At 49.9% G+C, this 139,980-nt stretch overlaps 5 protein-coding genes, 2 non-coding genes and 1 pseudogene across 8 annotated transcripts; 6 read left to right on the top strand and 2 right to left on the bottom strand.

Annotated features, from left to right (window-relative positions):
- Positions 1-807: 807 nt before the first annotated feature.
- On the top strand, positions 808-14,682 carry Spint1 (serine peptidase inhibitor, Kunitz type 1). Of its 2 annotated transcripts, none has more exons than XM_036185128.1 (11): positions 808-961; positions 1,193-1,735; positions 10,305-10,432; positions 10,662-10,800; positions 10,890-11,060; positions 11,206-11,232; positions 11,520-11,645; positions 11,762-11,812; positions 13,187-13,357; positions 13,535-13,582; positions 13,942-14,682. In XM_036185128.1, the coding sequence occupies exons 2-11, from the start codon at positions 1,279-1,281 to the stop codon at positions 14,148-14,150; spliced, it is 1,527 nt and encodes a 508-aa protein (XP_036041021.1). In that variant the 5' UTR covers positions 808-961; positions 1,193-1,278; the 3' UTR covers positions 14,151-14,682. The 2 variants fall into 2 exon arrangements, with proteins under 2 accessions (XP_036041021.1, XP_036041022.1); XM_036185129.1 differs by having other exon boundaries at positions 808-1,035; positions 13,942-14,673.
- A 12,520-nt stretch (positions 14,683-27,202) lies between these two features.
- Positions 27,203-27,313, top strand: LOC118583261. Its single transcript, XR_004944850.1, has one exon. It is a non-coding gene; the product is annotated as a U6 spliceosomal RNA (small nuclear RNA).
- Positions 27,314-31,117: 3,804 nt separating this feature from the next.
- Rhov (ras homolog family member V) lies at positions 31,118-33,145 on the bottom strand. The gene is made up of 3 exons (XM_036184969.1): positions 32,827-33,145; positions 32,594-32,652; positions 31,118-32,399 (listed from the first exon to the last, which is right to left on the bottom strand). Exons 1-3 carry the CDS (start codon positions 33,032-33,034, stop codon positions 31,956-31,958), a joined length of 711 nt encoding a protein of 236 aa, XP_036040862.1. The 5' UTR covers positions 33,035-33,145; the 3' UTR covers positions 31,118-31,955.
- An 8,145-nt stretch (positions 33,146-41,290) lies between these two features.
- LOC118583316 lies at positions 41,291-41,395 on the top strand. Its single transcript, XR_004944899.1, has one exon. It is a non-coding gene; the product is annotated as a small nucleolar RNA U13 (small nucleolar RNA).
- A 5,786-nt stretch (positions 41,396-47,181) lies between these two features.
- LOC118583264 lies at positions 47,182-47,282 on the bottom strand (annotated as a pseudogene).
- Positions 47,283-49,086: 1,804 nt separating this feature from the next.
- Vps18 (VPS18 core subunit of CORVET and HOPS complexes) lies at positions 49,087-67,516 on the top strand. Its single transcript, XM_036185991.1, has 5 exons — positions 49,087-49,485; positions 50,512-50,653; positions 61,487-61,578; positions 61,696-63,566; positions 66,290-67,516. The coding sequence occupies exons 1-5, from the start codon at positions 49,395-49,397 to the stop codon at positions 67,013-67,015; spliced, it is 2,922 nt and encodes a 973-aa protein (XP_036041884.1). The 5' UTR covers positions 49,087-49,394; the 3' UTR covers positions 67,016-67,516.
- Positions 67,517-95,692: 28,176 nt separating this feature from the next.
- Positions 95,693-105,685, top strand: Dll4 (delta like canonical Notch ligand 4). The gene is made up of 11 exons (XM_036183132.1): positions 95,693-96,113; positions 96,222-96,494; positions 96,953-97,010; positions 97,817-98,080; positions 98,402-98,462; positions 98,549-98,679; positions 100,343-100,512; positions 100,687-100,906; positions 102,308-103,010; positions 104,015-104,123; positions 104,652-105,685. Exons 1-11 carry the CDS (start codon positions 96,048-96,050, stop codon positions 104,655-104,657), a joined length of 2,061 nt encoding a protein of 686 aa, XP_036039025.1. The 5' UTR covers positions 95,693-96,047; the 3' UTR covers positions 104,658-105,685.
- A 13,373-nt stretch (positions 105,686-119,058) lies between these two features.
- Chac1 (ChaC glutathione specific gamma-glutamylcyclotransferase 1) lies at positions 119,059-122,758 on the top strand. Its single transcript, XM_036185091.1, has 3 exons — positions 119,059-119,474; positions 120,042-120,077; positions 121,626-122,758. Exons 1-3 carry the CDS (start codon positions 119,244-119,246, stop codon positions 122,025-122,027), a joined length of 669 nt encoding a protein of 222 aa, XP_036040984.1. The 5' UTR covers positions 119,059-119,243; the 3' UTR covers positions 122,028-122,758.
- Positions 122,759-139,980: the final 17,222 nt, after the last annotated feature.

Raw genomic sequence — 139,980 nt, forward strand, 5'->3', positions numbered from 1 at the left:
TACGGCATCAAGGTGTCCACTGCTGTGTAAGAGGCATTAACTCAGCCCTTCAGTGAGCTGGAGCCTCCACGTATCCAAGCAGGGAAATTATGGGGAAGAGAGTGGTTAAGTACTCACTGGGGGTTCCTTGAGATTCAGGGAAGGGGGCCACTTACCAATAAAAGGTGAAGAGTTCAAAAGGAGATGTTAACACAAAACGAGGGAGAGGCCCAAACAAAAGGGAATGAATTCCTGTGGGTGAACAGGGAAGCCAGGAATCACCTGTCGGTCAACTAGGACAGAAAGGAGGCCTGTCCAGAGCTGCACCATAGCATCACGCATCCTTGATGCTGGTTTTCACAAACGCAGCCACTACCCAGCTTCAGGGTTCTCTTCCTAGTGGGAAACTGGAAATGATGTCCTGAGGGCAGAGGCATCCACAGGCAGAGAAATCGTTTGCATAAGTTTTCCCCAACATTTCTCTTCCAACCCCTTCCCAAACGCCTCCAGCCCTGGGCAGGGAATGCGAGCTCTAACCGGAAAGAAAGGCCGGAGGCAGCTACACCCTCGCCACCTTGCAGTGGCGTCCCGGCCTAGTTTGGGCTTTTGGGATGCTCTTCTGATGCTCTGGGACCCTACGAGCGACTGGACATCGTGGAGCCAGAGTAGAGCCGCCTCCAGGGCATGCGCGCCTCACCCACGCCACCGGGCGTCCGGACACCAAGGGTGCTGCGGTTGGGTCTGGGGTGGTGGAGCCGCCGGGCGGGTCCAGCCGGAAGTTCTGCTGGGCAGGGCGGGAGGGGGTGCAACCGGCGTGGGCGGGGCCGGCGGCGCAAGGGGTTAATGTCCGTCCCGCCCCGGCCGCTCTGACTCAGTTTCACCAGAAACTAGAGGGGGAGGAGGCTGCAGATCTTCCTCACACCCTGAGTGGGGCGGAAGCCGGGCGGGATCTTCGGCAGCCCCACCCCATTCACCTGCGCAGGTAGCCCGGGCGGACAGTAGGCGGAGGCCCAGCGGGCCCGGAGTATGTTTGGTGGCCGTCCGTTCCGTGTCCGGGTACGCGAGCTCCGGAGCCCTGCTCTGCCGGACGTCGGCGGTCGGGTCCTCGGGGTGTGCGTGGGCCGATCGGCCAGCGTGCGGCCCCTCGCTCCCAGGGCTCCGCGCCCCTACCCGAGCTGATCAGGTGTGTCTCCTCTGTCTCCTCCCCTCTCAGGTCACAAGCACCCTCGGAGCCCGGAGGTCCGCACTGTGAAGGTGACCCCCGCCCTGGGGAGGAGGGCGACGGGCCCTGGGAGCACGATGGCGGGCCGCCGCCTGGCTCGGACCAGCATCTCTACGGTCGGCGTGTGGCTCCTTTGCGCGCTTGGTCTCCAGGGCACTGAGACCGCGCTGCCGTCCGCACCCCCTGAGCTCCCCGGGGGAACCGCCTGCTTGACCCGCTTTACCAGTGGGGTGCCGGCTTTCGTGCTGGACACCGAAGCTTCAGTCAGCAACGGGGCCACCTTCCTGGGCTCCCCGACGGTGCGCCGTAGCTGGGACTGCGTGCGTGCCTGCTGCACCACCCAGAACTGCAATCTGGCGCTGGTGGAGCTGCAACCAGACGGCGGCGAGGACGCCATCTCTGCCTGCTTCCTCATGAACTGCCTGTACGAGCAGAACTTCGTGTGCAAGTTCGCTCCGAAAGAGGGCTTCATCAACTATCTTACCCAGGAGCTGTACCACTCCTACCGCGAGCTGCGGACCCGAGGCTTTGGAGGTGAGGAAGGTTGCCGGCCTGAAGGGATGGGCAGGTTATGGAGTCTTGGCTAAGAGAGCAACAAAAGGGAATGAAGGAGGAGAGCCCTTCATCAACTGCCTTTGAAGTAGGCAGTATTTAGTAAGCAAAGGGGAGGGGTGAGTGGAGAGGGGCCCGCATCTCAGGGCCCAGGTTCTGGCTCCTGAACTCAGGATGTTCAGAGTTGGTAATAGATGGGCTGAAGGCCTGGCCCAGGCTGTACCAGCGGGAAAAATGAGGTGACTCTCTAGGGTTCCCTACCTCTGTCCATGATAGGCTGAGTCAGGGAATGTTGATGAGCCCCAGTGACTAGAAAGGCACCCTGGGCAAGCATTGCCCTAAGCACTTTGAGGCCTTGATAAATGAGCCGGGCCAAAGATAGTCTCCTCCAGTGGCTGAATAAGGGATGAGCTGGTGTCCGCCCTGGGAATAGATTGGCCTTTTGCAGGTGGACCAATGACACAGGCAGGCCCCAGACGGTACAGAACAAACTCAGGCAAGGGTGTCCTGAGGGAGAGGAACAGTGTTGTGGGTACAGTCTCCTAGAGGTTGTCCATAAGGGGTGAGAAGGGCTGCTGGATGAGTCAGCCTGCTGGTATGTGTGTCTGGTAGGTGAGGGATGTCATCTGCCGCAGCAGGTGTGTGTGTGCCTGTCCACGTGAGCCAAACAGGGCTGTCCTTGCTTAGGATGTGGTAGCCTAGCTGTCTGCTCACCTTGTTTACTTCTAAGGATGAAGGCAAAGTGGGGAACAAGAATTCTCTTCTTTTGTCTCAGGACTGAGCAGTCAGCTGTGAGCTGTAGTAGCCATTCTCTCTGCCTGTTCTTTTTGCCAAGTGGGTCACAAGTTATAACTTCTGCTACCTCTTCACATTTCACTCTCGTGCAAGTTCCCACCTCTGTCTCCAGTCTCTGGAAGAAGAGCTGCTAGTACCCACTTTTTAGAGTAGGAAACTAAGCCTCCTGTGGTACTTCATTTGCCCATAGCTGGCACAGTGGTGCACACCTTTAATCCCAGCACTCAGGAGACAAAGGCAGGTGGATCCCTGGCTCTGAGGCCAACCTGGTCTATAGAGTGAGTTCCAGGACATCCAGAACTACACAGAGAAACCCTGTCTCGAAAAACAAACAAATAAATAAGAAAAAAAACCCTGTCTCGAAAAACAAACAAATAAATAAGAAAAAAAAGAAAAAAGAAAAAAACATTTGCTCAAGATAACATCCCTAAATGGTAGCCTAGGCCTCACCTCTGGGGTCTACTCCAAAAGTCCTGCTGTGCTTCAAAAGGGACCACCTTTGTAATAGAATCCTAGCACTTACCACCCAGCAACTAAGAACTCAAATGAATGCAGGGGACAGGGCCGGGGCAGGGCCAGTGCTGCGGGACCTTCCTCTCCAGGGGCCTTTCTTTTGAGCTGGTACCCATTTGCCCACTCAGGGCCTGTTCTTCTCTAACCATCCAGCAGCTCTCCTTGGTCTCTGGGGAGAATGGGAACGGAGATGGGGATTCTGGAAAGTAGGGGATGCTCTCTGTGGGCGAGGCTGGTCCATGGAGTCTCAGTTGGTCAGGACTGGAGCCTGTTCCACAAGGAAGCGCATCAGTGTAGGTGGTGATGACTCCTATTGGTTGCCTTTTCTACTACAGGCTTACGGGAGTGCTGCTCCTGGGCCAGAAGCTGAGTCTGGATCTGGGCCACTTAGTCCTAGGGCCAGCCTTCCTCTTTCGGAAGCCCCCACCCCACCTGAAGTAGGATAGGATAGAACGGGGATTTCTTGGGACATTTAAGGAGCTGGGTAGGGCTCAGGTTGTGTGTACTTCAGGCCATTCCCGGCCATCTGGGTGCTACAGTACTTTGGAAAGTAGAGGAAGTTGAGTGTGTCAGTGGCTCTGCTGCCAGCCAAGTCTGGCTGTAGACGAAAGAGGATGTGTCAGGACACCCAAACCCTTGATTCCTGGGTTGGTTGAAGGAATCCTTCCCAGGATGATCCTTTTGATCCTTTGATCCTTTTCCCCAGGCTGTGGCCATGCCAGGCCAGATTCCAGTCCAGTAACTTGTCTTGTCCCTTGTACCTTGTACCTGCCTCCGCCCCCGCCCCCCAAGTAGCCCAGGAGGTGGAGTCTGCATTTCCTGAATGCAGCCTGAGGCCTGGTTTTATTGCCATTCCAGCCCTTTGCTCTCTTGAGGGTAGGAAGAAGGGAGTGGTAGGTAGGGTAGGGCATTTGCCCCTTGGTCTTGGAGCTTAGTGAGACCAGATATGCAGGGGTCAGGGGGGGAGAGCTCCTTATTCATCCCAGAGTCTGATGCATCACTCTGCCTGCCATTTCCACTTAGTGAGGCTGGGTGGTGGTGGATAGATAGCTTGTCCATCTGCAGGGGGTGGATAGGTGTAGTGTGTCCGTCTGGGTGGGGGTGTGAATGAGTGTAGCTTGTCTGTCTGCTCCCCCCCCCTTTCTTACAGCTGTACAGTGAGAAAGGGTTCCTCCTGGCCTGGGCTTATCACTCAGGGTCTGGTGATAACAGCCAAACCCTTGGCTAGGGTTGTGTCCAGGGAGCCATTTTCTGTTCCTCTTTTGCCTTTTTTTTTTTTTTTTTTTTCTGAAACAGGGTTTCTCTGTGTAGCTTTGCGCCTTTCCTGGAACTCACCTGGTAGCCCAGGCTGGCCTGGAACTCACAGAGATCCACCTAGCTTTGCCTCCCGAGTGCTGGGATTACAAGCATGCGCCACCACCACCCAGCTCTTTTGTCTTCTTGTTCTTTGACCTTTTTGTGTACCTAATGTCCCCCCCCCCTTTTTTTTTGAGCTGAGGACTGAACCCAGGGCCTTGCGCTTGCTAGGCAAGCGCTCTACCACTGAGCTAAATCCCCGACCCGTGTCCCCCATTTCTAATTGCCTTATTTTTTCTTTTACCCTAAGTCTAACCTCAAGCCTCATGTGTGTTAAGCAAGGCTTCCACTACCAAGCTACATCCCTGGCCCTTTTGTAAAACTTTGAGATTGCTCTCAGCAGGCCAGCATTGAACTAGCTCTGCAGCCCAGGCAGTTCTTGAACTTACATCCTCCTGCCTCTGCCTTTCCAGTGGTTGTAATCACAGACCTATGACATTAGGCCCAGCCGACCCTTCCCTAAGTCCCTGGAACCCAGGTCCCATTCTCTCAGATTGTAGGTCTCAGTACTGTCTGTCATGTGTCTCTGTAGAACCGTGTCCTCCCATTCATTAGCCTGTCCTCAAGTCCTCTCATCCCCATGACTCGTTTGCTCTTTGAGCACTCTTGAACCCCAGATAACCCTTGACACAGTTCCACTTGTACATGTGTGCAAAAGCTTGCCAGCTAACGTTTTTTACAATAACGAAGGATCGGAAGCAACTTTGGTGTACATCAGCACATCTTTTCATTGAATACTGTGATGCTGTTTTACAATAATAAAACCTGGCCAGCCTCAAACTCACAGAGATCCGCCTGCCTCTGCCTCCCAAGCACTGGAATTAAAGGCGTGCGCCGCCACCGCCCGGCTGTAATAATAAAACCAGGCTGGCAAGATGGCCCAGTGAGTAAAGGTGCTTGCCCCAAGCCTGGCAACTTGAGTTTGAGTGCCAGGGCCCACTCAGTAGAGGGAGGGAATTGACCCCCATAGGCTGTCCTCTGACCCTCACACATGTGCCTTGGCATGCCCATGCCCACACACATACACATTCTAAACAAACAAATAAATGTAAGATAATAATAATAATAAACCCTAAGGGTATGGTTTAGGAAAGAAGGAAATGAATTTAAATACTTTCCCTCAGCCTGACATGATACCTCAGACCTGTAATCTCAGCACTGGGGAGGCTGTAGGTGGGCTACACAGTAAGTTTCAGGCCAGCCAGGTTACATATCAAGACCCTGTCTAAATCAAAGAGAGAGAAAAATACTAACTTGCTAGGTTCTCTTCCTCACTCTAATGAAAACATGTGCCTTTACTCTAAGAAGCCCTGGGTTTTGTTTGTTTGGTTTTTTTTGTTTGTTTGTTTGTTCGTTTTATATTTATTTCTGTTTATTAGTCAGGGAATGTTTTCTACTCACAGCGGGGGGGTGGGGGTGGTCAGAGGGTATATACAGGAGTCTGTTCTCTCTTTCCACTGTGTGGGTCCTGGGGATCAAACGCAGGTCAGGCTTGGTGGCAGATACCTCCCCTGCTTGAGCTGTCTTGATGGCTCAAAAGTGGCGTTTTAGATAGAGTGTGAGCAATGGAGGCAGACAGACCTGGGTTCGGATCCCACTTCTAATGTTTAGAACTGAGTCATGGCTAGTTCACCTCCCAACACCTATGCTGCTGGGTAAGAAGGAAGCCAAGTCCTCAGGTGGCAAGTTCCTCATCCAGTGAAAATGCAGGCATAGCAGAGTGGTTATGAGGGCAGGTGGCCTAAGTGTTCAGTACTTTAGGCTTTCGGTGCCATACGCCATATAATAGGTGTGGTCACCACTAATATGGCCATGGAAAAGCAGCCATAGGCAACATATAAGCATGGGGGCAAGGATTTGTCCCAGCTTGCAGAACATGTCCCACCCCCACTCTGCTGGGGAGCAAGCCAGGCCCTTGTGCATGCTAGATGAGCGCTCTACCGCTGAATTATACCTTGTGCCCCACGCACAGATTTTATTCTATATAACTTTCATGTCTCACAAAGATGATTCTCCCTTTTTTCATTTAAAAATAGGACAAACGGGCCGGGCGGTGGTGGCGCGCTCCTTTAATCCAGCACTGGGGAGGCAGAGCCAGGCGGATCTCTGTGAGTTCGAGGCCAGCCTGGTCTACAGAGCGAGATCCAGGACAGGCACCAAAGCTATACACAGAAACCCTGTCTCGGAAAAAAAAAAAAAAAAGGACAAATGGTTAGCCTGAATCCACCTTCTACTGCCTGTTTCATTCTGGGCACGCATGCATGCGTGCGTGCGTGAGGGTGTGTGTGTAACTTACCTCAAATTTAAGGTTTCTGTAAATGAACCACAAGTTCTTTCTTAATCTGGTTTCTCTTCTGCTTAGACCTGGGTCTTCCTTCCCTGTCTCCAGAGCCTTTCCTGAGAAGGCGGAAGTGTCTGCCCACAGGTGTAAAAACTTTTACTTTCCTTGGCTGCCCTGTGACTCAGACCCCTCCTGTGACATCTTCCCTGAACCTGGCCATTGTCCACCTCCAGCCTTCTTGCTTCATAGAGACTCTTTCAAATGGATAAAAGCTGATGGCCAGAGCAAGATACCCTAGGCCCCTCCCACAGGACTCCTGGACCTCACTGTGGTTACAGAGGTCAGGGTTAGAGGGAAGCCAGGCTTCCTTAGTTCCGCTCCACTGCTCACAGCCAAGGTCTGCTTTCTTCTGTATCACTTTTGTTGTTTGAATCTCTCTCCTGGTGTAGCCAAGCACCTGACCCAGCATCTGAGGTTTGTCTCAGGCTGGCTGTCTTCTGTCCTTGCAATTTCCTAATTTCTTTCTTACTGTTTCTTCATTGTGTGTGTGTATGCGTGTGTTTAGGTGCGCATGCGTACATGCATGTGGAGGTAGAGGTGGATATCAAGTACCTTCCTCAGTGATTCTCTGCTTTCTTGGGTTGCTTTGCTTTATTGAGACAGGGTCTCACTTTGTATCTCAGGCTGGCCTCAAACTCTCAAAGATCCACCCATCTCTGCCTCTGGAATGCTGGGATTAAGATCAATCCCGACGCCTGGCTCCACCACATCTTTTGGGGACAGGGTCTTTTCAGGGTCTGCAGCTCACCGATTTTGCCGTGGCCATCAACTCCAGTGATCCTGTTGTCTCTGCCTCTAGGGCTGGGATCGCACACTGTGCCTCACTTTTCACATGGATACCAAGGATTTGAACTCAGAACCTCCTGCTTACTTGGCAAACACTTTACTAACTGAGCCATCTGTTCAGCACAGTTTCTTGTGTTTTCTACCATAACTTCAAACACCCCAGGTAAAGGACTTACTGTGCTCTGAATTGATTTAGTAAGTTTGGTGATTTGTAACTTTCTCAAGTATATTATTTCACAAACATCCCCTGTTCTTCCCCATACTTGAGTAAAAACCAAAACAATTAAAAAACCTGTCTTCCCTTCGGTTGAAAGTCTCCCTCCTCAATAGCCCACTCTCTGCCCCCTTCTCCTACTTCACATTACTTCTGGACTGCTTATTTATATGACATGTTATTGGGTCTTTTTTTTTTTTTAAATAGCACACAGGATCTAGAGGCAGTCTATTTCTGTGAATTTGGGGCAAATCTACATAGTGGGTTCCAGGCTATCCAGGGAGACATGATGAGACCCTGTGTGAAATGTGGGCTTGTGCACATGGACAGGGCATATTTTTCCGTTTTGGTGTTTTTTGTGTTTTGGTTCTGGTTTTGAAGCGGGATCTTACTATGTAATATAGACTAACATGGAGCTCTATATAGCAGAACTGGTCTTAAATTCATGATCCTCTTGTTTCAGGCTCCCAAGTTTAGGGACTGCAAATGTGTGTCACCAAGGCCAGCTTTTCCGTTTCTTGGTTTTTGGTGTGAGTACACATACTTGCGCATGAAATGTGTGTATGAATGTGTGCATGGAGGCTAGAGGCCAGTCTCCGGTGTCATTCCTCGGGCACCATCCATCTTTATTCTTTGTTTGAGACCAGATGGCTCACTGGTCTGGAACTCACCAGGTAGGCTGGGCTGGCTGGACAGTGAGCCCCAGAGAGCCCTTGTCTCTGCCTCTGCAGTAGAGCTGTAAGTGCGTGCCATTTCATCGGCTGTCTGGGAATTGAACTCAAGACTTTGTGCTTGCAAGGCAGCATTTTGGTGACAGAGCCTGCTCCCAGTTCTGGTTGTCGTTTGTTGTTTGCAGTTCCCTAACTCTAACCGTGGCGGGTGAAATCCTTCCTAACTCTAACCATGGCGGGTGAAATCGGGGTGAAATCCTTCCTAACTCTAACCGTGGCAGGTGAAATCCTTCCTAACTCTAACCGTGGCGGGTGAAATCGGTGCTCTTAACCTCTGAGCCATCTCTCCAGCCTGCCACTTGTGTTTCTTACAATGATGGATATCTCCCAGAAACCCTTTACGTCATTACCTATGTAAAGACCCTTTCCAAGGCCATATGTGTGGGTTCTAGAGGTTTCTGTGGGTACCAGGATGGGGCCATCATTCAACCCATTTTTGGCAGGAATCCAGGTGCTATGCTTATCTTGCTGATGAAGGAAGCCTCAAGCTCAAGCCATCATGTCCAGGAAGGGTGTGGCTCCTGGAAACTCCTTATAGCTGATGGCACCCTATCCCATAGTCCCTCACCCTGGAACACCAAGGCTATCTGTTTCCCCTAGCTAGCACTCTGCTGAAGGCTTTGCAGCGTGGTCTAGTGAGGGGTTAGCTTTTTTTTTTTTTTTTCCTTGTTTGCTTGTGTGTGAGTGTATTTATCACCAGTGTATGTCAGTGTACTACTTGAGTACACCCATGGAGGGCATCAGAAAACCTACAACTGGAGTTATGGGTGGTCCTAGCCATCATGTTGGTTGAGAGCCAGTGCTTTTAACCACTGAGCCATCTCCCCAGGACCAGCCCGGATTCCCAAGTACCCATTTGTTTTTGTTTGTTTGTTTGTCATATGCATCCTAGGCTGGGTTCAGACTTGCTACATATCCCAGGACAGCTTCCTAATTTTCCTGCCTCCACCTCCTGGGTGCTGGGATGACATGTGCCACCACTCCTGGCTTTAGTTCGCACTAGGGAATTTTTTTTAAAGATTTATTTATTATGTATACAATATTCTATCTGCATGCTAGAAGAGAGCATCAGATTTCATTATGGATGGTTGTGAGCCACCATGTGGATGCTGGGAATTGAACTCAGGACCTCTGGAACAGCAGCCAGTGCTCTTAACCTCTGACCCATCTAATCCAGGTGTTTGTCACTGCTAGACAAGCAGTCTACAACGGAGTTATATCTACAGCCCCAGAGGAAGGATGACTTTTTCATCACACATTCTATTTGACTTTTAAAGAAATTGTTACTTGCTGGGTGGTGGTGGCGCATGCCTTTAATCCTAGAGCTCGGGAGGAAGAGCCAGGTGGATCTCTGTGAGTTTGAGACCAGCCTGGTCTACAGAGTGAGATCCAGGACAGGCACCAAAACTGTAAGAGAAACCCTATCTTGAAAAACCATAAATAAATAAATATAAAAAAGAAGAAAGAATTTGTTACTTTAATTTTTTTAAGTAGTCAACAGAAGTAACTGTTTATTGTAGAAACTAAGACCAGACTTACCCCTCTCCCCCATGTACATACACACACACACACATACACACACACAGTTTTTTTCCCTAAATGAGATCAGATAGCATATGGTATTCAGTTATTTGCTTCAGACAACATACTACTCATAATGTGACTACATAGAGAGCATGGTACTGGCTTTATTGCAAGCTCCCATCCCCACCCCCAGGCCCTGTGCAGGCTACTGAGTCCTGCGTGGCCAACACCTCTCTTGTTTACCAAGAGAGTCTACCCACTGACAGTTGACTTTACTTCCTTTTCTCTTAGGGTCCCGGATCCCTCGAATCTGGGTGGGGTTAGACTTGAAGGTACAGCTGCAGACACCCCTGGTACTGAGAGATTCAGATGACACAGATTGGCACCTGCTGCAGGGTGACAATGGTGTCAGAGTAGAGGTAAGACGCTGGGCCGAATCCCTGACCTTCCCCACAGCCTCCTGGGATGCCTTCCTGGGCTGTAGGCCAGCCACTGGCTCATTTGGTGTTGGCTAGAGGAAAGATCAGGATTCATTTGATACCAAGTCCCTGTGCGCTCGTGGGGAGGGTGGGTGCATGGCTGGGAGGGCCTGGGGTAGTCCAAGAACATCAGGAAGTCTCCAAGCCTGATGACCAGTCTCGTGTATAGAGAAACAGTCCAGATGAAGTGGAGCTGTGGGGACTTAAGGAAGGAACCTATCTGTTCCAACTGACAAGAACTGACTCCAACCAGCCGGAGGACACAGCCAATCTTACCATCACTGTGCTAACCGCCAAGCAGACAGAAGGTGACTGGGAATGGGCACAAGGTGCCTGGAGCGCCCCTCAGCCCACCAGTGACCCTTCAGACCTAATTCACAAGCTCTCCTCTATCTAGATTATTGCCTCGCATCCTACAAGGTGGGCCGCTGCCGGGGTTCCTTCCCACGCTGGTACTATGACCCTGCAGAACAGATCTGCAAGACTTTCACTTATGGAGGTTGCCTGGGCAATAAGAACAATTATCTTCGGGAAGAAGAGTGTATGCTAGCCTGTAAGGATGTGCAAGGTGGGTCTCTGAGAGGCAACTCTGGGGCTCGGATAATGTTGCCCAGGGTGGGGAGCTTTACTGATTGGGGAAGTGGGCTGGGGTGTCCCCATCATTGTTAGGGTCTGGCCATGCCTTTTATTCATTTTGTCCTCCCCCCCCCCAGGAATCTCACCTAAAAGGCACCATCCAGGTGGGTTTTGCTTCCTTTCTTCCCCTATTTCCTCCCCATGTCTTGCCTTCAGCCCATAGGATGACCATACCCCTGACTAACCTGCCTTTGCTCAGCTCCCACCACCCCCATAGTATCCAAACACCTGACCCTTCCAACACAGCAGCACCCCCCTCCCCCCAGGATCTGCCCAGTTTACATACAGGAGGAGCTGGGTTTGGTGAAGTACGGGCTCACGATAGAAAGGGCCAGGTAGATGAGCCCCTTGGCGCTCACTCTGTGCCCGACTTCCCCTCACCCCCATCCAGTGTGCTCTGGCAGCTGCCACCCCTCCCAGTTCCGCTGCAGTAATGGCTGCTGTATCGATGGCTTCCTGGAATGTGATGACACCCCTGACTGCCCTGATGGCTCCGACGAGGCCACCTGTGAAAAATGTGAGCTGGGGACCAGGAGAAGGAGTGGGGAGCAGGAGGGGAGATCCTAACGGTGCTCCTTTCTGCCTGTGGGATACCCACGCTGGGCGCCAACCTCTGACCTCTCATCTCCGCAGACACCAGTGGTTTTGATGAGCTTCAGAGTATCCACTTCCCCAGGGACAAAGGTGAGAGCCTCCCCGTCCTCGGTGTCCCAGGAGTTTGCTGTGTGTGCAGGCTGCAGTCAGAGCCAGGGCCTCCCCAACTGCCACTATCTGATTGTTTCCAGTACTGTAGCCTGGTTGTGTTCAGGAAATTCCACAATGCTGTCGTACATGGGAGGCCACCATGACTTGAGAAGTTGAAAACAATATTAAAAATAAGGGCCCTGGGGACTGAGGTCAGGCTCAGTAGTAGAGCACCCACCTACCATTGCAAGGAACTGTGTGAGTGTGAGTGTGTGTGTGTGTGTGTGTGTGTGTGTGTGTGTGTGTCTGTCCCACCACCACTGGGGGAGGAAACAAAAAATCCCATTATGCAAATTAACATGTACTAAAAAATATTAATAGTCTGGAAATGATGGCTTTTGCCAGGAGGACCGGAAGTTCAAGGTCAACCTCCGCCAAATAGAGTGTTCGAAGCTATTTCATTGCTACTTCATCACTGTAATCTTGCTACTGTTACACTGCTGAATTGTAGTGTGAATATCTGTGCTTTCTGATGCTCTCAGGCAACCCCTGCAGAAGGGTTGTTCAAACCACCCCCAACAGGAGTCGGGACCCACAGGTTGAGAATCACGGTTAAAGCTGGATACTCATTCTTTCTTGCCTAAAACCCACCCCTTTTGTTAAAATTTTAATCACTCAGTGGTAGGAATCAGAGACCTGACACACAAAAGTTGCACTGAAGAAGAAAACTCTGGGGCTGCAGAGATAGTGCAGTGATTAAGAGTGTTCATGCAGAAGACCCAGGTTCAGTTCCCAGCACCCGTATGGTGGCTCACAACCATCCATAACTCCAGTTGCAGGGGACTCCAACATCTTCTGGCCTCCAGGGCACTGCATGAATGTGGTACACAGCCACACATGCACACAAAACACCCACACGCGAAATAATAAAATGTAATTTTTAAAAAAAACAAAGCTATGGGGCCAACAAGATGGTTCAGTGGGAATAAAGGCGCTTGCTCCTAAACTTGATGACCTGAGTTTGATCCATGAGACTCAGCATGCTGGGAGGAGAAAATGAACTCCATTAGTTGGCCTCTGATCTCCCTGTGCACTGTGTGCCATGGCATATGCACAAAAAGAAAGAAAGAAAGAGATGTGACAGAGTATGTCTTTAAAATTGTGAGTCTAACTAGTTCCCTTGGTGCCCAGGGTTGTTGTCCAGAGTTGTTTCTTCCCTTTGATAGTACTACAGATGGGCCTTTGGTGAAGCCACCCACACTGCCCTCAGCCTGGGGAGGGGGTGGGAGAAAGAGTCACACAGGGCCCTGAAGGGTGGCGGCATGGGTAGCTCCAGTGGCCTCACTTGTCACTTTGCATGCTCCCTTCCTGCAGGGTACTGTGCAGAACTGCCAGACACTGGGCACTGCAAGGAAAACATCCCACGCTGGTATTACAACCCATTCAGTGAGCACTGTGCCCGCTTCACCTATGGTGGTTGCTATGGCAACAAGAACAACTTCGAGGAGGAACAAGAGTGTCTTGAGTCATGTCGTGGCATCTCCAGTGAGCAGAGTGGCAGCGGCAGGGTGAAGGGGAAGGTTTAGCTAGGCCTGGGTCAGTCACTTCTCCACTAAGTGACTTCAATGCCAGTGGGAGAGGGTGACAGAGGGGCTGTGGCACTCAAACAGCTGAGTCTAAGGACTTGGTGCTGACCGGTTGGTTCTCCATGTCACTTTGCAGAGAAGGATGTGTTTGGTCTGCGGAGGGAAAGCTCCATTCCCAGTGGAGGTAAGCCCTGGTCTGTCTCGTCACCAGCGTGGGTAGACAGGTGTCAGTTCAGGAACTGACAGCATGTGACTACTTGTGAATGTCTAAGTCATGTTGAGAAGGATCCTGAGGTTACCCGAGTGTGCACCATTGAGTAGTGAGCTCTGGCTTAGGGAACGGAGGGCGGTACAGTGAATTGCCAGTTGTCTGCCGTCAGAGTCCCCTGGGCTTCCGGAAACAGCTATTCTGGAGGTCTGCTTTGGGTGTCCATCTGCTTCTACACATGACATCCATGATCTTTTTCTGTTCCATAAAGAGGGTGGTGGGTATCAGAACCAGACAGGCCTTGGGAGCACCTCATTCTGCCCGTTTTCTCCCAGGCTCTGTGGAGGTAGCCATTGCTGTACTCCTGGTCATCTGCATCATAGTGGTCATAGCCATCCTGGGCTATTTCTGCTTCAAGAGTAAGAGAAAGGGCTTCCGGAGTCACCACCGCCACCCTCCACCTCCCACGCCAGCCAGCTCCACTGTCTCCACCACTGAGGACACAGAGCACCTGGTCTATAACCACACAACCCGGCCCCTCTGAGCCTGGGACTCCCTGCCCATCTCAGCAGGTCCTGCTTGCCAAGACAGAGGCTAGAACCTGGGAAAACTTGGGGACCAGACACTTCCTGCCCGCTTCCTGGGCATACTTACTCTGTCTCAGAAGCCAGATCTCTGAGCCTCTTGGAGGAGTCTCAGCTGCACTCAGGCCAGTTCTGGAGAAGGCCCAAGAGTCTGGGAGGAGTAGAGCCTCCTTGAGCCAGGAGTACTGTACATAGAAGGACCTGCTTGCCCAGGAGCCAGAGGAAGTTGGTGTTCTGTGTCCTGTTCAAAGCTGCCCAACCCCATCCAATGATGCTAGTAGGTCCTGGAGTGGCGTCAGAAGCTAGAGGCTGCAACTCTGCCTTCCACAGCTGCCCTTCCACTCTTCACAGTCCAACACTGGAGGATGTCGCTTTCTAGTTTGTGCTGTAAATAATTGCTCTGTGGGGACCAGGGTCATAGCTCTGTGGTAGAGCACACGAACCCTGAGTTCTCTCCACAGCACCACAAAATGACATTAAATTAAAAAATAACGTGTGTTTTGTTGAGTGTGGGAGCCCATTTTCAGGTTCCTACTGGCTTTACTCAGCAGGTCCGCATAGAGAGGATGATTAAGGCCATGGGCCTGAGTGCAGGTGTCTGAGATGGTCTGCACTTGGCTGTGCTGGGGGAGGTCTTTTGCTCCACTCTTTGGTGTTTCTGTAAATACCTTAGGGCAGAGACAGGCCCCGTTGGAATGGGTTCCAGGCCCTTTCAAGGCTATCCTGTATTTTCTGTTTATCTCCACACTCTAAATCCTTCTAATATTTCCTGCTGCTCACACTCAAGAAAACTCTGGGGAACAGTGGGGTTGGTGGGTAACTGCCCCGCAGTTGAGTGCCCCCCTCCCCACCCCTTAGTTTCTATGGCCCAGATGTAAAACCCATGTGTGCTAGGCAAGTTCTGTACCACTGAGCTCTCTCCTCAGCTCTGTTTTGTGGAGTTGCTGAGGGGGAGATTGAACTGTCCTGTCCAACCGGTTCAGCCTTTGGCCACCCTGTTCAGCAGGTTTTCCCACCTCCTGAAACTGCCCTGGCTCCTCTGGGTGGAGAAAAGTGTCACCTTTGACCACCCTAGGGGAGAGCCATGGGAGTAGGGGTGTTGTTCAGCGTTTCTTCTGGTGCCCATCACTCAGGCTCCCCTACTCAGGTGGGTGAGGCTTAACTGATTGATTGGAGCTTGAACCCTGGCGGTCACTTGATGTTACCAGACCCAGAACACCAGTTACCTCCCTGCCTACCTGAGAGCCCTTGGCTTCGTCACAGGAATGCAGCCCCTCCCCCAGGCCCCAAGCTCCTGCCTAGTACCTACACTAGGTGAGGTAGACCTCTCCAACTCACCCCCATCCAGGGCTCAAACCTCTTGGAGGTACCCAAAGTATCAGACTTCATTCAACAGATTGCAGTGAGCTGTGTGCCATTTGATACTGTCAGGGGAGGCACTGCCGAGATGCTTTACGGGACATCCGTTGGCTCAGTACACAGCTCTGTGGTGCATGCAAATAGCATTCACAAGCAGGTGGTTGACAACAAAGCTTGAGTTACCCATTCTAAGGCTGGTATGTTAGGAGTGGATCTGAACCCTGGTAGAGAGGCTAAAGGTCCCATGTTCCAGGAGATGTTGGGAACCAATAAGCAAGTTCAACCCACACAAAGATGAGAGGAAAGTGAGTTTCCCCAGCTGAGCACATCTCCACCTTCCTGCCCACCAGGACAGCCCGCCCTCTGGTGCCCTGCCCACCAGGACAGCCCGCCCTCTGGTGCCCTGCCCACCAGGACAGACAGCCCGCCCTCTGGTGCCTCCGCATTTTCCGACCTCCCCTTTTTTATCACTCTGCTAAACTTAGAACCTTCAAGCACTGGCCCAGGTGGCTGGCACTCCCTGCTCCACACCCTGGGTTTGCCAACAGGACCCCGCGCACATGGCATCCCTTTTGTTTATGTACCTGTCTCCTTGCTAGGCTGTGAGCTGCTGGAGTCACAGGTGGAGTCTGAGTCAGCTCCGTCTCCAGCATGTCATGTTCCTTCTGTGACCTCAGTTAATGGTAGTTACTCAGTGGAGGTTGAGTACACAGCGGGGTGGGGTTCATCCCTTTGTCTCATTTCACAGACACAAGATTTTCTCACCTCACCCCCTATTCTGCCAGCCTATTTATCTACTCTTTGAGACTCAAAGTAGACATGCTCTCCCCTTGATTCTTTATAAAGCACCTACAGGGTTAGGATGATTGACAACTCAAAGACTATGCCAATTCCTAGGAGAGTAATCAACACAGCGAGTGCCTAGCGAGTGTTGGTCTGAAATGAGCAGCCTGTCAGCAAGTGGTAGAGATTAGGTGTGGATGGATGGCAGGCAAAACACCTTCCCTATTAACCAGGCTGCCGTGGCTAGAGGAGATGGATTCTCCCAGAAGCCGCTAGAGGGCGTGCTTACCACTTGCTCCTCAAACCTGCTCCTTATCTCCGGAACTCTGCTCTCGGTTTCACCCTCACCTAAATAATGCGTTGTCACGTTTTCCCGACTCCACACTTGGCACAGGCCATTGCCCGGAAGCAGTTGTCCGTGCCTCAGGTGTGGCTTTGCCTCCACAAAGCACCTTACCCCCATGCAGCATTTGTTCCAAAAAACTTCCACATACTATCCAGCCGAGCTCACTGTGGCCCTCACTCAAGTTACAGGTACTTTGTTGCATGCAGGTGAGCCAGTCCTTGTCCTTTGTTTACCCTCTGATGTTTGGAAATCCTCAGGGCAGGGACTGGATCTACGCCAGCGCCCGATGCTAGTTCAGTTCTGTATACTAAGTACCCATCTGTAAAGAGTCAAAGGCTTGAGATTGATGGAGACAGCATGGGTATGGCATGCTTGGCCCACATGCGGAGCCCTGGATTTGATTCTCAACATTGGGGGAGAAAGAAAAAGACAGTGAGGTGGTTCAGCAGGTAAAAGTGACATTCCCACAAGTCTGATGACCTGTGTTTGATCCTGGGACCCCAAAGTGGGAGAAGAGCTAGGCATGGCGGCACACCTTCAATCCTGGCACTTGGGAAGCAGAGGCAAGTGGATCTACATCGTGAGTTCCAGGCTAACTAGGGTTACATAGTGAGACTCTGACTCAAACAAATTAAAAAACAAAAACGTGGAGGAAGAGAATTTTCTCCTGAAAGCAATCCTCTGATCTCCACTGGACTCCATGGCACTCTCATGCCCATGCTCATACCACACACAGAGTAATAAGACAACACTCATGCCCATGCTCATATCACACACACAATAATTAATAAGAAGATAATGTTGAGATTTATTTTTAATTATGTGTAGGTGTATATGTCCAAAGGCTGGAGGCATCGGATCCCCTAGTGCTGGAAATGACAGGCTGTGTGAGCTCCAACACATGTGCCAGGAACTGAAAACCTGGGTCCTCTGAAGAGCAGCAAGTGCTCTTAGCCACTGAGCCAACTCTCTAGCCCCAATTTTTTTAAAGGTGGCACAGATACGGTGGCACATGCTTTTAATCCCAGCTCTTAGGAGGCAGAGTCAGGCAGATCTGCATGAGTTTGAGGCCAGCCTGATCTACAGAGTGAGTTCCAGGCCAGGCAGAATCACTTTGTCTCAAATAAAACATTTTAAAAGGCGGGGGTAGAGAGAGATTGCAGTATGGCTCTGGGTAATGACACTTGCCACCAAGCCCGACAACCTGAGTTCAGTCCCCAGGACCCCGCAGTGAAGGAGAGAACCAACTCCTGCAAGTTGTTCTCTGACCCCCACCTGCATCATGGCACTTGCACACACACACACACACACACACACACACACACACACACATTAATTTTTTTTTTAAGATTAGCCCGGAGGACAGGCATGATAGCTCACACCTTTAATCCCAGCACTCAGGAGGCAGAGGCAGGTAGATCTCTGGGTTCTAGGCCAGATTGGTCTACAGAGTGAGTTCCAGGACAGCCAAGGCTACACAGAGAAACCCTCTCAAAGGCATTTTTTAAAATAAATAAATAAGAGCCTGGGCAACATAACAAGACTCTTGTCTCCAAAAAAGGAAATTCAGTCGAGGGGTTTTATGGAATAGGCGCGAAGATTCTAAAGGGATGTTTGGGCCTAGTTTGGTGTGGTTTTAATTTTCTTTGTGCGTGTGCACAAATGTGTGCTTTTAGAGTCCAGAGAACAACCTTGGGCTCCATTCTTCAGGAACTGTCCACTCATTTGAAACCGGCTCCCTCACTGGCCTGGTGCTCACCAATGAGGCTGTTGGCAGGCCAGTGAGTCCCAGGATTCTGCCTGTCTCTGTCTCCCCAGGGCTAGGAGTGTAAGTATGCCCCAGTGTGCCTGGGGTTTTACGTGGGTTCTGGGGGTCAAGATCAGTCCCTCAGCCCTGGGTGGCCAGCACTTCAGACTGAGCTGTCTCTCCAGCCCTGTTCTGATTTGTCTTAAGGCAGAGGTCTTATTCTGAAGCACCAACTGGGGCAGGATGTGGTGGCACATGCCTTTGATCCCAGCACTAGGGAGGCAGAGACAGATGGATCTTTGTGAGTTTGAGATCCACCTGGTCTACAGAGCGAGTTCCAGGACCGCCAGGGTTATATAACAGAGAAAACCTGATGTAAAAGGGGGGGGGGGCATGATGTAAAAGACACATAGAACAAATTAAAAAATAAATAAAATAAAAAAGGAAGGAAGGGGGGCTGGAAAGATGGCTCAGAGGTTAAGAGAACTGACTGCTCTTCCAGAGGTCCTAAGTTCAATTCCCAGCACCCACAGGGCTCACAACCATCTGTAAAGAGATCTGGTGCCCTCTTCTGTATACATAATAAAAAAATAAATCTTTAAAAAAAAAAAAAAAAAAAAGGAAGGAAGAAGAGACCAGCCTGGGCTACAGAGGGAGTTCAACTCCCACCTGAATAACTAAGTGAGACCCTGTCTCAAAGTAAAAGTTGAAAAAGGGGCTGAGAATAGATACAGCCTGGTGGGAAGGCGCTTTTGCGTAGGATGTTCAAGACCCCAGAGTCAATCCCCAGAACCACAATAAATGAATGAATGAATGAATGAATACGAAATGATGTGCTGTTTGTTTTGTCAACTTGACACAAGTCAGAGTCACCCAGAAAGAGGGAACCTCGGTTGAGGAATGGTCTCCATCAGCATGGCCCCTAGAGTGTCTTTGGGGACATTTTTTGGATTAATGATTGATGGGGTAGGGCTCCACCCACTGTGGGCGGTGCCATCCTCAGGCAGGGCAGGTATGGGGCATATAAGAAAAGTGGCCCAGCGAGCCAGGAAGTGCCTTCCTCCATGGTTCCTGCTCTGCTCCTGCTTGAGTTCCCACCCTCAGTAACGGACTAGGACTGGGGCGTGGAAGATGGTTTTGGTCACAGTGTTAGGTCACAGCCACAGAAAGCAAACTAGGACAAATGGCAATTGTGATGTGCTACAGCACCGATGAACCCCGAGATTAGGATAAGTGAAAAAACTAGTATTTTTTTCAAAGGCATATTGTGTGACTCCAGTCTTAAGAGAAGGCATCTCAGAGTAATCCTAGAGATGCAGGTACAATTGTGATTGTAGGAAGCTGGGGAGGGATTTAACGGGTATACTATTTCAGTTTTGTGAGGTGAAAAGAATTCTAGGAATGGGAAATGGTGATTGCATAACGGTATGATCGCATTTAATACTCTCGAACTAGACCCCTAAAGAAAATCAAAGCCAGGCATGAAAGTGCACTTCTAAATCCCAGAACTCAGGGAGTAAGAGCCAAAAGGTTGTGGATTTGAGGGCAGCCTGGACTGCACACAAAGACCCTGTCTCAAAAAACAAAGTTTTATATTTACCACAATAAAAATAATTAGGAAGGTGAACAGGTGCATTTGAATGTGTGTGTGTTGGGCTGGGGAGTTCCAAGCATAACAAAGTCACAGGGACTGGTAGAGAGGGGCTCTGCTGCTGAACACGGGGGTGGGGGGTGGGGGGGTGAGGTGAGCAGGGAAAGGAGGGAGCCAGACCTGAAGGAGTGGATAGAGGCCACATCAGAGGAGGACACACCACAAGGAGACAGTGAGAGGGAAGAGGGGAAACCAAGTCAGTTGGTGGAGATAACCTATTGAAGGGCAAGGCGTCTCTGCCGTCAGGGCTAGCTGAGAACTGGCAGCCTGCTAGTCCTCTGTCCCCAAACAGTTAAGTTCTCTAAATAGCCACCAATGTTATCGACTCAGGAAATTTCATTAAACACATGCACACATGCATTGCTAGCTTCTTGGGGACCTGGTAACCCAGAGCCTAAGCATTCAGTTCTAACTCCATTGTCTTCTCTCTTTAACCCACCCTGCCTCCTCCATTCTGAGGACTGATCTCCAGAAGTTTGTGATCCTAGAAGTTCATATAAACAACGACATTGTTTTGCTGTCTGATGTGGCTGTGTGTTCCTGTAATGGTAGCACCTGAGAGGTTGAGGCAGAGGCAGGAGTTTAAGGTCAGCTTCAGCTTCAAATCAAGTTTGAGGTCAACCCAGACTACATGAGATCCTATTTAAAAACAAACAAACAAACAAACAAACAAACAAACAAACAAAAAACCCCACTAAACTAAATAAATCAATTAAAATTGAAAACCTTGTTGCTTTTCCCCCAAGCCAGCCCTACCACTTGAGCAAACAGCCCTGAACAAGGCCTGGTGTTGCACAAGACCACTCCTGTCCTCCACCAAGCACTGAGACTAAGGCTCCAGAAGGTGTCCTTCCCCAGGAAGGGTTGTCAGTAGCCACACTTGAAAGCCTTGAACCTGGAAGGCTCGACTGGAGCCCAGTGGGGGTATCTAACCCTCTACAAATTCTGAAAGCCCTGGGGGCTTGTATCAGTGGGGCCCAGAACCAAAAAACCAGAGATAGACCAGGAAAGAAAGTAGCTCCTTGTCATGGAGTTTTAAGAAAAACAAACAGAAAACCTGAAAAACTATTTACTCAAAGGTCCGCAAATGACCTCACACTGGGTCTGATGACAGGGGCCTGTTATCCCAGTTACTCTGGAAGCTGAGGGCTGAGCTGCGAAGAAAGGCTGGGCTGCTGGAGAAGGAAGCCACCCCAAGACGGGACTCTGGGCTGGGTAGAGGGACATCATAAGCCCTAGGAGTCCTCAGCTCGGCAGGCCTGGGAGTCTGGCTGTGTGCCGGTGCCGCAGACAGAAATGGGTGGGGGTGGGGGCGTTTAGGAGAACCAGACGGAACGCTCAGGCACACAGTCAGAAAATGGAGACATGTTTCTTCGACTTTTACCATCAGTTACTTATTTACTTCCACCTGGCCTTATGAGGGAGTGATTCAAGGTTGCTCAACAGGGTCCACAAATTATGAGATAGCATGGGTATGAATAGAAACAGGACAAAAACATACAAACAAAAAAACCCAAGAAGGAACATAAGACAGGGTCAGGAGTGAGGCAAAAACACCAGAGTGGTGTCTGTGGGCCACGTGGAGAAACTGAGTAGCTCCGTTATGGTACCACTGAGGCCACCTCTAGAGCGGTCCAGGCTTGGCAGAGGCAGTGGAGGCCGTGGGTTTAGGGGGTGGTCAGGGTGAAACCCAGGGATAGGAGAGATGATCAGATGATCGTGAAGAAAATCAGACAGCTGAGGAGAAGGGTGAGGAAGAGGATGAGAGAGGAGGCAGTGTCTTAGGAGGAGGGAGACGATGGAGGAGGAAGACAGGGAGATCGGAAGGCAACACGAAGCATGATTGGCAGGAGTGATGGCCAAAGACTAAGGAATCACAGACTTCAAATGCTGTCAGGCTGGGGACAAGGAGGTCGCTGTCCTCCCGGATGGTTGGAAGAGGGACCGGGGTTGGAGTCGTGGCCAAGAAGATGAGAGAAGGCCTGGAAGGAGACTGTTGAGGAGAGGCCTGGGATGGGTGTTGGAATGAGATTCAGGCTGAGGGCAGCAGGTAAGAGGCGCAGTAAGAGGCTGTGGGCAGAAGCAAGCACTGGCAGAGAGGCTGACATGGTTAATCCAGACTCACTTGGGTTGTTTCCTGAGACCTCTCTCTGACCCATATACCTTCTTCCATGTGACCCCCTTTGCAAATAATTTATGGTTTGGGGTTGGCCATGTGGACCGTGTGGTTTGCCTGTAGCCTCAACAATGAAAGAAATACAGGAAATAAAGAAGGTGGGTTTAGATGACAGTTTTTTTCCTGTCCCTCATCAGTGACATTAGCATTCAATTACAGGCTTTCGAATCTTCTCCTTATCTCAGTCCAGAACCACGAGGCTGTCATCATTGAGGAAAGCCTGGGGAGGGTTGGGGACAGGCCAGGATCGCACAGCCAGGGTTGGGATTATTGCCAGGCTGGGAAGCCAGTGTCCAGCCGAAGGCCCAAAGCCCGCACCATGGTAGTCTCATCTTGACACAGCTTGGTTCAGCTTTGGTTTCTGTCTTTTCTCTGGAAGTGGGACAAAGAAACCAAGAGCCAAGAAGCTGCCAGGGCCGGTCCAAGGCCCAGGAGGCTGGGAACCAAAGGTCCACACCCATGTAAACACAGACCAGCTCTGATACCTCTGACTTGGCACTGAATCGCTTCCTCCAAATCAGTTCTCCACTATTATCTTGCTTATCCCCACTGGTCCCCTGGGAGCCAGGGAGTGGCAGAGAGTATTAGCCCCACTCCAGAACTGTTAGAAACTCAGACAGCAGAGAAGGCAGTAATTTGCTCCAAGTCACCCAACAAGTAAAGACAGGGCCGGAACTAGAGACCAAATCTCCTAGGCTGTGTGTGCATGCATGGTGTGTGTATGCGTGTGCATGTGCGTGTGCGTGTGCGTGTGCGTGTGCGTGTGCGTGTGCGTGTGTGTGTGTGTGTGTGTGTGTGTGTGTGTGTGTGTTATTGGTGAGGGTAAGGATCAGCAAAGAATGTAGCCTATTGCCTGGCAAAGGGGATGGGCTGGCTGTGCACACGGTCTCCAGAATAAAGGGCCTCCTGTTATACAAGGAGATCAACACAGCACAGCTGGAGGGACATACAGCTACTGGGAACGCTGGGCTAGCTGATTCCGGCTAGAGGGAGGGCAGGCAGAAAGAGTGGAGTCTAATCACAAGGAATGTGGGCCTGAAGGAGGAAGCAGTAGCGACGGGGGTCCCTGTGGGGGTCCAGCTACCTACTTTCCAGTTCCAACAGGCCCGTGGGACTTCTTCCGCTCACACAGGACCCAACAGGCCCCTGGGAATTCTTAAGCTCACACAGGACCCAAACACTTTCCTGATGCCCGTCGATGCTGGGGTCCAGGATGGAGGAGAGGCATCTGGACACCTGGGGAGATAGGCATACTGTTGCTGGTAAGGGTCAGAGAGGCATGGAGATGACGGTGATGACGGTGATGACGGTGATGACGGTGATGACGATGGAGTCCATCTTCCAGAGGGGTTACAAGCAGGTTCCTGAACACCCAGGCTATTATCCAAGGCCCTATGGTCCGAAAATGAGTCCCACCATCACCCGAGCTGTTGACCCATCCTTCACCTTCCGTTTGAAAAGAGCCCTAAAAATGTTCTGGCAGCCGAGTAGATAGCTCAGTGATTCCATCTGTGTCCTCACCCTCTCCCCGGCCCAGGACAACCCAGACTCTTAGAACCCGACCTGTTCAGCTTTGCCCTCCAAGAGACCCGTTTCTTTGTTTCTCTTTTCCTTTCTTTCCTTTCCTTTCCTTTCCTTTCCTTTCCTTTCCTTTCCTTTCCTTTCCTTTCCTTCCTTCCCTTCCCTTCCCTTCCCTTCCCTTCCCTTCCCTTCCCTTCCCTTCCCTTCCCTATCCTTCCCTCCCTTCTCTCTCTCTCTCCTTCCCTTCCCTTCTCTCTCTCTCTCTCTCTCTCTCTCTCTCTCTCTCTCTCTCTCTCTCCTTCCCTTCTCTCTCTCTCTCCTTCCCTTCCCTTCTCTCTCTCTCTCCTTCCCTTCCCTTCCCTTCTCTTCTCTCTCTCTCTCTCTTGCTCTCGCTCTCGCTCTCTCTCTCTCTCCTTCCCTCCCTTCTCTCCTTCCTTCCTTCCTTTCCCACCCCTCTTCTTTTTGAGACAGGGTCTTTCTATGTAGCTTGTCCTAGAACTAGCTATATAGACCAAACTGGGCTCACACTCATATTCTCCTGCCTCTTCCTCCCAAGTGCTGGGATTAAAGTTGCAGCTTGAGACCCATTCCTTAGAGCAGACCCTTCAACCCCGTCTCGCCCTGCAGAATTCTGAGAAGAGGCTTAGATTCAAGATCAGGAGAGCCAGAACAGGCACTTGATAGACATAAGGTCGCCTAGTGTTGCTGCACACAGGGACAGAAAGCTACAGTGCTGAGACCCAGGACATCACTCCCTACTGTTCACACTGACTCATGAGACCCCTCTACTACACTCTGCTCACCTCACCAGGCATCTGGCCCAAACCCAAGGAGAGCACTTCTGGCGCAGCCCTGCTAGGAGCTGGGTTTCCTGGCAGCCAAGCACAGTGGGCAGGTCTGACCTATGCAATATGATCTGTGGTTACAGCCTGGGGCCAGGGCTGGTTGCAAAAGGGGCCGGTACTCCTGACACAGTCTGCTCTCGGTCTCACGGTCTCACTTGTAAGCTGGTTCCCAGGAGACTGGAGAGACCAGGGAGGGTGCGTCACCTCTGCTCTGGCATCATTCTGCTCTTATGCAGCAGCCAGTGCACAGCTCCTTCGGATGTCCATGTACTGGCATTCACACCAGTCCAGGCTGAGCAAGCACAGCCAGCACACAGACCTCGTGGAAGTCAACACAGATAGAACTGAGCTCAGGCACAGAGACAGGTCCCAGGAAAGCAGACAACACGGATGCTCAGACTGAGCACAAAGACCCTCACGCTTTCCCAGCCTCAGATGCAATTCTACATAGCACATACTCTTGAGGACAGACCTGATACAAACACAGACATATGAACACTTTAGGATAGCTCACCTGATAAGATCATTGGCTGATTTTTAGAGGGTCCTAGCACCACCTGGCAGCTCATAGCCATCAATTCCAGTTCTGATATCTTCTGGCCTTGGAGGCCACCAGGCACATCAGATATGCATGCAGACAAAATACCCATACATATAAAATAAGTTAAAAAATTTAAAAAGATGACCATCCACACTTCCATAGATATTCATATATGTATTTTTATTGTTGTTGTTTTGGTTTTTGTCTTTTGTTTTTTGAGATAGAGTTTCTCTGTATAGTTTTGGTGCCTGTCCTGGAACTCACCCTGTAGACCAGGCTGGCCTCGAACTCACAGAGATCCACCTGCCTCTGCCTCCCGAGTGCTGGGATTAAAGGCATGCTCCACCGCTACCCAACGATATTCACGTATATATATACGTAATTACTCAGACTTTTGCATTGAAAAAATGTCCAAATACACAGCACAAAGTCAGCCACACATGTGAAACTACATACACATTCTTGTCATTTAGTATTTATTGAGTACTCGTGATCCATTACTCAACCTCCAACAGAGATAACCTCCCTCCCTCAATCACACACATAAACTCAAGCTTCCTCAGGATTCACTTCTGATACACTGGGGCCCAATCACCAAGCCGAAGATGGAGGGCATGTTTTCTTTGCCCTAAAACAAAACAAACAAAAAGCCCCGCGTAGCTGTAATATCACTATACTAGGTGAGGAAGGCAACCGAGCTAGGAATCTTGCCGAGGATGTCGAAGTAAGGGTCACGTGAAGTTCATAAGACACCTGCTGGCTTCCACATGGGTCCCAGAGACTGAACAAGAGCCTGTCCTAAAAGTTAAAAGGAGGGGAAAGGGTCGGTGTGTGGGAAGGTAGGTGGGAATCCGTAGCTCAGTGGTAGATCACGTGTAAAGCACACACAAGATCCTAGGTTCAGTCCTAGGTACAGCCAAGGAAGGAAGGAAGAGATGGCGGAACTAATTTACTTACTCTCTAGAGGCAGGAGCAAGAGGCTCTCATGTTCCAGGCCAACCTGGGCTATATAATGAGAATAAATAGGTAAACAAATAAATAAATGCCTGAAATGTAACTCGGTAGGCAGAGTGCTTCCTTGGCACACACCAGACAGTGGGTTTGGACCCCAGCACTACACAAACTGGATGTGGCATTGAATCCCTGTAATCTTAGCACTTGAGAGGTGGGGATAGAAGTATCGGAAGTTCAAGGTCAACCTAATCTACTATATATAGCAAGTTCAAGGACAGCTTGAGCTACACAATACCCTGTTTCAAAAAAATAAAGATGGGGACTGGAACTCTGGGCTGGGACTCAGGTCAATCCTTGCTCAGCCATCATCAGAGAAGCTTCCTCCTACAGTAGACGGGAGCTAACGCAGTGACCCATAACAGGACAATGTGCATGAATGAGCGACCTAGAACCATGTCTTCACTAAACCTTTCTCAGGACTCAGATGGCTGTGAGGAAGAGGAGGCAGAAAGAGTTGTAAGAGCCAGCGGGGATGCACGACACAAGGAAGCAGTGTCTTCCAGACACAACAGGACAGACACACATGAACTCACAGAGACTGTGACAGAGTTCACAGTGCCCCACAGGTACTAGCCAGGTGGGGCTCCAGTGCTGAGGAGGGAGAATTGGCCAAGAAGCTATCTCCAGCTGACATCCGCTTACAAAGGGAAAATTCCTTTTCTCCTGTGGAGTCTCCCTATTAACCACACTTTAGGGCAGGCCCTTGCCCAGCAGTGCATGGCAGACATAGAGCGAACTCAGTGCTATATCTGTAGACTTTTGGTCTCCTAGTGCCTTCTTTGGGTGTTTTTGTCTTACGATCTTTTGCTTACATATTACAGTTACTGATTTTGTTGTTTTATGGGTTTTGTTTTGTGCATATATGTGTACCTTGCATTTTTCTTTGTTGTTGTTTGCCTGTTGTTTTCTAAAGAAAGGGAGAAAGGGCATGAAGTCGGGTGGGTGGGGAAGAGCAGGGAGGCATTGGAGGAGGGGAAACTATGATCAGAATATATTGACTTTTTTTTCAATTAAAAAAACATAAAGATGGTGTTCCTTACAGCAATACACATGCTTTAACATCGGAACAATATAATACAGACATTAGCATGGTCCTTGTGCAAGGATGACATGCAAATCTGTGAAACATTCCTTATTTAAAAAAAAAATAGGGAAGTCTGGAGGTGGTGGCACACGCCTTTAATCCCAGCACTCAGGAGGCAGAGGCAGGCAGATTTCTGTGAGCTCGAGGCCAGCCAGATCTACAAAGTAAATTCTAGGACACAGAGAAAACTTGTCTCAAAAAACAAAACAAAAACAAACAAAATAAGGGCTAGCTCTGTTGTAACACAGAAAGGCTCAGCTGCTGTAAGTTCAGATCCAGAGAGGTCAAATGCCTCTAGCTTCTGAAGGTACCTGCACTCTTGTGTATACACACACACACACACACACACACACACACACACACACACAATTAAAATAATGTAAAAAGAAACTTTAAATTATCAAATATGATGAGTTTTTTTTTCTTTCTTTTTTTTGTTTTTGTTTTTTCAAGATAGGGTTTCTCTATATAGTCCTGATTGTTCTGGAACTCACTCTGTAGACGAGGCTGGCCTCAAACTCAGAAATCCACCTGCTTCTGCTTCTCAAGTGCTGGGACTAAAGGGTGTGCCCCACCACCCAGCAAAACTTTTTTCTTTTGTTCTATTTTTTTGAGGCAGGATCTCTCTACACAACTCTGGCTATTCTAGACTCAACCATATAGACCAGGCTGGCCTGAAACTCACAGAGATCTGCCCGACTCTGCCTCGAAAGTGTTGGGATTAAAGGTGTACACTGCAATGACCTGCTCTAGGTGTTTCCACTGCTCTATGAGTTCCTTGGTTCATACACACACACATAGTTACACACACACAATCACACATACATACCCACACTCACAAATACATGCATATACACATACTCACACACACACACATACATACACTCACACATACACATACACACACATACTCACACACTCACACATATATACTCACACACTCACACTCACACATACATACAGAGAGAGGAAAATAGAAGAGGAGCCCAGTGGAGCAGGAGGGGGACAAGAAAGAGTAACTGTATTTGTGTGTGTGTTAAATACAGTAAAAACCCATTGTGTACATGTATGAAAATGCCATAATGAGCCGGGCAGTGGTAGCACATATCTTTAATCCCAGCACTTGGGAGGCAAAAGCAGGTGAATTTGAATTCGAGGCCAGCCTGGTCTACAGAGTGAGTTCCAGGACAGCCAAGGCTACAGAGAGAGAAAGAGAGACCCTGTCTTGAAAAACAAACAAACAAACAAACAACACAAAACAAACAAAAAGTCATAATGAAACCAATTTTTTTTTTTTAGCTCAAGCTCAAACCCACGGCCTTGTGCTTGCTAGGCGAGCGCTCTACCACTGAGCTAAATCCCCAACCCAATTATTATGTATAGTTAATACATGCTGACAAAAACATTAAAAATTAAAATAAATAAGCAAATACAATGAAAAATAGAAAAACAAATCTGTGAGACTGTGTCTCAAAACTATATTGATTTGGAGATTCTGTTTCCATATACATATATGTATATGTAATGCATATATATACACACATTTGTATGTAGCACATAATTTTACCCAAGTAATAATAAATATTCCTGTAAATGTAGATTCCTGTAGAGTGAATGCTTGCCTAGGTTAAGCAAAGAAAGCCCTGGTTTTTATCCTCAGGACTGAAAATAAAAATCAAAACAAAACAACAACAACAAAAGAACTGTCCCCAGAAGCAGAGAAAGGCCACACTACATAAGGAGGCAGGATGAGAGAGAGCTAGAGGGATTTGGCGCTGGAAATCCTTCTCCTGTACAATCCTGGCCCCATCCTCAGCTTCTGGGTCTCAGTGACACAAACCTGGAGCTGAACGTAATCCTCATGAATCTAAACAGTCAAGGGACAATGGTCCACGCTGCCCAAGCCCACAGGGTTAAGTGGGGTTCTCCTTGGTGAATCTGGGAGTCTCTTCAGTGTGTCTTCCATGTGCTGAGCCACAGTGAAGGTACTCAGCCATCCCAGCAATTTCTGGAGGAGGGAGGAGCTGGAAGACAGCTAGAGGAGAGATGGGATGTGTGTGTGTATGTGTGTGTGTGTGGGGGGGGGCACTTTCTAAAGTAGATCTTCAAATTGCAAGCCAGACCTTGGAGTCAAAAGCAGGAGATAATTGGGGATCACTGAGACAAACTGGTGTGTTTCAGACTGCTGTTAGATTTGGGGAGACCTAAGGGCCCAAGTGAAGAGCTTTGAGTTCTGAAGACAGTGAGAGCTGATTTCAGTGTTGGGCCAGGGAGTGGCCGGGGAGGCAGCAGGGATGTGGAGTGAGTCAACAGAGATCCTGACCAGGTTCAGTGACTGTCATGAGGGGAAGTGTGAGGACAGAGGCTGCATCCTCAGTGACTCAGAGTGGCTGGTACCGTAAGAGAAACCAGAAATTGTGTGTGTGGTGGCGGAGCACTCAGGCTTCTGTGCCCCCACAGTCCCAAGCCCCCTTGGAATTGTCTGAAGATCAATCAAGAGTCCTGGGCACTTCAGTTTGCAAATATGAAACTGAGGAACAAAAAGGGAAATGAGCTGGTGGGAAGGCATGCTTTTAACCCTGGCACTTGGGAAACAGAGGCAGGTGGATCTTTTTGAGTTCCAGGCTAGCCAGAGCTATGAAGTGAGATCTGGTCTAAGGAAAAAAAAAAAAAAAAAAAAAAGAAATTATTTGCCTGTGGTAATGGGTGTCAGGACTTGAACTTTTGAACCTGAACCTGGGTCTCTCTCTGTCCTAGAAGGAGCATGCCAGGTTAGGTTAGGGTAAGAGCTGGCTATGAGCGTATCTGTCATAATGCAGCTCATCGCCTCCACCTAAGGAGATAAGGAAACAAAAGAAAGTGGCTGGTGCTCTGGGGGATGGGAAGCAGCCTTGGCGAAAAAGAAACCTGGGATTACCCAAGGTTTCACTGGGCTAGTATTTCTGTCCCTCAGTGTGCTTTTACACACACACACACACACACACACACACACACACACACACACCTGTAGCTTCCTGGATTGGGATGGGGATGGGTGCCCACCTGGCCCAGCAGGTGCCTGGTAGGTGTTATAGGTGTACCTCAGAAGTGCTTCTATAGAATGCCACCCATACACCTAACTCTACAGTGCCCCCCTAACCACTACCTTTTTGTCTCCAGACCATGGTTTCTATAAAGCAAAATAAGCTTTGTTTTCCCTGAAAGTGCTCTTTAAAGTTCCTCCTAGTTCTAACAATTGGATCCCTGTTCCCCTCCAAGCCTTCTGCCAGTGAACCCTCCTGGACACAGGATTCTGGGACCAAACCTCCATTTACATTGTCCACAGCCAGCATCCTGACCCACAGTAAATCTTCATGTGTCAAGGCTGAAGACTGGTCCAACCAACCCAAGGCTACAAGCCAGTGGTTGAGGTTTAAAGCTGTATAGGTTTTCCTTGGTTATTTAAGCTGGGGTGACATTCCCCAGCCAGACCCTTGGTCAGAGGCTGGCAAGATGGGCTTGGTTGAGACTGTCCTAGAGCCCCAGTGCTGAGCATCGTACTCTAGAAAGGAGGGGGAGAGGGGAGGGCCCCACCTACCTGGTGAGGTCATGGGAAAGCAGCTCTGGCTCTGACACCTGGGGAAACCCGTTTCCAGGCTGCTTCCCACGCTAGCTCTCCTGGGAACCAACTAAGCCAAGCCCCAAGCAGAGAGCCCCACACCTGTTCCCCCTAGTCCAGTTCCCATCACACTGTCCCATCTGACCAGCCCCCACCCTTCAACCAAGCCTCAGTTCCCAATCCATCGACGCAGGCTGTTGGGCCTTCGAAAGGTCATGAAGGGGCATTGGACTGCGCGGTCCAGGAAACCACAGACAGCAGCTTCAGAAACACAAGGTTTTATTTGCAGACTGCATGGCTCACCTTCCAAGCTGTGACCTTGGGGAAAGGGATGACCCTACCCCTTCCTCCTTCAGGCTCTCATCTGCAGCTCCTCCCCGTCCCTTTGCTGGGCCTGGACTCTCACTTCCTGCCCCTCCTCTGACCCAGCCAGTTTGGGCAGTGTCTAGGGAGCCCTGAGACCCAGTTCTTCCCAGGGAGCAGCCCCAGCCTCCCTGGCCTTGGGGCTTGAGGGCAGCCCAGGTGTCAGCCTTCTCCACAGCTGTCCACCCTGCTCTCCTTCTCCTTCCAGCCGGGTCCTCTCATCTGCCTCCAGTCCACCACATCAAGCCTCACTTCCGGTTTCCCTTCTCAATCTCTCACGGGCCTCTTCTTCATGCTCCGTCTCAAACCACTCCAAATCAAGGCTGTCCACCTTCCAACCCTCCAAGACGCCTCACTGTTTCCCCTGCTTTATCACACCTGCGCTAGGAGGGGGTGAGGCCATCCACAATGGGCTGCATTCAACCAAGCTGACCTGTGGCCCCACGGTAAGAAACCGGGAATTACATCCCAAGCTGCTCAGACACACTGACACTGATTCAACTATCCCATGAAAATCAAAGTGCTGGGATTTCCCTGTGAGTCTTGACCAAAGAAATCCAAATCAGACCCAGCCCCTTGCACAGGACAGAGCTCACCCTGTCTTACCAGCGTGTGCAGCTAGAGGCCCATATCCCCTGCGTTCAATAGAGAACTGAGTCCCAGGAGCTGGCCAGGCCCTGCTAGCACCCAATGTCCCAGGGTCCAGAAGTCTCCGGCCATCTGCACTGCTGAACTGCTCAAACAAAGCAGAAGAACTTCTTCCAGCGGCAGCGGGAAAGCGTGCGCACACCTTTTGCATTCAGTTTCTTCTCTAGGCGAGCTTTGTGCTCAATGGCACTGAGAATGGCCGAGTCAAACACCTCCTTCAAGTTCTTCTGCGTCAAGGCTGAGCACTCAAGGTAGCAGCAGGCCCGGATCTTCTCGGCCAGACCCTGGGCTTGGGGTTGGGGTACTGGACCCTCCCGGCCTCCCTGGTCCAGCTGAATTAGTACATTGACATCGTCCCTCAGGTCAGCCTGAGTGCCCACCAGCAACACAGGTGCTTGGGGGTTGTGAGTGCGGATCTCCGGCAGCCATTTTTCTGTGATGTTTTGGAAGGAGCTGGGCTGTACCACGCTGAAGCAAGCCAGAAAGACATCAGTATCCGGGTAGCAGAGGGAGCGAAGCCGGTCAAAGTCCTCCTGGGGTAGCAAGGCCAGTTGTTAGCAAGACCATTCCCTTCACATTGGAACCAGTCTGCTTTCTCACTTGGGGGGTGGAGACCTCAGACTCCTAAAGCCCAAGGCCTACTCCATTTCTACTCCATGAAGGAATCCTCTCAGCCTCCAACCCTCTCCAACCCCTTGCCCATCGAAGCCTACATCCAGATTCTCACCTGCCCTGCAGTGTCCCACAGCTCGATTCGCACAGGGGCTCCATCTACCAGGACTTGCACTGCAAGAGTAGCGAGGGGAAAGCATGAGTTAGCCACAGCATCCCCGTGTCTCTAGGCAGGCCTCACCAGCGCCGCCTGATCCCGGGGGTCTTTGGTGCCCTCCGGTAAAGCAAGCTCACGCGCCCTAATCCACAGCCCCACCCTAGCCTCAGGGGCCCTCCGGTAGTACGTACCGGAGAAGGTGTCCAGTGCCGTGGGCCGGTAGCGCGACGGGTATCCATTGCAGGTGTAGCTGACGATAAGGCTGCTCTTGCCCACCGCGCCATCGCCCACTAGCACACATTTGATGCCCAGCTCCGGAGGCGCGCTGCGCCGCCGCGGAGGAGGGGTTTCGGCTGGGAGAGGCGGTGGCTCGGCCTCGCTCAGCTCCCGCGGCGGCATGGCCCGCTCCCGGGGTAGCAGAGGGGCCAGCCCGGACCAGGCTCTGCAACGCTCAGGGAAGCAGGTTCGGCAGTCAGACGCAGACAGTCTGTCCAAGCTGGGCACGCCCGCTAGAGGCTAGCAGAGGGTATATATGTTGGGCCCCGCCCACCTCATCTGCATGTCCCAAGTGGCCCGGACCCCGCCCACCGACCTGGACCTCCCTCTGCAGAAAACTGAGCGATAGGAAAGCATGCAGAGAAGAAAGGGATATGAAAACCTGGCACCACGAAGGTACAAGGACAAAGACCCGACATATGATATTTGGTAGATCCATGATTTATTGTTAGTAGGAAGACACAAACTACAGAATTCATTATATAGCATGTTCAAATCAAACACATCACATCAAACCTTTTCTAAGTAAAAGAAAAAGAGCTTTTATATATATGTTGGTATAGGTATTAAACATCAGTACAGTAATTTTATTAATAAAGAATTCTTTTAATCTACTGGGAATGAGGCTGAGATTGTAGGCCAGAGAGCCTGCCTGGCATGTATAAAGCCCTGGGTCTGATCCCCAGTACCATTGACCTGGTGGTGTATTCCTCTAACCCAAACACCCTAGGGGTGAAGTTAGAGGCACCAGAAGTTCAAGACCATCCTCTGTTGCATAGAGACAGATGCAGACCAGCCTGGGCTACAATGTGAGACCCTGTCTCAAATAAAAAAATAACCTGGCATGGTAGCTGCCCCATACCTTTATTCCCAGCAGTGGGGAGGCAGATACAGATGCAGAAGCAGAGGTAGAGGGTCTCTGTGTGTTTGAGACCAGCTTGGTCTACATAGTTAAGTTCTAGACCAGTCAGGACCACACAGTGAAACCCTGTCTCAAAACAAAAATACAATACACACATATTATAGGGGCTGGTGATGTAATCTGTGATAGAGTGCTTACCTAGAACACATGAGTCCCTCTGTTTAATGTCTGGCACATAAAAAATACACAGGGCTGGAGAGATGGCTCAGTGGTCAATGAACTACAAAGAGGAGCCATTCATAACAGAAGCTGTGGAACTTCACATTGGATTTTATACTTTCACCGTCAAATATATTTTTGAATACTTTTTACGATTTAATGTGTAAGTGTTTTGCCTGTGTGTATGTCTATGCCTCACATGCATATAGTGCCCATGGAAGCCAGAAGGGGATGTCAGATGGTTGTTAGCAGCCATAAGGATGCTTGGAACCAAACTCACATCCTTTACAAATGCCACAAGTGATCTCAACTGCTTGGGCATTTCTTTGGTATCCCGCCCCCCCCCCCCCATGCATTTGAATATGTGTAAAGTTCCCAAAGTACCTACTGTTATCCCTTTTAAATAAAGACTTTATTTTTTTTTATTTTTAATTAAGTGTGTGTCTATACTTGGGCATGAATATGTGCACGTGAGTACAGTGCCTGAGGAGACCAAAAGAGGCCCCTGAAGCTGGAGTTACATGAAATTATGAAGCCGCCTAAGTGGGTGCTGGGAACTGAACTCAGGTCCTCTAATAGGGCAGCAGGCACCTTTAACTGCTGAGCATCTCAGTGCCTAATACTCTCATTATTATGAAAGCATATGGAATTACCTATTTGCAGATGCTGTTTCTGGGCCCCCTACAGTCCTTGCCCTAAGAGGAACTTACAGCCTCAGACACGACTTCCCAGGTAACCACAGGAAGGTCACCTAGAGAGCAAGTGAAAGAGTAGCCTGATACTAATTTAGTCCCCCACAGCCACAGCAGGTGACACTAGCCCAGAACCCTCTGGTCTCCTAGGCAGTCTTTCAGTCAGCACAAAGATCGCTGAGACCTCTCACACGAGCATGCAGACATTCACGAGTTCGGGAAAAGGACAGATTGCCAAGGGCAGAGGAGACTGAAGACACATCTAGTGTACCAGCACAGAATTCTCTAAGTCTAGCCGGACATGGTGCACTCATCTGTAATCCCAGCGCTTGGGAGGCTGAGGCAGCAGGGTTTCCATAAAACAAAGACAGTCTAGTTTACATGATGGGTGCCAGGGCATCCAAGATCAAGACCCTATCACAAAATATAAACAAACAAAAATCTGGGTGTAAAAATGTCTAAAAAGTTGCTGACTTGACCACTCTTGGAAAATTGTAGGTTTCCCAGTACCCGCTTTTATATTCCAATGTCTATCTCCCCCATTCCCTCTATCTAAATGTCTAAAGATGATAATGATCCTAATTGCCGCCTCAAAATCCCCCCAAATCCTCAGACACATCCTCATAAGTTTATTTATTGAGCTACTGAAAGGTGTCTTAAGTGTTGTCCTTCCCTTCGATCGCCCTAGAAAGTCGGAAAGCTGCTCATTCTGTCCTCCTGGGAAGGGACGGGACTTTAGACTCAGTCCACCCATTCTTCAGCTCAGAAGCTCAGTGACTCCTACAAAATCAGTCTCTTCACTACTGCCAGTGCTACAGAATGAAACACAAAGTGCATTTGTCTCTGAAAGCCCTTATGGTATTAGCTATCTGTGATTTAGGAATCCTGGGGAGGATGCTGCCTAGGTGTCCAAGACAAAACTACTCAACACACACACATCCGCCCTCCCCCCGCCCCCCCCCCCTGGAATACTCTTGTCCCTTGACCTGGGTTTTAATAATAACTTTACTGGGCTGGTGATATAGCTGAGTTGGTATCACACATGAGATGCTGGGTTTGATTCCCCGCATGACATAAATCTGGAGTGAAGCTCACTCCTGGTGCTTACACAGTAGTAGCAGAGCAGGGTATGGTGGCGCACACCTATAATCCAAGCACTCTGGAATCAAAGGCAGGCAGAGCTCTGTGAGTTTAAGGCCAGCCTAGTCTACTTATTGAGTCCCAGGCCTGCCAGGGCTACACAGTGTGACTTTGTCTCAAAATAATAAAATAAAGATGTAGTGTCAGGAGCATCAGAAGTTCAAGGTCTCCTTGGCTACATGGCAGGTTCAAGGCCGGCCTGGGATATTTGAGGACTGGTCTCAAAGGAAAAAAATAAAAGCTTTCTTAAAGATATAGATTTAAGGGCAATATTTTTAATCCTTTTTGAAGATGTACCAATAACATTAATGGAACAAACACAGGAGATGTCTGCTGGGCATGAGTAAAATGTCTTGCCTTGGTCTGAGACTGGCCATTCTTCATTGGTCTCATGGGTGGAGATACTTTCTGACCAAGGTCCCTCTGTCTAAGCTGGTTTAGGTACAGTCACATCAGCAAGAGGGGGAGGGAGGAGACAAGCTGGGAGCTGGTGAGTCACCTATTTCTCAGCTAAGGACTTGCAATTCTGGCTGCTACTTCTGGGAAAATCCTCTTCAAGGTGCCGGGGTTACAACTTCTCCCTGCCCACCTGCCCTATTTGCTCCAACTTCCAGACACAGTTGCTAGGGTTACAACTTGGCACCAACATTATGTCTTGGATAAATGGCATATTCTAGGATGGGGGCAGGAAACAGACAAGGGGAGCCTGGAACATGTATAGATAGCAAGTGCTAAACAAACAGGAAGGAAAGTGTAGGTAGTTCATACGGACAAAAAGCCAACTGGAAGAGTCTGGAATGGTCCAAACTGAACAAGGTAAAGCAATAATAACCTAGTATAAGACAAGTGTTTATAATTCACACCCATAAATGATTGACAGAAAAATAAGTTGAGGATAGCAATTTCAAATAGCTGGGCAGTGGTGGCACATGCCTTCAATCCCAGCACTAAAGAGGTAGAGGCAGGTGGATCTCTGTGAGGTTGAGGCCAGCATGGCCTACAGAGTAAGAACCAGGACAGCCAAGGTTACACAGAGAATCCCTGTCTCAAAAAAAAAACAACCAAAAAAAGAATTTCAAATAATATTTTTGGATCCTTGGCCCTGAAGAAGAGAGAAAATTTGAAAAAAAAAATTTTTTTTTTTTGAGGCTTTGTGTCATGTAGCCCAGGCTGGCCTTGAATTTTCTGTGTATCAGAGGATAGCCTTGAACTCTTGATTCTCCTGCCTCTGTCTCCTGAGTGCTGGGATTATAAACATATATACCATCATATTCAGCCTAAACACCCACTTTTAAAAATGCATGTGTGTTTGTATGTGGAGACCAGAACACATCTTACCAGGTATCACCCCCAGAAACACTGTCCACCTCCTTTGGAACACATCTCTCATTGGCTTAGAGCTTATCAATTAGCCTGACTTGCCAGTGAGACCCAGAGATGATCACCACCTTCTCAGAACTGAGATTAGAAGCTTGTGTCACCCTACCTGGCATTTTTACATGGTTCTGGGGCTAGAATTTAGATCTTTGTGCTTGTAAGGCAAGAGCTTTACAACCAAGCCAGGAAGCAGAGGCAGGAGGATTGGAAATTCAATCCAGCATGGACTATACAGCAAGACTCAATAAAAAACAGGGCTGGAGAGACGGCTCAGTAGGCCCGATGACCTGAGTTCAATTCCCAGATTCCACAGTGAAAAGAGAAGTTGTTTTCTGACATTCCACATTCTCAGTGTTCTCCCCCCCCTCCACCCCCTCTCCCTCACACACACAAATAGTAAGAAATTAAAAAAAAAAAAAAATTTTGGCCAAGCCGGGCAGCGGTGTTGCATGCCTTTATTCCAGGACAGGCACCAAAACTACACAGAGAAACCCTGTCTCGGAAAACAAAAAACAAAACAAAAATTGGCCAATATACTATACTAATGTAAGATATTCGTGATTGAGGTAACCTAGGTTCGAGGTACATGAAAACATCTTGGACTGTCTCAATTTAGAAAAATTAATCTAAACTCTTCTAAAAACAAGCTTCTTCTTCTTCTTCTTTTGTTTGTTTGTTTGTTTTGTTTTGTCTTTTATTTTTCCATACAGGGTTCCTCTGTGTAACAGCCCTGGCTGTCCTGGAACTTGTTTTGTAGACCAGGCTGGCCTTGAACTCACAGAGATCTGCCTGCCTCTGACCACCCCCACCCCCTCCCCAGTAGTGCTGGGATCAAAGGTGTGTGCCATCACTGCCTGGCCAACAGCTTCTTAAACAAACAAATCCACTATCATCCTGACACCGAGTTATGGAAATAATATCTTTCTTCCAGAATGTTCAGTATAGCTGTATGAGGCTCTAGACTTGTAAAAATGCTGTTGTTTGTCCTGACAACCATAAGAATTGGAATGAGGTGTGTGTGTGTGTGTGTGTGTGTGTGTGTTTTGGCCTTGAATATATTGAAGTACCAGAAAATGAGTTGTAGCATCGGGAGACTTCAAAGAAACTGACAGGCTGTCCCCAACCAACAAGCCATGCTCAAGTATGTAATGTTATCAGGCATTTTTGCTTATTTCTTATCATATTTAAATGTATTTATTTTTCTTTAGATGTATTTTTTTTTTTTAAGCTGAGGACCGAACCCAGGGCCTTTTGCTTGCTAGGCAAGTGCTCTACCACTGAGCTAATCCCCAACCCATCTTTAGATGTATTTATTTTTGTAGACCCAAGTTCCATTCCCAGCATCCACATGGCAGCTCACCGGTCTCACCACAACCCCAGTTCCAGGAGATCTGAACCTTCCTCTGATCTCTGGGGTACCAGGTACACATATGGTGCAAGTATGTACATGCAAGCAAAACACTTATCTGCGCATATAATAATAACAAAAACAGGAATAAAAAAAAGAGTAAACCAAAAGAAACTCATACTCTTTGTCACCACAATTTTCTCCCAGTCAAAAAATAAAAAAGATGAACAAAACTCCATAGTTTCCAAGAAGTGTTTTAGTTCCATACAAACGTTCAGAGAAAGAAAATCCCTTTTATCCAGTCTTTCTTCGGCACACTCCAGACCCCTACTCAAGCCTGCTGTTAAGAATGAGCCCAGAGATCAGCAAGCTTTGAAATAAAGAGAAGGAGAAAGAAAAAACAATCTTATGGGCTTTTGAGCCAGTTCAGCAAGTAAAGATGCCAACCACCAAGCCTGAAGACCTGAGTTCAATCCCTGGGACCCATATGGTGGAAGAAGAGAATTGAGTCGCCCAGGTGGTCCTCTCTCCACGTGCCTGCAGCCCAAGGGCACAAGCACTCACACACTAAAGAAATTAGTAAGTACTTCTAATAAAAAGTTTAAAAATTAAATTAAAAGGGGAATTATATGTATTTAACACTTATTTGCCAGATTTGAAAGGTGATGATGACAGTATTTCGATCTGACACACTTTCTAAAGTTTCCCAGTTAACTGGATCGAGAGCATTGGGGGTTATACTCACTGGTCTTGGCTGAACTGCCGCACGCACGGCATCACTGGCTAGCCCTCTAGCTCCCAAGGTGCCCCATCCCCCATATTGTCCATTGGCTCCCAGCTCCGGGCTTCTATCATGTCCTCCCCCTTCCTGATTTTCAGCCTTAGCCTCCCTGTTCCTTTTCTCTTCACCTACCTGCCTCCAGCCAACCCCAACTGACAATATCTGCCCCCAACCTCTAAGTGTCCTTAAACCCTGAAATGCTTGCTAAGAGCTGTCACTTAAAAAAGCTCATCTAGAGCCAAGCATGGTGGTGCACAATTTTAGTCCCAGCACTCAGGAGGCAGAGGCAGGAGGATCTCCGTGAGTTCGAGGCCAGCCTGGTCTAGAGAGCGAGATCCTGGACAGCCAGGGCTATACAGAGGGGCTGTCTCAAAAAAGAACAAAACACACACACACACACACACACACACACACACACACACACACACACACACGGCCGCCGAAGATGGCGGAGGGGCAGCTTCTAGCACGCTAGCAACAAGGCCATTCTGCAGTGGCCCCATGGTCCACACAATGGTGGCCATGCGCAGAGAGGCATCAACATTTCCAGAACTTTCCACAGAAATAACTGAACACATGCCAGGCGGTGGTGGCGCACGCCTTCAATCCCAGCACTCGGGAGGCAGAGGCAGGTGGATCTCTGTGAGTTCGAGGCCAGCCTGGACTACCAAGTGAGTTCCAGGAAAAAGGCGCAAAGCTACACAGAAAAAGCCTAAACAAACAAACAAACAAACAAATAAATAAGAATGAATAAATACGTAAATAAGTAAGTAGATAAATGAATGAATGAATGAATGAATGAATGAATGACTAACAACTGAACACAAAGCCTGGCCAAGGTCCCTACCCTTCCTCAGGCATCTCCCTGCTGCCACCCTGACCTCCTGGAATGCTCCGCGGGACCCTCCCTCCTCTGCCCTCCGGTGACCGAAGCCTACCTGGGGCCTCGAGCTCATGGCACCGGAAGTGTCGGACCAGGTGACGCCCGCCAACGCGGAACAAAGCGGAAGGAGGAGGCTGTGAGCCGGAAGGAGGACTGGGGAAGAAACCCCGCTGGTTCAGAGGTCCGCAAGACCAGCCGTGTGGGCCCGTGCAGCCCCACGTGCCGAACACAGCCTCAGCCAGGGCTGCCTTTAATTCATGAGGTCCCCGTCCTTATTTCCAGCGGCTGATAAAGCCGTGTCCTCGGTTTAAGGGGTGGGAAGGAACGCACGGTAGCCCGGAATGGTCTGGAGCTTGCTATGTCCCCCAGGTCCACGGCAAATGTATCCCCCTGCCTCAGCCTCCTGAGCGCGGGGCTCAGACGTGGGCGCCACCCGGCGCTCTGCCCTCTCGGAGCATCCGACTCCCCGCTTCAGTGTTCTTTATGACAGACCCACCTGCCTCCTGGTCTTGCTTCTGTTCATCCCTAGTGCACCCCAGCTTCCTAAGACAACAGATCTGTCACTCTCCCACTCAGAAGCACTGGGCGGTGGTGGCGCTCGCCTGTAATCCCAGCACTCGGGAGGCAGAGGAGGTGGATCTCTGTGAGTTCGAGGCCAGCCTGGGCTACCAAGTGAGTTCCAGGAAAGGTGCAAAGCTACACAGAGAGACCCTGTCTCGAAAAACCAAAATAAATAAATGAATGAATGAATTAATTAATTAATGAATAAACAAACAAACAAACAAATAAATAAATGAAACAAAAGCCTACAGCAGAGAGTGTTTGCTGGTCTCTGCTTGACCTCGCATACCCCCAGGATGGGATAATGAACTGACTGAGAGGGTTGATTTTTACTTATTTGTTTGTTTGTTTTGAGACAGGGTTTCTCTGTGTAGTCCAGGCTGTCCTGGAACTCGCTCTAGACCAGGCTGGCCTCAAACTCAGAGACCCACCTGCCTCTGCCTCCCGAGGTTGGGGTTAAAGGTGTGCACCACCATCACCCATGGACTGAGAGGAATTTTAAAAACTGAGTATTGGATCCTTTTTTGGTTCATAAGCGTGATGATTGGGAATTCACGCCAATGCGTGATGTGTGCCGCCCAGTAAGCCTTTTTACGACGTTGGCACATTACCCGTCTAACGTGAAAAAACAAAACAAAACAAAACTGGGTATTGTTGTGCATTCCCATAATCCCAGAAATGGGGATGTGGAGGCAGGAGATCAATCAGGAGTTCAAGTCCAGGTTCAAGTCCAGCTTCAGTCACATATGGAGTTCAAGGCCAGTCTTGGTTATAGAGTGAGTTACAGGCCATTGTAAATTGCTGTCTCAAAATAAAATAAAGTAAGAAAAAGAGAGAAAGGGAGGGAGGAAAGAAAGAAGGAAAAAAAGAAAGAAAGAAGGAAAGAAAGAAAGAAAGGAAGAAAGACAGGCGGTGGTGGCTTAAATTTGATTAGTCATGTTAATTAGGGCAGCCAAAGGTGGCTTTTGATTGCTGGACTTCAATACTTTGAAAGCTGGACCTTGGCAGTCAGCCTTAAGAAGAGAGACTGGCCAAATAGGGGACTAGACTTGGGGGCTAGCTTTAGGGAGGGGTCTTAGCAAAGCAGAGGAAATTGGGGGAGAAGGACAAGGCCTGCCAGAGTCACATGCTCAAGCAGGCTGGAGTCCCTCTACCATGTTTGTTCATAACCATCTGTAACTCCAGGTCCAGGGAATCTGATGCCCTCTTCTGGCCCCTACTGGCATTGGACAAGCACATATGTGCAGGTAAACACTCATACACATAAATCATTAAAAAAAAAACAACTTAAAAGAAAAGTGGGGTGGGGTAGGGGTGCTGTGAGGTGGCTCAGCAGGTAAAGGCACTTGCCACAGAGATCTGATAACTGGACATTGATGCCTGGAACTCACATAAGGGTGGAAGGAGAAAACTGTACAAAATTGTCCTCTGATATCTACACTACATGTATTGTGGTACACCTGCACCTGCACCCACACACTACATGTATTGTGGTACACCTGCACCTGCACCCACACACTACATGTATTGTGGTACACCTGCACCTGCACCCACACGCACATCATGCACACACACCACAATAATAAATAAAAATTTAAAATGAGTCAGGCAGTGGTGGCCCACGCCTTTAATCCCAGCACTTGGGAGGCAGAAGCAGGCGGATCTCTGTGAGGCCAGCCTGGTCTACAGAGCTAGTTCCAGGAAAGGCGCAAAGCTACCCAGAGAAACCCTGTCTTGAAAAGCAAAACAACAACAACAACAACAACAACAAAACAAAACAAAAAAACCCTAAAAATGAAGAGTTGAAAGACAGAAAGAGGGGGCATGAGAGGAGGGACATGGTTCGCTGAGATGGCGCAGAGGGTAAGGGCATTTGCTCCCAAGCCTGAAAACCTGCGTTTGGTACTCAGGACACACATAGTAGAGGGTAAGAACTGACTCCCACAAATTGTCCTTTGATCTCCACACAGACGCCATGGACCTGTGTGCCTACACATATACACAAAAATAAATAAACATTTAATTTAAAAAATTAAACAAAAGTGCCAGATATAGTGGCGCACACCTTTAATCTCAGCGCTCCAGACACAGAAGCAAGTGGATCTCTGTGAGCTCCAAGCCACTCTTGCCAAATAAAAAAAGCTGGGGTCAGGAGTTCAAGGTCATTCTCTGATAGGTAGCAAATTTGAGACCAGCTTGAGCTATCTGAGATGCTGTCTCAAAAAATTAAAAAAATTCACTGGATGGTGGTGGCACACGCCTTTAATCCCAGCACTCAGGAGGCAGAGGAAGGTGGATCTCTGAGTTTGAGGCCAGCCTGGTCTACAGAGTGAGTTCCAGGACAGCCAAGACTACATAGAGAAATCCTGTCTTGAAAAACCAAAATAATAATAATAATAATAATAATAATAATAATAATAATAATAAATAAATTAAAATACAAAATGAAACAAATGTGGAGTGCTTTCTCCTGACACACAAGAACTGACCACACCTTTATCGGGTGCTGGAGTTCCAGGTGTGTGTCACTGTGTCTCTGAACTTTTCACTTTTAAAATAGTGACACACACAGACTGCACAGTGGCACCCGCCCTTAATCACTGCACTCAGAAGACAGGAGCAAGTAGATCTCCGTTTGAGGCCAGCCTGGTCTACATACTGAGTTCCAGGAAAGACAAACCTATGAACAGACTTTGTCTCAAAATGTTACATTTTGTGTGTGAGGGGTATATGTCTACGTGTATGTCTGTGGGTGGGGGAGGGGTGGATATGCCATGGTGCATATGTGAAGGTCAGAACACAACTAAAAAGAGTGGGTGCTGGGCAGTGATGGCGCATGCCTTTAATCCCAGCACTCCGGAGGCAGAGGCAGGCGGATCTTTGTGAGTTCAAGGCCAGCCTGGGCTACAGAGTGAGTTCCAGGAAAGGCGCAAAGCTACACAGAGAAACCCTGTCTCAAAAAACAAAAAAGAGAAAGAGAGAGAGAGAGAGTTAGCTGCTTCTACCATGTGGGGCCTGGGGATTAGACTCAGGTTATCAGGTTTGGTGGCAAGCACCTTTATCTCCTGAGCCATCTCACCTCTCCATTGTTTAGAGAATGATTTATTTTATGGGTATGAGTGTTTAGTCTGCGTGTGTGTACGTGCCCCACCTGTGTTCCTGACTGTGCAGAGGTAGAAGAGAGCACTGGGTCCCCTAGAACTGGAGTTGCAGATGTGGGTTCTTGGTCCTCTGCAGGAGCAGCCAGTGCTCTTAACCACTGAGCCATCTCTCCAGCGCCTCACTTAAAAAAAAAAAAATGTTCTCTTTGTTGTTTTTTCCTTATTTATTTAGATTTCTGTGTTTGTGTGGCTCCTCCTGAAGCTGGAGTTACAGGCAGTTGTGAGCCACTCACAAGGGTGCTGGGAACCAAACTTGGATCTTCTGCAAGAGCAGAATGCACTCTCAACCACTGAGCCATCTCTCCAGCTCCTGAATGTTTTGCTTTTGCAGATTAAAAAAAAAAAATCTGAAATTATTCTATATCAGAAAACAGAGGAAATGCACCATGTCAACAGTGGTTGTATTTATTGCTGAATGGCAGGACTCTGAACAGTTCTCTAAATGTTTATTCACTAGTTTAGAGGTCGCTCCATGTTTCCTGGGATCCCACCTCATGCCTCTGTTAATCTGTAAGCAACTTGAGAGCAGGGAAGTTCTGGAGTGCTTCCTTCCCAGACCAGCTGCGTCCCACGTGGTAGGAGTTTGCCATCTATGATGTAATAAAGGATTGGTGATGGCTTGCCAAATGGTGATAAGACCAGCAGACAGCCACAACTTTGATGCCACAGGCATTTGGCCGGACAGCCAAGCCATAGCCCAGCCAAATCTGTAATTGCTTCTCCCTTAAACACCACTGGGCTAGCGCCTGCACTTGACCCTGGCCTGTTACCACTGGAGTGCATTCAAATCTCTGGGGTTTGCACTAAAACATGTGTTCTCATTTGATGGTGATGGCGAGGGAGAAGCTGAGCAGTGTCTGTGTGTTGTTCACAGACTCGTGTGGGTGTGTGCAGACATGCATGCAGGTGTGTGTGCACCTGTGTGGGGGCCAGAGGTCAATCTGGGGTGTCTTCTTCTATTACTCTAGCTAAACCTTGAGCTCACTGACTTGTCTAGGATGCCTCAGCAGTGAGCTACGGGGATCTGCCTGTGTTTTTCCCACCAGCAGCATTGGAGTTACAGATGCACGCCACAGCGTCCCACTTCTGTGTATTTTACCAACTCAGCCGTATCTCCGGCAACCTTATAAAAAGTTTGCTTTCTGTTGCTAGGATAAACATCATGATCAAAGGCAACTTAAAGAGGAAAAAATTCATTTGGCTTATACTTCTATGTCACAGTTCATCACCATGGGAATCCAGGGCAAAAACTCCAGGCAGGAACCTGGAGGGAAGTCCTGAAGCAGAGGCCAGGGGAACACTGCTGATTGGCTTATCCCCGTGGATTGTCCAGCTTGCTTTTTTTCTCAGAGAGGATCTCATTTTGTAGCTCTGGCTGGTCTGGAACTTGCTATGTAGACCAGGCTAGCCTAGAAGCCACAGAGATCTCCCTGACTCTTCTTCCAAGATTTGGGATTAAAAACATGAGCCACTAACTGGCTCAGCTTGCTTTTTTTTTTTTTTTTTTTTTTGGTTTTTTTAAGACAGGGTTGCTCTGTACTGCCCTGGCTGGAACTAGCTCTGTAGACCAGGCTGGCCTTGAACTCATAGAGATCTGCCTCTGCTTCTGCCTCCTGGGAATTAAAGGCATGCATTATCACTGCCCAGCTTCAACTTGCTTCTACAACCCAGGACTACCTGACTGGTAGAAAATGTCCCTAGGCCGGGTAGTGGTGGCGCACACCTTTAATCCCAGCACTCGGGAGGCAGAGCCAGGTGGATCTCTGTGAGTTTGAGGCCAGCCTGGTCTACAGAGTGAGATCCAGGAAAGGCACAAAGCTATAAAAACAACAAAACAAAACCCAAAACAAACAAAAACAAACACAAGTGATAGGAAGAGGGAGAAATGAAAGAAAATTAAGAAAATACTAATAGGACCTGAGGTTTGGCCTTCTGGCTCAGGCCTGTAGCCCCAGCATTCAGGAGATCTGGAGGAGAATTGCCATGAGTTTGAGGCTAGCTTGGGCTACAGAGTAAGACCTTGTCTCAAACAGCAACAGCAAAAACAAACAAACTGGACAAGATAACACAGGCTCACATCACAGCTCTCAGGTAAAAGCATCAGGAATTCAAGGTCATCCATCCTCACTGGATACCTGGTAAATTCCTGGCCAGCCTGGTGAGTTCTAAGTCAGCCCAAGACAAAATATACAAACTATATTTTTGAAGTAAAGAGGAATTTCAGGCTCCACAAAGGTAATGAGTTCATTGTTTTGCTATCTTTTCTCCCCTATTGGCTACTTAGCTAATTAACTGACATCTGGTCAACTTTTGCTACTGTCAGATTCTGTTTTCAGTGCCAGGGACTGAGCCCAGACTTCACACAGGCAAGGCCACACTTTCGGGAACATTTTGTTTGAAACAGGGTCTCACATGTAGCCCTGAGTGGCCTGGAACTTACTATGTAGACCAGGCTGGCCTTGAACTCACAGAGACCTGCCTGCCTCTCCCTTATTTTTTTTTAATTAAAAACATTTATTTATTTTTATGTGCACTGGTGTTTTTACCTGTGTGAGGGTATCCAGTCCCCTGAGCTGCCATGTGGGTGCTGGGAAGTGAACCTGGGTCCTCTGGAAGAACAGTGCTCTCATCCACTGAGCCAAGTCTCCCACCCCCATCCCCTCTCTCATTTTAAACTGAGAATCCTCACTGAACCTGGAGCTCACTCATCGCTAGACTGTCTGGTCAGCAAGCTCTGGGGAGCCGCTTGTCTCGTCTCACAGTGCTGGGATTTCAGATTTCACTGTGCTTTGTCGTGCTCACCGGCCTGCCTCCAGCCTCCTGAGTGCTGGGATTAAAGGTGCTTCAGCGTACCTAGCCAGACGCCTGCTTTAGCGTGGCTGCCTCAGGGAATCTGAACTCAGCTTCTTATCCTTCCTCAGCAAGTCCTCGCCAGCTCTTCCTGTTTTGTCTTTTGTTTTTCAAGACAGGGTTTCTCTGTGTAGTTTTGGTGCCTGTCCTGGATCTCGATCTGTAGACCAGGCTAGCCTCAAACTCACAGAGATCAGCCTGGCTCTACCTCCTGAATGCTGGGATTAAAGGTGTGCGCACTGCCACCAGGCTCTCCCTGGTTTTTAAATAAGGTTTCATGTAGCCCAGGCTGGCCTCTACTTTGTTATATGGTCAAGAATGAACATGAACTTTTTCTCTTTAAATTTTTTCCTTCCTTCCTTCCTTCCTTCCTTCCTTCCTTCCTTCCTTTCTTTTTTAAGTGTGGAATGTTTCCAGAGTTTGCAAATCAGCCTTTCACAGGGCCCATGCTAATCTTCTCTATTAGTATTTTATTTATATTTAGTATTTATTTCAATCTTTTAGTATTTTAGTGCTGCCAAAACATGTTCTCTCTCTCTTTTCAATTTTGACCTTGAGTTTCTAAGCCTCCTGTCTCTACCTCCTGACTGCTGGGACTACCACCAAACCTAGTTTTATGCTGTGCCAAGGGTCTAATTCTATGAAGCTAGACAAGCCCTCTACCAAGGATGCTACACCGCCAGCCTCCAATTTCATTTAAATCTAAAGCTGTTTCAAACAGAAAATCTAAGGCTGAGGATGTGGCTCACCATGCAGTGCTCACATGCTGTCTGTGAGGATTTGGGTTTGATCCTTTTGATCTGAATCTGAATTTAGTCAACAATCAGGTATCAGATACTAGTAACGTTGTCTAAAGACAAAGTCAGCCCAGAGCGATTTATATAATCTCCGACTGTACTCACCATGCTATTAAGAGATTCCTCTCATTTTATAAATGCAGGAACTGAGGCATAAGAGAGTTCGACTATGCAATTACTAGTAAACATTCACTAGTGAGTTATTGGTGACTGCCCTGGAGCAGGTGGTGTTGGGGCTTCCCCGGGAAGGTCCCTAGTGTCCCGAGCAGCGCTTACGCTCAGTCACGTGACCTCTACCCCCTCACTCAGCTCCTCCCCTGTCCCTTGCACAAGGGCCACTACCTGCCAGGTCTCCACCTGCCCTACACCCTTCCTTCATCTGCTACATCTAAACGTCGTTAAGTCCACGGCGCCTTCCTGAGATGCTCTCCCGCCTTCCCAGCCCACTCTTTCTCACGGTTGCATACTTTTACCGCCTCTGCCTCAGGTCTCACCGTCTTTCTAGTATCAACACCAGGAGCTCTTCCCCCCAACTACAATCTCCAGTGGTCCATACCGCAGCTCCCACAGTCTGCCCCGGGCCAGCCCCACTTCCCCCACTGCTCTTCCCAGTGCTCATCTCTTCACCCCCGAGCATCACCTGGTTTATAGAGTTTGCTCCTGATTTTCCTGATGACTATATATAAAATGCCTTTTTCTTTTCTTTTCCTGAACCCAAGGCTTTCTAACATGCTAGACAAGTGTGGTCAACATTATACAATGGATCGAGTGCCTGGAAGCAGCCTGGCACCCCACAGCTGTGCTTCACTTCTCCTGGTGACTCTTGCTCCTCCCCATACACGAAGGAGCATCTGTGGGCAGGTTACAACGTCACCTGGCATAGGGCTTGCCCATTACTATGGCTTTATCGATTTCTTTCTTCTTGCTTTGTTTCCTTAGGAGAGGTTATCCTCCTTAGTAATCCTCCTGCCTCAGCCTTCCTAGTGCTGGAGATTAAATTTTGTGTGGTTTTTTTTTTTGCGATGATACGAAAAATCCAGGTCTTACGCACGTTGGGCAACGAATGGCTTTGCCACCAAGCCGCACTTCGGACCCATCCAGCTACTTTCTGGAAACTGGTGGGCCCCTGGCAGTGGAGGAAGGGAACTAAGACTGTTCTGCCTGTGCTTGTGAAGGTGGACTGACACAGCAACTCGACCGAGAAACAGAAGGCAATCCGTCAGTCCGGCAGATGCAGCACAGCCGACTTTAGAACGACAATCTGAGGAAGGCAGGTTTCGGCAGCCGGAGATCGCTGCGATTGCTGGACGCAGCAGGGAAGGCTCGGGCTGCCCTCTAGCGTCCAGATGCGGAACTGCAGCAGGGCCGGCCGCGAGGGCTCGAGTTGCATCCCGCCCAGCGCTGGCTCCGCCCCCGCCGCCCCGAGTCTCCGACACGCCTAGCAGTGGAGGCGCCAATGCACTCGGCTCCGGTTAATACTTGCTTCTGAGAATCCGGAAGCACGTCATAAGCACGCGTCACGGGGGCGGGAGTCAGCTGAGCTGCCTAGGCGAGGTTGTGATCACCTGGGATCTGCTATGGGGAGTCTCTAATCTCTTGGGACTAGAGCTGGGGTGCAAAACTGCGCCAGATTCTAGTGGGGTCTCCTCGATCTTCTCGTCCTATACTGCGAAAGCGAAAAGGGCCTTCGCGTTTAAAAAAAGAGTCTCGGGATCTGTCAGACGCTGGGGAGTCACAGCTTGCACATCCAGGGCGACGGGGCTCCCAGTTGTGACCCTCAGACCCTAGACCTAAGGCCCAGAGCTCAATACTATGGCGTCCATCCTGGATGAGTATGAGGACTCATTGTCCCGCTCGGCCGTCTTGCAGACTGGTTGCCCTAGCGTGGGCATCCCCCATTCCGGTAAGTAAGAGGCCGTCACCGCCTCTTTCAATTCCGCTAGCATTTGTGGGGGAGTCCGGCTCAAGAATTTGGGGCGTACGTTCAGGATCTAAGCCCCAGGCCTCTCATAATCTCCTGCTTGTTAGTCGTCGAAGTTTGAAAGAGCCCCAGGAGCAGCCGCGTGATCTAGGCCCTAAGGTCCTTCAAAAGAGGGAACTGGGGCGCAGTTAAGGAAGTACTTGCCTTCCAGGCTGCAGTTTGGCTTTTGGGAGAACTGAAAACAGGTTCCAGGCTTCCCCTGATGTCTGGTTCTGTGGGGTTTTTTCCCCCACCAGACTTTTTATCGTGGAAACAGATTGGGGTGGGAATGAACACAGAACTTAGTGGAATGTGAATGTTATAGAAGGAGGAGGTTCGATCCTAAAGGGAATTTTGTCACTGAACAGGAAAGATGGAGGTGACTGGCCTTGGGCAAAGCCGGCTGCAGTTTAGAGTACGGGTGTCATTTCTAAGGAGAGTAGTACAACGTTGGCACAGTGTTGTGATATAATATTGCAGCGACCAGCGAGACAACAGCTGCAATCTGGGAACGGTTCTGACGGGATGAAGTCTCCAGAACTCTACATATTATGGAGACTCGCTGAGCTATGTCCCTGTGTGGACGGGGAGGAAAGGACAACTTTAGTTTTCTTGGGATTGGTGGGAAAAACACTAATAAGAGAGAATGCCCAAACCATCTCCCCCATACCAAACCACTCCCCAATTACCGCTGGGAACAAGCACATCATGATACAGCCTCATTCAGGTTCAGAGAACCAATCCTTCACTACCATCACAAGTGTGAGAAAAGCCAGGACTCTTAGTACAAAGACAACCAGAAAACTAACGTTGAGCTCTTCATTAACCAAGATCCAGTGGGTGGGAATACACTTGGGAAGTAGAAGAGTGCCAGGTAACACTGTTGTTTCTTAGGGTTTTCTGGGCTGCTCCCCCTCCCGCCCCCCTTCTCTGGATGCCACATTTTTGTTCTTCACTCCAAACCTATAGGGTATGTAAATGCCCAGCTGGAGAAGGAAGTGCCTATCTTCACGAAGCAGCGGATTGACTTCACTCCATCAGAGCCCATCACCAGTCTTCTCGTTTCCTGTAACCAGCTCTGCATGAGCCTGGGCAAGGACACACTGCTCCGGTAATGTATCTGGGGACTTTTAGCTGACTGGGTTCATTCTCCACACTTGGCAAGTGAAACAATAGATGTTCAGGAGATACCCTATTCCTTCCCAAAGAGAACCAACATAGTGGATGAAGACAGACCTACATTCAGATTCCAGCGAAATGTTCAGATTATCAGTTAACAGTCTTGAACAAGTCAGCTAATCTTTCTGGTCTTTCAACAGTTAAAGGTGGTCTCAACCTCCAGAGTTAGCCATACAGATCATTGGAACTGTCTGGGGAATCCTAAACAATATCCACTAGCTGACAGGTGTCAACAGAATCGTTTATCATGTGGGATAAGCCATCTGGAATAAAACAGACCTGTAACCCACAAAGATGAATCCCAGAATGAACAGTTGTTATAACTAGTGCTGGGAGTGTGGCTCCATACCTGGCATCCCTGAGGCCCTAGGTTTGATTCCCAGCACTGCGAAATAAGATGTAAATAAGAAGCCAGGGCTGGAGTTCGCTTAGAGTACTTGTGGAGCATTCAGAGTCCTTGATTAGATACTCAGCATGGCTGGACCAGGTGTGGTGGTGCACACCTGTAATCACAATACTTGGGAGGTAGAGGCAGGAGGATCTGAAGTTCAAGGACATCCTTAGCTGCATAGTGAATTTGAGGCCAGCCTGAACTATGGGAGACCCTGTTTCAAACCAACAGATTTCAGTGTGTGACACATACCTGTAATCTCAGCACTAGGGAGGCTGATGACAGAGGATTGGGAGCTTGTTCTAGGCTGCAGAGTGAGACCCTATTCAGAAAGCCAAAGAATAAACAACCACACAAACACCTTATGCACCAATAAGATGACAGTTTAGAATAAAGGGGAGGGTAAACAATACCCACAAGCAGTGCCCCCAGAAAGAACTTCAGGGATGAGGTCAGCCCGCAAAGTGCCTGCTTTGTAAGCAGGAGAACCCATGGAAAGAGCTGCAGTTGGCAGTGTGTGCACATATGAAAACCAGCTCTGGAGCAGATCAGAGAGGGGAATCCTGGGAGCTTGCAGGCCAGCCAGTATGGCCAAATTGGTGAGCTCCAGATTCAGTGGGAGACTCTCTCTCAAAAAATAAAGTGGACTGGACTTTGGTTCCTGACACCCACATTGGAAATCTCACAACTGCCTACAACTCTAGGTCGAGGTGACCCAGTACCTAGATCTTTTGATCTCTGTGAGCGCCTGTGCACACACACATGATTAAATAAAATGGATTTTGTTATGCACTATATATTGAATATTGCACACTATTCTGGGTGTGGTTGCACACGTCTTTTATCCCAGCACTGGAATGATGGACAGTTGTGGGCAGCCTAGTGGGTCCTGGGTCCTGGGTCCTCGGCAAGACTAAGTGCTCTTAACCAGTGAGCCATCTCTCTAATCCCTCTAATATATGTAACTTACACATTTTTAACATTTAAGTTGCAATCACTAATTGATGTTTTTCCTCCTTCTAACATGTGGGACCCAGGGATCAAACTCAGGCACCAGGCAGGGTGGCAAGTACCTTTATCTGCTGAATCCTCTCACCAGCCCCAGAAATTTAAAACATATATTCAAATGACATTGATTTATTTATTGATGGATTGATTGATTGATTGTGTGGTGGGGGTAGGGCTTGGATATGCCATAGTGAACGTGTGGAGGGCAAAGGACAGCCTTTTACCATGCTGCTCCATTAGGATTCCATTTCATATAATCAGAACTGACAGCAAGTGCCCTTACCATTGGACCATCTCACTGGTCCTTGACAATAATTTTAACCTCTGAGCAAAAAGAGTTAAAATAGGCCAGGGATGGTGACACATGCCTTTAGTCCCCACACTTGGAAGGCAGAGGCAGGCAGATCCCAGAGTTCAAGGCCAGCCTGTTCTACAGAATGAGTTCTAGGATTACCAGAGCTACAATAGAGAAACTCTCTCAAAAAATACAAAAAAATTAAAATAAAAAAATAAAAAGAAGTTAAAATAGTGATAAGCTGCTTTAGTTACTTATTTGAACCAAGATCTTTGTTCACACCAGGAAAGCACTCCCATGTAGCCAACGTCTCCATCACAGATCACTGTGGCTTTTTCTTTTGGGGACAGGGTCTCACATAGTTCAAGGCTGTGACTCTCTAATCATCCTGTCTCAGGAACAGAGTTACAGGTGTGTGCCACCTGCCCAGCACCAAGAGATGTTATTAAAACCCATCAGAGTGGTGCAATTCAAATCTAGTAATAAACAGGGCTGGTAAAGCTACAGGGGAACGCACTGCCACGCATGACACCCTTGAGGTCTTAGGTCAGACAGCTGCCACGTACACAACTGTAAATGGCCGTCATCTTTTGAAAAGGTGATCTGGCAGTGTCTTAAAAGTAAGAACATCTGGACTGGTAACTGACTTAACAGGTAAAGGGGCCTGCTGCCGAGCCTGACTGCCTTAGTTAGATTCCTCAGACCTACGTGGGAGGAGGAGAGAGCTGGTTCCTGTAAGTTGCCCTCTACCCTCAACTCACACACCATGCGCACATGCACACACGCGCACACACAGTTCAGTTGTTTTTAATAAAGAAACTAGCAGGACAATGGTGGTACATGCCTTTAATCCCAGTACTGAGGAGGCAGAGGCAGGCAGATTTGAGTTTGAGGCCAGCCTGGTCTACAGAGCGAGTTCCAGGGCAGCCTGAGTATACAGAGAAACCTTGTCTCAAAAACAAACAAAAAAATTATCTGTTAGGGCATGCTGGCACATGTTTATAATCCCAGCATTTAGTAAGGCCGGAGGGTCTCAACTAGGCTAGCCTGGGTTAACACAGCAAGACCCTGACTCAAAAACAAAACAAGAGAAGAAAAGAAACTTAAAAAAAAAATAAACATATAGCCGGGCAGTGGTGGTGCATGCCTTTAATCCTAGCACTTGGGAGACAGGTGGATCTCTGTGAGTTCGAGGCCAGCCTGGTCTACAGAATGAGTTCCAGGACAGGCTCCAAAGCTATAGAGAAACCCTGTCTCAAAAAGAAAAAAAAAAAAAAAAAATCTATGAATTAGATTCAGTCATAATTTAAGTGAATATAAATAAAAAGAAAAGTAGCCATTTGAAGGGGTACTGATTCATGAATATTGATCATTGCATCATTTGTGGTAAGCAAAATGACCTGAGTTAAATGCCCATTGACAAGGAAATAGTGACTAAATTGTAATTCATCTGTAAAGTGGAATGCCATGCAATTATTAAGAACCATGGACCGAGCGGTGGTGGCACACGCCTGTAATCCCAGCACTCTGGAGGCAGAGGCAGGAGGATCTCTATGAGTTCGAGGCCAGCCTGGTCTACAAAGCAAGTTCCAGGAAAGCTACAGAGAAACCCTGTCTGGGAAAAAAAAAGGAACCATGAGGGCCTGGGACATAGCTAAGCCAGTAAAGGTGCGTGCTGCCAACCCCACAGCCTGTACCGTATACATGGATCTGTGCACACGGTGGAGACAAGAACTGACTCCACAGGTTGTCCTCTGACTTCCACATGTGTGCAGGAGTATGCACATGCACCTCCCCGATACTAAATTAATGAATGCAATAAATTAAAAGCAAAGCTGGGCATGGTGGCGCACACCTTTAATCCCAGCACACAGGAGACAGAGGCAGGTGGGTTTCTATGAGTTTGTGGTCTCTAGAGCGAGTTCCAGGACAGCCAGGGCTACACAGAGGAACCCTGTCTTGGGGGGAAATAAGGAAGAAAGCTTTATCTATTGGTTACTATAAACTGTTCAAAAAGTATCATTAATTGGGAAAATCAAGTTACAAATAGCAGTGTGAAGGTGTTTTTGTAATAAAAGCAATATAACAACCCTTTTTTTTAATTTTTATTTTTTTTTGGTTTTTCGAGACAGGGTTTCCCTGTGTAGCTTTGCACCTTTCCTGGAACTCACTTGGTAGCCCAGGCTGGCCTCGAACTCACAGAGATCTGCCTGCCTCTGCCTCCCGAGTGCTGGGATTAAAGGCGTGCGCCACTATCGCCCGGCAACAACCCTTATTTATTTTTATTTATTTGTGTGTGTGTGTGTGTGTGTTTTGGTTTTTCAAGACAAGATTTTTTTTTTTTTTAAGATTTATTTATTTGTTATGTATACAGTGTTCTATCTGCATGAAGGCCTGCACACCAGAAGAGGGCACCAGATCTCATTACAGATGGTTGTGAGCCATCATGTGGTTGCTGGGAATTGAACTCAGGACCTCTGGAAGAACAGGCAGTGCTCTTAACCTCTGAGCCATCTCTCCAGTCCCGACAAGATTTTTTTATATAACAGTCCTGCCTGTCCTGGAACTATCTCTGTAGACCAGGCTGACCTCAAACTCATAGAGATCCTCTTGCTGGGATTAAGGACATGCACCACCAACACCCAGTTAGCAACCCTATTTATGTTGTGAGCATGAAAAGATGTTTATGGACTGGAGAGATGGCTCAGAGGTTAAGAGCATTGGCTACTCTTTCAGAGGTCCTGAGTTCAATTCCCAGCAACCACATGTGTGCCTGAGGGGGACAGAAGAGGGTGAAATTGCAGGTGGCTATAAGCCACCTGACAGGGGTACTGGGAACCACACTTAGGTCTCTGGAAGAGCTACAAGTACTCTTAACTGCTTGGCCATCTCTCCACCCAGAACATTAAGAGATATTTTTTTTAAATATAATTTTTTATTTAAAAAATTTTTCTTTCCTTTTACATACTAACCCTTCCTCCTCTTCTCCTGCTCCTCCCCCACAACCTACTCCTATCCCACTCCCATCCCCTCCTCATAGAGGTAAGGTAAGGCCTCCCTTGGGTAGTCAACACAGGCTGTCATACCATGTTGGGGATGGACCTAGCCCCTCCCCCCTGCATCAGGCTGAGTAAGGCATTGCACCAAAGGATTGGGGTCTAAAAAGCCAGTTGGTGTACCCAGGATAAGTCCTGGTCCCATTGCCAGGGGACCCACAAGCACATCAAGCCATGCAACGTTCACCCACAGTCAGAGGCCTAGTTCAGTCCCATGCAGGCTCCCCAGCTGTCAGTCCAGAGTCCGTGAGCTCCCACTAGCTTGGGTCAGCTATTTCTGTGTTTTTTTCCCCATCATGATTTTGACCCTCCCCACCCTTGCTCTTACAACCCCCTCCCCCTTCAACTCAACTCCAGGATCTTGACTAAGTGCTTGGCTGTGGGTCTCTGCATCTGCTTCCATCAGTTACTGGATGGAGGTTCAATGATGACAATTAGGGTAGACACCAATCTGAGGGCAGGGGAAGCTAGTTCAAGCACCCTCTCCACCATTGCTATGAGCCTTAGCTGGGGACAATCTTGTGAGTTCCTGGGGTTTTCCCTAGCTGCAGATTTCTCCCCATCTCCCTAATGGTACACTTTGTCAAGATGTCTCTTTCATTGCTCTCCATCTCTGTCTCTCCCCTATGTTCTCATCTCCTCTCTCCTCCCATCCCCTCCACTCTATTCCCCCCTCATAAATTATCCAAGAGATCTTAACCCTTTCTCCTTCCCAGGGCAATCCTCTTAGTGGCCTCCTCTTTACCTAGCTTCTCTGGGATGAAGAGATTTTTAAGGGTAATTTATTTCATATCTGTATTTTTTAAAGAGTGGTCCATGTGGCTGGAGGGATGGCTCAAAGGTTAAGAGCACTGGCTGCTAGAAGTCCTGAGTTCAATTCCCAGCAACCATATGGCTCACAACCATCTATAATGAGACCTGATGCCCTCTTCTGGTGTGCAGATAGAACACTATATACATAATAAACAAATCTTTTTTTTTTTTTTTTAAGTTCACTTTTTTTTCAGTTGGTAATGAGGGTTCTTAAGTAGGATTCTCTATACAGTTTACAGTTCTTGAGATTGTATTAAGAATTTTTGGGGTTGGAGATGGCTTAGTGGTCATTATTCTCACTGCTCCTCCAGAGGACCTGAGTTCCGTTTCTGAGCACATGTCAGGCAGTGTACAGCCTCCTGTGACGCTAGCTTCAGGAAACCTGACTTCCTTCTGACTTCTGCAGGCACCTGCACACACATGGCATTCATTCACATAGGTGCATACACATAAATAAAAAGAAGTAAGTCACTGGGCGGTGGTGGCGTACACCTTTAATCCCAGCACTCTGGAGGCAGAGGCAGGTGGATCTCTGTGAGTTCGAGGCCATTCTGATCTACAGAGCTAGTTCTAGGACAGCCAAGGCTACACAGAGAAACCCTGTCCTTTTTTGTTTGTGTTTGTTTTTGTTTTCGGGTTTTTTTTGTTTTTTGTTTTGTTTTTTTTCTTTTGAGCTGAGGATTGAACCCAGGGCCTTGTGCTTGTTAGGCAAGCACTCTACCACTGAGCTAAATCCCCAACCCCAAGAAACCCTGTCTTGAGAAACAAACAAAAGAATCTTTTGTGTCTATTTAGCCTTAGACTTTCAAGTCAGTGGTCTAAAAAGGAACTTCCCAGGTGCTGGAGGATGGCTCAGTGGTTAAGAGTACTTACCGTTCATGCAGAGGACCTGGGTTAGATTCCCAGTACCCACATGGCAGCTCACAACTGTCGGTAACTCCAGTTCCAGACAATCCAATACCCTTTTCTGACTTCCATGGGTTTCTGCATACACGTATGTTGATGCACAACACGTACACATTAAATAAATAATGTAAATATTTTAATAAGGGGACTTCTGTAGCACGAATCTTAAAAGTTCTTATTAATTAATAAAACAAACCTGGAGCCAGGTGCTGGGGTCAACACTGGAAGATCAGAGAAGCAGAACAAACCACAGCCACCTCACCTCGCCAATTTCTCAGCTGATCCTGTTTCCTCAGACTGGAAGCCTCTGTGTCCTTATCCAAATGGATCTCAGCTGAACTGCTTCTGAAAAGCCCAAAAGCTTAACTAGGCTAGTTCCTGGTTTTCACGCCTTATATACCTTTCTGCTTTCTGCCATCACTTCCTGGGATTAAAGGCTCTTGTTACCAGCTTGGCTATTTCCAGTGTGGCCTTGAACTCACAGAGATCCAAACGGATCTCTGCCTCTGGAATGCTAGGATTAAAGGTGTGAGTGTCACCATTTTCTGGCCTCTATATCTAGTGGCTATCTGTTCTCTGACCCCAGATAAATTTATTAGGGTGCACAATATTTGGGGAACACAATTTCACCACATTTCTCCTTTTTTGTCTAAAATTAAAAAAGCTTATTACTAATTATAAGAAAAACTATATCCAATAAGTATATACAATATATACAGTCAAGAATTACATTAACAATGTCTAGTCCATTAACATTTGACAGATTCAGACAAAAAAATTTCATTACTTATCCTATTTAAAACAAGTAGTTCCTTTTTAAAAGTAGATTCAATAATTGACCTTTTTATCTTATCATATCCATAGTCTCTATTTTCATAATTGATTCAATAATCTACCTTTTGTCATTTTTATATGTTCCCCTTTCTCGTTTTAGAGTAGATTCAATGATCTACCTCATATCTATATTCTCTTTTTTCTTTTTCTTTTTTTAAACAAAAACTCTGAATCTAATCTCCTTGTTGAGCTTTTTTCCTGACTATTAATAATTAACAATTTGTAACCAACCATCATAAACAATGACAATATCCATAACTCATTAAACAACCAAAAACCTCCCATCTCCCCACTTGGGAATGTGGGCATCGTTTTCTTAAAATTACTTCCTCCTTTCTGGGCGTGAAGACATCTTTAGGGGATCCTGAAAAGAAATCTTTTGGGTTAATTGTCAAGTCCTGAGAGAGGTAGCTGTATCATTTGTTCAGTCTCTGCATAACGGGAAAGTTCACGGCTGCCTCAAGTCCTTGCTTGAGTAGTCAGAATTTGGACATCGCAGCTAGCCATCTTGAAATTTCAGTTTGTAGTCCAAAGCTGATGATCTGTAGATGATGTTTGTCAGCTTAGTGGTATTTTATTGTCCACGCGGAATTGTTGTTGTAGGGCCCCATCTTCTTCCTGGAGACTCAGTTGATGTTAAGCCTGGCCGTGATTTCCTGCAGAAAACTGATAAAGACTTAAACACAAAGACATGGATAGGCAGCTAATTGAAGCCCCCCCTTTTTTTTTCTAGAATTAGTTAGTATTCTATATGACTATTAACATCTTAACAAGGTTTAATATATATATATATATATATAGTAAATTTTGATATAAAATTCATACTTTAAGAAAAGTTTAAAGAATCAGAATAGAATCAAAGAATTGAGATTAGTAATAGAATAGTCCCTTAATTAATTTGGTTTTTCTCCTGTCCCATATCAGAAGATGGCTCTTTCTTCTGGTATGATACAGGGAGTTTGCATTTCCCTTTTAACAACATGCTTGAGTTTAAAGAAGGAGAGAGCCATTCTCCAACTCCAAAGTCAGCTTTAAATTTTAATTGAACTGGGACTACAAGAAGACCAATAGTGTTAAATGTCTTTAGAGAAGAGCAGAAACAAACATTTAGGAAGACTTATGAAATTTTATAGATGATATACCAATAGGCCATTTTACTCTCTTTCTTGAACATTTTTTCTAGATGATTTGTCCTTTTTCTTCAGATGTCTCATTTGTCCAGTGTTCTTCAGATTCCTTAGCCTTCATTCTCCTAAAAGACAAAAACAAAAACCCTTCCCCAAGACTAATTTGGGGGAGGTTCCCTTTTGGCAAGTTATATCTGATTAAATGAGAAGGCATGTGTTAATGGTATAAGTTAGTTTAAATTGAGTGGTCATGCTGGTTGATGAACTATCACCTCCTCTAATTAAGAGGTCTCTCTTGTTCAAATCGAACCTTTATCAATTTTGATGGTACCCACAGCTTATCTTCTCCTGCAGAAACAAAAGCAAAACCTCGTCCCCAACGTAACACATACCCTGGTTTCCATTCTGAGGTCAGCACATCCTTAAAGTATATAGGCTGATTTAATTCTGTAGTTTTTTCTATTATCCAATGTCTCTCTGCAGCTGTTCCTTTCTCATTAGCATTGAGAAAATTCAAAGTTAATAGAGCATTATGCAGTCTATTTCTGGGGGTTTTGTTACCCCTTTCTGTTTATTTAGCATATCTTTTAGAGTTCTGTTTGATCTTTCTATAACTGCTTGGCCTATAGGATTATGTGGTATACCTGTAATATGCTTTATATTGTAATAAGCAAAAAACGGTTTCATTTTACCAGAGACATATGCTGGAACATTGTCAGTTTTAATTTGTGCAGGTATACCCATGATGGCCATAACTTCTAGCAAATGAATGATTACAGAATCAGCTTTTTCAGAACTCAAAGCAGTCGCCCATTGGAATCCTGAATAAGTATCAATGGTATGGTATACATATTTCAGTTTTCCAAATTCTGCATAGTAAAACACATCCATCTGCCAGATTTCATTCCTCTGAGTACCCTTTGGGTTACATCCTGCTGGTAATGGTGTCTGATTGTAAAAGGAACAAGTAGGACATTTCCTCACAATTTCCTTGGCTTATTGCCAGGTTATGGAAAAATCCTTTTTTAAACCTTTACTATTGACATGATGTTTTTTTATGAAATTCTGAAGCCTCCAGCACATTTCCTATCAATAATTTATCAATCTCATCATTACCTTGTGCTAGAGGGCCTGGCAGACCAGTATGGGATCTGATGTGAGTTATATATAAAGGATGACTCCTTTCCCTGATTGTATCTTGTAATTGAATAAATAGTGAAGTTAATTCTGACTCATCAGGGATAAATTCTGCAGCCTCAATATGTAAGACTTCTCTTTCAGCATACTGAGAGTCAGTAACTATGTTGAGAGGTTCTGAAAAATTCATTAATACCAACAGGATAGCATATAGTTCTGATTTTTTTTTGTTTTGTTTTTTTGTTTTGTTTTGTTTTTTCGAGACAGGGTTTCCCTGTGTAGCTTCGCGCCTTTCCTGGAACTCACTTTGGAGGCCAGGCTGGCCTCGAACTCACAGAAATCCACCTGCCTCTGCCTCTCAAGTGCTGGGATTAAAGGTGTGCGCCGCTCAGTTCCGATTTTTGAACTGAATTATAAGGACTTTGAACTTTACTTAAATTTTCTGATTTGTAACCTGCCTTTCCTTGTTTGTTTGCACCTGTATAAAATGTATGAACTCCAGATATGGGTGTGTCCTGTACAGTTTGAGGCAAAATCCAATCAGCTCTCTTTATAAGATCAATTCTAGGGGCTGGAGAGATCACTCGGAGGTTAAGAGCACTGGCTGCTCTTCCAGAGGTCCTGAGTTCAATTCCCAGCAACCTCATGGTGGCTCACAACCATCTGTAATAAGGTCTGGTGCCCTTTTCTGGTTGGTCATACATGCTGTATACATAACAAATAAATAAATCTTAAAAAAAAAAATCAATTCTATCACTTTTGGGATATTTGCTGTTAATTTCTCCCAAATAATTATGGCAAACTCTTTGCCAAGGTTCACTTTCTGCCTGTAATTTTTCTAATTCTCCTTAGTTAAAGGTATGACAATTTCTGCTGGGTCTATTTCTGCTAATTGACGAAGTCTCAATTTTCCTTTCAAAATCAAGTCAGAGATTTTTTTCCACATAAGTTTTTTATTTTGTATTTAGTTCATTTGGTAAAAATATCCATTCCAATATAATATCTTCCCTCTGCATTAATATTCCTGTAGGAGAATATCTAGAGGGCAAAATAACCAAAATGCAATCCAGTTTTGGATCGATCCGATCCACGTGTCCTTCATGTACTTTCTTTTCTACCAAGGCCAATTCTTTCTCAGCCTCAGGTGATAATTCTCTTGGACTTCTTGAGAGTAACACTGTGACTCTTGTCTTTACAGCATAGATTTGGGTAAGGCAAGTGAACCCAACCGTGTGGAACTGGGGCGCAAGGACGATGCCAAAGTTCACAAGATGTTCCTGGACCACACTGGTAAGTGCTGTGGGAGATCCAGGAGGGCTCCTCTGAGAGTTCACGCCTGGATGGGTGGGGTCTGGACGGGTGGGAAGACACAGTATCCGCTCAGGGGCCGTTTTCCTCCCACTCCAGGCTCCCACCTGCTGGTTGCTCTGAGTAGCACCGAGGTCCTCTATATGAACCGCAATGGGCAGAAGGTCCGGCCCCTGGCACGCTGGAAGGGGCAGCTGGTGGAGAGCGTCGGCTGGAACAAAGCGCTGGGCAATGAGAGCAGCACCGGCCCCATCCTGGTCGGCACGGCTCAAGGGCAGATCTTTGAAGCAGAGCTCTCAGCCAGCGAAGGTGGCCTTTTCGGCCCTGCCCCGGATCTCTACTTCCGTCCCCTGTACGTGTTAAATGAAGAAGGAGGTCCGGCACCTGTGTGCTCCCTGGAGGCTGAGCGCGGCCCTGATGGGCGAGGCTTTGTGATTGCTACCACTCGACAGCGCCTCTTCCAGTTCATAGGCCGAGCGGCAGAGGACGCCGAAGCCCAGGGCTTCTCGGGGCTCTTTGCTGCCTACACAGACCACCCGCCCCCGTTCCGTGAGTTTCCTAGCAATTTGGGGTATAGCGAGTTGGCTTTCTATACCCCCAAGTTACGCTCTGCGCCTCGTGCCTTCGCCTGGATGATGGGGGATGGTGTGCTGTATGGCTCGCTGGACTGCGGCCGTCCCGACTCCCTGCTGAGTGAGGAGCGGGTGTGGGAGTATCCAGCGGGGGTTGGTCCTGGAGCCAATCCACCCCTGGCCATCGTCTTGACCCAGTTTCATTTCCTGCTGCTGCTGGCAGACCGGGTGGAGGCTGTGTGTACACTGACGGGGCAGGTGGTGCTGCGGGATCACTTCCTGGAGAAGTTTGGACCACTGAGGCACATGGTGAAGGACTCATCCACAGGTCACCTGTGGGCCTACACTGAGCGCGCAGTCTTCCGATACCACGTGCAGCGGGAGGCTCGGGATGTCTGGCGCACGTACCTGGACATGAACCGCTTTGACCTGGCCAAAGAGTATTGTCGAGAGAGGCCCGATTGCCTGGACACAGTCCTGGCCCGGGAGGCTGATTTCTGCTTTCGCCAGCATCGCTACCTGGAGAGCGCCCGCTGCTATGCTCTGACCCAGAGCTACTTCGAGGAGATTGCCCTCAAGTTTTTGGAGGCCCGGCAAGAGGAGGCGCTGGCCGAGTTTCTACAGCGGAAACTGGCCGGCTTGAAGCCAACTGAGCGTACCCAGGCCACACTGCTGACCACTTGGCTGACAGAGCTCTACCTGAGCCGGCTCGGTGCCCTGCAGGGTGACCCAGATGCCCTGAATCTCTACCGGGATACACGGGAGTGCTTCCGTACCTTCCTCAGTAGCCCTCGGCACAAGGAGTGGCTCTTTGCCAGCCGGGCCTCTATCCATGAGCTGCTCGCCAGCCATGGGGACACAGAGCATATGGTGTACTTTGCAGTGATCATGCAGGACTACGAACGGGTGGTGGCGTACCACTGCCAGCATGAGGCCTACGAGGAGGCCCTGGCCGTCCTTGCCCGCCACCGTGACCCCCAGCTCTTCTACAAATTCTCACCCATCCTCATCCGACATATCCCCCGCCAGCTAGTAGATGCCTGGATTGAGATGGGCAGCCGGCTGGATGCTCGGCAGCTCATCCCTGCCCTGGTGAACTATAGCCAGGGTGGTGGGGCTCAGCAGGTGAGCCAGGCCATCCGCTATATGGAATTCTGCGTGAATGTGCTTGGCGAGACCGAGCAAGCCATTCACAACTACCTGCTGTCACTGTATGCCCGTGGCCAGCCAGCCTCGCTGCTGGCCTACCTGGAGCAAGCTGGAGCCAGCCCGCACCGAGTGCATTACGATCTCAAATATGCGCTTCGACTCTGTGCTGAGCATGGTCACCACCGCGCTTGTGTCCACGTCTATAAGGTGTTGGAGCTGTATGAGGAAGCTGTGGACCTGGCCCTGCAGGTAAATCTTGACCTCATCTAGGAGAGGGACCTGGAGAGAAGTAACCTAAAGAGGCAGAAAGGTTCCAGGAGGTAAGGCTAGCTCTTGCTGGCTTCTCCAGCAGAGAAGTGCTGTAGTGTAGAGGTTGAAAGCTGAGTTTGAGGTGTGTGCTGTTGCCTATAATCCCAGCACTTGGGAGGTTAAGGCAGAAGGATCATGAGATTGAGGACAGTTTAGGCTACACAGTGAGTATCTGTTTTTTTGTTTTGTTTTTTCTTTTTCTTTCTTTTTTTTTTTTTTTTTTTTTTTTTTTGGTTTTTTGAGACAGGGTTTCTCTGTAGCTTTGGAGCCTGTCCTGGAACTCACTCTGTAGACCAGGCTGGCCTCGAACTCACAGAGATCCGCCTGCCTCTGCCTCCCGAGTGCTGGGATTAAAGGCGTGCGCCACTACCACCCAGCGTGCATTGGTGTTTTGCCTGCATGTGTGTCTGAGTGAGAGTACCAGATCCCTTGGAACTGGAGTTACAGTCTCGAGCTGCCATGTGGGTGCTGGGAATTGAATCTTAGTCCTCTAGAAGAGCAGCCAGTGCTCTTAACCGCTGCAGCCATCTCCCCAGACCCCAAGTGAGTCCCTGTCTTTGGAGAAAAAAAAAAGCAAGGGAAGGGGAAGGAAAAAGAACACGCACTAGGACGTCAGGGTTTGAACTCTCACTTTGTCACCTTGCTGTGTGACGTGGGGCTGGTTTCTGAACCCTCTGTGCCTTAGATTACCCGTTAAATGGTGGTAATGAGGCAGTAAGCTGACTGGGCAGGTGAAAGCACTGGCTGTACAGACTTGATAGATAGCCTAGTTCCGCTCACAGGTGCCACGGTGGGAGGAGAACTGACTGCCAGAAGTGTCCTCTGACCTGTGCACATGCGCTCTGATACACACACCTACCCTCCTTCCATATTGCAATCAAAGAATTTGTGAAGGTAATGTCAAGAGTAGTTTTGGTTTTTTTGTTTGTTTGTTTGTTTTTTTTTTTTTTTTGAGACAAATCTGTGTACCCCTGGCTCTTCTGTAACTTGCTCTGTAGACTAGGCTGGCCTTGAACTCAGATCTACCTGCATCTGCCTCTTGAATGCTAGGTTTTGTTTTGTTTTGTTTTTTTTGAGACAGGGTTTCTCTGTCTAGCTTTGCTCCTTTCCTGGGACTCACTTGGTAGCCTAGGCTGGCCTCGAACTCACAGAGATCCACCTGCCTCTGCCTCCTGAGCGCTGGGATTAAAGGCGTGCACCACCACCGCCCGGCAAGTTTTTTTTTTTTTAACCTAATAATGTGAATTAATACTGTATAAATAAAGCATTCAGGAGCTTATTATAGTGGCTATACAGTGAGTTCTGGGCCAGCCTGGGCTACATAGTGAGCAACTGCTGTCTCAAAAAGAAAAAAAAAAATCAATTAACATGGGCTATCGAGATGGTTCATAGGTTAACAGCAGTTGCTGCTCTTGCAGAGGACTTGGGTTCAGTTCCCAGCACCTACATGGTGGCTCACAACCATCTGTAACTTCAATTTAAGGGATCTGATAGCCTCTTCTGGCTGCCACAGGCACCAATAAATAAATAAACTAAGCACTCATAAGCACATGGTGACTGATAAACAGATTAGCAGAAGGAGAAGATGCTAAGTTACATCTCTCAAATCCTTAAAGATTGCGAGGAAGGAATGTCTGCTTATTTGTTGGTGTGTGTGTGCAGGTGCATGTGTGGAAGCCAGAGGAGGTCATCTGCTGGTCTCACCCATCATTCTCTGCTTTATTCCTTTGAGGCAGGGTCTCTCTCTGAACCTGGAGGTTCTGGGTTTTAGCTACACTGATAGCCCTCAAACCCCATCGACCTTCCTGTCTTCACTCCCCACAACTCTGGGGTTGCAGGTCTGGGCAAGAGCACACCCAGCTTGTTATATGGTTGCTGGGGTCTGAGCAGAGCCATCTTCCCAGCCCTATTTGGGTTTTTGAAACAGAGTTTCCATCTGTTGTTGTCATCATGTACCCCAAACTGATCTGGAAATCACTGGGCAGCCCAGGCTGGCCTCAAGCTGAGCCTTAGTGCAGGATTTAGAACATTGCAGCAAGATCTCAAGTGTTCCCCATGTGGCTTGTGAGACAGGGTCTCCCATAGCCTAGGCTGGCTCCACCTCCCGGGTGCTGGGGTGTGGGTGTGCAACACCATCTCTGTTCCACCTCCTGAGTGCTGGGGTGTGGGTGTGCAACACCATCTCTGTCTCCACCTCCTGAGTGCTGGGGTGTGGGTGTGCAACACCATCTCTGTCTCCACCTCCTGAGTGCTGGGGTGTGGGTGTGCAGCACCATCTCTGTCTCCACCTCCTGAGTGCTGGGGTGTGGGTGTGCAACACCATCTCTGTCTCCACCTCCTGAGTGCTGGGGTGTGGGTGTGCAACACCATCTCTGTCTCCACCTCCTGAGTGCTGGGGTGTGGGTGTGCAGCACCATGCTTTGGGCATTACCAGCTGATCATTAAATTCACTAACAGTGGAGGCCTGCCACCAACAATAGCCTTTCCATAGCGGTGATAGGACAGACGATACGGATGTCTGTTGTGCCTCTTGCCACCTGGAGTGCGGAGAATCCTGCTTGTGCCCCCTCCTCAGGCCCAGTTTTCTGGGACCATCTGTCTCTCCAGTCGTCTGGTCCTAGGTGGGGCGTGGCTGGACCCTGATACCCCTGGTCTCTCCACAGGTGGATGTGGACCTGGCCAAGCAGTGTGCAGACCTGCCAGAGGAGGATGAAGAGCTACGCAAGAAGCTGTGGCTCAAGATCGCTCGGCACGTGGTCCAGGAGGAGGAGGACGTGCAGACGGCCATGGCCTGCCTGGCCAGCTGCCCCCTGCTCAAGATTGAGGATGTGCTGCCTTTCTTTCCCGACTTTGTCACAATCGACCACTTCAAGGAGGCCATCTGCAGTTCCCTGAAGGCCTACAACCACCACATCCAGGAGCTGCAGCGGGAGATGGAAGAAGCCACGGCCAGCGCCCAGCGTATCCGAAGAGACTTGCAGGAGCTGCGGGGACGCTATGGCACTGTGGAACCCCAGGACAAATGCTCCACCTGCGACTTCCCTCTGCTCAACCGACCCTTTTACCTGTTCCTCTGTGGCCACATGTTCCACGCTGACTGTCTGCTGCAGGCCGTGAGGCCTGGCCTTTCTGCCTGCAAGCAGGCCAGGCTTGAGGATCTGCAGCGCAAGCTTGGGGCTGCGCCTCCCCCCACCAAAGGCTCTGTGAAGGCCAAAGAGGCCGAAGCTGGGGCTTCGGCTGGGGGGCCCAGCCGGGAGCAGCTCAAGGCTGACCTCGATGAACTGGTGGCTGCTGAGTGTGTGTACTGTGGGGAGCTGATGATTCGCTCCATTGACCGGCCCTTCATTGACCCCCAGCACTATAAGGAGGAACACCTCAGCTGGCTATAGGAAGGTGTCCCCTTGTGGGTGGACAGGCAGGGTGCAGCTAGCAGACTCCCCTGAGAACGCCACACTCTGCTTGGTGTTCAGTCCTTGAGATCTCCCGGCCTGTGATTGGGGGGGGGGGGTTCCAGGCTGCTCCCCTGAGGTTTCAGATCTGCCTTAGAGAGGTTCATCCCCCAGGCAGCCCACGAGCCTGGAGAGGTCACATGATCCTTCCAGCCCCCTGCCTCTAACAGCTGCTTTGTTCTTGCTATGTCCTAACACATTCACCTGGACTGGGTAGTCCTCCTGTGTCCCTCCAGCCTCTGGGCCTCCAGCCCGCCCTCTTCTGTGGGAAGTAGGCGTCCCAGGGCACTGGTGGAGAGGGCGGTACTGAGGGTAGGTGTGCTCATTTGGCTATGTGGAGATGTGTGTGACTCTGGGGCTCCACTATTGGGGGGGTCCTGAGACTGAGGGCAAACCAAGGCCACGTGGACAGGTGGAGAGCATTAAATTATCTGTGCCGCAGCGGTGACTCTGGACTTGTCTTTATGCTGATGCCGAACCTGACAGGACAGGATGCCAAGAAGGGCTGGGATGCCATAAGAAAGCCTCCTGCGTTGAGTGTGGTGGTGCATGCCTGTAATCCCAGCACTCAGGCAGAAGCAGGCAGATCTCTGTTCCTTCAAGACCAGTCTGGTCTACGTACTAAGTTCTAGGCCAGCCAAGGCTACATAGTATGGCCCTGTCTCAAGTAAAGTTAAAAAAATAATAATAAAGACCCCCCTGCAAGCCTTCACATGTGGTCCTTCACCGGGGGGTGAGACAGTCTCCCTAGACTTACTTGCTTCCTTTTTTCCCTCTATCTGACCATAAGGCTCAGTTAGGGATTACCGTCCCTCAGCCTAAATCATAGCGCTATTCTCCCCTCTGGCCAGCAGGTGGCGCTGCTGCTCACAGACTTCATCCAGCTCTGGCACCTTGGGGCCCTGATTTCTCAACCATGCCTCCTCGGCTATCTTCCTAGTTGTAGGAATTTTCTAGAACTCCCCACTGCCTGATCATGATTCTAAGCCCTTAATTATTTTTTGCAGTGTATTTTATTAGCGTACGTTGTATATAATGATGGATTCCTTGAGTTACAGTTACTCCCCGCCTGTTGCTCTCTCTTCCCACTCTCTCTGATCCCCTCCTCTGCCTCCCTCTTCTACTCTCAAGTCTGTATTTGTGTGCGGGCGGGCGTGCATACACGTGGGTGTAGTTCTATGCCTGTGTCCCGCTGAGTTTCGTTAGGGCTGCTTACAGGACGACAGGCACCTTACCCGTGTTTGCAACACTAAGGACGATGAGAAAATGCCTCTTCCTCCCCCATCAACCCTTTGTATTTGTTTGTTTTTCCAGATAGAGTTTCTCTGTGTAGCCCTGGCTATCCCAGAACTCACTTTATAGACCAGGCTGACCTCAAACTCACCGAGATCCACCTGCCTCTGCCTCCTGGGATTAAAGGTGTGCACCACCACCTCCCGGCCCCCATCAGCCCTGAACTGAGCATAAATCCTCGGGAAGGGGTGGGACCCTGTGAGCCCCAGGACAGTGTTAACAGCCTAGGCTAATCCTGTGCAGATCTTGTATGGGTGTGAGCAACACTCACAACTGCTGTGGGTTCAAGAGTACCCAGAGGCAGTATCCACCCCCTTCCCTGCCTGTCTCTCTCTTCTGCAGTGCTCTCTGCACTGTGGAGGGTAGCCTGCCGATGTCTCATACATGGCGTTAAGTCCACATCCTCTCCAGTGGCTCTTAACACATTCTATTCTTTGCTCACTCCTCTGCCAGCCTGTCCTTGGCCTTGCTCTCAGGCTCTGTGGCATTTGATCTGTCTTCTCCTTATCTCTCTCCTATGACTTTGCCTTGACTCACCCCCAGACAGCACTTTCTTAGCTGGGGCCCAAAGCTATATCCTGGGACATCCTGGAGTCGGGCCTTCCAGAGACAGCCTTTGCCCTCTGGACAGGTGTTCATAGTGCATTGTCTGTCTTGATGAACAGAACAAAATGAGTGAGTGTTCCTGTCCCCGTGCAGGAGGCCAGCTGATCTGGCTTACAAATGTTCCTTCACTCCTTCAGTCTACTCCCGGCTCAGAAATCTCACCTGGTCCTTATGGGGTCTGGCTCTGCCAAGTCCCCTAACTCCTATAACAACAGGACCTCCCGTGGTCTCTGCCAGCCCAGTGACTCCAAGGATCCTGTCTTCCAGAAGCAAGAGTCTGGGCAAGTGGGTGGAGGGCATCCTGTGTGTCTAGTGGGCACCCTAATCCTGTGGTCTTCCTAGGAGAATCCGGGAGAATTGTATCTCTTCTCCATGGCTTAAGGCTCCTTCACACTTAGATAAATCAGGAGGCACCAGAGAGGTTTCCTGTTCCACACGGTCAGTGGGTATTGACTATAGAACCTTGGTTTCTCCACCCCTAAACTGATTTGCTTACTTGTGGCTTAGATGAAACAGCTTGGAGCTGCTGTCTTTGTACACAATGGGTGCCTAATACATGTTAGTTAAACAAACACTGCCCTGTTGCTCCCTTCTCCCAGAGGGTTTGGCTAAAGCAGCCTGGGACGCTCCTGCCCCTTCTGTCTTCTCCTAAAAAGGCCCATCTGGTCCTAAGCTGCTTCCTCTTTCCTGGGAAAAGGCCCCCGTCTTCCCTGGGACTGACAGAACAGGGGTTCCGGTGAGTCAGGGCAACGGGAAGCCACAGCTCTTAGATCCTTGGAAACTAAGCAAGGCTTGGAATGGAGAGTAGAGAAGGCCCTCGGGGCTCTGCCCTAAGCCTGGGGAGGGGCCAAAGGCGGAGGGGAGGGAACAGTTGTGTGGGCAGGGGCCAAGATGAATGAGCGGCTGCTGGAGCCGTCACTGGAAATAGGAGAAGTGGCCACAGGCAGTGACGCTGGGGCCAGGGCAGGAGGCCTGTAAACAAGGAAGCCACCTGGGGGAGATGCAGGGCGGCCGCTGGTCCTGGGGAGCAGGTGCTTCCTGAGGCCCGCCCTTGACAGGGCCCTGGGGGCCGCCTCGGCCAGTTGCCCTCTGGCACTAGGGGGCGCTGTGGCCTGGCGTCTGGACCGCTCTGCGGTCGGCCAGAGCTCCGAAGGAGTGTGGCTTCTGGAGGGTGCGCCCACCCAGAGCCCTAGGTCCCCTGTGCAGCTGCCCCCCTCCCATCCCCAAAGCACACTGGCCAAGGGCACTAGCCCAGACACTGAGGGCAAAGGGCTCAACCTGGCCAGCCTGGGTGTGAGCTCATTCCTCGGCGACTACAAATCCTCTGGTTCCTGCCCCTCCCCTGTAAGGCTCAGGTCTCAGGCCAGGGCTGGCACCAACTCTATTGGTTGGGAGGGGGCTCCGAGGCCACCAAGGCAGCTCCTGGCTGCCCTTGGCGCTGCTCCCCCCCCCCCATCCCCTGGCGCCAGGGAAACAAAAGGTTAGGGGCCCGGAGGGACTTATCTGGCCCCACCACCATTGGTGGGGGGAGGGGGCAAGAGGGGGGCACACCTCCTCTCCACTCCCCCAGCACTACTGATTCTTCGAGACACTTTCACAGGCGGAAATTCCCAGAGGTCAGAGGAGGGAAACGGTTAATTCCTTTTATTCAATGGGCCCCCCCCTCCACACCACCCCCTAACTTCCTCCCTCCACTTCCCGCCCCCCCCTGTGTGAACAGGAAGTGGAGAGGAAAAGGCTCTGAGCAGAGCAGCTGGGAGCAGGAGGCAGGGAGTGGGCAGCAGGGCCTGGTGCCAGCCCTGCCCCTCGTGGTTGCTTGCTGGAGAGACAGAACAACCATGGCTGGGTGTAGAACTTGCAGCCTCACTGGAACGCGGCAGCTAAACTGGGGCAAAGCCCAGTCTCTAAGGCCCCTTCCCCCAACCTGCTGCCAGGCCAGAGGCTGCTGTCTGGAGAGTGCAAGCCATCCTTTGCCCAAACCCCAGCTGCCCTGGCCACTGTGGCCTCAGCCATGCTGCTGGGCTGGACATCCTAAGGCTGGAAGGCAACAAGCAATCCATGCCGCCTCCAGGCCTGGCATTGGCTCCACCACTCAGCCCCTTGGCCCTGCCAGGTCTTTGAAGCTCAGTCCCAGCTTCCTGTTTGGGGCAGACGATGCCAAGGCCCCTCCCCCACCATTGTTTTGTAGAGACCATAGGTCCATCTGTTGCCCCCATGGTGGGGCCCCTAGGCAGTACCACACGGGAGCAGAACCACAAAAGACCCTGCTGACAGCTTTTTCTCCTTGGGAGCAAGGCTGTCCCCTGCAGCAGGTTGAGGATAAACAAACCATCAGAAGCAGGCCTGGAGGGCCATGAGATAGCAGGATGCCACTGAATAAGTAGCTCTGGTGCTTGGGCATCTCCAGCCTTCTGCTTCCTCCTACACCTCAGCATGGAGATGATCTATAAAAGCCACCAGGGGAGGGACGGCATTCTCCCGCTCAGATTCCAAATGGCCAGACTGGCAGAGAGGCAGCAGCCTTTGATAGAGGAGATTCCACTTTGCAGATGCCCACGTCTGGGTGACTTCCTTTTCCCAAATAAGCTTGCCTTTGCTCAGTGTTTGCCTTAAAGTAAGCCTTGAGCTGAGTAGCCAGTACCCATAACCGTGATATCACAGGATGTCGAATGGCCCCAGGTCAGTGGCCAGCAACTAATGCCCACCGAGTCCAAGCCAGAGCAGAAAAAGGAAAGGGTACTAGTGTGACTCCCAGGAACATGTTGCTGTTCCTGGTTCCCAGGCTGCTGTGGTCAAAGGTCTGTTTGTGTTTCCCAGGCACAGGGCAGGTGCCATATTACCTCTGCAGCTCACTCTTGCCCCTAACGCCCTATCACGGACCAATTGCACAGTTCCAGGCTAGTTTTCCCCCTCACCTCTCCAGAGGGGTTAAACCCTTCTTCTACCACACCCCCAACCCAGAACTCATCCTGCTCCTGGCTCTCAGAGGGCTGGAGCTCTGAGACCTTAGCTAGAGACCAGAGAGTCTTATGGAAACTCTGCTTCCAAAGAGCTCTCTGTGACTGCACACACCTGAAATGGATATGTGAGTGTCTGGTGGAAGGCAGGATGGGCGTCCACGCCTCCTAGTCACCTGGTCTGGCCTCTCCTTCCCAACTCTAATGTGTATGGGATGCCAGGCTGCCAAGAATCTCAGTTTAAAGCTACTGAGCTGCCACTCCTGCATCCTGGCTTACAAAAGCTGAATCTGAGGAGAAATTGGTGGCTGACAGGAGACCCTATCCAGGCTCCTATCCTCTCTCCACGAGATTCCATGTTTGATATGGATTAGTGTCATCCTCAGCCTTTCATAATGCTCCTTTCCCTTCCCTCCTTCCTTCCTTCCCTCCTTCCTTCTTCCTTCCTTCCTTCCCTCCTTCCTTCTTCCTTCCTTCTTTCCTTCCTTCCTTCCTTCCCTCCTTCCTTCCTTCCTTCCTTCCTTCCTCCCTCCTTCCTTTCCTTCTTTCTTTCTTTCCTTCTTTCTTTCTTTCTTTCTTTCTTTCTTTCTTTCTTTCTTTCCTTCTTTCTTTCTTTCCTTCTTTCTTTCTTTCTTTCTTTCTTTCTTTCTTTCCTTCTTTCTTTCTTTTTCTTTTTTGGAGCTGAGGATCGAACCCAGGGCCTTGCGCTTGCTAGGCAAGCACTCTACTACTGAGCCAAATCCCCAACCCCCTTTCTTTCTTTTTGTTTGTTTGCTTGCTTATTTTTGGAGACAGGGTTTCTCTGTTGTAGCCTTAGCTGCCCTGGATCTTGCTCTGTAGACCAGGCTAGCCTCAGAGATCCACCGGCCTCTGCTCCCCGAGTGCTGGGATTAAAGGTGTGCACTACAGCTGCCTTTTCTTAAATCTTTTAAAGATCACATTTATTTATTTATTTATTTATTTATTTATTTATTTATTTATTTATTTGTGAGTGTGTGTGAGTGTGTGTGTGTGTGAGTGTGTGTGTGTGTGTGAGTGTGTGTGAGTGTGTGTGTGTGTGAGTGTGTGTGAGTGTGTGTGTGTGTGTGTGTGTGTGAGTGTGTGTGCATACCTTGAAGCACATGTGAAGGTCAGAGGACAATTTGTAGGAGTCAGTTCTCTCCTCCCACCATGTGGGGCCTGGAATCAAACTCAAGTCATCAGACTTGGTGACAAGTCCTTCTGCCCACTGAGCTCACAGGCTCTCACACACATTTCCATCACCAGCCAAAAAGGCCGGAGCTGAGGGAGAGGGAGGTGACGTAGAAAGAGTGAGGATAAACCTCTCCCTGGGTTTGTCAGCCCTCAGCCTAGCCACACCCTTGGATCCATCTCTTCACCTGCAAGATAAGAATATAATAGACCTGGGCGGTGACAGAGGCAGGCAGATCTCTGTGAGTTCAAGGCCAGCCTGGTCTACAAAAGTGAGTTCCAGGACAGGCTACAAAGCTACACAGAGAAACCCTGTCTCAGGGGAGAAAAAAGAATATAATAGACCTTCAAAAGCCAATATGAGGCTTCACTGAGTACAATGAGGTACAGCAGTCCAGGTACCCCTTTTCCTGAGCCCCACAGCAGCTCCTGCTTCACAACCACGCTTATCTCAAAAGAATCTTGCTTGGGAAGGCTTTCAAGGTTTCTCGTAAAATGATGACTCCAGGAAAGAGAAGTCCAAGACCAGAATGAGGACTCTCTCAGGCATGTGGAATGCAGCCCTGGAGTAGCATAGGAATGCTCTCTAGGGCAGCGGGGTCTTGGGTTCCTAGAGGAGCACAGGGCACAGCTCCAGTTCTCCAGACCCAGGGGGCTGGGCCAGCATCACTCTGGCCACTGACCAGGCCCAGCCCCTTTGCCAGCCTGTCCTTATGGTCCAGCCCAGGGCTTGCACAACAGTCTGGCTGGCAGGCAGTCCCCTGAGAGCTTCAGGAAGTCCCCCTTGTCCTCCTTTGATCTTTAACTCTTGGATCTGCTGTAGTCCAAATTCCAGACAGATGTCCTCTCTTCCACCTTCTGTTCTTGGCCATCTTGTCCCCAAATCCCAACTTTGGGTGTATCTTTTCTGTGCTTTCCTGCATAGTCCAGCCGGAACCTCCAATGGTGAAGCCCCCACACCCGCCAGTGAGGCCTTTTGGCATGGACACTTGGCGTGTGGCTCCCACTTGCTTGTCATGGGTTCTCCTGACAGCAGGCATCTTCCCAAGTGTCCTGCCCGCTTCGACACGGCAGGATCAGCAGAGTCCCCTTCCCTCCCTGTATCCCCTGAACTGTCAAGGTCCCCTGATAGGCGGTCCACGTTCAAGTACGCAGCTCTCGGCACCCGGTTTCACAATCAAATAATTCCCTTTTGGTTTCCGAGTGGAATTTTTGCTTTAATTTTTTAGGGTTTCTTGGCTTTTTCCTAAAAGCAATCAGTCTAAATTTGTCATCACACATCCCCCATTTCCGTGCCTCAGGGTCCCCTTTCATCCCCTGGAATCTGGAAACCATATGTGTGGGCAGAAACCCCCCAGCATCCCCCAGCGCCCTGGCCCAGCAAGGCCCCCACAGAGCCAGCATGTTCGCTGGGTGAGAGCTTACACTCCAGGCTGGGACTAGAAAGGGAGTTTCTCTTTGGACCTTCCCATCTTAAGCTGTGGATAATTCGTGTGGTCTAGTGGTTAGGGCGGAACACATGGGGTCTGTCCCCAACAACCTCTTTGACTAACGCCAGAAGTCTGGGAAAGTCCAGTTGTCCTCTAGGAGACTCAGTTTCCCTACTCATTCAGGAACTCAAGACTTCCCTACCTAGATCATCTCTTTACCTGCTTAAGTACGGAAAAAAAAAAAAAAAAAAAAAAAAAACTTTATCCAGAATATTTCTTTATATTCTGAATCTTACCTACTGAGAAGCTGGAGCAGAAATATCACAAATTCAAGGTCTGTGTGAGCATGGAGTAAATTTAAGATCAACCTTGACATCTTAGGGAGATCCTGTCAGTTTTTAAAAACTGGAGGCAGGGATGGGTATGCAGGTGGTAGCACAGTCACCAGCATGTGTGAGACACTAGAATCGATCCCCAGTGCATCAAAGATAAAGGAAATAAATAAATAGAATTCATTAGCTTGTGGTGTGACAAGCTGCATGACCTGGGACATGACTAAATTGCTTAATCTTTTTGAAGGGAGTCAATTTACTTGCAATGCCCCCCCCCCCACTGCAGGATTGAACCTGTATAGTCCCACAGGGCCATATACCTGTGAGGTGAGGCGGGCACTATCCCACTGAGCCATGCTCTGAGCCCCACTTAATCTTTCTGAACCTGTTTCTTTATCTATAAACTAGAGACTGTTATTACATCTACCACTTGATTAAATAAGAAAAAAATTCAGAAGGGCCTAGAGCTGAGCGTACTGTAAAAGCCCACTAAGTGGCTGTTGTTAGTGTAAGCAACAAGTCAAAAGGCTGACAGGCAGGAGTGTGTTCTCTGCGACTCTGACTTTCCTGCTAGGCTGCCCTGCCCAAATCTTTCCTGGGTCTCCCCCAGCTTTAGAGCCACAAAGATGCAGCCAATGTCCTTGTGAATCAGGGCTGAGACCTGGCTGCTCTGTCCAGTCTCCATGACGACTGGAGCCCCTCCCCTCCTTCCTTCCTCCAGAGCTTTCTGTTTACTGTAAACAGCTGGCCCAGCTCAACCCCAGCTGATCCGCCCAGGGCCAGCCAGACCTTCTCTGAACCAGGGCCTGGTTTGAGGGATGAAGGTCTTAGACCCAGTGTCCCCAAGCTCCACAGACCTTGAAGAGGCCACCTCAGCTAGTAGGGAGGGAAAAAGGACAAAGTGAGGACCTGTCACCTCAGACCAGGCCTCAGAGACAAGAAACAGATGGGATGTAATTGAAGAGGACCACTCCATTAGAGCTTGGTGGAAAAATCTCTGGCTTGGCCTTAGGTTGACCTGGGTGCAAATTCTGTTTATCGACTTGTAAACTACAGATAATAATACCTTCCTTGAGGGGAATGGTTGGCACATGGGCAGATTGGTGATTATGCCTGCAATAGTGGCTCTGGGCTTGGTTCACACTATGATATCGGCTGCATTTGTTAATGCTCATATTCTCGTCTACACAGGACCCTTGCACAAATCCTGGCTATTCCATGACCTGGCATGCTTCAGTTACACAAGCCTACACACACACACACACACACACACACACACACACACACACACACACGAGAGAGAGAGAGAGAGAGAGAGAGAGAGAGACAGAGAGAGAGACAGAGAGAGAGACAGAGAGAGAGACAGAGAGACACAGAGACACAGAGACACACACAGAGACACAGAGAGAGACACAGAGAGAGACACAGAGACACAGAGAGACAGAGACAGAGAGACAGAGAGACAGAGAGAGACAGACAGAGAGAGAGGAGGGAGAGGGAGGAGAGGGGGAGGGGGAGAGGGGGACATGTGTTCACAGCAAGCACACATTACATCATTCCATGCTGAGTATGAAAGGAAGTTCACAAGTGCCCAGGCATGGGAGACCCAAAAGGGTCTAGCTGTTTTCTAAACCCATCTCTAGGCTTGAGTACGCTGACACTGGAGCTGGGACATGTCTATGCCATTAGCCTCAGGCCTTCCCTCCTCTCTTTGCACTGGTCTCTGGGGTACCCACCTCCTAGCCCAGTGCAGTGTAGCACTACAAAGAAATGCTGTTAGGATAGGTGTCCCCCTTTCTGCAAGTCAAGTATTCAGGCCATGAGGGTCTGGAATGTGAGGCTACTGGCTCCCAACTCTGAATGGGCTCACGCCGCCCCTTTGATTCCCCTGCAGCCTTGGAAGTAAGTGCTGGTCAGTTAGAAGAGACTCCTGGTCCGGAGGTGGCGACACACCTTTAATCCCAGCACTCAGGAGGCAGAGCCAGGTGGATCTCTGTGAGTTCGAGGCCAGCCTGGGCTACAGAGTGAGTTCCAGGACAGGCTCCAAAGCTACACAGAGAAACCCTGTCTCGAAAAACCAAAGAGAGAGAGAGAGAGAGAGAGACTCCTGGCTTGAGATTTAGACTTACTCTTCTTTCCTCTAAGCTCCAGTACCACGCAGCTGTCCTGGGGCAGAAGCTGGGGTTAGGCAGGGGCATTCATTGATTTGACTCACTCCCCACAGACCCATGAGTAAGTGCCCTTCTGGATTTTCAGACCCACCCCACTCCTGGACACGCTTGTTGGGGTCTTCCAGGGTTGGGTCCCTGGGGTTCCCGAGTACAACCCTGGGGTTCCCTCCAGAGCAGGACTTAGGGGCTGGAGGCCTGGGGGGTCTTGCTGCCTCTGCTGCTCCCTCAACTCCCTTACCCACAGCTCTGCCCAACTGGAGTTGTTGCATTTATACCAGTCTGGTCTATTTGAGAAACAGAGGAGCCCCCAGTGCTGAAGTCAGCCCGAGGACTAGACTGGAAACCCCCTACTTCTTACCTTGGCCACTTAGGGAAATGGCCTCCCAGCAGAGGGCCGCTTCCCGCCAGGGACTTTTCTCTTGGGGATAACACAGACTGCAGGGCAGCCTCAGGGACCCCAGCCTCCTTGATAAGCAGCACTTTAGGCAAGGGGACTATGACAGACATACACTGCTATTCCCTCTTGCAGGAAGCAGGGCAACATCTGGGACTTAAGGTGGTCTAAGCCAGGCAGGGAGAAGGCAGGCCCACGGAACCAGTGAGATGCTGCACCTGGAGCACCCTGGCCTACCCTCTTCCTGGCACCCAGTCTGATAGGACAGAAATGCCATTAACTTTCCAGGTTATGTTTCAAATTATTATATTTTTGTTTGTTTGTTTGTTTTGTTTTGTTTGTTTGGTTGGTTTTGTTTTGGTTTTTTTGGTTTTGTTTTTTTTTTTTTTTTTTTTGTTTTTTTGAGACAGGGTTTCTCTGTAGCTTTGGAGGCTGTCCTGGACTAGCTCTGTAGACCAGGCTGGCCTCAAATTCAGAAAGATCCCCCTGCCTCTGCCTCCCGAGTGCTGGGATTACAGATGTGCACCACCACCACCCGGCTAGATTATTTTTAAAGGTTTATTTTTACTTTGTATGAGTGTTTGCCCACGTGTATGTGTGTGTGCCTCTGGTGGCAGTGGAGGTAAGGAGATCGGATCCCCTGGAACTGGAGTTACAGACAGTTGTTGAGCATCACTGTGGATGCTGGGAACCCAACCCAGGCCCTCTACAAGAACACAAAGATCCTTAACAGCAGGGCCATCTCTCCAGCACCAATCGCCCCAATTTTTCTTCTTTCTTTTCTTTTCCCCTCCCTCCAGTATTGGAGACTAAACCATCCCCAACTCTCATCTCTCTCTGTCTATGTCTCTCCTCCACCCCCACCACCCCCAAAATAATCTCACTAAATTTCCCAGACTGGTGATGAACTTTCTGCTCCTCTGCTTCAGCCTCCCCAGCATCTGGGATTACAGGCCGACACTAACAAGGCCAGCAAAGATGTTTGATTTTTCCTTATTTTGATTACTATATTTGTGTGCACGCACACACCTGTGTATATGGTGTATATGTTGTTGTATGTAGTGTATGTATCTGTGCCTGTTGGTCACACTCCATTTTACTCCTTGAGTAAAAACTGAGACAGGGTCTCTCAGTGAACCTGGAGTTCACTGTTTTTCCATTCAACTGTTTAGCCAGCAAGTCCAGTGAACCTGGCTTTCCTTCTTTCTTTCTTCTTTCTTTTCTTTCTTTCTTTCTTTCTTTCTTTCTTTTTTTTTTAAGTTTTTTTCAAGATAGGGTTTCTCTGTGTAGCACTGGAACTTGCTCTGTAGACCAGGCTGGCCTCAAGAGATCTTCCTGCCTCTGCCTCCTGAGTTCTGGGATTAAAGGTGTGCGCCACCACTGCCTGGCTCGCCCTTTCTCTTTTCCTTCCTTCCTTCCTTCCCTCCTCCCTTCCTTTGTATGAATGCTGGGAATCTGAACTCAGGTCTTCATGTTCGCACATCAATTGCTGTTGTGTGACAAAACTTCTGGGAAGATGCAACATACACACTAACTTGCCCAGACAGGGAACCCATGACAGACCAAAGTAACAGAAAACACCAAAGTCCAACTTGTGAACCGGTGAATTCTGTCAGAGTTACTACAAGACTATGGGTGAGGGGTCACTTACAGGAGCAGAAATGACTCAAAGACAGCTGCATCACCAAGGCCACCCCAGCATAGGTGACATTTTACAAAGCTGGGAACCCGGAGCACACAGGTCAGACAGTATCCTTTCCCAGCGACTAAGTTGGTCTAACCCTCTTCTGGGCAGCTCGGCTGGTTTCTGCTACTTCAGGCATCTGCTCTGGTCTCAAGAGTCTTCTTTGCAGCTTGACTCTGCTTCTCTGAGAGGGACTCTCAGCTTTTATATCGAACTCTGGCAGGGTGGGGCCGACTGAACCTGGTCAGTTTCAGGGACTTCCTGAAATTATTTTGAGACAGGATCTCATTATGCTGCCTAGGTTGGCCTTGAACTCCTGGGCCCAAGCAGACTTGTCAGTTCAGCCTCTTGAGGGATAAGGTATATAAAGGCAAACCTGTGAAAACACCAATTTGTATTTACTTATTTATATTTGTGGTACAGTGAGTGGAACCCAGGCTTCAAGCACACTAGGCAAGAATGTTATTACAGCTCCCCCCTCAGGCTGTATGAATATTTATACACACAAAGCTTGAACAATGGTTATGGTGCCTTAGGCCTGCAGCATTCAAGAGTTGAAATCCTGAGGCTCAGAAGTTGATGGTTATCCTCAGCGGTATAGAGAGTCCAAAGGCAGCCTGGGCTATGTAAGAATTTATCTGAAGTAAAAATGAGAGTTTTAAAAAGGGCTAAATTTGAACATGATGACACATGCCTGTAATCTGGGAGGTAGAGACAGGACCATCAAGAGTTCAAGGTCATCCTTGGCTCCATAACAAGTTCAAGGATAGTTTGGGTTGTATGAGACCCTGGCTCAATAAATAAAATTAAAATAAAAAAAGAGAGTTATAGATCTACCTTAGTATATACAAGGCCCAGAACCACAAACAAAATGAGAAAGAAGGAAGGAAAGACATATGTTAAAAGTTACCAGAGTTCAAGAGAGATGGCCTCGTGGTTAGGAGAACTTGCTGTTAGCTGGGCATGGTGGCACACACCTTTAATCTCAGCACTCAGGAGGCAGAGGCAGGTGGATCTCTGCAAGTTTGAGGCCAGCCTGGTCTACAAATCGAGTTCTAGGACTGCCAGAGCTATACAGAAACTCTGTCTCGGAAAACCCCCCAAAAGAGTACTTGCTGTTCTTCTGGAGGACCTAGGTTCCATTTCCAGCACTCACTCGGTGGCTCACAATTGTACCTCCAATTCTAATGTATAAGATGTCCTCTTCTGACCTCCTTGGGCTTCAGGCATGTATGTAGTGCACATACATGCAACCCATACACATAAAATAAATGTACATTTAAAAAAAATGTTATTAGGATTCAGTTTTCATTTTAGCTCAAAAGTAAGTCTAACTAGAATTTCTGTTTCCCTTTGCCCTCAGTCTTGATGGCTGCTTTGCGAGGCCTGTACACAGGTCTCTGGTATCCACCATGCTTATGGAGGATGAGAGACCACCTCCTTGAAGGAGATTACAAGGCATGAGTGGACCAGTTATTTTCTTGGTGCATTGCAAACTGGGACTTAGGAAGTCCTTATGTGTGTGGTCACTTTCTTTGACATGATCCCTTTACTGTGTGAGTGTGTGGGTGCACAGGCAGACGCACGTGCCATGGCACACCTGTGCAGGCCAAAGGACAACTTACAGGAGTTGGTTCTCTTCTTCCATGTGAGTTCCAGGGATCAAACTCAAGTCATTAAGCTTGGTGGCAAGCCCTCTGGACCCTTGAGCCATCTCACTGGCCCTGCTTGTTGTCATTAAATTGAAAGGGACTTAATCACCATAAGCAAAGCCCTATTGCTGGAATATTGCAGGTTTACCACCCCAAAGACCCAGGCGTCCTTACCCTGGCACCACTGCACTACAGCAAAGCAAGTGGGAGTTTATTGATCTGGGAATGTAGCTCAGTTGGCAGAGGGCTTTCTTTGCCTAGCACACACAAAGCCCTGGGTTAGGTCCCTAGCGCTCCATAAACTGAATCAGAAATTCATAGTCAGTCTTGGCTACAAAACAAGTTTGAGTCCAGTCTGGAATACATAAAACCCTGTCCTAAAAGAAAGTAGGCGTTTATCTAGGAAGAACACATACACAGAGCCTATTTGTTGATGGCCTCAGCTTTTGGGTCTGTTGTCCAAGGGGCCTTCCTGAAGGCCACAGAAAACTGAGACGCTGGCCGTTAGCAACTTTGCCTGGGCATGCGTATGTGTGTGTGTGCGTGCATGCATGTGTGTGTTGGGGTGTCTCTCTATGTGGCCTAGGTTAACCTCGAACTCAGTATGTAGCTCAGGCTCTTGCCTTAGCACCCTGAGCTCTAGAATTACAGACTTCACCCATACACCCAGCTCATATCTAGTCAGGAGACTCTCCTGACACTGAATCAGACCATTTTCATCTCTGTTATCACAACATGACCATCTGGGTAAGTGAGGCAGGGAATCAATATGGCCATGTTAGAGATGCACAGCCTAAAACACAGCAGGGTGCATTGGATTGCCCAAAGCCACACTGGTTAGCAGAGCTGAGGCTCCTGTGTGTGCTTGCTCTTCCTGTGCTGCCTTGGTGGTTCAGAATGCTGACCTCGAAGATACAGCTCCCAAGGTACAAGGGAGTCTCATCCCACACGTCAGGAAGGGGGAAGACTGCCTTCCTGCCACCCTAGGAGAAGGCCAACCCAGGACCCTCTCTCTGTCTTTGAACATATAGCCTCACTATGGGCAATACTTCTAGAAGAGAGCTAAAGAGAGGGTGTGGGCTTTTTCCAATCCTAAGCTAAGTCACAGTTGCCCCTGCTGTCCAGCTAGCCTGGCTGGCTTGAGCACCAGAACTTCCTCCTTCATTCAAAAGCTCAGATGTGGAAGGGTGGCCGAGGGAGAGTGAAGGGCAGCCTCAACTTCTGGCCCCCTCCCCCATCACTGACAGCTGTAATCTGCTTGGGAAAATCTCCTCCCCCGCCCCCCTGCACAGGAAAAAATATTAGTTGTCCTGATAACAAGGAAAACAAAATCCAGCGCAGGGCATCAGAGACTTCCTGAGGCAGAAAACAATGTCCAGGGAGAGCTCCGTGGAGAAGGGCTAAGTTGGAAGGCTGAGTGGGAACCCTAAGGACACTGGTCCAGTCCTATCCGGCCGGCGGGGGAGGGGGAGGGGGATGACAGATCGAGGAACTTGGAAAAAAGATTTCCATCCCCCCCAAACCTTGAAGTCTGGGCTGTTGCATTACATCCGGGAAATGATTCAGGACAGGGTCACGTCCCCACTCAGGACTCCAGCCCCTTCGCTCAGGTACTCTCTTCCCTCCTGGACCCAGCCTGCTTTCTCAGGGGCTGTCTACAGGTCCTAAGGGATTGTGAGTAAGGTAGAAGAGTCCCTTCCAAGTGACCACGTGACTGAAGCCCCCTGGACCCTCTGAGCACTCCTTGCCTTGCCCAGAGCCATTTCCCTGTGTAATTTTCCATGGGGGCAAAAAGAGCTGAACACTTGTGAATGCCTTATTCTTTGTCCCTGGGTCAGGAGACTCTACTGCCCGTGTTGTCCTCTGGGGCACTGGCTCCTAGGCCCTGTGGGTGGCTGTGCCTTCTGAACACTGTAGGCTTTGTGGGGAGCATCTCCCCACCCCATTATACCTGCAGGGGAGTCTTTAGAAACAACTGCCCCCCTAGGCTTCATCTCAGACCAGGCCTATCAGAATCTCCAGGGAACGGCTCCAATAATCCCTGTGTGGCCAGGATCGAGGACTCTTGCTCTATGTCCCTGTAACCCTTCAGTCAGTTTCTGTTTTCTTTCTAGCACCCCCATCAGAACTGGACCCTTGGATCCAGGTGGGAGCCCCTTAGAAGTGGCCACCTAGGCTGGTGGTCTCTGGAGGTGTCTGCAGACCTCCCTGCCCCAGCTGGAGGCCAGCTGCCCAGCCCAATAGCAGGTTCTGGGTTACTGCAGCCCCTCCCTCTATTTTTCCTTCCCCCTGGGCAATGAAGCCTGGGGCCTTTGTTCTCAACCAACAGGAGTGTGACCAGAAACCCACCCACAGTTTAATTACAGTCCCATTCAGTGGCCACAGGCTGGCCACCATCCTCACTCAACCTGCTCTGCTTTGGCCCCACGGGGCCTCCAACCCAGCCCAGCCCAGGGCAGCTCCCCCCATGTTCAGGGTCATGCCAGCTTTGTTCTCAGGAGGACCCAGGTCTCCCCTGACCCAGTACCTTCAGCCCTTGTTCTGCACAAAGCATGAAGGCTGTGACCTCCCCGAGCATCAGTGACCCTGATACTGTGCTGGTGCTGTGTGTGACATGCTGCTGTGCTAAATTCTGGGCTCTCATGAACTCCTCAGAGTCAGATGTGATTTCTAGCTCATTTAAAAAAAAATACTACTTATCTTATGTGAGGCAAAGTTTGCCTGCATGTACATATGTGTACCACATGCATGCCTGGTGCCTTCAGAGGTCAGAAGAGGGCATTGGGTTCCCTGGAACTGAAGTTGTGGAGGGTTATGAGGCTCCATGTGGGTGCTGGGAACTGAACCTAGGTCCTCAGCAAGAGTAATGAGTGGTCTGCTGAGCCAGACCTCCAGGTCCCAACCCACTGTTTCTTGTTCATAATTAGGTACGAGTCAGTCATCTGCTAGAGCCTGTGAGGACTATGTACTCAGAGAGTCACCTTCCCTGCTCTCAAAGGCCTTGTCAGACGGAAGCACCATCACTAGGTAGGTCACTTATAGTCCCCAACACCTTCCCAAGGACTCCTACAAGTGTGGTAGGTGCAATGTGGCAATTGCTCTATCCATAGTTGGTCAATAAAGATTTGATTGTTAAGTGACTTGACAGCTGAAGGCAGACGTCTCTGCCTCTTACAGCAATTGTGGAGGAGAGGAAAGACCTGAAGCCAGGCCCGGAAGAAGTAATTAAGGTCCTCTTTGGCTCCTGCTCAAGCATTTGGCATCTAAGGGGCTTCTAAGTAAGAGCCCATAGGCTGCCCCATCCTCTACTCAACTGGCCTTGTTCACCTGGAAGGCAACCTGAGGGGCTGGACCTCAGAGAAGTTTCTGTGTTCCCCTTGAGGAGACCTTCTTGAGTCTCCTGTTTCCCTCTGGAGGAGGCAGATCTCGTCCTCACAGTATTTTCCAAACAGGTGAAAGATGATGTGGACAACCGGCCACCTGGCTGTGGGCAAGGGGAAGCCCCAGTGCACATCCCCAGGGGGACATCACGGGCGAAGGCCCTGCAGCCCACTTCTCCTTAAGTATCAGCATTGACCCTTGGCCTGGGCAGTAGGGAACAGCCCTCAGAAGCTTGGAGTGAGGGGGCCTAGAAGGGAGGGGGTCCAGTCCCAGCTGCCTAGCTATGGGTACTAAACAGGCCGCGCCAGGGGCAGCAGAGATGGGGGCACTCCACCACCTGCTTTTCCTTGTTTTGTTTTCGGGGCACTAATTACTGTGCTGAGCTTGGAGCTGCCTAATGAGGCCGTTTGGATTTCCTGTTGTTCTGGCTTCCCAAGACCCTTAAAGGGCCAGCATCACACTGCGAGTAGGCCCTGGGTGGGACAGTGCAGTCCAACAGGGGTGAACGTAGAGGGGTTGTCTCTGGGGTCAGCATGGGCAGTGCGTTGAGGGGGAACCTGTCCAGTTCACTGCTCCCCTACCCCCCAGGAGTGCCCACCCAGAAGTGCCCTCACCGGAAACAGGAGCCTAAGAACCTTGTGGTTTGGCCAGGGCTCAGGGTGGGGTGAGTGAGGCAAGGAGTCCAGAGCTGGGGAGGAAAGGCCGGTGATGTCACCAGTGCCCAGACTGTGAGAACCACTGCAGCACCAGGCAGGAGGGAAATGCTGTGACGTCCTGTCGTGCTCCCCCCCCCCTTCCCACTGGAAAATAAACACTTGTTGTCTGAGAAAGCTGAGCCATCTCTGAAGGGCAGGCTGTAGATCAGGCTACCCCTTAAATCAACCCCTCTGTACCACACCAGCAAGACCTGCAGAATGTATGCAATCCCTTTGCACTTTGAAGTTCTAAAGAGCCTAGCACTGGGGATGTCTGGGGACCCATTCACATGCCACATGCCACAGGCTGCAGCTGGGCTGACAGGCAGGTGAGGGGACACCATCTGTCTGCTTGAATCTCCCTCAGATCTGAGGCACAGTCTTGGCCCCAGGACCCATCCTAAGTGCCACGTGGGCTGTAAATGTCCAGGCTGCAGATTCCCTGGGTCTCTAAGAGGCCTGGCCTGCAGCACCCTCCCCTACAGACAGGGTGACGACATTGTTGTTCTTATACTACAGGGGCTTCCGCCTGAAGTTCCGGCTGCTAAATGGTGGGAATGAGGGTCCCCGGGACAAAGCCGGCCTGGTTCCCGCAGCCACCTCAGAATGGACGGAATCCCCATTGTGTATGGGCGCCCCATGCCCGCCCTCCCTTACCCTCACCGGACATGCCAACAAACAGCTCATTGAGCCTGGGGAGGGGCCCAGAGAGACAACAATGTCCCCCAGTAGGCCATGGTAGTGAGCTCAGCTGGGGGTGGAGGCCGCCATGGAGGCTGGAGGGTGATGATCTCAGCCTTGGGAGGGTTGGCCAAAGTGACAAGCTGACCTGAGCCTGGCCTCCCCAGTGAGCCTGAGAAGGGCTGACCCTGCAGCCTCACTCTGACTGCACCACCCACATGCTGGGAACCGACCAGCACTTCCCATATACTTAAACTACCCCTGCCCTACCTGGCACCAACCAGGTGCAGCAGGCAGGGCCTTGGAACCCAGGAGAATGGTGGACACTTCCTCTGGCCCTCATGGAGGTCTAGACCAAGCAGCTCTCTACCAAACCTGCAGCCTACACCGATCACAGTAGAACCTGCAGGTCAACTGGCAAATGTACTTTCTACGACCAAATCTTCGAAAGAGTCTGATTGGCTTCGGACAGTCTGATTGGCGGCGCTGAAAATCCTGTGCAGCAGGTGTTCAAGCCCTTAAACAGTACAGAACTGGTCTAAGTGCCCTGGAGAGCTCACCCTACCTCAAGCTTAAGTGTAGAACTTTTCCTGACCTCAGGTCATTCTCCCAAAACAACTTTGTGGATTCCAGGCTTGATTAACCCTGTCTCCTCATTGGTCAAGGAGGGCAGCTTTTGGGGGAATGAAAGGAAGTGAGATTTTAGTCAGGAGAGAACGTGATCCAGCTGCCTCCACTCTACAGAAGCTGGACAAGCTAGGTGTAGGTTTGCAGAGGATGATGAAAACGGGGGAGCATGTCTTTAGGCTTGAGAGGTCGGAACAGTGCCCGGATTCTGGCATTCTAGACCACCCAGTCGTGCACCCATGGAAGCCGTCAGCTCAGGAGCAGACCTGGGCATTTTGGTCCCCAGACTCAAATGGAGGAAGGTGTTGTACTTCTGGCCTCTCTGCATCTCCCCACACTACACCCCTACACTTTCTGTACACCACTGCCCAGTGGTGGCTGTCTAAGTGCCTCTGCTCAAGAGCCCACAGCTGAGGCTGAATCCTGTGGTGTTTACCCACACCCTGACCACTAAACTCACATCCAACCTCACAAGTCAGGACTCTGCCCTCCACGCTCTGCCAGCCCTCCCTTCTCATTTCCTCCTTATCCTGGGCTGTCTGTGCCCACCAGGAATGTTTTCCTTCCCTCTTCCAAAGCACTGCTCTTGGACTGGAGAGATGGCATGGTTAAGAGTGCTGCTCCTCCAGAGGACCAGAACTAGGTCCCTAGCATCCAGGTCAGGGGCTCACAACCACCTGTATCTCCAGTTCCAGAGCCTCTGGTACCCTTTTCTGGCCTCCCCAGGCACCTGCACACATGTGGGATACACTAACACTTACGTATAAATACATGATTCAGGTAAACAAATACAACAAAGACACGGGTTTTTGTTTGTCTTTTCAGGTAATGCTGCTTCCTCTGAGCCATGGTTCCACAGGCTAGCCAGCACATTCTTTTTCTTTTTTCGTTTTTTGAGACAGGGTTTCTCTGTCTGGCCCTAGATGTCCTGGAACTAGCTCTACAAACCAGGCTAGCTCCAAACTCAGAGATCTGCCTGCTTCTGCCTCTCAAGTGCTGGGATTAAAGACATGCGCCACCACCTCTACCTGGTCTCTCTCTCTCTCTCTCTCTCTCTCTCTCTCTCTCTCTCTCTCTCTCAGATATATTAATCAGTTAGTACACACACACACACACACACAGTGTTTATGTAGGGGTCATAGGACAACCTCAGGTATTAGTCCTTACATTTCACCTTATTTTTTTTAAGACACAGTCTCTCATTGTTCTAGATCCTTCCTTCTCTGCTTCCATCTTCCTGTAGGAACACAGGGATTACAGACACACTTGGCTTTTATGTGGGTTCTAGGAATTCAAACTCAGGTCTCCCCACTTGTACAATGAGTACTTTACCCATGATGCATCTCTCCAACCCACCACATTCCTTTTCTTGTGCCTCCATCTCGTCTCCACATCCCATGAGAAAAGAGTCAAATCACTTGTTCTCTTCTGTCCTCACACAATAGATTTCCTCCACAACGAGGTGGCTCTGGTACCCAATTTTTATTTTATTTATTTGTTTATTTACTTTTTTGGTTTCGAGACAGGATTTCTCTGTGTAGCTTTGGCGCCTTTCCTGGAACTCACTGTAGCCCAGACTGGCCTTGAACTCACAGAGATCTGCCTGTCTCTGCCTCCTGAGTTCCCATCTCCAATCTTTCCTTTAAAAAAAAATCTATTTTTATTTTATGTGCATTGGTGTATTGCCTGCATGTATGTCTGTGTAAAGATGTCAGATTTCACCGGGCGGTGGTGGCGCACGCCTGTAATCCCAGCATTTGGGAGGCAGAGGCAGGTGGATCTCTGTGAGTTCAAGGCCAGCCTGGTCTACAGAGCTAGTCCAGGACAGGCTCCAAAGCTACAGAGAAACCCTGTCTCAAAAAACAAAACAAAACAAAACAACAACAACAAAAAATGTCAGATTTCCTGGAATTGAAGTTACTGTCATGTGGTTGCTGGGAATTGAACCCGGGTCCTCTGGAAGCCAGTGCTCCTAACTGCTGAGCCAGCTCTCCAGCCAATCTTTGTGCGTATATATTTCATCCATGTTTGCATTACACACATGCATATGAAACCTCAGGAAAATGAACCACAAACTATAGTGCCCTGCTGTGTGAGTGTGGGAGTGTGGGTTACTGTGGATTGAACCTAGGTCTTTGTGCCTGCTAAGCACACACCTTACCACTGAACTGCACGCCCAAGCTCTTGGTAGCACTAGTGATGATCTGTCTCAGCTTCCCCTAGCTTTCTCTAACCAGAGAGCTACAGTGCTGAAAGGAAGTATCAGGAAGAGAGGAAGTGGGGCACAAGGCATCTTGGTTCTCAGATGCCAAGGTAACTCCAACCATGGGGGTGCTCCTGTGACCTGATCCCAGAGAAGGGTGAGTGGACACACACATGTTGAGGCCTCTCTATTGCTGAGCTGTATATAACTGAGACCCTGGTATTGGCAACTCTGACTTTTCACCATTGCTCTGGAACTCCCTATGAGTTCCTAGACCTTGACTTTCTTACACCTACAGGGCTGCAGGAAGGCACTCAATGGTCCGAACTCCTTGGGGCTAAGAGGAAGCCCAGTTCCTGTTGCCTCTAGGTCTGTCTGGACATTTTCCTAGATACTGGGCTGGAGATTCTCTGTTAACCACAGGCAGGTCTAGTTATTCATTAGCAAACATCAGTATGCAATTCTCATTAACTCCAGGGGAGAGTTCAACCTGAATTAGCAACTGAGATACATAGTGTAGACACTGCCACAGGAAGTTCTCCCATATGTCTAACCTAAATCCTTCCTGCCACCATTGAAGTCCACTTCCTCTTATTCTGCCTGTGCTGGGAGAAATAGCTGGTCACTGTCATCTGCCTAGACCCGTCACCTACTTGACCATGGCCGTCAGATCTCTTCTTAGCTTTCTCCAGGGAACAGTGACCTACTGGATCAAGCAGCTGTTCGGAGTTGGCACCTGTCCCCACTCTCTTTCTCTCGATGTGAGAAATGTGCAACCTACTTCCTGGTGCAGGCCTAACCCTTCCTTCCAGGAGCCTGGGCACTAGGGCTGAGTAAGCCCCTACTCCTGGGTTCCTGCTGGTAGACAAAGCCAGGGGTGTGGCCCCATCCCCCACTCCTTGCTTGTCCTGGGTGGCAGCTGGGATCAGAGATCAGAGATCATGTCGGGAAATGAGAGGGCAGAGTTGCCTCAAAGAGATGAATTGTGGGTTTGTAGGAGAAGGTGTAGAGCACAACAGTACCCCGGGACTCCCAAGGGTCGGGTAAGGATGGGATGCAAGCTAAGTGAAGCTGGAAAGACCAAGGAGGGTGGAGAGCTTGGCCCTGGGAAAGGCCACAGGGAAAAGTAGACCTGTGGAGAGGGCCATAGAGGTCAGCCTGGCAAGGGTGGAGGTCAGCCTGGATAGAGTGGAGGTCAGCCTGGAGAGAGTGCAGGTCAGCCTGGACAGAGTAGAGGTCAGCCTGGAAAGAGTGGACATAAGCCTGGTAAGGGTGGAGGTCAGCCTGGTAATGGTGGAGGTCAGCCTGGTAATGGTGGAGGTCAGCCTGGTAATGGTGGGGGATGAGAAGATGAAACAACAACTTCGGAAAGACTAACCTCAGGATGAAGAAGCCAGGCTAAGAGAGTGAACTTCCCTCATCCCTCATTCTTCAGACCAAGTTGTCCTTCCACGCAATGACTGGACACTGAGGAACACACATCAGGAGGCCTTCAGCCTGGCAGCCTGGCTTGTGGTTTGGGACTTTTAAAGTCTTTTTTTTTTTTTTTAAGACAGGGTTTCTCTGCAGCTTTGGAGCCTGTCCTGGATCTTGATCTGTAGACCAGGCTGGCCTCCAAATTACAGAGATCCACCTGCCCCTGCCTCCCAAGTGCTGGGATTACAGGCGTGTGCCACCACCGCCCGGCTTAAAGACAGGTGGTCTGGAACGTGTTATATGCACGGAACAAGCTGGCCTCAAACTCACAGAGATCTGCCTGACTCTAGATTTTATTTTATTTTTCAAATGTGTCTGTGTGAGTGTGTGCTGTGTGTGGTGCTTGAGGAAGTTAGGAGTCAGAGCTCTCTGGCTCTGGAGTTACAGATGGTTGTGAGCTACCTGACATGGGTGCTGGCAACCCAGCTGGGGTCCTCCAGAAGACTAGACATAATTAAGGATGGCCTTGAACTCCCAATCCTCCTTCTACCTCCATGTGCTGGGATTACAGACGTGTCCCACTACTTCCAGCTGAGCCTGGGGTCTCTCTGCAAGGTAGCCCTGAGCCTTCTCTCCCTGCTTATTGGTAGAGTATGGACAGGAAGGAACTGGGGAAGGGGAACCAGGGCTCTGGGCGAGTTGCCATGGAGGCTGCCTTAAGCCCCAGCCTGCTCTATGGCTGGAAATACCCGATGTGTGGTTCCTGGCCCCAGCTTTCCAGGCATCTCCTGGGTTTGGCAGATGTAGCTGAAGCAGCTGCCCGCTCATCAAGTTGACCCTGGCCACCGGGCTTATCTCAGTTCTGCAGCTGCCAAGTCCATGCCCTGCTCTGCCTTCTTCTCTTTCCTTCTGTCTTTTTTTTTTCCTTTCGGGTTTTTTTTTTTTTTTGGCAGGATTTCTCTGTGTGGACCTGACTGTTCCAACTCAGAGATCTGCCTGTCTCTGCCTCCTGAGTGCTGGGATCAAAGGTGTGCGCCACCACCACCACCACCACCACCACCCCACTCCTGTCTTTTTAAGCACCCAAGAGACCTGAGGAAAGCTTCCCACTCATCATGAACAGTTGAAAAGAAGCTTCCAGAATCCTTAGCGTCTCCTCTCAGGCTTACTGTCTCTGTAGGCCCCAGGTGCTCTTTTTGAGAAAGAACACTTGTCTCAGTCCCAGGCCCCATTTGATTTGAGTGCTCTGGGAAGGCCAAGGAGACAGTATGAAACTACTCCAGGCCCTAGGTGCCTGGGGCCACGGAAAAGGAGATGGGAGGCCTTCTCGGCCTTACAAGAAACCCAAGCAGTACTCCACCGTGCCCAGTGATCCTGTCCACTTGGGTATCCTTTATCTGGCATATCTTGGGTCATCAGGCAAGAGCAATCAGGCAGCGGACAGTGGGCCCAGGAGGTGTGTTCTCTTGGGGACATGAGAAAAGCTGAGCCTCTCCTCTCCAGTGGCCAGCACCCTCAATGATCACATCTATTCAGGGATGCCTCTTCCTTCCTGCGGGCCACTGCTCTGAAAGACCACCTCAGCAGGATGCTGCCTGGATGGGAAGGTTTTCTCTGGAAGGCCACAGCGTGGACAGCTATTCTCCAGGATGTTCAGTCAGGAACTTTATCACAGTCATCCTACAAAAGGCCCCGAACTCTTGACTTCTCACACTTTGCTCTCCCACCCAGCTTCTGCTCCTCATGCCTCTTCCCTTAGGAGTGTGTCCCTGTCTTTTCTCCTCCTCTACCTCTAAAATGCATTTGTGCCCCGTCCCCCACCCCGTGGCCTCTGGATGTCTTCGTGTTGCCTAAAGGGAAGGAAAGGAACTAAATTATTGTTTGAGTCTTGCAAATGCATACTCGAAAGCAGTCCTTTACCCTCCTAGGTCACCATTATTATCACATCGCACAAATGAAAAAACAGTAGAGTCGTGGTTAAGTTTCAAGCCTGGGACCACATGGTCCCAGGTCCACGGGGACCACATGACAGGTCCCAGTCATGCTCATTCACCTGACCCCAAGCCACGTCAGCACTCGGCCTTGCTCGGTCCCCTTCAAATCAGAACCCACTGTGACTTAGAATACCATGCCCCTCTTCTCTTCCTAGCCCTCCGGTTTCATCATCAGTTCCTCCATCCTGTTCCTTCCTTGAAGCGCCCCCAGCCAGTCCTCGAGGCCAATGCTAAATCATCATCTTCCTCTTTCTTCTCTTAGCCTCAGGTCTCTTCTCCAGGGACTCCACTCTGACGCTGGGCAAAACCTCGACGTATGCAGTTTCGCAGTTTCTCGATGGAGCAGTAGGGAAAAGTGCGCCTGGCTGCGGGGCGCTGCCTGCTGAGCGGGAATCCAGATCCTAACCGCTGGCTCCCCTCGAGGGGAGGGGAGAAGGCGGAGGTGCTTCTGCGGCGGCATCTGTCCGAGGCGGGCGGGAAGCTGCTGCATTAAATTGTAAAATCGATTTATTGACCGGCAGGTGCGAGCAGCGGCAGATGGAGAGCAGCGCTGCCCGGGCGCATCTGCGGGGAGCGGCGGCATCGATCCTGGCCCCCCTCTGAAACCGTTCGTCCTGGGCCTTTCTGTCGGTTCACTCTTAAACGCAGGGCCAAGGTCGGAGAAACTGCGGCGCCTGAGTGGCTAAGAGCAGTTCAATTCCCTTCCTTATCCCCTCCTGGCCTCAGCGCCCGGAGCTGTGCCCCCACGGCTGGCAGGCCCTGCCAGCCCCACTGCCCCAGTTGGCACGCGGCGGGCCAGCCTGACGCGTGGCAGCGCCCTGCGGCAGATGAGGCACGCGCCGGCCTCATTTCAATGTGAATGGATCGAATCAAGCAGCCATGTGGCAGCAACAGTTTGCAAATCTCCCCGCCTTCTGTGCAGCTCCCCGGCCGCGGCTCCCAGCACGTGGCCCCTTCTCCGCAGCGACCGCAGCAGGGTCTCTCAAGGCTTAAGTGCCCCGCCCCAGACAGGCCTGCTTCCCCGCCCCCAGCCTGTCCTGCGGGCGCAGTAGCCCAGACCCCACCTCGCCTCTACCCGGGTGCAGTGTGCCGGGTCCAGACCGCTGTCCCTTGGGAAGAGTAGTGGCCAAGAGGAGGGCTAACACCGCGCTGGAGGTCTCTGAGCTGCGCCAGCGGCCCTGGGGAGCCCTCAAAGGCTTCCAGCCGGGAAGGAGGCCCGAAACATCACCCCAATAACCTGTGGCTAGTTTGGAGACACAGCTGAAAAAAAAAAAAAACTTAGGCGTTTTCCCCCCCTCACTTTCAGGAGTTGGTTCTGCAGAATTGGAGAAACTGAGAAGTGGCATGCACAGTGTGGCCAAGAAGAGGGAACAGTAGAAGCAGAAAACTTGTAGGGAGAAAGGCTTTGCCTGGCTTCCCCAATACTCGGGCTTCAGAGCTGGGAAATGTGGAGGATGCCACGGAGTCGAAGAGCTGTGGACCCAAGAAAGGGCTGCAGTTTATGGGGACCCAGGTCGGTCTGGCTTAGGGACCTATGGAATGTCTACATCAGGGTCAGAGTCAGCTGGCCCTGACTAGGGACTGGGTCCACAGTGACCTGCTATCCTCCCGGCCTCCTAGGGACAGCCTCACAACCTTCCAATCCTTTGAGTAACCAGGACCCGACCGTGTTCTTTTGCTCATAATGAGGGAGTGGGAGAGCTGGGCTCGAGAAACATTCGGTACACATTTATATCGAGCAATGTAAAGATTGATCCCAGCAGATGGGAACTCTAGCAGGGACCCAGGGCTCCGAGTGGTGCCCTGACCAGGTATGAAATCTCAGGAATATTGTGAATAGGTACTTCTAGTGAAGAGGAAAATGTAACACTTTGCTTTCTGAGTCAGAAGTTTTCTAGGCGGATGGGCTTACATTGCCCATTTCTGAGAAGAACAATGATCCCAACTTTTGTTTGGTCCTTGACTATTTGCAAAATATTTTGGCACATTAACGTGTGTGAGGGGGTAGAACACTTCCAAGAGTAATAGATACCCTGTGTGGCTGTAGATGTCTCCCTTGAGAGTTAGGCAAGTGCCAGAGTCAGAAAGAGAGCACGTGTTAATGAACTCCCAGGCTAGGGTTTTGGTAGGAGAGCTAATAGAGCCTGGTGGGGTTGCATGCCCGTTCCAGGGAGAGAGCGGGAGCATCCCCTGACATCCTAGGCAGATCCAGGGATGCAGAGAGGATGCAGAGAGATGATTTGGGAGTCCACTTGCCAGGACCGCCGGGAGGTACGCCCCGAGTTCCCCCTCCCTCGGGCCTGGGGCTTGGCTTGCCCATAACCTACATTAACTCGCTAGTGCAGCCTGGGCCCATCTGCCGGCCCCCCGCCCCACCTCGGTTCCCCACGCCAACCCGCTCGCGCCAGATGGTGGCTGGGAGGGGTGGCCGTGCGTGGGGGACCCCGGAGCCTGTCTCCTCACCTCACCCCACCCCCACCCCACGCTCAGAACCTCATGTTCCTCACCCCCCATCCTCCATCAACACCACCGAAGTAAAATAATCAGACCATGTTCGTCATAGGCAGCTGCTGGGCTCCTCTACCCCTACCATGGCCTCCCTGGGGCTGGAGCCGCGTCCCCTCACCCCCCACACTGATCTTATCGTCTGACGACAGCCAGCCATCATCACGCGGGAGGGCTGACAGATGAAGCCACAGTGCCCCCAGCGCCCTCAGTGTAGCCCAGAGAGAGTTCTCTAGCACCCCCGAGACTGGGAGAAGCCAGCCCTCCTCGGTCTGCGGCCTCCGGGGAGCAGGACGGGTTCTGGGAAAGCAGCTGCACTCAGAGGCCACCCGGGAGAGGCGCGCGTGCGATGTGGGTGAAGCCGCCCGAAACTCAAACAACTTTGTGCGCCTCCTGTTCCACCCTACATCCTGCCCTATGCAGAGAGAACTGGGCCTGCTCAGCCGCAGGCCCTCTCTCCTTGCCTCTCTAGGGGCCCGGAGGAAACTCTGCAGTTAGGAAAGTTCCTCCCTACCCTAGCGGAGCTTGGGGGACACAGGTCGGGGCCAGAATAGGCCACGACGGAAGCCCAAACGCGACCCAGGTGAGGCAGGCACGGAGGGAGAGGCCAGAACTTCATTACCATACAGCTGAGGACGCACCCCCCCACCCCAATTTCAAGAACCACGCCTCCTCCCACCTCCCTTTCCGACCACTAGTCCTGGCGCTAGCACCAGCCAGGAGGTAGTGGGGGTGGAGAACAGAAGAGAGAAGGCACGCGCTGGGCACGCCCCGCGGCTGGGCAGTGACACGCCTACCAGGTGCAGAGAAGACCAGAGTCTTAGACGCTTGGCCCTTCGCCTTGCTTGGAATGGCCACGGAAAGGTTAACGCGTCCGACGGCTTCCCTGCGGTGCTGGGGACGCGTGGTGGGTGGGTGCTCCTAGGCTGGAGGCCAGCCAGGCACGAGCTACCTACAGTCTAGGAAGAAGAGGGAGATCCAAGTCCCCTGGCGCTGGTTTTCGCTTTCTTGCTTTAAGTTCTTCCCACCTGCTGGAGGAAGCTAATGCCTGGAGCAGACCCACCGCTTACGGGGACCCCTTAGAGTTTCCACCCCCAGGGACTATCCGGGAACCACCTCACCTCCCGCTGCATCACTGGGCTACCCTCCTATCCTCTGGTGGCGAGGGTCTCAGCCTTTAACCAGACGATCTCTGAGGGCTGCTCCCTGGGCACGCGCAGAGCTGGGAGCCCAGAGGTTGGAAGAGGGGCGGGGACCTGCGCCCTACTGGCTAGTTGACAGGGGGAGCGGCGGGGGCGGAGGCCCCTCCGGTGGGTGTTGGGACTGTAGCCACTAGAGGCCTAGAGGGGAGGGGAGAGTGACCATGAGTCTGTCTGACTGACAGGCTGCGAAGAGGAGCCAATATATATAAGAAAGGCTCCGGAGCCAGCAGGTTTCAGTAGCGGCGCTGCTCGCCGGCCAGGAACCCGAGGCCAAGCCTCATCCAAAGCCGCTTGGGTGCCGTGTACCCGCACTAGTCCGCTTGAGGCCCTAGGATTAGCTCCAGGACACAGACTTAGAGCGACCACCGCCCAGTCGCCTTCACCTGGAATACCTACGGAAGCATCGAGCCGCCGCGGAGTTTTCGAGAAGGCGACAAGGGAGCAGGATCCCGGGAGGAGTCAGCTTTTCAGGAACTCAGCTGGCAGACGGACGTGCTGGAGAGCGACATCCCTGAGACGCAAATTCAGAGCCCCCGAGGGGAGAGGACAGCCCAAGGAATGACGCCTGCATCCCGGAGCGCCTTTCACTGGGCGCTGCTGCTGCTGGCGGTACTGTGGCCGCAGGTAACGTCCCGCGCCCTCTCCGCCCCTTCCCGCAGCGCTCCGGGCTTGCGCCCCGGCGCCAGCTGAACCTGACCGCTCTCCTCCCTCCTTCTCTCCGTCCCTGTGCAGCAGCGCGCTGCGGGCTCCGGCATCTTCCAGCTGCGGCTGCAGGAGTTCGCCAACGAGCGCGGTGTGCTGGCCAATGGGCGGCCCTGCGAGCCCCGCTGCCGGACTTTCTTCCGCATCTGCCTTAAGCACTTCCAGGCAACCTTCTCGCCGGGACCCTGCACCTTCGGCAGCGTCTCCACACCGGTATTGGGCACCAACTCCTTCGTCGTCAGGGACGAGAATAGTGGCGGTGGTCGCAACCCTCTTCAACTGCCCTTCAATTTCACCTGGCCGGTAAGCACAACCTGGGAGATCACCGAAGTGGGGGTGGGGAAAGCGCCCAGAAACCAGAACCTCTCTCCAAAGGGCACCCCCAGGAGAGCCTCGGCGGCTCTTTCTCTCCTGCTCCCCCCGCCACACACACCTCCATTCTCTCATAAGACCATCCCGGAGAGGGCTTTCACTAGTCTTTCTCGTACCCAGTCCTTGGGATACGAGTTTCATTACCAATACCCCCGCGCTGCACCACCCGCCCACTCCCAGCTCTCACACTCCCGCATCCCACATCCCTCCCTCCCTTGCCTTCTCAGCTCGCGCGCTGTCCTGCGCGAACACCAGTTCTGTTGACCCGAGCTGGGTAACTGTATCCTGCAATTAGATTAATTAAACAGGCTGCTGCGGGCACCCCCTCCTTTCCTGCCCTGCTCATCTCCTATCTCTTCCCCCACCCCCACCCCCTTTTTGCTTCCCAGGGTACCTTCTCACTAAACATCCAGGCTTGGCACGCACCCGGAGACGACCTGCGGCCAGGTGAGTATCTCCCGCGTCAGCCACAGGGGGGCGACATCACACGGCGCCGAAAGAGTTAACCTGTTATAGGCGGGGGGGGGGGGGGGGGGACGCGGGCTTGGGGTGGGGGCCAGGACGCTTAGCTTGGCCGGAGCTGCGCCCCGCGCTGGACGCTCGGATTCCGCTTGCTGCCTGGACTCAGAGCACAATTGCGTTTCCTGCGGGTTATTTTTGGCGTGGGAACGCGGGGAGCACGGCGGTGAGAAAGGCCGAGGCTGCCAGCGCCGCTGACGGGCCCCTTCCTGTATTTTACACCTTTTGCGAATTCCGCTCCTTTGGAAAGGGAATAATGGCTTTGGGATGTTGTTCTGACACAGAGGAAAAGGATATTTCACCAGCACAACAATTCTCACTTTGAAAAGGAAAAAAGAAAAAAACATTACCTACCTCTGGAGCAGAACCCCTGAAACCGCACCAAAGAACTCCTTGCTCCCGAATCTCGAATCAGAGAGCTTTCCCCCTTTAAAAAAAAAAATTTTTTTTTCCATTTTGACCTCTTTTCCTCTTTCCCCTCCATATCTGCCTCCACAACCCTGGGATATCTTAACATCCGTCTATTGTACCCTTTCTGAATGCTATCAAGCCCCCTGCACATGCACACACCCAGGGAAGCTAAGTAGCAAGACTCTGGGACCCTCTGTCCAGTGCTTACTGGCAGGTGGGGTTATCGCGATAACTAGTCTGGTTGTTAACTGACAGTGGGCAGCAGTCTCTGGCTCTCTGAGTCGGGTGGCCTGTCTTTCTCTGACCGGAGCCTCTCCTTGCAGAGGCTTTACCAGCCGATGCACTCATCGGTGAGATCACCATCCAAGGCTCCCTTGCTGTGGGTCAGAACTGGCTATCAGATGAGCAGAACAACACCCTCACAAGACTGCGCTACTCTTACCGGGTCATCTGCAGTGATAACTACTATGGAGACAACTGTTCCCGCCTGTGCAAGAAGCGCAATGACCTCTTCGGACACTACGTGTGCCAGCCAGATGGCAGCCTGTCCTGCCTGCCGGGTTGGACAGGGAAATACTGTGATCAGCGTAAGCAGCCAGCCCCCCCCCCCCCTGGAAAGGAAGGGAAGGGATGTCCTCCCATGAAAGTGGGTCTGTGCTGCCTACTAGCTGGGCCTCAGGACCACCTGGGGATGCTGTAACCCAGGACTCCTGGGGCATAAGCCTACGTGGATCCCAATTCTTCATTCCATCCAGCATGGTCCTCTCCCACCCCTTTGTCCCTGGTTCCCTTTTAGATAACCGTGGCTCCTCTTGGAGGCCAATGGGAGGTGAGCTCGCTCGGGAGAGCAGGGGGGAGATTGAGGCTTTGGTACCCTGGCCTCATCCAGCCCTCTTTCCCTTGCCTAGCTATCTGTCTTTCTGGCTGTCATGAACAGAACGGTTACTGCAGCAAGCCAGCAGAGTGCCTGTGAGTTGGGGACAGGAAGCGGGCGACGTGGGGGCTCTTCCTCGTAACCAGGCCTCCCACCTTACGGCCGGCTTCTTGTCCTGCAGCTGCCGTCCAGGCTGGCAGGGCCGCCTGTGCAATGAATGCATCCCCCACAACGGCTGTCGCCATGGCACCTGCAGCATCCCCTGGCAGTGTACCTGTGAGGAGGGCTGGGGAGGTCTGTTCTGTGACCAAGGTGAGTGAGGGAAGGGGAGATGGGGTGGCAGGGTTGAAACCAGAGGTGGTGACTGGACCCTCTTTCTTGGTGATCACTAACTGGCTTTCCTGTCACTGTTCATGGATCTTAGGACATGTGTGTGGTGTTGGGGATGGACCTCAGGGTATCAGACATACTAGGCAAGCTCTCTACCTATGAGCTACTGCCCAGCTCAGTCTTGGTGCTTTTAAAGGCTCCTTTCAACTGACCTAGAATGGGGTGGTAGGACATCCTTCTCCAGGTACAGAAGAGCCAAGGTGACTGAAGAGGCCCGAGGGGTAACAGCTTGGCAGCCTGGAGCTTATGCTCATAAATTCTAGCAAGACCAAAGAGAAAAGGAGGCCGAGCTCTGTTCCTCTTTCTGCCTTTAGTTACCTATTAACCCTCTGAGTGTTTGCTCACCTTCCAAGGCTGTTTGAGCGGCTCTCCCCTAAACAGCTGTCTGGTGGGGTGTGCCCACTGGCTGCCCTGGGCTGTGGCCAACCTGGGCCTCTGGGTGGAGGGAATAGCTAACTGCCTTTTGAGTGTGGGTACAGCCACCTGCCTTTCTCCAGCCAGACTTGCCAGGCAGCTGCCTGGGCTCACACAGTCTCTACCTGGTATGTGACGGTTATCACTCCTCTGCCTACACAGGAGTCTGTGAGCCTATCCTTCTACACCCCTGTACCCCTCTTCAGGGCCAAGACACTGCACAGGCCTGGCAAGAATGGCAAGGGGGGTTGCCGTGCTGGAAAAAGCTTGCCTAGGCCCCAACTTATTGCCAGCATGGAATTCAGTCCTTGTATGTTCTCTCTCTCTCTCTCTCTCTCTCTCTCTCTCTCTCTCTCTGACACACAGAACGTCCCCCATTTTTCTGTCCCCAACACACACACACACACACACACACACACACACACACACACACACACACCTGGTCCCTTTCTGCCACCCATATTTCCTCCTGGGCAATACAGTCATATACTCTTTATATGCAAACACAACCCTTACACAGCCCCTCTGCTTGCTTTGTCTGGCTCTCTCACCTTGTTCTTCTCCAGTAAGAAAATAAATAGCTATCATTCAAAATACACTTTTTCTTTTTCAAGGCAGGGTTTCTCTGTTTAGTCCTTGGCTGTCCTGGAACTCGCTCTGTAGACCAGGCAGGCCTGCCTCTGCCTCCTAAGTGCTGGGACTAAAGGCGTGCGCCACCACCGCCTGGCCCAAAATACACTTTTAACACCTTCTTTAGAAAATGCCTGGTCCTACCTGTGGTAGCTCTCATCGCCCTGCTACTCTTCCCACGTGTTGTGTTGAAATTTTACTCCTTCTTCTGGGTCCTTTAGGCATGCACCTCCTCCATGAAGCCTTTCCTGACTTCCTCATTGACTAGGGGCCTTAACCTCACCTCCTTCTCCTCTTCATCCCTCTGTGGCTGGCAGTGTTTGTGAGCTTACACAGCGGGGCATCGGTCAATTGTGCTGTGTTTTCAACTGTCCTCTGTTTGTACAGTTTCTATGTGGTTGAAGGTACTTCAACACTCACAATTTCACCGGCAGAGGAAGGGGGATGCCTGGGCCTGGAAGACTTTGAGTTGAAGCTTCTTTGGGTCGAGCACGGGGAGAGTTTCTGGTCCCACTCAGCTGGTTGCTTCTTGTCTCCACAGATCTCAATTACTGCACCCACCACTCCCCATGCAAGAATGGAGCGACGTGTTCCAACAGCGGCCATCGGAGCTACACCTGCACCTGTCGCCCAGGCTACACTGGGGTGGACTGCGAGCTGGGACTCAGCAACTGTGACAGCAATCCCTGTCGAAATGGCGGCAGCTGCAAGGTGAGACCCAAGCGAGCCCAGGGGGCAGAGGTCTAAGCAGGTAGCGCCCAGGTCGTCTTTGGATATGCATCCGTGGATAGGCACTATGGAGAAGCAGAGGCTAACTGCCAACCTCATATATCCTTGCCCCCATCCCCAGGGTCTAACTGTGGCCTCTTAATGGTCTCCCTCCAGGACCAGGAGGATGGCTACCACTGCCTGTGTCCCCCAGGATACTATGGGCAGCACTGTGAACATAGTACCTTGACCTGTGCTGACTCACCTTGCTTCAATGGGGGCTCCTGCCGGGAGCGCAACCAGGGGGCCAGTTATGCCTGTGAGTGCCCCCCTAATTTCACTGGCTCCAACTGTGAGAAGAAAGTTGACAAGTGCACCAACAACCCATGTGCCAATGGTGAGTCCTTTCTGTCACTTCGCCAACCTGCTGAACTGGCCTGGGGCCAGAGAGCCCGAGAGAGACCCAAGAGAAGAGAGAGACCTGTCTGCTACTCTGGGTAGACTGACTGAAATGGACTCTCCTTTGCTTTGGAGGGTGAAGAGCCTGCGTAATTGGGGGTGGCTCTTTGGAAGAGAAACAGGTCAGCAGCAGGCCTTAGGTGAGGGGAAGTGCCCCATCCTGTATGACTTCCATGCTTTTTTTTTTTTTTTAAGATTTGTTTATTGTGTAGTATGTATACAGTGTTCTGCCTATGTGCCAGATCTTATTACAGATGGTTGTGAGCCACCATGTGGTTGCTGGGAATTGAACTCAGGACCTCTGGAAGAGCAGCCAGTGCTCTTAACCACTGAGCCATCTCTCCAGCCCATGACTTCCATTCTTATTCCCATGGATGAGCCCTGATCTAACTAGGATAGCCAAGTGACCTTCCTAAGGAAGCCTTGAATTAAAAAGAAGGACGTAGGCCAGGCGGTGATGGTGCACACCTTTAATCCCAGCACTCAGGAGACAGAGGCAGACGGATCTCTGTGAGTTTGAGGCCAACCTGGTCTACAGAGTGAGTTCCAGGATGGATAAGACTTACACAGAGAAACCCTGTCTTGAAAAACCAAAAAAAGAAAGAAAAATGTTGGAGGTTTCGAGTCCCTTCTCAAGGGCCAGTGATGGTTAGAGCTCTGTGCCTTGAGGCCCCATCTTTTCCCATACTCACCTAGAATGAGCGTGGCACAAAGTATGTAGAATATCAGCACTTTTTTGAGACGCAAAACACGTTGGTAATCTGCATGCACTTGGTCAACAGGTGACTGACTGTCTATAAGACAGGCAGGCAGCCATCTGGGAGCTGTTGAGGGCCTGAGGGTGGCAATGTAATCTGTTCACACCCTAATCCCTCAAACCAGTTTTATCATCCCTGAACAGGAAGATGTAACTAAGTGTCTTTGGTGAGACTGTGAAGATTAAATTAAATGATGATTGCGCCTAACTGAGCGCTTCCCATATGTAGTCTTTAGTGGCCTTTGTGTCTCCCCTGCCTGATCCTCAGAAGTTCAACAGGGGAAGAAACCGAGGCTAAGGGTCAGTCAGGTAAAGCCACAGGCATCAGATCCTCTGCTAGAGACAGCAAGCCGAGCATATCTGTCTTACCCTAAAATTCTGTAAGCTGCCAGAAACTTATACAATAGTCCACTGAGGCATGGAGAACCAGGGTCAGCGGAGACTTTGTAAAGTTCTCTTTGTATAAAGGTTCTTCTGTCCACGCAGTCTGAACACATGGAGGTAGGAGGATTAAGCTTGTAGATTAGGCCCCATGCTCTTCACCTGAAGGCTATTGCTGACTTGGGTCCTGTGTCCTCACAGGGGGCCAGTGCCTAAACAGAGGTCCAAGCCGTACCTGCCGCTGCCGACCGGGATTCACAGGCACCCACTGTGAACTCCACATCAGTGACTGTGCCCGAAGCCCCTGTGCCCATGGGGGCACTTGCCACGATCTGGAGAATGGGCCTGTCTGCACCTGTCCTGCTGGTTTTTCTGGCAGGCGCTGCGAGGTGCGGCTAGCCAAGGATGCTTGTGCCTCCGGGCCCTGCTTCAACGGGGCCACCTGCTACACCGGCCTCTCCTCAGACAACTTCGTCTGCAACTGTCCTTACGGCTTTGTGGGCAGCCGCTGCGAGTTTCCCGTGGGCTTGCCACCCAGCTTCCCCTGGGTCGCCGTCTCGCTGGGTGTGGGGCTGGTGGTACTGCTGGTGTTGCTGGGCATGGTGGTAGTAGCTGTGAGGCAGCTGCGGCTTCGACGGCCCGATGATGGCAGCAGGGAGGCCATGAACAACTTGTCAGACTTCCAGAAGGACAATTTAATCCCTGCTGCCCAGCTCAAGAACACGAACCAGAAGAAGGAGCTGGAAGTGGACTGTGGCCTGGACAAGTCCAACTGTGGCAAACTGCAGAACCACACATTGGACTACAATCTAGCTCCAGGGCCCCTGGGGCGGGGGACCATGCCTGGGAAGTATCTTCACAGTGACAAGAGCTTAGGAGAGAAGGTGCCACTTCGGTTACACAGGTGAGCCATCCTTGGAAGCCCGGGGCTTGGCTATAGGCCCTTACATCCTTTGACTGGCTGGCATCAGGACCTGGCTGCTTTTAAACAGCTTGCATCTCTGTAGGGAGCCAGGCACAGTGGCACACACCTGTAGCCCTAACTTAGACTGAGACAGGAGGATTCAAGTTTGATGCCAACCTGGGCAACATAGCAGATCGTTCTCAGAAACAAAATGTGATGGCTCCGAGGGTAGAGGTTCCTGCTGTCAAGACTGATGAACCAAGTTTGACCTCCAGGATCCATGTTAAAAGAGAACAGCTTCCTCTGCAAGTTGTCCTCTGACTTCCACAATGGTGCAGTAGCATGCACACATTCCCATGCATGTGTACACACACACACACACACACACACACACACAAAGTGAAACAATTTAATAAGTTTTAAGAATTCTTCTAGGGTTGTTTTTTGTTTTGTTTTGTTTTTGTTTTTAAAGATAGAGTTATCTCTGTGTAGCCCCGGCTGTCCTGAAACAGTTCACTCTGTAGACCAGGCTGGCCTCAAACTTAGAGATCCCCTACCTCTGCCTCCTGAGTGCTGGGATAAAGGCGTGTGCCCCCACCGCCCCCACCGCCCCCACCCCAGCTTCTTCTAAGGGTCTCTGACTAGGGAAGTCCCTCTCTCTCACTCACTCATTCTTCACTCCCAGATACCAACTGTCCACTGCACATCTCTTGTGACTCCCATCTTTCCACAGTACGGCTTGTCTCTAGCGGCAATACTGGCTTTTTCGAGGTCTATGACTTTCCTGGTTTGGTTGAGTCCCATGGCTCTCTTGGGGACCTGTCCTAACTACTTTTCCCCTACCCCCAGAGGCCAGCATTTGAGCATCCCCAGCCTACATTCTGGACCACTGCAGTAGGCACCCTTTAACTCTCTCAGGGATCTAAATCAGCACCTCATTGTATCTCCAGGCTCCATGCCCCCACACTCCCTCATTCTTACCTGCCTGTCTTGTGTTCCTTCAGTGAAAAGCCAGAGTGTCGAATATCAACGATATGCTCCCCCAGGGAGTCCATGTACCAGTCAGTGTGTTTGATATCAGAAGAGAGGAACGAATGTGTCATTGCCACGGAGGTAAGTTCTGAGCTGGCCTTCCCTGTCCGCATGTCCCCTCCTGCCTTGTGTGGATGGAAAAATGTCTTGCTCACTAGCGCCCTCCTGAAGGGGGTGGGTCGGAGCCCTCTTCCTTGGTGTTTGGTGGCTCTTGGGTCCTCTGCTGGTCTCATTACCACAGGGGGTGTGAAACAGGAACCAGGTGGCATGCCTGACTGGCAGGTGCACCAGTGAAAGAGACAAAGTTAAGGAACCAGGGGAACCTTGGGTAGAGCTAGGAAGGACAGCTACCGGTGCGGCTACCTTTCAGGAACCACCCAGCCGCCTTTGGGTGAAGACAGCCTGCGTCTGCCTGCTCCTTGACACTGGCTTCCTCCACTGAACCCCCACATTAGCACAAACTCCCAGACACTTGTATTTCTTAGGGCAGAAGACTGAGGGGGACTGCCCCTCCCCCAGGGACTTCTCCCAAAGAGGCCCAGAGCATCCCCCCGGAGACAGGGCCTATCCCCAAGATAACCATTTTCCCATCTTGTATGTGCTCCCCAGGTATAAGGCACGAGCCTACCCAGACCCCAGCTTCGGCCCAGCAGCTGGGCCTCCTTTCTGCATTGTTTACATTGCATCCTGGATGGGACGTCTTTAGTATGTACAGTGCTGCTCTGAGGAGGAGGAGGAGGAGGAGGGAATGGCATGGACTGGACAGACTGTGAACCTGCCAAGAGCTGCACCACCCTGCAGGCCTTCGGGAGTCTGCCTGGCCTCAGATGGGCAGCCCTACCAACAAGGGAACAGAGCCGAGGAGCCAGAGGAACATCAGCCAAGCTGATGTCCACGGTGCCACTTGGACCCGCTCTGCCTACAGTGGCCATCACGGGGCTCTGGACTGTTCTTCGAGACTAGCAGTGGACCCGTTGGTCTCAGAGCCGCTGCGGCTTCCGTGGGCATCTGTGTTTCCAAAGTGCCTTTGCCCAGGTTCCATCATGACTGCTGGGCCCAAATGAGAGAGGAGAAGGAGACTTGCAAGGGATAGGCCTCCTGTAGGCAGGAAAACTATGGAGTTTGGCTTTTGGCAGGAGCTACCCAGCAGGTGACGAGAGACAAGTGGTTCCTGCCTCCAACCACAGCATGTGGGGTGCCACCTAGCCTAGACCCTCTGGGCAAAAGTAGATAGCTCACTGCTCACTGGTCCTGGTGCCTCTGGGCTTGTGTGGACAGATGGGCTTGGGGCCTGCCCCATTGGCGAGCTACGGTTTTCAGGCCTAACTGGGGAGCTCAGGGCTGTTATGAGGGAGATAGCGGGTGCTGCTGTGGCCTAGGCGCTTTCCTCCCCCATGCCCATTTCTGTTCCCTTGAGCCTGGGCTCCATCAGTGCCCACTGCTGCCCCAGACCACCCTTGAAGCCGATCTTCAGAAATCAATAATATGAGGTGTTTTTTTTTTTTTTTTTTTTGTAGTTTATTTTGGAATCTAGTATTTTGATAATTTAAGAATCAGAAGCACTGACCTTTCTACATTTTATAACATTATTTTGTATATAATGTGTATTTATAATATGGAACAGATGTGTACAGGAAACTATTACTTCTTGGGTCCTGTCTTTGTAATGGTAGAGTGGGAATCTTCTCCTTGCTTTCCTACCCCAAAAGTCGGAAGCCCCTTCTCTTCTTGCTGTTTGATGCCCTTCTGGGACCCCCAGGCCCTGTGCATGCTTGGGTTTGACATGTTGTATGGAAGGCCTGTGTCTCAGTCTGGTCTTTGGGGATCCTAGCCCCATCCTCCTTACCCCCAGCCTAGGCCAACCTTCCATGCCTGGGGACTTTGAGACTGGGTACCCCCACCCCATTTTATTCTCCCAGCACCCCATGGGGCTATATTTTCCCTGACTGGAATCTCTCTTCCCTTTCCCCAAGCCTGAGAAGAAGCATGGGGGCCTTGATTTTCTCCTGTTGAGGAGGAGTCTCTCATTACTTATTCCAAAGGACTCTCTTATTAGATAATGAGTTAAGTCCCCTCGGAGTACTTGCTTCTACACCAGCACCTGCTGTTTGCTCAGTACTAGTGAGGAATTGATCTGGAATGGGGGTGTGCAGGGGATTTGCCCTGGGTTTGCCTCTCTCGAAGCTGGACAGAGCTGAAAGGATGGATGAGGCTACAGGACTAGGAGAATAGGCTTTCCTGAGTCGGGTTGCCCAGGCTGAGATGCTAACAGGGGGTTTCCAATCTACTCCATACCCAGCTTCCTCTAAGGCACAGGATAGTCCCTAGGGTGCCAATCCTCTCTCTGCAGCCACAAACATACCCCATGGTGAGCAACCCATGAAAAACCAAAACCAAAACAACCACCCCACGCGAGGGAAGTGCTGCTGAGATACCCCCACACTCAGCCTGTTCACAGTAAAGCAAAACAGACCCAACGGACTGACGCCCTTCCTAATGGAAGCCAATTGGGGGGGCAAACTCGGCCCCACCCCCAGGTCCAGCATGGTGACCCAGGATCTGAGTGCTTATTTGAGTGCCAGGAGCATGCACATGCTCGGCGGCTTGGTCATCATTCTCTGTTGCTCTAGTGCATACACAGGGTATCAAACAGGAAAACCTTCAGGGAACCGTTCCCACAGCCTGAGCCCACAGCAGAGGGAAGAACAACACGACCTCACTCTTCCTGCCCAAAATGAAACAGGAAAGCGGCTCCTCGGCTCTTGGGGGCGGGGGAAACCGGGCTGGGACAGAAGGCAAGATGACGAGGCTCCCATGTGGGGGACAGGTAGGACACCCGCAAGTCTGCACGTCCACACCACCAGGCTGGGCTATATTGCCAGATGGTCAGAGAAGAGCCCTGGAGGGGTCCTGGTGGTTGGCTCAACCCATTTACCACCTCTGATACCCTAGTGCGGGAGCCGAGAGCACCCACCACATCACCCCGGCTTCCTGGCACAAGTGGGAGCCCCTGCAAGGACTTGGTGTGGTTTGCTTACGGGTGCTCCAACCTGCAGCCCACGTGCCAGGCCCCCTCCCTAGCAACTCAGAAGTGGGTTCCAGTTCTCACTTGGAGTGTAAACAAAGTATAATCCTTCTCTCCTAGGATTTCCTGAAGGTCTCTCCTTGAGGGACAAGCCCCCTCTCCAGAGGTAAGGCTCTCTTGATCACTCAAGTGTCCAGGAGACTTGGCATTCAAACAAGACTAGATTATAGCTCTACACCCGCAGTAAAGCACTCTCAGTAGCAAATGCTCATCTTTGTGTATTTTTAAAGCGAATTCAGAGTTTAGAAGTTCCTCAGCAGCCTGGAGTTACTGTCCTGTCTAAAGAATTAGTCTGACCTCCCGGTGACCTTCGGCCCTGAGGACAGCTGCTTTTCCAGAGCTTGTTGGCTGGTGACCACCTGGAGGTCCTTGTGCTCTGAGTTGGGAGGGGCCGTGAAGAAGGCAGCGGTGCTTTTATTGGCGTGGTGCTCAGGCAAGGCCACAGTGGATCCCGTCCAGGGGCAGATGAGGGTACAACGGTTCCACTCAGGCTAGTTGAGGCCACAGGACTCAGCCAAGAGGTACAGTGTTACACCTCTGCCTGGGGGGCTCTACAGGGCCCTCCGTTAGCTCCCTCCTCTCCCTGTCTGTGTTGTCTCCCGGTGGGTCTGCACCCTCTGTGGGCCCAGCCCTCCCTCCGCCCCGTGTGACCTGCTGCATTCCGGGAAGGAGATGGAAGTGATTCACTCAGGGAACTGTGACTGTCCCTTCCCAGGGAAGGGATGCTCCTGGGAGGTCCCAGGGGCCTTTCCCCAGGGGGGCCGCGCCCACTGCCCCTCGCGTCCCAGGGTGTCCCCGGCCGGGTCCGACTGCGCAGCGAAAGAGTCAGGTGCGCCCGCCCGCCTGTCGGGGTCAGCCCTCCACCTGCCGCCACCGCCGGGCGCCCGGGAGCTCTGCGGCTCCCCGCCCTCTGCTCTTTGTTACAGCCCGACTTCCTGTTTGTGGTCACCGACCCGGGCTCACTTCCCGGGCCGGGAAGCCGCCGAAGGCCGCGAGTTTCTCGGAGACACTCCCACTGGATCCCGCCTCCTGCCTCCTCCGTATCCGCCGCCCCCAGCCCGGGAACCCGCGCCGGGCGCTAGCCGCGGCCAGCGGGAGTCTCCAGCGGGCGTCACGGCGGCATGGCAGGGCGGCCACCGGACACTAGAGGGCGCTGCGCGGCCGCCCAGGCTGCTGTCCCGCGGGAGGGTCAAAGCTGGGGACCAATGCAGTTTGCTCTTCTGCTCAGCTGGGTCCTGGTTCTGTACCGCTAAGCTGGAAGGAGTAACTGGAAGGAGCCCAGTGGGATGCTTTCCTCCAAATATTGCCCTGGTGTTCAGAGGAGCAAGGCTCCTTCACCCGCTAAAGCCAACTCTGACACATCCCCCACCATCTTCCAGCCACCTCCTGCAGGTGCTCATTCTGACCCGAATGGAAGGGAGCAGTTAGAGCTAATGACCAAAACCAAACTCTCTTCCAAAGCCATTCCTCGTTGCCAAGTGATCTGGGACATCCATTTCTTCAACATTCTTTGAACCCCTGTATTATTATAGGCCAGACATTGATGGCAAAGCATAGTTGCTTATCTGAAGGGACTAACCAATCTGGAGAGGCTAACCAGTCAGGTTTGCTTGGCTTTTTGTTTGTTTGGCTTTTGGTTGTTGGGTTTTTTGTTTTTGTTTTTTTTAGAGGGGGGGTTCAAGACAGAATTTCTCTGTTTAGTCTTTATTGTCTTGGAACTCACTTTGTAGACCAGGCTGGCCTCAAACTCAGAGATCCACCTGCCTCTGCCTCCCGAGTGCTGGGATTAAAGGCTTGCATGCATGCCTGGCTTGTTTTTGCTTTTGAGGCAGGCATTTAGATTAGGCAGGCCTTGAACTCCGTAAGTAGCCCATGAGGACCTTGTCTTGGGGTCAGGAGAAAGGGGTCAACTCACTTGCAATCGTGAGCTATAGTGGTCACAGTTACAGGCTGCTGTGACTCCAGGATTGTGTCCTACAAAGGACAAGAAATGAAGCCTGGAGCCGGTCGGCGGTGGCACAGGCCTCTAATCCCAGCACTCAGGAGGCAGAGCCAGGCAGATCTCTGTGAGTTTGAGGCCAGTCTCTTCTATAGAGCAAGATCCAGGACAGGTACCAAAACTACATGAAGAAACCCTGTCTTGAAAAACCAAAAAAAAAAAAAAAGAAAGAAAGAAAGAAAGAAAGGAAGGAAGCCTGGGGACTCCGGAGCTGAACGCTTGGACCAACGCCATTAATCAGAAAGGAAGAAAAGCTGGCCACTAGTACATCTTTAACCCCAGCACTTGGAACAAAGAGTGATTGAGTTCTATGCCAGCATGGTCTATATAGCAAGTTCCAGGACAGACTGGCCTACAGAGATCCTATCTCAAACACTATCAACAACAATGAGAGAGAAAGAGAGAGACAGACAGAGACACAGAGAATCCTGAGGGGTTTCAAGAGAGGACACTGCCCAAGTGACCAGGGCCACGTGCTTTTAAACAGTTACAGAACCAAGGAAACAATAGTGAATACTGGACTATCTTCCGCTCCTGCACGAGATGCCATATTTCTTTCCTGGCATTAGAGCCACCATGAAATAGTGTAGTTATGGAACTGTCATCCCATGGTTTGTCTTTGACTCATGCAGCACCTGCAGGCAGAGGGGCTTTGATCCATGAGTGTCCGTGATCACGTCAGTATGTTCAGGTGGTTGGCACCAGAGTCTTTTCCGGGTCCTAACTGCCTGACCCACACTGTTTCCTGTCTCGACCACTCCTTAGGGCAGGTGGCCCTAAGTGACTTTGGGAGAGGCTAGAGCAAAGGTCAGTCAAGCTACTTCACACTGAGGAGAGGAGTGGACAGCAATTAGGATTCTCATTAAGAGACCTGTCAATGGCCTGTGGTAGCAGTTAGGTAAAAGATCCATCTCAGGTTGTATGGATGATATATGGGTTCCAATCGAGAATGCACAAATAAGATACATTGTAAGATAAAACAAGCAAATACAAATCAAAATCAGTAATACAAAGTAAGTGATAGAAAGGACCAAATCCAGTGCGTTCTTTCTTCTAGCATCCCACCTTGCCAAGAACCTTGAGCCATGTTATTATCCATTAAAAAAACAAAACAAAACTTCTTTTTGTCTTTGAAACAGGATTTCTCTGTGTAGCCCCAGTTGTCCTGGAACTTGCTATGTAGACCAGGTTGGCCTTGAACTTAGAGATCTGCATGCCTCTGCTTCCCAAGTGCCAAGATTAAAGATGTGGGCCACTACTGCCCAGCCTAAAAATACTTTATAATGTTATCTTTGGTTTTTAGTAGTTGTTTGTCCCCCCACCCAAATCCATATTGTTTACTCAGAAGTGACAGGTCTCAGAATAACCCGTGTTAGTATTCTGACCCACCCCTTGGGGCTGCCCTGTAGCCTGACTAAAAGGCTCATTTTAAGGGGACCCTCCTCCCCTTCCTCTCTTCCACGTGCTCTCTCTCTCTCCATTCCCAACAGTGTGCACACCTCTGCTTTCCCTCCCTTCTCTTCCTTCCTGTCTCCCTCTTTCCTAGCTTTCTCTTCATCTCTCTATTACAATAAACTCTCTCCACATGGATGCAGCACCTAGGTGTCAGTGGCTGTTCCATGAACCAAAGCAGCCATTGCATCTGCATGTGTGGGGATACCCTGGCCCGGCCAGCTGGGGTCCCCCTCACAATATATCATAACAACCTGCCTGAGCAGTAAGGAAGTCTCAGGGTTTTGTTTGTTTTAATTTTGTGAGTATGGGTGTTTTACCTGCGTGTATTCCTGTGTACTATTCCATGGGCCTGGTGCTTGCAGAGGCCAGAAGAGGGTGTCAGATCCCCGGGGACTGGAGTCATAGATAGGTGTGAACAGCAATGTGGGTGCTGGGAAACAAACTCATGTCCTCTGAAAACAAAGCCAGTGCTCTTAACCACTGAGCCATCTCTCTAGCCCAGGCCTCTAGTTTTGAAGGACTATATCAGCCAACGAATAAAAGCTCTGTTGTTGAATTTCAGCTGCCTGGAGGCCCAAGGAAACTGTAGGACTTGGGAAAGAGAGAATGCTTAAGTGGAACTCAAGTGTAGCGGAAGTATAACCCTGAACCTTGAAGACAGCCCCAGCGGTCCTGGGTGGATTCACAGAAGAGCTTGGGGAAGCGGTGGTCTGACCATGTGTAGAGTGGCATTTCATAGTAGAGATTGCTCGTTTTAGGACGAATCCTAAGTTAGAAAAGCCTTCTTCTGATGGAGCAGTCTGAACCTTAAAAGCCTGTGTATCAGGGAAGGCATCTGCTATTCTGTTTCAACCTCACCAGAGAATGGACAGCATTAGGCAAAGATAGGAACCACACAACTAAAAACAGCCTGTCCCTGTAAGCTAACACCAGTGGTAGGGCCATATCTGAAACAAATAAATACCTCTCCGGAAGATATCCTTGTCTGAATAGTCCAGAGGGACCCCAGGGGCCCTGTGTGATAAAATCTGAAGGTCTGCACCGGGAAGTAATCATCTACATAGAGAAGTTGATCTCAGGTTGACTGGTTATGAGGTATTTAGCATAACAGATTCCTAGAGAAAAGCAGCAGGCATGTAGATGAGGTAGCAAGCCCGAGCCCACATAAGCATTCAACACAGGGGTGACATAAGCATTCAACTCGGAAGGAGTTAGAAACAGTGGAAGTTACGCCCTCAGACTGCCCGCCAGTGACACATTTCTTCCAGCCAGGCCACAACTCTCAAACGGCATCACCAACTAGGGACCAAGTATTCAAATGTCGGAGATGAGACAGGGCTTCACGCTGTAACTCTAGCTGGCCTGGAACTCGCTCTGTAGCCCAGGCTGGCCCTAAACTCATGGAGATCACCTGCCTCGGCCTCCCGAGTGCTGGGATTATTTTGTTGTTGTTGCTTTTCATTTTTGTGTTTCTCTGTGTAGCCCTGGCTGTCCTGGAACTCACTCTGTAGACCAGGCTGTCCTGGAACTCACTCTGTAGACCAGGCTGTCCTGGAACTCACTCTGTAGACCAGGCTGTCCTGGAACTCACTCTGTAGACCAGGCTGTCCTGGAACTTACTCCGTAAACCAGGCTGGCCTTGACCTCATCGAGATCTGCCTGCCTCTGTCCCCACACCCCAGTGCTGGGATTAAAGATGTGCACCACCAGGCCCAGCCATCTTATTATTTTTTTTAATGATGTAAATGCATGTGTAGGGCAAGTTGTTTGCTCCTCCAATTTGTCTCTTAATGGCCCATACACTCAGACTGATTTCTGTTTCTTTTCTTTTCTTTTTTTTTGTTTTTTTTCGAACAGGGTTTCTCTGTGTAGCTTTGCGCCTTTCCTGGAACTCACTTGGTAGACCAGGCTGGCCTCGAACTCACAAAGATCCGCCTGGCTCTGCCTCCCGAGTGCTGGGATTAAAGGTGTGCCACCACTGCCTGGCTTTTTTTTTTTTTTTTCCCAAGACAGGGTTTCTCTGTGTAGGTTGGCCTCAAACTCACAAAGATCCACCTGGCTCTGCCTCCCAAGTGCTGGGATTAAAGGCGTAAGCCACTATACCTGGCTATTTTGTTTGTTTGTTGTTGTTTTTTTGAGACAGGTTTTTTTCTGTGTAGTTTTGGTGCCTGTCCTAGAACTCACTCTGTAGCCCAGGCTGGCTTCGAACTCACAGAGATCCACCTGGCTCTGCCTCCTGAGTGATGGGACTAAAGGTATGCACCCCTGCCATCCGGTTTTGATTTTGAGACAGGGTCTCACTGCATCTCTGACTATCCTGGCACTCACTGTGTAGACCAAGTTGGCTTTGAACTCACAGAGATCCACCTGCCTTTGTAAATCAAACCCTACAAAACAAAAAAGAGTGCTGGGAACAGAGCTTGGTGGTAGAGTATTATATATAAGCCCTTCTGGACCAATCTGTAAATTGCCTGGCAAGAAAGGAGAATAAGGCAGCTAGAATTTGCCTCCACTGAGTCTAAGTATTTAGCCTGATCATATTTCTAAGCCACTCAATTCTTCAGAGCTGAGTCAGGCAGAGAGATAGACTGTGACTCTGCCCTGGATACAATGGAAAGTGGTAAGTCTTAAATGAAAATAATTAGTCAACCAGGCATCAGACAATGGCCAAAGAACGTCAGCCCTTGTTAAAACCACAAGGTGAATGCCATTCCTATTATTTCACATTTAAGGAGATTGATGATCAGTGACAACATGGTTAGGGTGGCCCAGCTGATGACTGGTGGAGTGGGGCTCAGATCCGAACTTAGAGACCATGTCTGGGCAGGCTGGGCTCCTACCAGAATTAGCAGTTTTATAAGGTAACTTTATCCTCAAGCGTAATTAATGTAAGTCTTTATGTCCCAAAGCAAATGCTGCCCCTGTTTCAGATAAACATGCTTGCTGGCAACAGTTGTTGACTGAAGCGTCTGGAATGAGAAGTGAGAAGAAAAAGATCACAAGGAAATGGGAAGTGGCTGCTTTTTTCAGGAGAACAATAAGGAAAGGTTAATTTGGGAAAGATGCAAAAGAGGAAGCCACCAGGTGCATGTCATGTGCAAGACACATGTGACTCTGAGGTGGAGGTGATGCTCGGGCCCATCACCTCTCCTGAGCTGGTACCTCTGTGGGTATGACATCAGCAGTCCCTTCCTGGAAGCCTTGTAGCAGGAAAGCTGTGTGTTTGCCTCTGGTGTCAAAGAAAGCAGGCCGCTAAGCGAGAGGTTTACAAGTGAGAAATATTAGCAAAGGGGGAAAAAAAGCTGGGGCTGGTGAAGACGGGCAACAAGGGTGTTTAAGATCCTTGGACACTTTTTTTTTTTTTTTTTTCCTGAGACCGGGTTTCTTTGTGTAGTTTTGGTGCCTGTCCTGGAACTTGCTCTGTAGACCAGGCTGCCCTCGAATTTAGAGATTAGCCTGGCTCTGCCTCCAGAGTGCTGGGATTAAAGGCGTGCCACCACCACCCAACATCCCTGACAACTTTTGTGGAGATTTCTATTTTGAGATTTCTGAACTTGTGTCGGGACCTTTTCAGGGTAAGAGTGCATCTTCTCATTAGGTAGTGGCGGCACACACCTTTAATCCCAGCGGTTGGGAGGTAGAGGCAGGCGGATCTCTGTGAGTTCAAGGCCAGCCTGGTCTACAGAGCGAGATCCAGGACAGTCAAGACTAAAGAAACTCTGTCTCAACAAAAGACAACCTCCCACCCCCCCAAAAAGAGTGCATATTCTCTCTCCTCCTCCTCATTTACCCCCCCATTGTTCTCACTACTTTGTGGATGACCTTCAGTATCCTCTTACTATATTGACTCCACTGGGCCTTCAAGGAGGATTACATTTTGGGGGAGCTTACCTTGATGAAAGGAAGGATATCAAATGATTGTCAGTCAGCAAGAAGCTTGCAGCTAGGCCATCTGTGTTTAGACTCAGGATCTGTAACTACAACTATACCACAGTGAGCTGCATGTCTGACTTGCCTGTGCACTTCTCTGTGAAATTATATTTACCTTCCAACGGAGTGGAGAAGTATATAATTTTATTTACATATTTATATATATTTATTTTGAAACAAGGTCTTACTATATAGGAAGTTTCAGGTTGGCCTGAAACTTACTATGTAGCCCAGGCTGGCCTTGACATTCTAGAGGTCCGCCTACAGGTCCTCCTAGGAGAAGTTTATCATTAGAATGGACACAAACTGTCTGGCACATGGGAAAAGAAATCATTGTTTCTGGTATGAAACTGTGAGGCGCAGAGGATGGGTGACAGATGTGACCTAAGGGATTGTAGGAGCATCGAATGAGTGTATAACTCTGTGAGGATCATATCAGGTGCCAGGGAGTTGGGGATTTAGCTCAGTGGTAGAGCCCTGGGTTTGGTCCTCAGCTCTGGGGAAAAAAAAAAAAGACAAAATAACAGATCAGGTGCCGGTTTGGTTGGGTAGGAAAAGATCTGAAAAAGAATATCATGGAAGTGTCCCCTAGGTGGTTCAGACACATGTGCTTTTTATATAATTAAACATTATAGTTAGGTTTCCATGCCAGTAAGTACAGGACACAGAATTGTTTCTGGTGGGTTCACAGATTTAATGGGCTTTATCAACTTTATGTTACCATCCATGGCTGGATTTTAAGTTTTCCTGTGCACTTGTGTGTGTGTGTGTGTGTGTGTGTGTGTGTGTGTGTGTGTGTGTTGTGTGTGTACATTCTGTCATGTGAATTGACCATAATTAAACATTCAGCTACTTTTAGATAGCTACATAGTGAGACTCTGTCTCAAAAAGAAAAAAGAAAAAAAATTCAGGTTGGAGGTATAAATCAGGGGCTAGCATGCTTGCCTAGCATACACAAAACCCTGGGTTTCACCCCCAGAATTGCACAAATCAGAGTTGCTGACCCAAGTCTGCAACCCAGCATTCAAGATGTAGAAGCAGGAAGATGAGAAGTTCAAGGTCGTCTTTAGCTACATAGCAAACTCGGCCAGCTTGGGATACATGAGACTTTGTTACAACAGACAGACAAAAACAAACACAAACCACATTTCCCAACTGGTGAAATGGAGCAGTGCGTAAAAGCTTGCCACAATACCTGATGACCTGAACTGGGTCTCTGGGACTCCTAAAAGTTGCCCTGTGACCTTCACACATGCTTGCGTGCATACACCTACTCACATGCGTATACCTACTCATATACATAGGAAATAAATAAGTAAGAATAATCATTCCATTAAACTTTACTGTTTCTCAACTGCAACACCCACACTTCCACACTCTATTTGATGTTTCCACCAATTATTGAGGTATTCTTTCACTTATTTATTTGTTACAAAAATGACCTCACATTGTAGCCCAGGCTTACTTGGAACTCACTATGTATCCAAGATTACCCTCAAATTTGTAGCAAGCCTTTAGCCTTAGCTTCCATAGTGCTGGAAACAGGGGTTCCGGTCATGAGCCACCACACCCTGTTTATTGTTGTTTTTAATAGTTTTGCTGTTCCTCATGAGACTGTCCATATCCTGCATTTTTGGATTACTATGCAGCCATTGGCATTTTTACTAGAATGTCTTCATAATAGATACTGATTTTAAATGAAGTCAAAATAGCCTTATTGTTTTGAGATAGAATCTCATTATGTAGGCCAGGCTGACCTTAAACTTACAATCCTCAGGTCTCAGCTTCCCATGTGCTGGGATTACAAGTGTGAACCCCCTTGGCAGAAATAGACTTCTTTGGAAAAAGTTTTATCTTGGCAGGGTGGGGGAAGGTGGGGAGTGGGGGGAGGTGGGGTGGTGGTGGTGATGGTGGTGGTGGTGGTGGTGGTGGTGCACGCCTTTATTCTCAGCACTCGGGAGGCAGAGGCAGGAGGATCTCTGTGAGTTTGAGGCCAGCCTGGGCTACAGAGTGAGATCCAGGACAGCTCCAAACCTACACAGAGAAACCCTGTCTGAAAAAAAAAAGTTTTATATTTCTTTTTAAAATCTCAACCAGAATAAATATAAAAAAGAAAGTTCAAATTTGCTGCCATGTTGTCAGGGCCATGTAAGGACTCAGAGGTAGTCACTTTGAACATTTTAATGAGCTGTTCCAGATTCCTCCTTGCTAATAAGCATACATAGACTTCTCTCCACAGGGCCGACAATGGAACCCAGGGCTTCACACATGCTAGGTAAGCACTCTATCAGTTTCACCTCAGACTTTTTAAACTGAAAAAGTTCTATTAGGTTATTTTACAACCTGCTTCTCCATGTACTTATATATCAGTTAGTGTTCCAATGCCAGTAAGCACAGCAATATAGAATTGTGTCTACCGATTCACAGACTTGGTTGGGCGTACCAGCTTTGCTGCCATGCATGTCTGGACACTTGTTCTCTGTGTCTTTGTTCGCTTCTCTATCACGTGGACTGACCACAGTTTACTTGAATATGGAACTATTTTTAAGTATTTAAGGATTTCTTCCTTTGCTTTTGCTCCCACAAATACCATTAAAATTTCAGGCACGTGGATTTTTTCATATTGTGAGGAATTCCCTGGAGTGGAAGGAGTGAGTCGCAGGGTCCTTTGTACGGACTCAGGTATTTCCAGGAGTTCATCAGTTTCCCATCTCCCACCGGAGGTAGTGAGGGAAGACTCTTAGAGGCTCTTTTCTGTAAGCAGCAGCAGCAAAGAGGGTACTCAGAGGAACTAACACAAAAGATAGGAAAGGAAGGGAAGAGAAACACAGAGGGGCAGCAAAGAGGAAAATTACCAGATATCACCATTTTTTAAAAATAATTTTCCATTCAGAAAATTAATTTGTGATCCTCATCAGGTACCCCAGACCTGGGGCAGGCATGTATCAAAGGTATAGGAGCACATGAGTGTGAGGACCCATGTTCTTTTTTTTTTTTTTTTTGGGCTTTTCGAGACAGGGTTTCTCTGTAGCTTTTGGAGCCTGTTCTAGAACTCGCTCTGTAGACCAGGCCCAGCCTTGAACTCACAGGGATCCTCCTGCCTCTGCCTCCCGAGTGCTGGGATTAAAGGCGTGCGCCACCACCGCCCGGCAAGGACCCAAGTTCTATTCCCACTACCACGAAAGCAAACAAAGTCTCTTCCAACTTTTAGGAATGTCTGCACTCCGTTATTCCATACATTTATTCTTTTAGTCTTGCTTTGTAGCCCATGCTGACCCGAATCTCCAGGTCTCTGTCCTCAGCCTCCTGAATGCTGGGATTGACGCTTAGACACTTTGGGGATGAATCTATCCGGTTTAGATCACTTTTGGGTTTCCACTGCCCCCGAGCTCACTGCAGTTCTTCTAAGTGGCAGGTCCTCTGTTCTGTTTCCTTTCCCATTGAGAGATGCCCGGAGGCACAAGTCAAACTCTTCATCTCCCCTCCAGCCTACAGTTTAGGGTGGCAGTGGCCCCGCCAGGTGGAGCAAGGGCAGGCTGCTGGGGAGAGCCGCCTGCCATGACTCCTGCAAGGTTCGGGACAGGGAAGAACTGCCAGAGACAGCTGGTGCCCAGTGCCCACCTTGGCGCCAGGGCCCATACACACTGCCAGGCAAGGCGAGAGGGGAAAGGCTGCAGCTGCCCTCAATCCTGTGTTCTCTTTAGTCAGCATTCCCCCCAAACCTCGGTGTCGACACAGATCAACCACTGCTGAAAATCCCAAGCCCAGAAAATGAAACCCATAGCCTCGGGAGAAAACTGGCCTGGCATTCTTTTCTTTATGGCCTCGTACCACAGGTACTGGCGGCTATCCTGGAAGTGACTGCTCTGCCCACGGCTGTTCAGTTTGGCTTCTCTTCAAACCCGCCTGAACTCAGGGGTCCTACATTTGGCCCCGGGGCGTAGCCCTCACGTGACGCCTTTGAGCTTGCACTACCCAGTCTGATTCAATTGCAGTCTTGGCAAAAACCCCTACCGCCCGGTGACTCAGTTTCTCCAACTGCTCACATGGACAACAGCATGAGGCACCAGAGTGGAATGCGGAGGGTGCCAGGGGCAGCTTCTCTGCAGTGCGTGCTTTCTTTCAGGCGAGGCCCCAGAGGCTAGAGTTTGTGCCTTCCAGAGCATTTTTTTTTTCTGACCGTGCCCCGCACTGGCCACCGCTTTGGGTGGCAATGATTCTGCAAAGTGCACCGGCAGGACTGCGGGGGAGACACCGCCCGGGTCATTGAGTACCTCCCGGGGGGACGGCGGGTTCCAGGCCCGTTCCCAGTACCCGCAGCCTGACGCAATCCCACGCGCCCTTGCTGCATGCCGGTGCTGGGGAAACCTTCCCTGCGGTTGCATCACTCCAGCCAGGTCTGCCACGGAGGAGGAGCTGAACCAATCAGCACGCCCGTTGGGCTGGAGGGCGGGCTACTCTGATACCCACTTGGAGGGCGGCGCGGTTAAACGAGAAGCAAAATCCAAAGGTGATTGGCCAAAAGGAGATTTGCTCCGCCCCAATCACCGAGACAGCTGGAGGCAGCTGGAGGGCCCTCCCGGCCCAAGGGTTTAAATAGCGCCTCTGAGGGTACCACTCAGCTGGAGCGACCGATCGGTGCCAGGCCAGGTGTACGCGTCCGTCGGTCTTTCCGTGCCGTGCCGGAGACCAGCCCCGGAGGCCGCCTGGGCCCGTCCCTGCGCCCGGCACCATGAAGCAGGAGTCCGCAGCCCAGAGCACCCCACCTTCCTCACTGTCCCCTGCACCATCCGCGCAGCCCTCCTGGGAGGATGGCGACCCCCAAGCCTTGTGGATTTTCGGGTACGGCTCCCTAGTATGGAAGCCGGACTTTGCCTACAGCGACAGCCGTGTGGGCTTTGTACGTGGCTATAGCCGCCGGTTCTGGCAGGGAGACACTTTCCACAGGGGCAACGACAAGATGGTGAGCATCCTCCTGTGCCCAGGGCAGTGAGGTGGGGTCAGCGGGAGAGTGGGCGCTCATGTCCTGAAATGTCAGGGACTTGGGGCCAACTGAAGGAAATGTGTAACTTGGTTTGTGGTTGAAATTTGTGTGCCTGGGGTTCAGGTTGGCATTTGCACCTGTGGATTCTTGCGTTGATTAACAGCCTGGGCCACCCGCTGTTTGGTCCGCCTCTGCCCATCACTCCCTGTCCATGTCACTGGATGAATGGCACTCTCTGAGGTGTGGGGCTTGGGTCGGCACTTTTGGCTGTTGACAGATATACTTGTTTCTTCCTCTTCCTCCTCTTTCTTGTCTACTTCTTGCTATGTGGCCTCAAACTTATGGCAAACCCCCTCCCTCTCAAGGCTCTGGAGCGCTGAAATCACAGGCTCAAGTCACAATAGGATTAAAGCTCAGGGAGTGTGTGTGTGTGTGTGTTTTGCTGGAGATTGGACCAACGGCCTTGTGCCACTAAGGTACATCCATAGCCCTTTTGGAAGTGCTGATAGCTAATTTGTCTTTTTTCAAAACCTTGCTTCCCTCCAGCCTGGCCGAGTGGTGACTCTCCTTGAAGATCATGAGGTACGTGCACAGTCAAGAGAGGAGTCCTGGGGTCCAATGTGTAAGGGTGCTGAGGGTCACTGTTGGGTGAGTGGAAGTGTAGCCTAACTCAGTGCTTCTTGGAGAACTTCCTGAGTATCTTATTGAGATGCAGGCCCCTGCTGGGTGGTGGCACACACCCTTTAATCCCAGCACTCGGGAGGCAGAGGCAGGTGGATCTCTGTGAGGTCAAGGCCAGCCTGGTCTACCGAGTGGGTTTCAGGACAGTTTCAGAGGGATCCTATCGTGGGGAAAAAAAAAAAAAAAGATGCAGGCCTGAATTTGGGTGGAGAGTGGGTGTGAGAGCTCAGGATGTCTAAGTCCATTGTCCCTGGGCGAACTATACACATAGGCCTGCTGGTCTTCTGGGGTAAGTCCACTTATGCCAACCCTTAAGAAAGGTGAAGTAGGGAATTGGAGAGATGGCTCAGTGGTTAAGAGCATCGACTGCTCTTTCAGAGGTCCTGAGTTCAATTCCCAGCAACCACATGGTGGCTCACAATCATCTATAGTGGGAGCTGATGCTTTCCTCTGGCAAAAAATTGTACATGTAGATAGAGCATTCCTACACATAAAATAAATAAATAAATCTTAAAGAAAGGTGAAAATAGCCAGACACGTGGCTCTTGCCTTTAATCCCAGCACTCAGGAAGCAAAGACAGGTGGATATCTGTGAGTTCAAGTTTATTTTTGGCTGTATAGTGAGTACAAGGCCAGCCTATACTATATGAGACTTTGTCTCAAAAAAAAAAAAAATTAAGAGAGACCTATTGTTTCTGGTACCTCAGCAGCCAGCCAACTGCTGTATTTATTATTATTTTTTTCTTTTTTCTCTTTCTTTTTGGTTTTTTTTTTCTGAGATAGGGTTTCTCTGTGTAGCTTTGCACCTTTCCTGAACTCGCTTTGTAGACCAGGCTGGCCCCGAACTCACAGAGATCCGCCTGGCTCTGCCTCCTGAGTGCCGGGATTAAAGGTGTGCACCACCACTGCCAAGCCGCTTTTATTTGTTTACTTATTTAAATTTCATGGAGAAATGGCTCAGTAGTTAGAAGCAATTCCTGCTTTTCCAAAGAGCTTGAATTTGGTTCCTAGCACCTACACAGTGGCTCACAACCTGTGACTCCAAAGGTTCCCAGGTCACCAGGTCCACATATGACTCACAAACATACATGCAGGCAAAATACCCATACACAAAGTGTTAAAAATTACATTTATTTGCGTGTGTGTGTGTGTGTGTGTGTGTGTGTGTGTGTGTGTGTGTGTGCTCCTGTGCACATGCTTAGGTCACATGTGGAGGCGAGAGGACACATGGAAGAAAATTCTTTTCTTCCGCCATGTACGACCCAGGGATTGAATTTAGGTTGTCAGTTCGCCAGACATGGTAGCAAGTACCTTACCCCTTGAACCATTGCTCCCCCCCCCCTTTATAGAGCATAGTTATGGGGTGCATCTAGGGTAACATTCTAGAGTGAAGGAGGGACCAGCAATGGGGTGTTGTGATTGACTGGAGGTGTCTCTGTTTTCTCCTAGGGCTGCACTTGGGGTGTTGCATACCAGGTTCGAGGGGAGCAGGTGAACGAGGCCCTGAAGTATCTGAATGTGAGAGAAGCAGTACTTGGAGGCTATGACACTAAGGAAGTCACCTTCTATCCTCAAGATACCCCCGACCAACCCCTCACAGCACTGGCCTATGTGGCCACTCCACAAAACCCTGGCTACCTGGGCCCTGCTCCAGAGGAGGTCATTGCCACACAGATCCTTTCCTGCCGGGGCTTCTCCGGCCACAACCTTGAGTACTTACTGCGTTTGGCAGACTTCATGCAGCTCTGTGGGCCTCAGGCACAGGACGAGCACCTGGAAGCCATTGTGGACGCTGTAGGAACAATGCTGCCCTGCTCTTACCTCACCGAGCAGGCTCTGGCACTGGTTTGAGAAGCTGAGCCCCGCTGCAGGGAGTGTCTATGTGGACGCTGATGAACATCAACATGTAGCACTTGAGATAGACTCGATGGAGAAACTTGAGAAGGCATGGTGGGTGATTGGGGACTTTTTGTCTTATGCCCCTGCCTGTCTGCTAGCCTCTGCCTCTCTTCTTGACACTGACTTACTACTTGAAACTATTTATTGCACCATGTTGGTGTGGTGGGCAGGGCAGGTGGGGGGCCTGCCCTGGACATGGGCCCTGCTGTGCGGTGGCTCTGCCCTAGTCCTCTGGTGCCTGACCAGAATCCCCCATTGCTGCTGCTAATTCCATACCACCCAGGCCTCCACACCCTCCAGGGACCCTCCAAGAGCCTTGATCCTCTGTCTGCCTAGACTAACTCTCCTCAGCCCTGGAAATATCATCTGCCCATGTTCCCAGCCTGCTGGGTGAAGGGCAGCAGAGAATGAAGAACCGTAGCCCTTCAAGGACCAAGGTCCAGTATCCCTCTTCATCCCTTGGGGCCCAGGGCAGCGCTGGAACCTATGCACAGATACAGCTGCTGGGACTGGGTCTCTTTGCCCATTCAGTTTCATTTCCCTATCCTTCTGTCTGTCCTCTTGTCTGTCTGGATCACCCCTGTAGACCCGTCGGTCTATTCCTGGGAAACATCACTACAGGTCCCTTCTCAGTCTGTCCCACACTATTATCCATAAACAATCTTTAATTACCTTTGCCAGAATATGTTTTGTCTTTGTATGGGGCTTCGGTAAGTGAGTGATAAACTGAAAGGCTCCCAGGAAGGGAAAAGGCTCACTCTCCTGCCTTTCCCAGCACCTAGGCGGGGAGGGCACGTTCCACTCTTTCCAGCGCTTCGTGTATACAAATAATGCCCAGAGCTCCATCCACCTGCAAGCCTATGAGCAGCAAGCTTGCCTCTGCCCTGGGACCGGTGCTTCATCCTCTCCAGCTGTCCCAAGGAGGCTGGTCTGCTTGGAGCTCACACTAGACTTTCCTCCATCTTTAGGGCCAGCCATTGTCTCTTTCTGGAAGCCAGTTCAGATCACGGCTTCTCATTGAAGGGGCACTTGGGTAGGGGTATGATGATGACAGCTTCTTAGGCAAGTTCCTTTAATTCCCAGAGTCTCCTGGGGATGGTGTTGGCTGGCCCTTCTGACCTGACCTGTTAGAACTTACCCACATGGTCCTTTTCGCTCTCCTTGTTTACCTTCTGCATGTCCCTAGATGTTCCTTCTCATACCCTGGCTCCGGGCACAGGCTGCAGCTCCCAGATCTTAGCCAGGCCAGGAGTTTCTCCATAGGAAGTGAGCACCCCGCTGGAGCCTCTCCTAGGTGGTTGGCCGTAGCAGCAAGAGAGTTCAATCTAGCTACCTCCCCTCACCGCTCAGTGCCAGGGAGGAAAGTGCTCAGCCCACTAAACGTCACCACCCCCAGACAGGAACTCAACACACAGGGATCCAGCTCCCTCTGCCTCCCAGGTGCTGGTATTAAAGGCATGCACCACCACCTGGCTCTGAGCTGTCTCTTTAGGGGATGCTATCTATGAGTGGTGAATGGGACAAGTTGGGTGGTACATGTTACTTCTGCTTTTGTGGCCAGTACCTTAATTGGTCTGGGTGTCCCCAGCAGGGTCAACTCTGACCAGCTGGGCAGACAGTGTGCCTGGGAAGAAAGCCACACTGTGCTGTGTGCCTATGTTTTGACGGCCTCGTGTCTTGGCCATTGATGGGAAAAGTGTGGCCCATAGCCAGGTTCTTCTGGGAACCTGGTCAGGGCAACAGCAGGAGGCAGTTGGTGTCGGGGAGTTCTTGGCATCCATGGTCTGGGCCCCTGGGGCACAGCAGGACCCAGCCCTGCCTTCTCTGGATCGGAAGGCGTGAGAAGGGGTGGAGAGGACTTTGTGACAGCACCTGTGGACTGCCATTCTTTGATTTGGTGGAGAGTAAACCTAGGCTCTTATACATACTAGACAAGTGCTCTACCGCTGAACCACATTCTCAGCCCCCTTTGTCTTTTGCTTGGAAACAGGATCTTTTTGTTTTTGTTTTTTGAGACAGGGTTTCTCTGTGTAGCTTTGGAGCCTGTCCTGGAACTCACTTTGTAGATCAGGCTGGCCTTGAACTCAGAGATCCGACTGCCTCTGCCTTGAAACAGGATCTTAGTAAGCTGTCCAAGCTAGTCTTGAACTCCCTCTGTAGTTCAGGTAGGCCTTGAACTTGCAATCTCCCTGCCTCAGACTCCAGAGTAATGGAGACTGCAGGTTACTCACTCCTGTTTATGCTACAATTCTTCAAGCCAAGTGTCAAGTTCTAGACATGTTGGGGATGCAGCGTAAAGGAGTCCCCTTCAAGGAGTCTAGAACTGGTGGTGACAATTCTGCATGAAACTAGGGGACCTCCTAAACAGTTCCCCCAACTCAAGTCAGTGGACAGCTAGGGAAGCCTGACTGGGTGAAGGAGCTCCCAAAGGAACCTCTGGGGAACACTGTGTGCCTGAGACAAGGTCAGATGGGCTAGCACACAGAGGGAACATGGGGCCAGACAGGTGGCAGCCCAGAGGCTGGCCAGCAAGGTGAATTGTGCCAGGCTGTGGCTGCTCATTCCTCCTGAGTCAGCGGAGGGCCCTGGCAGAGTGTGAGCAGGAAAGGGATATGCATAAGAAGAAACACTGACTGGCTGGTCAGATTGCAGGGAGAGCCTGCTGAGAGGTAAAGGTGGCGTGAGGCAAGATGACCATGTGGATATAAGTGGATCTGAGAGCAGTTTAGGGGGGAGACCAAGGGGGTTGGTGCTAGGTTAGAGGAAGCAGAGAAAAAAAACTGAAGACGGAAAGAGAAAGCAGATTAAATGCAGTTTCTCCTCTTAAACCCTCCGCCCTACACTGAGGGGCCTTGGGGGCCTTAATGTGAGGAAGCTCAGGAACGGACCATTGGTGAGGATGCACAGGGGAGGGCCTTGAGTCAGGAGCAAGTAGACGTCTCAGAAAATCTGCCTGCTGCAAGGAGGGAGAAGCAGATAGTAACTGAGAGTGTGGGAGGCATCTGAGCCTTGGGCCCCTTCGTAAACAGAACTGTGTTGAGCACCACAAGAGTGGGATAGAGCCGGTCGTGGTGGCGCACGCCTTTAATCCCAGCACTCGGGAGGCAGAAGCAGGTGGATCTCTGTGAGTTCAAGGCCAGCCTGGGCTACAGAGTGAGTTCCAGGACAGCCTGTTACACAGAGAAACCCTGTCTCAACCCTTCTCCCCCCCCCACCCCAAGAAAAACCCAAAGTGGATATAGATACTAGAAATAAATATTAAGGACACTAAGATGGCTCAGTGGGTAAAAGCATTTGCTGAATAAGCCTAATGTCCTGAGTTCAGTTCCTGGAACCCACATAAGTGTGGGAGGAGAGAACTGACTGGACAGAGCTATCCTCTGACCACCACAAATGTATACACACACACACACACAAATACACCCTTCCCACAATAATAAAAACTTTAAAAAGGAAATAGAAGTTGGGCAGCGGTTGCACAAGTCTTTAATTCCAGCACTCAGGAGGCAGAGGCAGGCGGATCTCTGTGAGTTCGAGGCCAGCCTGGTCTACAGAGCGAGATCCAGGACAGGCACCAAAACTACACAGAGAAACTCTGTCTTGAAAGAACCAAAATAAATAAATAAATAAATAAAAATGAAATAGAAATTGAAAAACTTAAAGCATAGTTAAATTAAAAATAAGAACTCGAGGCCTAGAGGGATGGCATGGTGGTAATAACGACTATCACTGAACCTGATGACCTGAGTTCAGTTCCTAGAACTCACATGGTAGACCAAAGGAACTAAATTCTGAAAGTTGTTGTTTGTTTTTGTTTTTTGGTGGTGATACATGCCTTTATTTTTTCCCCAACATAATATTTCTATTAATTATTTGGAATTTCAATGTATCCCAATCACACCTGCTTCTCATTCCTCCCAGGTCTACACTCCTACCACCCTCCCCCCAAAAACAAACAAGCAAGCTCCACAAAGCCCAATTTGTGTTTCCCATACACTCACTGGAGCATAGTCAAACTCACAGTGGCCAGCCCCTTAAAGAGAACTGAGCCCTTCCCCACCCACACCCACCCCCTGCCATACACAGGGAAGAGCTATACCTCAACATCTTTATTACAGTTTTTAAGGACTCTCTTCAATAGCTTCCTGTCTGGACTGGGGATCAGGGAGAGGTTGTCACAGAGGCCTTCAATGTCACATTCTGAGTTATGAGTCTGCACTCATCAATACCACTGCTAATGAAGCTTCCTTGCCCACAGCAGCCATAGAAGCTCCGATCAAGGACATCAAACCGGTCCCCTGCGTTGGCTGCACAGATCACAGACATCCTCCTGGCCTCTGGCAGCAGCCTGGACCGTGGATGTCAGCACATCTGCAGCAGCAGCACAGACCACTGATACCAATGTGGCCTCCAGTGGCAACATGGACCACAGAAGTCTTTCCAGGAGATTTAATCCAGAACAGGAACCACTTTCCATCTCTGGAGACCTTGCTTTTGCTCAGGCACAGCGTGTCCAGAGGCAGGACCTTCGAGAGCTCCAGGCCGCTCTATGACAGCAGTGCCACCCTGCAGGCACCCTGAGCATGACCATTGTGCCTGGAGCCTGCAGATAGCACCCCGGTCCCCACAATTGTGCTTTCATTACCACATGTGCACCGTGGAATGAGAACACCCACAAGCACTCACTCCTGCACACACATACACAAGCACACACACACTCAATAAACACAATACAGAAATAAGTAAAGAACAAGAGCTAAGCATGTTAACACACCTGTACCCTAACATTCCTTAGGCTGGTCAATCACAGGCCCCCGGCCAGGCTGGGCAACAGAGTAAGACACTGTTTCAAATAGCATGAGCACATAGATAGACCATGTCTCAAAACGACAAGAATAACAAACAAAATAAGCCAAGAAAATAAAAAATAAAACCAAGACCCAGGATTATAGTTAAGTGGTAGAGGATATGCTTAGGTGTCTAACTGGCACCATACTTTGGCATCAAAATTAGGTAAATTAAAAACAACGAGCCTGTACACACACACACACACACACACACACACACATCAGAAGAGAAGAAGGTGACAGGAAGGGGCAAGAGGAGGAAGGAGGAGGGAGTGGGGGAGAAGAAAAGTATATTTTCAAAATCAATTTAGGGACAAGAGTGGCATTATTGTATTTTAGTGCCTGACAGCACAACCCACTGGCTCCTGACCTGTCTCTGCATCTGCTCTGTTGCAAATTCTCATCGCCATGTAGCCTGTGAAGAACTCCACTACATCCCTGAGGAAATGGGAAAAAATACTTCATAAATTTCTTGAGAAGCTTTGAGGACCCCACCCCCTGCCCGCACACACCCGAGGCTCCTGGTCCTTACTCTGAAAATTCCTGATGGAGGAACATTTCTTTTTATTATAAATTATTTTATTAAATATATTAGGCAGGCTGGGCAGTGGTGGCACATGCCTTTAATCCCAGCACTCTGGAGGCAGAGCCAGACGGATCTTTGTGAGTTTGAGACCAGCCTGGTCTATACAGTGAGATCCAGGACAGGCACCAAAACTACACAGAGAAACCCTGTCTCAAAACAAACAAACAAACAAACAACAACAACAAAAATCTACCAGAGGCTAAAGATGGCTCAGTGGAGCAAAGTGGACCCAAGACTGGATCCCCAGCATCTACATCAAAGGAAAAAGACCTCTCTGTCTGTCTTCCCATTCTCCCCCCACTCCCCGCTTCTTTCCCATTAAAGCTTTAAAAGGGTTAAAAAAAAGAAAAAAGAAAAAATATATATGTTAGCCAGATATGGTGGTGCATGCCTTTCATCCCAGCACTCAGGAAGCAAAGGTAGATGGATCTCTGCTGTCAAGGCCACCCTGGTCTACAGAATGAGTTCCAGGACAGCCAGGGTGTTTTGCCTCATATCTGTGTGTCACATGCATGCAGTCTGGCAGAGGGTACAGGAGGATGCCAGACACCCTAGAACTGGGGTTACAGCTCATTCTGAACTGGGAATTGTACCAGGTCCTCTGGAAGAGCACTTAGTGCTTGAACTGAAGAGACCGACCTTCAGCCTCCTCCCCCTTTAGAAAGACAGGTCTCACTAAGTAGTTCCGACTGGCCTGGAACTCCGAAAGATCCACCTGCCTCTGCCTCCTGGGTGACTGAAAGTGTGTGCCATCACGTCTGGCCTCAACAACAAATGACTTTTGGTTTCTTTCTCAGTCAGAAGAGACTTGAACAGGCAGGAAGATGGGGTGTCAGCCTTACAATTTCAGAGTTTTCTGGGCTCTCCTAAGTCACCCTGCCTTTCCCTGTGGAGTTTCCCCCCAGTCATTGCAGTGTGACTTTCTGAGTCTGCAACAGTCCAGAAGGCCCTTGACCTCCCCTATTGGAGGACAGACAGCCCATCCTCGTGCTCGGGGGCTGGGACAAAACTGCTTGGTTCTGGTGGGGCCCTGGAGAAATAACAGGACTCACAGGCAGAGGAGGGAGTGTATAAACTGACAACCTGATTGCTCCGTGGTGTGGTTGAGGGGAAGGTTTTTGTTGTAGATGAGAGAGAGAACTGCCAGAGGCATCTGGAAGAGTCCAGAGCAGAGAGAGAGAGTAGACTGAAGGGCCAGGGTTACCTGTGAAAGAGGAGAGAACGGCTGGGAATAGAGGATAGAGAAGAGTGTGAGAAGCAGAAGTGAAGCAGAGAGGGAGGGAGGGAAGGGAGGGAGGGAGGGAGGGCACGGACTTTGAAGTGCATAAAATAGGCACTGGTGATACCCAGGAAGCCTGGAGGCCAGCATGCATTTGGGTATACTAACAGCCACACAGACAGCCATCTGTCCCTCTGCCAGTGATCAGGGAAATGGCTCCTTTTGGTAGAGGGGAATCAGCTTCACAAGTTCCTGAGGAATTCTGGCTTTTATCTAACTGCAAGAAATCCTCCTCTAGTCCAGGTTGAACCCATTTGTGGGTTTTTGGACTGCCTTTGGGGTTTGGGGGATTGGAGTTTCCTGTGGAATGCTTCAGCAGCTGAGGACTCAGAGGCTACCTTGGGGTGAGATAAAGGAGGAAGTGATTTTTTTTTTTTTTTTAAACAGGGAAGTTATGTTCTCTGGTGGTGTTTTTGTTTTAGCATGCTTTTCCTCCCGTGGAAGGATCTTTTGTTTTTGTTCTTTTTGTTGGTTTTATCTTCCTTAAAGACACTTGTGTTTATAGTGTGGAAAGAGGCCTTCAGGACGGGAGTTGGCAGGGACCTATTGTGACCCACAATCCAGGCAAAGGCTAGTGTGAACTAAAGGAGCGCCCATGCCCAGAAGGTGGCGGAGAGGCGCTGGAGATCCCTGCCTCTTGGCCGTTGGCTAGGAAGGGAAGGGAAGCCGAAGGAAGGAGACTGAAGACTTCACATTGTGCTGGGGGCCCTGCCCCAGAGGGTCACGGACAGGAGGAAGGTGGTGACCACATTTGACCTTTGCATCAGTCAGAGGCGCCAGTCTTTGGGTAGCTTCTCCGTTCTGCCTGCGCTGAGCCAGCTGTGTTCGGAAGAGAGCGGAGGTGCCTGTGTTAGACAGCAGAAGCCGTCGTGAAAAGGAGCCCATGGGTGGGAGCACTTTCCCAACCCCAAGCGTGGTTCCGAAGAGGGTCCTGGTATTCCAGAACCTGAACCCTGCTTCGGTACCTGAGACTGAACTAGGGCTGGCAGGACCATAGGGACAGTGTCCCCGAGGATCAGAGTGGGAGCTCTGGGCACAGCCTCCTGCCAATGGCTGGTGACCACATACGCCAGTGTGCCCAGAGCAGGTCTAGTTTACTCTGTTATCCTGCAGTAAATTATTGTCTTCCTTCAAACGTATCCCAGTTTAGACAGTTAATAACATGGTGACCATAGACTCCTGGATCCAAACAGGGTAGCTTTATTAGCAGACTCAGACGTTATCAAAGGAGCTAGCCAAAGCCAGCATGCTGAGGTTATCCTTTACCCTCCTCGCCATAGCCACCAACCTTCACCCACAGCTGAGGGCAGAGGCCCAGTTCAGGACACTGAGTCTGGGGTGGGGCCTGGGAGGCTCTACACCTGTTGTTGTAGTAGACCTTACAAAGTTTGCCCTTCCTCCTCAGGACCACTCCTGGCTTCCTCTTGCCCCAGGCATTTCCTAGGTTATGAGGGGACACTCCCTGAAGATTCAAACAGTTAAAGCGCTTCCTCCATCTTGTATTCTTGTTTTTTTTTTTTTTTTAAGCACATGATTCTTTGTTTTTTGTTTAAATTTACTTAATTTTATTTCATGTGCATTGATGTGAAGGTAGCAGATCGCTTAGAACTGGAATTACAGACAGGTGTGAGCTGCCATGTGGGTGCTGGGAATTGAACCCAGGTCCTTTGGGAGAACAGCCAGTGCTCTTAACCGCTGAGCCACGTCTCCAGCCCCTTGTATTCTTGTTGAAGCCATTTTAAGTTTAACTAGAATTTGATCTCCTTGATGGAGGATCCCACAGAAGTTTACCAAAACTCTATTCTAGGAGCCAAAGGTCAGGATGTCTGAGCTGACTTGGAAGCTGAGGTCAAGATGCCCCAGCTAATTCAGCTTAGCTTCTGTTAAACTGTGCAAGACCCTCACCAGCTGTGAGGTATCATGATGTGGCTTTTGCTCAGCACCTGGAGCTACACTACACTTGGTTTTGAATACCTGAGTGTAGACCCAGCTGGCTGGAATAGAGTTCCAGTTGACTGTAAACTGTCTGTGGTCGTCTCTGGTGGGCTCCGCACACAGCCAGCCCCTCCTCAGGGGCACCATTTTTACCTATGCCTCCCTCTTCTCCTTCTCCTCTGGACAGGAACTGCATGGCACACTGCTGGCTCTTCCTGTCTGCTCCTCGGCCTGACACTTTGCGCTTTATTCTTGGCTTTGTTTGGGCTGTCTCTGGAGTCTACTGCGGTTGTCACAGGACGCGGGAGGCAAGGGGAGGGCCAGAATGCCAACAGCTGCTCCGCTGCTTCCGACCTGGCTGCCCACCTGCCCCCAGCATGAGCCAGGGCACAGATCTCTAGCCGTACATAGGAAAAAAAAAAATGCAGCATGTCTCCACCACCTCTGTAGCCAGGCTACATCTGGAGAGATGGCTCAGAGGTTAAGAGTACTGACTGCTCTTCCAGAGGTCCTGAGTTCAATTCCCAGCAACCACATGGTGGCTCACAACCATCTGTAATGAGATCTGGCGCCCTCTTCTGTATACATAATAAATAAATAAATCTTAAAAAAAAAATTCTACCACTGAGCTGTGCCTGAGCATGGCCTTCTTCCTGCTCTTGTCTCCTCAGTAGACTGTGAACCCTTGATAGGGGACACTATGTCTGTCTTTTTTTCTTTTTCTTTTTTTTTTCTTTTTGCTTTTTCAAGACAGGGTTTCTCTGTGTAGCTTTGCGCCTTTCCTGGAACTCACACTGTGGCCCAGGCTGGCCTTGAACTCACAGAGATCCACATGGCTCTGCCTCCGAGTTCTGGGATTAAAGGTGTGCGCCACCACCGCCTAGCTACATCTGTCTTGAAGCGTCCCAGAGGAGCCTGCACATAGTAGGGGTTCGTGTCTTATCGTATTGGTGAATGAAAGGCCACATCCCGAGCAAGAGGCAATCACTGTTTAGAGTTGGGCTAGAGGGGCATGTTGGCTGCCACTCAGAAGAGGGACTATGTTGCAGAGGTAGGCTGGGTAGGGTTTCGAGGAGGAGAAGAGGCAGATTTACCTAGGAGACACACCCTGGATCCTGGACTGGGGCACTAGACTACTGTTCGAATGCAGAGCAAGGGTAAATGGGCTGAGAGTCTAGAGGTTCCTGTTTGAAGTTATGGTTTGGGGTTTGTTTGGTTGGTTGGTTTGTTTTTTTTTGAGATAGGGTTTTTCTGTGTAACCCTGTTGTCCTGGAACTTGCTCTGTAGACCAGGATGGCCTCAAACTCACAGAGATCTGCCTGCCTCTGCCTCCTGAGTATTGGGATTAAAGGTGTGCACTATCACCACCCAGCTAAGCTGTATGTCTAGGACAAGGCACCTTTACTCCCTGGGCATCTCAAATGTAAAATGAACCTCTGGACTGAAACTAGTCCCTTTAAAATCTCAATGGCATCTTCCCCCCCAACCCCAGGAAAGACAAGGGCTCTAACTGGACGCAGTGGACTACAATGTCTTTAGTTCTTGCTACTAAGGATGCTGAGGTAGGAGTGTGAGGCAGCCTGGGCAACATAGAGAGACCCCTGTCTCAATAGAATGAGGGGAAAAGGGGAGGAGGAAAGTCAGAAGTGGGGAGCATGGTGGCTCATGCATGTGATTCCTGTGCTTAAGAAGCTAAGGACAGAGGATAATGAGTTCGAGGCCAGCCTGAGCTACAAAGTGAAACTCTGTTTTCCAACCAACCAACCAATAAACTCCCATAAGAAAATGACCAGGTTATAAATGTTTGTTTAAAAAGGTGAAGTGCAAATGTGAATTTAACAAGAAGCTGTAGATTTTCAACACTGTACACAAACTCCTTTGTTACAAATAAATATTTATGCTTCTAAAAAAAAGAAAGAAAGAAAATGATCAGGGCTCCATTTATTTACCAGCTGTAGGTCTTGGCTGGGTGTATCTATGTTATTCTAAAAGCCAGGAGGCAGAGGCAGGAGGATTGCCACAAATTCAAGACTGGTCTGGGTTACACAGCAGTTCTAGATCAGGCAGGCTTCTTATGAAACAATATTTCAAAAAAGCAAACAAACAAAATGAAAAGAAAAAAAACAGAACAAAACCCAAACCAGTTTTCAGTCCTTGGCCAGGTTATTCTGGGCTGCAATGGCCTCATCAACAAAATAAGATTGCCAGCCACGGCTGCTTCAGGTTCTTGGAATGAACCCCGTTAGGGGAACACAGTCCCTAACTTCAACTGCTGTATGGATGCTGAGTACCTTCATGCCAGTGAGCTCTGTGATTCATCTCACTAGAGAGACACTCCATGAAGGCAAGAGCTGGTGTTTTCCTCGTTTATCACTGTGTCCTTGGTGTCTAGCTCAGAGCCTGGCTTATCTCAGGCTCTAGAAGGCTGTGCTGAAGAAATGGGTAGAGTCGAATGGGACAAATGACTCTGAATAAATGAATCGACTCACTCAGCAGGGCAGCTAGCTTTGACCTGAGCGAAGGGAGAAGGCAGAGTGGGAGGTGGCAGGGAACAGGGCTGGAGTGCTCTCTGGGCTTCCCAGGCCCGGGCCTTCCTCCTCTCACTCCCAAGCCCAGGAGAAGGGAGGGCTGGCTGCAGCCCCAGGCTTCTGGCTTGTTTATCAACAACACAGTTGTGGGCCACCACAAAGTCATCTGATGCAGCTAAATATATCTTCTTGGACCACACAGCCAGCTCCGAAAGGCCACACGGACCAGGGACCACACTGCTCATTCTTCTGGGTTGGGCCCTGGGCTTTGTCCTGACCCCAGAACCCTGTTGTCCCCGGGGAGCAAATAGCCCATCCAGGTCCCATCTAAACGAGTGGCTGGCTGAGTCCATGTGGATAGCTTCCTCTTGGACAGGGTCAGAATTTGAAAGGGCAAGAACTCTAACTGTTCTGCTGTGGGAGAGCAGAGTGGTTCATCTTCCTTTGCCCCCGGGTTTGTTTATGAAGATTATTCATTAATTTTGAGATGACATCTTACTTTTAAAAACTATTTTTATTTTATGTGTGTGAGTGGATTATTTAAAGATCTATTTATTATTCCTTTTATTTTGTGTGTATGGTGTTCTGCCTGCAATCTGTATATCATGTGTGTGCAGTGTCCATGGAGGCCAGAAGAAAGTGTTAGGTCTCAGACAGTTGTGCACTACCATGTGGGGGCTGGGAATTGAACTCAGGTCCTCTATAAGAACAACCAGTGCTCTTAATCGCAGAGCCACTTGTCTGGTCTTGTTATTTTATTTTTGAGGCAGGGTCTCATGTAACTCAGCTTGGTCTTGATTTTACTATGGAGCCTAGGGTGACCCTGAAGTTCTGATCCTTCTGCCTCTACTCCTAAAGTACTGGAATTATAAATTGTTGTACACTGTACCTAGTCTTGTTCTATTATTGTTTTTGGTTTTTCGAGACAGGGTCTCTCTGTGTAGTTTTGGCACCTTTCCTGGATCTCACTCTGTAGCCCAGGCTGGCCTCGAACTCACAGAGATCCACCAGCCTCTGCCTCCCGAGTGCTGGGATTGAAGGCGTGTGCCACCACTGCCTGGCTCATACCTAGTTTTATGTGGTGCTAGGGATGAACTCCAGGGCTTCAAGCATGCTAGGCAAGAACTTTACCGACTGAACCATATCCCTTGGCTAACGTTATTACTATACACTGCTGAGAAGAGGTTAAGAAGGCTCACTGGCCACTCTTCCAGAGGACTGTAGCTGGGTTCCCAGCACCCATGTGACAACTCACAATTGTCAGTAACTCTAGTTCCAGGGGATCTGGCACCCTCTTCTGGCCTATGAAGGCACCAGGCAAATGTGATACATTTCAGTACATTCAGGTAAAATACTCAAACACATAAAATTGTAAGAAAAAAAGAGTCTTTCTTTTTTTAAAGGGATGTGTGTGTGTGTGTGTGTGTGCAGAAAAGCCAGGTGGCACACTTCTGCAACCCTAGCCATTGGAAGGTGAAGGCTGTTAGCCATGGCCATGTCATTTTTGTGACACTCCTCCATTTTGATTGTTCCTAAAACTAATGTCTTAGTTAGGGTTTCTAATGCTGTGAAGAGATACCATGACCATGGCAACTGTTATAAAGGAAAACATTTAATTGAGGTTGGCTTACAGTTTCAGAGGTTTATTCCTGTGGTGGTTTGAAAGAAAATGGCCCTCAAAGGGAGTGGCACTATTAGGAGGTGTGGCCTTGTTGGAGGAAGTGTGTCAATGTGGAGCTTTGAGGTCTCATATGCTCAAGCCACACCTTGTATAACAGTCTCCTGCTGCTGCCTGCAGATCCAGGTGTAGAACTCTCAGCTCCTTCTCCAGCATCATGTCTGCATGCTTCTTGCATGGATTAAATAATTAAATAATGGATTAAACCTCTGAACTATAAGCCACTCCAATTAAATGTTTTCCTTTATAAGGGTTGCATGGTCATGGTGTGTCTTCATAGCAATAGAAACCCTGACTAAGAGAAGTCCATTATCTTCATGGCAAGAAGCATGCAGACATGATGCTGGAGAAGGAGCTGAGAGTTCTACACCTGGATCTGCAGGCAGCAGGAGACTGTTATATAAGGTGTGGCTTAAGCATATGAGACCTCAAAGCTCCACATTGACACACTTCCTCCAACAAGGCCACACCTCATGATCATGCCTATGGGCCAGGCATTCAAACACAGGAGTCCATGGGCCATTCCTATTCAAACCACCACATTCCACTTCCTGGCCCCCATAGGTTTGTGGTCATAACATAAGGCAGAAATGCATTCAGTCCAACTTCAAAGTCCCATAGTCTATCACAGTCTCAAACTTATTTGAAAGTCTGAAGTTCAAAGTCTCTTCTGAGATTCATGCAATCTCTTAACTGTAATCTCTTGTGAAATCAAAATAAAAAAGCAGATCACATACTTCAACATATAATGGCACAACTGGAATTACTGTTGTAAAAGGGATGAAAGAGAATGTAATGAGGAAATACTGGACCAAAGCAAGACTGAAAATCAGCTAGGCAAAGTCCAAACTCTGCATCTCCATGTCTGATATCAAGATGCTCTTCAGATCTTCAGCTCCTTACTTCTCTTGGGCTGGTCCCACTCCCTGTTAGCAGCTTTTCTCAGCGGGTATCCCATGACTCTGGCATCTCCAACATTTTTTGAAGTCTCCAAGGCAATGGAGGCTTCACCTTCACAGCTTCATACAGTAGCCTCTTTGTACCTCCATGCAGGGACACCCCTGACACACACCTGGCTTCAGCAGCTTTCCTTAGTCACAGAGTTAGATTCCATATGCCCTTTCTTCTATCCTTGTCTCTAAAGCCAGAACCATGTGGCTGAAGTGCCAAGTCCTGCTGCTTGCTAGGGTTGGAACATGGCCCCCTCGTTCAATTACGTCTTCACCAGCTTTCTGTTTTCAATGGTTTCCTTCACTGCCTAAGCTTGGCTGTCCTGGGACTTGCTCTGCTTCAGACTCAGAGACCTGCCTGCCTCTGTCTCCTGAGTCCTGGGATTAAAGGTGTGCACCAACGTGTCTGGACCTAAGCTGTCCTTTAATTCCTTTTCACAAGTTGGAAGCCTACCTGGGTGGCACCTTGCCCTGAGGCCGCCACTACCTTTATTCTGTTTAATATCATGCTTTTCTTTAATCTGTTTATCTCCTTGAACATGAGATTTAGCTCCATTCCACTTCCTGATGTCCCCTTTCTCCTCAAATTGTACGTTTTGTATTTTTCCTTTTTCAACTATCTGCATAAGAGTGACTATTAATAACCATACAACATAGTCAATACTAGGCTCTTTTGAGATTTCTTTTTGCCAACCAAGTTAATCCAAAACTCTTCAAGTTTAAGCTCAGGCAAATTTTTTGGACAAAGGCAAAAGGCAGCCACATTCTTTGCCAAAATATCACAAGAACAGTCTCTAAGCCATATACTAACATTCTTCTCCTCTGAAACCTCTTGAGCCAGGCCCCCACAGTTCAATCACCCTCACACCACTGTCTCCCATGTTTCTACTGGTATGGCCCATTAAGTAACACTTAGAGCATTCCACTGCTTTTCTAATCCAAAATCCCAAAGTCCACATTCCTCTGAACAAAAGCATGGACAGGCCTCTCACAGCCATACATCAGTCCCTGAAACAAACTTTTTGTTTTAGTTAGGGTTTCTATTGCTGTGAAGAGACACCATGACCACAGCATTTTTTTTTTTTTTTTCTTCCCCAAGACAGGGTTTCTCTGCGGGCGCCACCACTGCCTGCCCACAGCATTCTTATAAAGGAAAAACATTTAATGGGGCTCACTTACAGTTTAGTTTATCCATCATCATCATGGTGGGACATGGTAGGATGCAGGCAGACTTGTGCTGGAGGAGGAGGAGCTGAAAGTATGACATCTGGATCTGCAGACAGCAGAAGCAGACTGCCATGAAGCCTCAAAGTCATGTGACACACTTCACAGTGACACATTTCCTCCAACAAGGCCACACCTCATAACAGAGCCACTCTCTGTGGACAAGGCATTCAAACACGAGTCTATGGGGCCCATTCCTATTCAAACACCGCACTAAAGTAGTTTGGTTTCCAGAACTGTAATGACTTATGTAGGATTTGTCCTTCTTGCTCTACTTGAATCCAGTGACACTTGTCACCTGATTTTCTTTTACCCACTATGTACCTTATTTCCTCAGCTACCCCAACAGTGGTTAGTCATGGGCCAAAACAATGAAAAAAAAAAATCAGTCCCCTCCCCTCCCCTGCCCTGTAACTACCCCGCCCTGCTCTGTAATGACCCCAGCCTGTAAGCTACCTGTCACCTTCTTCAGATGTCCATCCTGCGCATGAGACCCCTCTCCGGCCACCACCTCTGACCAACAACCCTCTTTCTTCCTTCTGCTGCTGCTCCTCACCAGACTGGCCCCAACACTTCACCTTCCTGCCAAAGCCAAACCCTTACTGCCTCTCCCTTCAGACCTATCCATCTGTCCTTCAACTGCTCCTCTTAGCCAACCCCACCCCACTCTTCCTCTCCAAGAGGTTGTCATCACTGACCACTCCCACATGTCCACATTCCCTAAATGTTTGGTGTCCTTTGGGTTTAACCCCAACCTCCTCTACTAAGAATTTCAGTGTCTTACTCAGTCCTTTGACCTAACCTTGCATGATATTATTTATGTCACTCTGACCTCCATTTTTTCTCTTGGGGACAGGAAGTGTGTGCCAACACTCTTCATGCCTAGGACGAGGACCATCGCCCAGTCTGTGCCGTGGCAGGTCTATGCATATCACAATGGGAATTATCAGCTCAGTTCCGATGACCTCCGACAACAAGGGTCTATGACTGCATGCCTCTGGCAGTGATGGGAGAAGCTGCCTTTTGTGGTCAACTACGATAAAATCAAAGGGATTACTCAGGGAGCTGATGAGAATCTGGCCTTCTGTTTTCACTTGCTGATCTGAAACTGTGATTAAATAGGCTAACCCTTGACAGAGAAGGGTGGCAATATCAGTGCTGAGTGCTAGAACACAGCCCTGAAGGATAGAGGCTGGCCGCATGCTCCTCAGAGACCTTATAAAACAGGTTTTAAGTCTTTAATAACAGGGAGGAGATCTTAAACCTTGAGTCTCAATGAGATCAGGCTAAATAGCAAATATTAGAGGAAAACACGCCAGGGTTCAATGCAGATAACTCAAAGGAGTGATGATGTCCTCCACACTTCAGTGTGGCCTATGAAGGGCCTGCTTTAAATGCAGACAAATGGGACACAAGGCACGAGCCTCCCTATCTTGTGGCCATGGCCTCAGCCCCGCCTCCTGTGTGGTGAACAAGGACACTGGAAATTAGGCTGTGCTCAGAGAGATGCCAGTTGCCCTCAAGAATGCATCTGTTCTTGCCAGGCTCCAATCACTGGACTCAGGCTTGGTGAACGTGCTGGCACTAACAACTCCTGACAATGGAGGGCCCAGGAGTTGAAGCCCCACTGCCGTTATTCAACCCAGGGCGACACTTAGTGACTGGTAAAGTTTTTTGTTATTCCAAAAAAATGTATGTATATGCTATTTTCTGCCTGCACGTACGTCTGTGCAGTATGTGCATGCATGGTGCCTTTGGAGACCAGAAGAGGGAGTCAGATCGCCTGGAACTGGAGTTACAGACAATTATGAGCTGCTCTGTGGGTGCTGGGGACTGAAAACAGGTCCTCTGGAAGAGCAGCCAGTGCTCTTAGACACTGAGCTGCCTGTCTGGCCCAGACTATTCCTTTGTTAACCCACATGGGAGTGAATTACTTACTCATTTTACCTGCATTTGCTGGACCCTGCCCTGATATAGGTAAAAGGCACTTCCACCTAACCTACCAGGATGCTCCATTGCTGTTTGGCCCAGACATTTTGGGCAGCCCCTTCCCATTCCTTCCTGGTCATTCCCTGGTGTCCTTTTGGGAGATGGAACATTTTGGAAGAATTCCATGCTTCTATTATCTCCTATCACAAAGGAAGTAACTTCTTATTCTTTTGTTTGTTTGTTTGTTTGTTTGTTTGTTTTTGAGACAGGGTTTCTCTGTGTAGTTTTGGTATCTGTCCTGGATCTCACTCTGTAGCCCAAACTCAGATCCACCTAGCTCTGCCTCCCAAGGGTTGTGATTAAAGGCGTATGCCACCACTGCCCGGCATAACTTCTTATTTTCCTCATCCTTTCCCATGGAGATCTTATACCTTCCATTAGTTGTTAATCCTTGTCTGTTGCTTAGTTCTTCAAATTTGTAATTTTTTTTGACAGCATTTCACTGTGTAGACCTGGCTGTCCTGGAACTCACTCTGTAGACCAGATTGGCCTCAAACTCACAGAGATCTGCCTGCCTCTGCCTCCCAAGTGCTGGGATTAAAGGTGAGCACCATCACTGCCCCACATTGTTTTTATTTTAAAATTAAAATATAATTCCATCATGCTCTCTCTTCTCCTTTCTTTCTCCAGTCCCCCATGCTCTCTCCCTTGCTCCTCTGGTTAGCATGGCCTTTTTGTTGTTGTTGTTATTGTTACACATACAAACACACACATATGACCTACTCAGTCCATTGTGTTACTTGTATGTATATGATCCTCAACCATTGTTAACCTTTGATTGTGGGATACCTTCTCCCTAACTCTACTGTACCCTTAAAGTACAAGACTCCACCACTTTTGTGTGCCTGGACTGATACTCCTTTGCCCATCTCCTCTCAGCCTTAAGGGA

This window comes from Onychomys torridus, chromosome 4, assembly GCF_903995425.1.
Source record: "Onychomys torridus chromosome 4, mOncTor1.1, whole genome shotgun sequence".
Classification (NCBI taxonomy): Eukaryota; Metazoa; Chordata; class Mammalia; order Rodentia; family Cricetidae; genus Onychomys; species Onychomys torridus.

What these genes read in the sequence shown, in the direction of transcription:
- Rhov (XM_036184969.1), bottom strand. Translation starts at nt 33,034, where the DNA reads ATGCCGCCGCGGGAGCTGAGCGAGGCCGAGCCACCGCCTCTCCCAGCC. An exon ending in GGCACTGGACACCTTCTCCG is followed by an intron (nt 32,653 to 32,826) that starts GTACGTACTACC and finishes CTACTCTTGCAG; the next exon opens with TGCAAGTCCTGGTAGATGGA. An exon ending in TGTGGGACACTGCAGGGCAG is followed by an intron (nt 32,400 to 32,593) that starts GTGAGAATCTGG and finishes TTGCTACCCCAG; the next exon opens with GAGGACTTTGACCGGCTTCG.
- Chac1 (XM_036185091.1), top strand. Translation starts at nt 119,244, where the DNA reads ATGAAGCAGGAGTCCGCAGCCCAGAGCACCCCACCTTCCTCACTGTCC. An exon ending in ACAGGGGCAACGACAAGATG is followed by an intron (nt 119,475 to 120,041) that starts GTGAGCATCCTC and finishes GCTTCCCTCCAG; the next exon opens with CCTGGCCGAGTGGTGACTCT. An exon ending in CTCTCCTTGAAGATCATGAG is followed by an intron (nt 120,078 to 121,625) that starts GTACGTGCACAG and finishes GTTTTCTCCTAG; the next exon opens with GGCTGCACTTGGGGTGTTGC.
- Dll4 (XM_036183132.1), top strand. Translation starts at nt 96,048, where the DNA reads ATGACGCCTGCATCCCGGAGCGCCTTTCACTGGGCGCTGCTGCTGCTG. An exon ending in AGCAAGCCAGCAGAGTGCCT is followed by an intron (nt 98,463 to 98,548) that starts GTGAGTTGGGGA and finishes CTTGTCCTGCAG; the next exon opens with CTGCCGTCCAGGCTGGCAGG. An exon ending in GAAATGGCGGCAGCTGCAAG is followed by an intron (nt 100,513 to 100,686) that starts GTGAGACCCAAG and finishes GTCTCCCTCCAG; the next exon opens with GACCAGGAGGATGGCTACCA.
- Spint1 (XM_036185128.1), top strand. Translation starts at nt 1,279, where the DNA reads ATGGCGGGCCGCCGCCTGGCTCGGACCAGCATCTCTACGGTCGGCGTG. An exon ending in AACCGCCAAGCAGACAGAAG is followed by an intron (nt 10,801 to 10,889) that starts GTGACTGGGAAT and finishes TCCTCTATCTAG; the next exon opens with ATTATTGCCTCGCATCCTAC. An exon ending in GTCATGTCGTGGCATCTCCA is followed by an intron (nt 13,358 to 13,534) that starts GTGAGCAGAGTG and finishes GTCACTTTGCAG; the next exon opens with AGAAGGATGTGTTTGGTCTG.
- Vps18 (XM_036185991.1), top strand. Translation starts at nt 49,395, where the DNA reads ATGGCGTCCATCCTGGATGAGTATGAGGACTCATTGTCCCGCTCGGCC. An exon ending in GATGTTCCTGGACCACACTG is followed by an intron (nt 61,579 to 61,695) that starts GTAAGTGCTGTG and finishes CTCCCACTCCAG; the next exon opens with GCTCCCACCTGCTGGTTGCT. An exon ending in CTGTGGACCTGGCCCTGCAG is followed by an intron (nt 63,567 to 66,289) that starts GTAAATCTTGAC and finishes GTCTCTCCACAG; the next exon opens with GTGGATGTGGACCTGGCCAA.